This window comes from Vulpes lagopus, chromosome X (genome assembly GCF_018345385.1).
Source record: "Vulpes lagopus strain Blue_001 chromosome X, ASM1834538v1, whole genome shotgun sequence".
Lineage (NCBI taxonomy): Eukaryota > Metazoa > Chordata > Mammalia > Carnivora > Canidae > Vulpes > Vulpes lagopus.
Window position 1 is genome coordinate 112,747,935 of NC_054848.1, and position 144,179 is coordinate 112,892,113.

General features: G+C 39.5%; 1 protein-coding gene and 1 long non-coding RNA gene across 4 annotated transcripts; one reads left to right on the forward strand and one right to left on the reverse strand.

Annotated features, from left to right (window-relative positions):
* Window positions 1-16,707: 16,707 nt before the first annotated feature.
* Window positions 16,708-29,317, reverse strand: SLITRK4 (SLIT and NTRK like family member 4). Of its 3 annotated transcripts, none has more exons than XM_041742020.1 (2): window positions 28,958-29,317; window positions 16,708-24,660 (listed from the first exon to the last, which is right to left on the reverse strand). In XM_041742020.1, the coding sequence occupies exon 2, from the start codon at window positions 24,608-24,610 to the stop codon at window positions 22,094-22,096; it is 2,517 nt and encodes an 838-aa protein (XP_041597954.1). In that variant the 5' UTR covers window positions 24,611-24,660; window positions 28,958-29,317; the 3' UTR covers window positions 16,708-22,093. The 3 variants fall into 3 exon arrangements, with proteins under 3 accessions (XP_041597954.1, XP_041597953.1, XP_041597955.1); XM_041742019.1 differs by lacking the exon at window positions 28,958-29,317 and adding an exon at window positions 28,131-28,281; XM_041742021.1 differs by lacking the exon at window positions 28,958-29,317 and adding an exon at window positions 27,565-28,104.
* LOC121483459 lies at window positions 28,751-119,061 on the forward strand. The gene is made up of 3 exons (XR_005985735.1): window positions 28,751-28,890; window positions 43,879-44,039; window positions 118,981-119,061. It is a non-coding gene; the product is annotated as an uncharacterized LOC121483459 (long non-coding RNA).
* The last annotated feature ends 25,118 nt before the right edge of the window (window positions 119,062-144,179 follow it).

Consider the following 144,179-nt stretch of genomic DNA (forward strand, 5'->3'; position numbering starts at 1 on the left):
GACCAATTCAGTTATCTGGCTTATCAATCCCATCTATGATAGTTCTCCCGAGTGATTATCAAATATTTGCGTGAGTTAACTAATGAGATACTCTTTTTCATTGTTATAGAACTTATACTGGCCATCTGGGAGGCCTTGTATTACAAAAAGTAACACAGATTTTAGGAGTAGAATAGACTAGGTTGCACTCTGACTCTTCTGTTTATAGCCGCATCAGCCAGGATGAGCTATGTTACAGTAATAAAGAACTCCAAAGTCCCAGTGACGGAAAGGACTTTATACAACAGAACATCTACAGCTTAGACCCAACACATAGACTAAGGAGATAGGTAGGTAGGTAGGTAGGTAGGTAGGTAGGTAGGTAGATAGCAGCTCTCTCTTGGGCCTTCATGGCCAGTGAGAAATGTTTATTTCTTATGATATCTAGCCAATCCATATTAGCAGTCCCCCCCCCCGCAACCTTGTTCCAGTTTATCTCTGCTTCGTCTTAGAGTGATGGTCATAGATATGACCACAGTGATATGATATGACCACATAGATATGACCACATAGATATGACCACATAGATATGAGCACAGTGTCCTACCCAGTTCTCATCTCATCAACATAGCACCAAGTTGAGATTATAACAGGCCTCATCCTGGACACCATGTTTCTCTTCATGTAATTAGGGACATGTCACACTCATAAAATCAAAGGCTATCATTGGACCACTTAAACCAGTGATTCCTAAGGAACCAGAAACACTAGATTTGCTTGTAGAGTGTTTCATAAGGAGACATTCAGAAGCCCGACTCCTTTGATTTCTTGAAATTGGTGCCGGGACAAATTTGGTGACTTCTCTGTAGCATCCCCACAGCCATTTCTCACTCTGTATCTTAGGTTATTTCCAAATGTTCACCATGGACCAAATATATAATTCAGAATAATTGGAGCACTTGTTAAAAATGGTTTCTAGGGATCCCTGGGTGGCACAGCGGTTTGGCACCTGCCTTTGGCCCAGGGCGCAATCCTGGAGACCCGGGATCGAATCCCATGTCGGGCTCCTGGTGCATGGAGCCTGCTTCTCCCTCTGCCTATGTCTCTGCCTCTCTCTCTCTCTGTGTGACTATCATAAATAAATAAAAAAAATTAAAAAAAAATGGTTTCTAGAGCCTTCCCACAAAATACAGAATCAGAATTTCTGAGAATTAGGTCCAGAAATTTACATTTATAACAAATACTTTAGTTGAGTCTGATGTGCAGTTAGATTCGGGAACCTGTGGTCCAGTTAAAACTTCTAGCTAATGTTTGAACTACCCATAATCCTGCCAAAAAGTTCACCTTGGGCTCAGTGAAGAGCTTAAACAGTATAACACTTACAGATTAACTGCCAAGAACATAGGATAAAAATGCATGTACATAGCAGCCTTCGCTTTGGTCTTCATGGCCACTAACAGAATCATGAAATCATATATATATTTGGAGTTAAGAGGGGACTTGAGATTCTGATTAGTCAAGATTTCCCAAAATGTGTTCCATGGCACATAAGACCTTTAAAAAGGGAATTGCAAATGAAGTTAGACTGAGAAATACAGAACACTCCATCATGTGTCTTGGAGTGTTAAAATGCACATTAGTACAATTAAACACCCTGAGAAGTACTGCAGCAAATAAAACTGTTTGACTTTAATAAAATCAACATTTTCCAAAATTATTTAAGCATAGAATCTATTTTTAAAAAATCACCCTTAGCCTGAAGAATCAGTGTTCTATGGAATGATCTTGACAAATAGTGATCTATGGCATTGTTTATCTGATGCCTCAATGTCCTATCCAACGCTCTAGCAGGAACCCAATAAAATTGGAGACTAATAATTCCATTTCTAACATCTCTAATTGTTCACACATGGATCAGCATCTTGTCTTCTATCTCTCTCACGACCTAACTTCAGGCCATATGTTTTATATCTGGAGACAACATAAGACAGTGGAACGCATGTGAAGTTTACTGTCAGAAGTCCTGGGCTTCAATCTTGGCTCTACCAACTACTAATTATTTGACCTTGGGAACTATTTAGGCTTCCTGAACATAATTTTTTTCATAATTTTTCTCATATACAAAATAATATTCATCTCACATAGTGTTGTGAGAATTAAATCAGATAATGCCCATGGAAAGCCTAGCATGGTGCCTGGAACACAGTGAGCACTCCAATAATAGCAGTATTCATTTTATTTACAGATGAGAATGCAAAGTGTTTAGTTTCAATACTGAGGGAAGGAAATTCTGTCTTGTTCTTGCCCCTACATCCTGCCCCGTATACAAATCTCCTTTCCTCAGTGCTTTCCCTCCAAATTTTCCTGACTTGTACAGATTCATATCAGTCTGATATTAACATCCCAACAAATTTCATTTTAATAAAAACAATTCCATTGACTCGATTATTCCCTAATATGTTATTTTCAGAACACCAAGGAATGAAATACAATGTAAGCATATTAATCTTCTAAGAAGACATCACAAATGAAGAAACACTGAAGCAAACTTTTGTGCGACAAGTGGGGAGCTGCTGGAGATGCTATTATAAGAACCAGTGTGTTCTGTGAAAAGATTTTTCTTGGAATTATTTGGTGGTGACTGCAGTGGGATTAATTACTCATTGACACTACACGTTTATAGGGAAGTTAAGTCGATAGGACGTTCCACATACTGAAGCATATGGCTGCCTTACAATGAAGCAAAGAGTGTAATAGGGAGACAATTATGGCTGTACCTACGTATTAGCAAAGCAAAGATGAAAAGTGGTGTTGTTTAAAAAGCAGTGCAGCTGCTCCCATCAGGAAAAAAAAAAGAAAGAAAAACAAGGAGGTGTTAAAATTCCAGCCCTGTCATTACCTAACTCTAATATTAAATTATTTGACACTTCGTTTCCTCCTCTGTAAAATGGGTAATGCGGGAGGATTTTTTTTTTTATTTAATTTGGCATCCGAATTCTAGAAACTTCCATATAATAGGATTGATTTAAGATAACTTTTAAAATGATAATCAGCTTTAAAAACCACTCAATTGTCAAGAGCATAAACAGGCAGTTAATATAAAAGGAAGTATAAATAGCTTATAAACATAGGAAAATATGTTTAACTTTAATCATAATTAAAGATATGCAAATTAAAACAGTAATGATACTATTTTTCACATATTGGAACAGCAAGTAAATAAGACAAAATTAATAGTTCATGAAGTTTTTGTGGGTGTGTAGAAACTAACACTCTCATACGATGTTGATGGGAGAATAAATTGGTATAGCTTATTGGAAGTCAATTAGGCATTACAGATCAACATTTCAAGCACATATCCACTTCAACTTAGCAATGCCACTTCTCAAAAATTATCCTAACAACGCATTCGCATGTGTGTGCAAATGTGGTATGTGTAAGGAATCTCCCTGCAGTCATGTTTTGAACAGTAAAAACCTGGAAACTATCTCAATGTTCATCAGTAGACGACCGGTTATATGAATTTTGGTTCAAATACTATAAGGGCATTAAAAAGGATGGTGATAGATAGGGAAGCTGTTCATGGCACAAGGTGCTCTATATACACTAGATGTGAAGAGATAAAGGAGGGGTGGGCTAACTCACATCTGATAATTACTGAGTGACTGGAACTAGCCCTTTATTTATTAATTCACTTAGTCTTTTTTTATTTTTTTTTAAAGATTTTATTTATTTATTCATAGAGACGCAGAGAAAGACAGAGAGGCAGAGACAGAAGCAGGCACCATGCAGAGAGCCTGACATGGGACTCGATCCAGGGTCTCCAGGATCACGCCCTGGGCTGCAGGTGGCGCCAACCGGGGCTGCCCCTCACTTAGTTTTTTACATCCAACCCTATGAGGTAGGCTCTCTCATGATCCCAGTATTATAGATAAGGAACTGGAGATAGATACACAGAAGGTTAAGTGGCATGGCCATGTTCAAACAGCTGGATATGTGACAGACGCCTGCTGTAAACCCAGGTAGTCTGGCTTCTCAAGACTGCACTATATCAAGTGCTATGTTTTTCTGCCTCTTCTTTTTTTTTTTTTTTAAAGATTTCTTTATTTATTTATGATAGACAGAGAGAGAGAGAGAGAGAGAGAGAGGCAGAGACACAGGAGGAGGGAGAAGCAGGCTCCATTCAGGGAGCCCAATGCGGGACTCGATCCCAGGACCCCAAGATCTCACCCTGGGCCAAAGGCAGGTGCCAAACCGCTGAGCCACCCAGGGATCCCCCTTTCTGCCTCTTCCTATAGAGAAGCCTCTATATTCTTCCACTGGAGGAAAACATAAAAGAAAATATGTACTTATGCCTAGATATGACTAAAACAAGTCCGGGAAAGATATGTAAGAAACTGTTAGCAGTAGTTGACTATGTGTATGCGTGTGTGTGGGGGGGGGTGGGGGGTGGTGGTGGAAGAGTTGCTCTGGGTCACATTCATCTCTTTGGTTTTGTTTGTCTTTATCTGTTGCCTAAATTACTTTTTATTGATTGGTAACTATAAGAGCAACTAGCTTTTTAGGGTAAAAATAAAAGAAACTAATACCTTCATTCGATAGATTGGGAGGCTGAGGATGAGAAGGGGGACAGGACCCACTGAGTTCAAGGAGGTAATTTATGGATGAGTAAGAACCACAAACCTCATCTGTTTTTTTTTTCCAGCTTTCTTAGTTCTCTAATCCCTGACCCTCAGAGACTCTGGGTCAAAGACAAGACAGACTTCAGTTTCATTGTTAATCTTTTTTTTTTTTTTTTTAAGATTTATTTATTGGAGAGAGAGAACTCGTGAGCACACTTGAGTTGGAGGGAGGAGCAGATGGAGAGGTAGAGAGAATCTACAGCTGACTCCTTGCTGAATGTGGAGCCCCATACAGAGCTCCATCCCAGGACCCTGAGATCATTGCCCGAGCCAAACCAAGAGTTGGATGCTTAGCTAACGGAGCCACTCAGGCACCCTTCATTGTTAATCTGTTTAATTTTTTAAAACATTGTATATTTTTAAGCTAAATTCTTTGTTTAAAATTCCTTTGTAATGGGGATCCCTTGGTGGCTCAGTGGTTTGGCGCCTGCCTTTGGCCCAGGGCACGATCCTGGAGTCCCGGGATCCAGTCCCGCATTGGGCTCCCTGCATGGAGCCTGCTTCTCCCTCTGCCTGTCTCTCTGCCTCTCTCTCTCTCTCTCTATCTCTCATAAATAAATAAATAAATAAATAAATAAATAAATAAATAAATAAATCTTAAAAAAATTCCTTTGTAATACTAGCAAACTGAATTTAACAGCACATTAAAAGGATCATATGCACCACGACCATGTGGGATCTATTCCAGGGATGCAAAGATGGTTCAACATATGAAAATCAATTAATGTGATAAACCACATTAACAGAATAAAGGACAAAAATCACATAATCATCTCAATAGTCACATAATCATCTCAATAGATATAGAGAAAGCACTTGATTAAGTTAAATAAACTTCCATGATAAAAACTCTCAATAATGTAGGAATAGAAGGAAACTACTTCAACATAATAAAAGCATATATGACAGGTCCACAGCTAATATCATATTCAATAGTGAAAAGCTGAAAGTGTTTCTACTAAGCTCAAGAACAAGGGAAGTAAGCCCACCCATACTGTGGCCACTTCCATTCAACATAGTACTGGAAGTCCCAGCCAGAACAATTAAAAAGAAATAAAAGGCATCCGAGTAGGGAAGGAAGAAGGAAAAGTGTCTCTGTTTGCAGATGATATGATCTTACATATAGAAAACTCCAGGGCAGCCCGGGTGGCTCAGTGGTTTAGCGCCACCTTTGGCCCAGGCCCTGATCCTAGAGTCCCAGGATCGAGTCCCACATTGTGCTCCCTGTGTGGAGCCTGCTTCTCCCTCTACCTGTATTTCTGCCTCTCTCTCTTTCTCTGTGTCTCTTGTGAATAAATAGATAAAATCTTATTTTAAAAAAAGAAAACTCCACCAAAAAAAAACCTGTTAGAACTAATCAATGAATTCAGTAAAGTTGTAGGATAGGAAATCAACATACAAAAATCTGCATTTTAATATACTAACAATCTCATCTACAATACCATCAAAAAGAATAAATTACTTGGGAGTAAACTTAGTCGAGGAGATAAAAAGACTTGTACCCCGAAAATGACAAAACACTGATGAAAGAGAAATAAGGAGACACAGAGAAATGGAAAGATATCTTATGTTCGTGGATTGGAAGAATCAATATTTTTAAATTGTCCAGACTACCCAAAATAATCTATGAATTTAATGCAATCCCTATCAAAATCCCAATGGCATTTTTAACAGAAATAGAAAAAACAATTCTAAAATTCATCTATGTGTCGGCAAATTGAACTCCAATAAAAAAAAAAATTAAGAAAAAAACCTTTATTGGCCCACATGGTCTGCTCTTACGGCCTCCTCAATTTCTGCTGATAAGAAATTATATTACATATAGTAAAAGAAACTTAAAAAAAATTCATCTAGCACTACAAAGGACCCCAAATGCCCAAATAATCTTGAGAAAGGAGAACAAAGCTGGAAGCATCACACTTCCTTATTTCAAAATATATCCTAAAGCTACAGCAATTAAAACAGTATGGCATTGGCATAAAGACATAGAGTCTGACAGAGCAGTGTCCCTGAGTTTTTAGGATCCTATATAGCTATATAGGCTTTGTAGAATATCCCACTAGACTAGACTTTTCTAAAGTTGCTGATCTATTTTTTCTCACCTTGAACTACCAGTGCTGATAAAACTGTTTATTTTGCTCAGGCATGGAAACTTGCCAAGAAGTTATTAGCCTCTTTGATATGCTGGGATTCCCTAGAGGTGGAACAGTTTAGTGTACTTAATCACTCTTGTTTTTTAGCAGCACCCCTATGGAGAGACAGCGAGAATAAAGAAACAAACCAGATACATCACCAGATGGAGAGAAGCATTAGCCACACTTGACCTTTCGAATGTTCTACCCTTGTCTTCTAGGCCCACATTAGGGGAGATCTCTGGTGGGCAGCTCCAGGTGGAGACAGACATTATGTGTTCAATAGTGAAACCTAAAAGAAAACTGAAACAAGCAAGCAATGGTGTCTGAACATATTAGGTTACAAAGAAAAGCCTGAAGTGGGTTTTTTTTTTTTTAGCGTATTTATATGGAAGTTGAAGGTAGAAGCGGGGAAGGTGAGAGGAGAAAAAGATTCAGTTCTTTTTTTTTTTTTTTTAGATGAAAACATAACACACGAAAGGTCCTCTTTTAAAAATTTTTTTCAACTTTTCTAGGATGATGAGTCCTTTGACTCTGTTTAATTCAATTCATTTATAGTCAGTCTCTTTCCAAATTAATTTTGCTCCTCTTTTCTGACCTTTCCCCTGTGAGGAAAAACTAAATTCAGTGCCCTGTAAAATGTCTCAATTTTTGCTGTGTAAGTGGGTAATGATGTTTAAGGCTAGAAAATGCTATTAGGTTTCATCTTTCCACCTGCCCTGAAAAGTTTGCAGCCCTATCCTGGGCTGCTACATGGGAGATCATGAGTATAAAAATAATTTTGAGTGTTGCCACTAGGAGCAAGGAAATGTCCATCTATAAGGAAGCAAGAAGGGACGGTAGTCGTGGCTGACCATAACATGACAGATGCATTTCATATTGAAGCAACCCTTTTCAAAGTCATATGATAAAGAGTGTAGCAATGATTTCTCTAACCTCCATCCCAAAACAGAAAAAGAAAGGAAAGGAAAGGAAAGGAAAGGAAAGGAAAGGAAAGGAAAGGAAAGGAAAGGAAAGGAAAGGAAAGGAAAGGAAAGGAAAAGAAAGGAAAGGAAAGGAAAGGAGAAAGGAAAGGAAAGGAGAGAGGAAAAGAGAGAGGAAAGGAGAGAGGAAAGGAGAGAGGAGAGAGGAAAGGGGAAAGGGAAAGGAAAGGGAAAGGAAAGGAAAGGAAACCCTAGAACTTCAGAAGAGTGAAACCATGGAGCTTCAACAGATGTATCCAGGGCCTCCTCCCCCATTTGTCACTATAGTCTGAGATCCTAAACTTAGGCTACCTCCTTACCGCTTTGCATTCAAGACTGGGGTTCCTGCCTTTCTTTGCTGAATCCTCATGGAGCAAGGAATCATCTGTAGAGACTCCTCTTCCCCAAATCCACGTCCCATGGGACACAATCAACTCCACCTCCCTGAACAGAAGCACCTTGGGAAGAAGGGTGGGGAAGATAGGAGTTTTCCTTAATAAGAGTGGTTTGGGGTTTTTTGTTTGGGGGAGGGGGGGCTTGTTTTTGCCAGTTTTATGTTGGTACCCTGGAGGCCGAAATGGAAACTCGGTTTCAAGTTAGAAAGAGGGAGGCTCCTTCTCTTAACCCTGTTACTATTTCATCCAGGGGGTTCTAATTATTGAGACCCAAGTGCAACTGAGCAGACCACCCAGCCTGTTGCTTTATTTCTAAGATGAACAACGGAGTATGAGCTCTGTTCACAGAAAGGTGACAGCTCACCAAGACCCTCCTTCCTCCAACACAGAGCAGACGTACGCACAAAAGAAAATGAAAACTGACTCTTATTATAGAGAAAGAGGAAAAACAGGAAAGGGAGGCAAACAAACAAACAAACAAAAGAAATGAAACGACACCCTCCCTATCTCCTGAAAGCAGCGGCGAGGGCGCACTGGAAAACATAAAGACCTCATGTGGAAATTGCTAGGAGGGTGCAGAGACTTTGCCTGGGATGGAATAGTTGAGAGCTGTTTTTACAAATCTGTGATAGTCCATTCTTTCATCCCCGAGATGCCTGAAAAGAAGTAGAACAACACAAATCCCAGCAACAAAAGCTTCATTTGAGCTCAGCCGCGTGCACCCACCAATAGAAGTAGGAGTAATGCAACTGCCTGCCCAGCTCTCAAGGTTTCCAAAACAATAACCCCAAACTCCCTCAAGGGCTTTGCTGAGCTAGGAGGAAGCACAAACTCTTGCACTTGATTCAAAAAAACACCTTGACTTCAGTCCTTTCTCATTCAGATTGGAGATAAACAGCCAGAAATACAGGCCAGTGCAGAATGGAGTCCAAGTCGGTGGTATCCCTGCAAAGTGAGATTTTTGCCCGAACAGGGCCAAACTTCTGTGTTAAGGGAAACGTTGCTGGAGTGACCCGAGCTGTAAGCTCTTTGAAGGAAGGAAGAGGACTTGTTCTCCCTTATTTTTCCAAGCACATACCTCAGCACCTGGACTATGCTATTTGCTCCTTCTTGTGTTCATTTATTGGAGAATTTGTTGGAAATACTTATGGCATGTGGGGGGGGGGGGAGGAGGAACTGCAATAAAGACAGGGGAGCCTTTGCAAGAGAGAGAAGGCCAAAGGTAAAGGATGCTCGAAAGGATGAGGCCACGAGCAAGGGTGGCCCCTAAGCAGTTAGAGATATCCCTCAGGAGGCACTTGCTCCAGTCGCACTGACCCGTCCACGACCTGGAGAACACCAGGCTCTCCTGTCCCTTTCTGCCTTCACCCAAGCTGTGCGCTCAGCTGGGACTTCCCTCTCCACCTATCAAAATCTCATCCATCGTCCAAAGGTAAGGCCAAACGAGGCCTTCTCTTCTCCCTATGGCTGAACACCTGTTCATGCAGCGCATCATCTTTTTTTTTTTTAATTTTTATTTTATTTTATTTTATTTTATTTTTTTGCATCATCTTTATATTACAGCAGCGAGGATGGGGGTTTCTCATTGGTCACTCTCACGTCTGCCTCCTTTCCTAGGCTGTGGTCTCTATGGGGACTGGGACGTGGTCCCACTATTTTGCACGCTCCAGCCCTCAGCCCAGAGAGAGCCTCTCAGAAATGTTGGGGTTTGGTGACCTTCCATGACAGCCCAGCCCTGATGCCCTCTGGTGCCGACTCGAGGTGCGCACTCTGACCTCCTGCCCTGGATGGCATCTGGCTGCTGGCCTTGCTCTGTTTGCATACACCTTCCCCCTGGAATCCTGCTGTCTCCCCGTGCACTGGTCTTTTGTTAGCCTAGTCTTCTGATCCCGATTCTCGTCTCATTTCTCAGACCATCTCCATCTGTGGTTTCTGTGTTCTGTTAGGGCATGGAGTCCCACAGCTGTTCTGACATCTGTCTTGGATGCAATCCAAGTGGGACTGGTACCAGACAACCCTGGTGAGATAGTACTGATGTCTCTTGGCAACACTGGACACCGTCGGTCACCCCCTCTCTCGAAACGCTCTTCTTTTGCTCCCAGGCCCCCTCAAGAGCTTCCTGGATTTCCCTCTGGCTGTCTGGTCCCAATTTCTCTTTTTTTTGCAGGGGCTACCTCTTCCAAGTTACTTCAACAGCAGAGATTTCCCCAATTTAATGGAAAGAATAATAGCCTGGAAAGCTTAAAATGCACATTCTTGGGCCCTGCCCACAGATATTCTGGTTCAGAAGGGGTCTGAGAGGCTGAGGTTTAACAAGCGCCTCAGGTGCTTTTGATACCATTGATGCACGGGGGACACTGAAAACCAAAGCTTGAAACAGCTGCAACCCTTGCTGGGCCTTTGTATTTTCCTTCTGGGACCTCCTTCTGGGACCTTCAGTGTCAATTCTGTCTCTGGTCTAAGATGCTCCTCCGAGCTCCTGTTGGACAAAGACACTCACCCACCCAACAATTTGAGCCACTTCCAACTCTTCTAGAGTTCCTCATCTCAGTGAATGGTATTCTCATCAACCCAGCTGCTCCACACAGGGGACTCTGAGAATCCTCCTTGCACCCCGCCCCATCACCCTTGACTCACATATCCAGTGTATGGGCAAGGCCCACAGGGTCTTCCTTCGCAATACAGGCCACAACCATGTACTTCCTTCATCTTTAACAGCTTAGCTCACCTTTGTCTTTTTTTCAGTATTACTGAAGGATCTTCCCGACTGGGTTCCCCACATATACTCTGGTCCTCACTCGCCCTCGTTCGGCCTCAATAAAGCAGCCAGTAGTCTGTCCTAAGGAAACGTAACCATGTCACCTCAATGCTTTCTCAACCTCCATTGACTTCTCCCAAAGCATCTGGCAGTCTGAATCCTACCAGGCCTTTCACAATTTAACCTTGGCGACGGCACCCGGGGCTTGTGGGCCAACCCACCCACCACCTGTTTCATTAATGAAATTTCGTTGAAACACAGCCACACCTGTTTGTTGAACACATTGTCTACAGCTACTTCCATGCTACAGCAGCCGAGCTGACTAGTTACAGCAAAGACTGTGTGGCCCGCAAAGCTTCAAGTTATCTGCTCTCTGGCCCTGTGCAAAATAGGTGTGGCAACCCCTGGTCTAGTCTCTGCCTACCTCACCAGCACCACGTGATGAGCTAATTCCCACACTGGGGTCTTAGCCATGTTGCCCCCTCAGTTTCAGATGCCCTGGCCCAACCCCACTCTTTGACAACTAACTTGACCTCACCCTTTAGGTCTTTCATTTAAAAGTCTTTTCCACAGGACAGCCTTAATTAACCGATGCCACCCCCCCTTCTCCCCACTCCAATATGAACAAGGTCGCGTGAATGAAAGCCACTTAGAAGACATAGACATGGCCAACATGCACATGAGAAAATGCTCTGCATCACTTGCCATCAGGGAAATACAAATCAAAACCACAATGAGATACCACCTCACACCAGTGAGAATGGGGAAAATTAACAAGGCAGGAAACAACAAATGTTGGAGAGGATGCGGAGAAAAGGGAACCCTCTTACACTGTTGGTGGGAATGTGAACTGGTGCAGCCACTCTGGAAAACTGTGTGGAGGTTCCTCAAAGAGTTAAAAATAAATAATAGGGGACATACGTGGGTCTTGAGGAGAGTCGGTTAAGTCAGTCTGCCAGCTCCAATCCACCTGAGCTACACCAGCTTTACATGTGATATTCCAGAAGGGTACAAAGAGAGGCCTCGGTCCACTGTTTGTCATGGGCCCAAAATGCCAGCGTTTGTTCTAGGAACATGGTCTCCTCTTCTCCTCCTCAATAGCCTCTTAAAATACCCCTGAGAGTATTAACATACTAATGTACGTGTGAATTAGCTGCAGTGTGAATTTGGTATTTAAATGTGAATCAGGTGGAAAGAAAAACATCAAACAGAATTAGAGTTTTAATGGGAGTGGGGAGGTTACTCTTGGAGCACTCGGCCACTGTCACAGAAGAGGACGTTTGAACAAGGAGCTAGGGGGCTGCACGGGCATGGGTGGGCACGTACATTGAAGAAAGAGGGGAGGCCTGAGGGTCAGTGTGCTCTGCTCTAATAGACATCATGATGTGCCAGCAACCAATCAAACTAAATATTTTTTATTCCCTTCTATTCTTTTCTACTTAAACATTAATGAGGCAGAAGTTATTTATACATTTAACACTGTGACTATTTAGAAGTGAAGTAGGATCCGGATGTGTAAAACTGCTAATTTTGAATGAATTGCTAACTAGTACCTGAAGGAATACTCTTTGTGATTAAAGGGGTCAGCGAATGCACGGTGGCCACTTTGAAGGAGCCCCTGGTTAATAACACTTAATGAAGACAAACTCAGAATTGCATTGCAGAGTGATCTCGGATGTATTCAGAATCTTTAAAAACTAACGGCACCCAATAAACAACCAAAAACCCTTGAGGTTTCAAGGGTGTCTTTCCTTTCCATGTTTTTGTTTTTAAGAAAACTTTGTCTCTATGGACTGAAATTCAAGTAAGTATTTCTGAGAGTATTTTTTTTTTTTTTGGTAATTCGGATAATTTGTGGTTGCTATTCTTAATACAGTCTGTTGAGCTATAACCTGAGTTAAAATTATTTGGAATAATTTTCAATTCTATCTAATTGAGGGTAAATAATAAAAAAAATAGACCCAACTCTAATTAGGGAAGACGATATAACAATACACTAACCTTTGTGTCCCATTTGCCAAGCTCAAGAAATAACCTCAAAATTGAAATGTAGGACTGAAATAATAAATATAAGCACATCTTATCATTGCTAGTGTGAGGTTGTTACTAGAGTGCCATCTTCAGTGCAATGTACAAAGGAGGTTGTTTTTTCCTTTGTGAGAAAAAATTAAACATCAGAGAGTATTCTCTTTGGAATGCTGACACAAAATGAAAACACTAAAAATTAGAAGGAAACTTGTGTCTCTTCCAAAATGATGTTTCATATCTAACTGGGACTTGGGGTTATTGATTCGTTATTCTAATATCCAGTAGGTATGATCTATTAGCGATTAAGCTACTATGGATTGAGGATTTGAATGTTTGGGACAAAATACACATTTGATAGTCTTGGCTTGCTTGAAAAATGACTTTGGTGTATAAACCAGGGAATCCTAGGATCTTAGAGCTAGAAAAGTGTCCTCCAAGATCAGCTAGGCTAAGCTTGCATTCAAATACATTTTCTTGAATAACATCCATCCTCCTTGTCAAAACCATTCTCACTTTGGATACTTGTACGGATAAAGAACTCCGTATTTTGAAATCTAGCTCATTCCTCCAGTTATGGGCTGCTATAAAACCTTATGGAAAATGTCCTTATGCTACATTGGAACGTCTCCCTGAAGCCTCACCCACAGATCCTCATTCTCCTCCTTGGAACTTCCAAATAGAACAGTGTAATGGAAATAGCATTATCCTGTGAGTCAGGAGAAACAGGTTGTAGACCAGATTGGTCTTAATATGTTGCTTGGCTTTGGGCAAGTCACCTTTCCCTCTCTAGCCCTCGTTGCTCTTCCCAAAGAAAAGGAATTGGGATGAAATGATCTGATTTGCAAATTCAAGGAGCATGTATACTCCCGCCTTCCTGTGATGGTTCTTAAATGTTGGAGGTATTTACCAACAGGCTCTTGGCCTAACCCTGGTCTGATAGCCTTTAAGATGGAATAAAGACCATTTAGTTCTATCATAAGGACACTATGATAGGTCAGCAAAACTGGCCTTCTTCAATATGTTTATAGTCAAATGAGCAGCTGAAATCAGATACACATTTGAGATTAAATAACCAAGTGAGCGCTCACACATTCTACACTGCAGTCGCATCTAAGCAACCAAGATGACTATGCAGAGAATGGAAATGCTGTTCCGGAACTGAGTCCTACTTCCCTCATAACGCACACATCGAAGCCTACAAAAAGCCAACATGTTCAAAGGAAGGTGATCTCCACCTTGATGTAATTAAAAAAAAAAAAAAAGTCTGCATTTTGGTTCTCTTAAAAGCCCTCTTTTCCTAAGGACAGGCTGGTGCCCTTCTTAAGCCTGATGGTTTTATCCAGTTTCCAATGCGCATTTCTGTGCGACTGCTTAGTTACATATAGACACAAAATGCTTTGTGAATTTTCACGGTGAGAATTGATACAGCAGCATTTCAGCAGCTGTGCCAAATCTGAGCAAATGACTATTTTCTGAAATAGTGCAAGGAGAAAATAACAGCCATGTTTATGGCAACACATGGCAAACCTGCCCACATGTCAGCAATAATAAACTTCTTTAGTTATTGCAGGGACTCCAGAGGACAAGCTGATTTCTCGGAGTCCAGCTCAGGAGGTAAAGCACTGCACTCCAATTCCACTGCAAGATCTGAAACACAAGAAATATCTTCCTAAAGTTGGCTCCCTCCGCCCCCCATAACTCACTCTTATCTTCCTATAATTATTTTTGTGTCAGCAGGACTTCCTTTTAAATCAATCACTTACTGTACTAAATTTTCTATATTTCTGGAAGTTATAGAAGGAAACGAGCAGATAGAAGTGTGATGATTCTTTCTATAAATAAACTGTGAGTTTCTAGGATGGAATTACTTTCCCCTTTGAAGGAGAGCTAGGCATAAGACAACTAGAAGCTGTCGTGGCCTGCAAGTTAACCGGTAAGTAAACACAAAGACAGCAATGTGGAAAATATATTCAATTGAAACGCCCTCAGGGGACGCCTGGGTGGCTCAGTGGTTAAGCATCTGCCCTTGGCTTGGGTCATGATCCCGGGGTCCTGGGATCGAGTCCCACATCAGGCTCCCTGCAGGGAGCCTGCTTCTCCCTCTGCCTGTGTCTCTGCTTCTCTCTCTCCTCTCTGTGTATTCTCATGAATAAATAAAATCTTAAAAAAGAAAGGAAATGCCCTCTAGACGTGGTAATACTACACTGGCAAATATATGCTTGGACATAGAATCCTAGATTATTTTATGTGTATTGCCACTAATGACCAAACAGCAGTTAAAAAAATATATATATATATATTTCCCTGAGCTAGCCTGTGCCATAAATGATGTTGGCTGTTTATAGCAGCAGAAGAGAAGAATTTCCAGCAGGGAGGACTTGGCAAATGTGACACATCCTGCTATGGAACAAGGAGACCCATGGCAGAGACATGGCTTCCCGGGGGTTCTCGCAGGAAATGGCTTTTGAAATATGCACTTGGTAATTTGTATTGAAATACAATTGCTGAAAACAAACCAAAAGGCTCAGCAGCTTTTCACCATGGGATTAGGAACCCAAACGTTTGTATCGATTTCTGTTTCTCCTTATCAAAATTCATTATATGTACTACACATGTTTCACTGCCTATTCTTATGAAGCACAAATACTGCTTATTGTTTTTTACAGCAGAGCTCTACCAGGAGGCCCTGACAGTCAGTTCGAGATGTCAGTCATCCTGGGAAACAACTCCATGGAAGCTGAAAAGGTAACCAGTTGTTTTAATTGACCTGTGAGTTCCTTGAAAACATGTGCGTCAAGAGTGTTGTGTTGGTACATCCTGGATTTCATATATGTTTGCAAGAAATAAAGCAGAGAGAGAGAATAAGGAGAAAGAAGTCTGTGATTTGACATATGTTGCCATGACTCTTGTTCAGTAATCAGATTCTGAGTTCTATCTGATAAACTTTTTTTTTTTTTCTCTGAAAAACTCTTGACTTAGGTACAGAGCTCTTTGGTCAGTAATTTGCAACCTACTTGTTCTTCTTCCATTTAACCTCCATGTTCTACTACCTTCTAATTAAATCCTTACCCTGGGGTTCTTTAGTTTGGATCTAGATGTCTCTACGTGGTTCTCTGAATGATATTTGTGAAAGGCAGCAGCAGCAGCATTGATTTGTACCTTGGTTGGCTGCCTGGGAGTTCCGTACCGCACTGTATCTTAAATATGCTTACAGATGGAAGGATGATAACGATGATAAAGTTAACAAGGAAAATCAAAACCCAAAATCAAGACAGTGGACATTACTGAAATCCAAGGAAGTCCCGGGAGGAAACTTGGCCAAATTTCCAGTTTTTATGAATACAGTGGTCAGGTTTCCATTCAAAGTGAACAAAAAAGTGAACATTGATCATTTGGGCCCCAATATCCACTTTGATTTGGAAAATCTAGGTAGGTAGTCAAGGCAGAGACATTTTATGTGTCTATATCACCTAAGTAATTCCCTTTGTGAATAATTCACAATTTGTGTGTACTCCTCTGTGTATGTGTATGTGTGTGCATGTGTATGTGTGTGGCGTGGCGGGGAGAGGGGAGGCAGGTAGGTAGACCTAGCCTATTTTTTTGTTGTTGTTGTTGGGTTTGGTTTTTCTTTTAGACCTGCCCTATTGTATAAGCTAACAAAATAATCGCATTGGCCAAGAAACAAATTATTTGCATTTCTTCTTGATGTTGAGCTTTACTGATTTCACACTAAAAAACACACTAGATGGCTACAAATATGACCTATAAGAAAAGACTTTTATTAGTGAAAACAGCATTAAAATTACTGAATATCAACTCCAGAATTTTACCACAATGGTTCAGTTTACATGAAACAATAATGAAAATATACATTGTAATTCGTAGTCAGGAGAAATGAGCTCATTATGATTTTCAAAGGCTTCCATGAGCAGTATCCATTGCACAACATGGCTTCCTCAGGTTGTTTACCAGCAACACAGGACATGATCTAGTATTTGTGAGGCGTCAACTAAGACAAATGTGTTGTTCAGAAACTTTAGAAGACTATTTTCTTCCCATAGCTAATTTGAAGGTGATATTTTGTATTTTTTTCATTACATACTCATATAATTTCTCTGAAGACCTTATTCATGAGCTTTTTAAGTTACACAAGTCACTTCTCATTTCTGATGTATTAACGGCATCACTAGGATTTCTGTTTAGCCAGTGTCTACAAAAGCAAATTAAGGTGGCGGGCCGAGTGATCCTTTCCTGGTTCTGGGTACTATAGTCAATGAGCCTGGTAATTATTGGGATTTAATGAAAAATCTGAATCTTTTTCTTCTCAATAGCAATTATTTGGCTCGAAGTATTTAAGCAGTTGTCTCACAGCCCCACTTCACTTTCCCTCTGTAGACATAGGAACAACAGGCTAAACAAAACCTTTAAAAAAATGTAAGAAGTCCTAGTCTATCATATAAGATAGACAACACAGTTTGCCTTCCCGGATTTCCCCTTCTAAAGTGCAATCTTATCAACCAGTGGAAACTAAGACAAAACAACAATCAAAATTGGATTAAGGGCAATTTTGTCCAAAATAAGTTATTCAAATTCATTTAGCCTCCTGTTTGCTTTTAATTTAACAAAGGACAGATAACCAGCAAATCTGAAATTGAGGGTTAACAATTATCAGGTGAACTTAGTATCTGTTGCCAGTTATTCCCGGTGAGTGAAGCCACAAACAGGATATTTTAGTTCAGCCCATCTGACCATAGTGACTAATTGAATGAGCACTGGAAATGAAGCCAAACTTTCATTTGATACCGCTTGTCTACATAACTGAGTGGCTGGGACCCAAAGTCCTATGCTCAGGACTCACAAAGAACTAAAACAAGTCATACAATCGCGGGATGTATATCCTGTGTCACGTAAAACACTTAGCCCAAAAGCACTTGTAGGTGCGATCTATACTGGTCACTTCTTCAGCATAGCTAGCTAGGTATAGCCTGAAGACCTCAACACTCCTCATTTATCTCCTCTGTTTTCCTCTCTCTTTACATCTCTTCCCATAAGGGAATGTGCAAAAGTATTTAAATAGATAGGTAAGATTGAATATTAATATAAGCTTATATGCAGTTATGTCAGATTCCAACTGATTAGTGGGACTGGGCTGCCAGTGGAAAGGGACACAGATTGCAAAGATGTCTGAAAAAAAAAAAGCATCTCATAATATAGATTTAGCAATTAAGTTTAATACAAATAGTATTCTAAAGCTCTGAATCTTACCCTCAAATCTAGGTGAAAAGATCAATTTGGTTACTGCTTTATTTCTTCTGAAAGATAATGGAAAGATAAATATATTTAACAAACTGTGGCTTCGGAAATACCATTGTAGCAAACAATTTTATTAATACTTTCATAAAAATGGCATTTAATAAATTCTCTCTAATACCTTGATGTTATTAAAAGCAAACAAAAGTCATTAAAACAGTTTCTTTCTGTGATTTACATTAGCTTTTATAGCATTACTTGATTTTTATCTTATAAACTAACCTAAAATACTAATAATCAAATCAGGGTAAAAACAATACAATGAGTTTTCTTTACTTTATTTCAAAATAGTGATTATAAATACATTCTTAATATATTTTCTCCCCAGCTCTTTGGATGCGACAATAACAAAAAAACCCAAAAAAACAAAAAAACAAAAACAAAAAACTCACTGTGCTCATTTCATACAATGTCAATGTACAAATCATGCAAACGATATTATAGATTAATATTACTGCCATACATTTCTAGATGTGTTCTGTTATTTCTGCAATACCTGCTGACGTTACTCATGAGGCCATGCCCTGTGTATATGCATCCTTATGGCTTAAAGAAACAAAATGCTTTAAAAAAAGCAACAAAAGAAAGCTGGTCTTAAATGATTTTCTAATTAATATATTTATTCAGTTTATTTTTCAGAATGGAAAACTAAATATAGAATATAAATTGCCTTACAGACTTGAATCACTGTATTTTAATAGCTGCTTTCTCATAAAATTACACAAAGATTTACTTTTAAAGAATTGAATCATCTTTATTGATTTCATAAAAAAATAATTTAAAACTTGATTTATAGTACACGGACATAATATATTATCTCAACCCCTCTACTAATTTCATATGATCTAATCTTCTTTCCAACCCTTCTAACAGAGTCCAAGCACATGATACAATGCCAAGAAGCCCATGATGTGTCAGACCACATTAGAAGTGAGCACTTCTTGGCTTTTCTAGATTTGAATCCAATTCTACTAAAGACGCTGTACTGACCTATAGATCATCCCTCAAGGGGTTAAACTAACATCAAGGTTATAGTTGAAGCCAACAAAATGTAGATACAGTGTCTTAACTGCTCTTGTACTCAACTCAAAACTTATGCCTAACTACATTATCATAAAATGTACAAGTAGAACTAATGAGAGACAGGTGCAAAACAGTATACACTGTATAATGTAGGCACAATGACTTCGGTTAAGGAAAATAGATCAGCCTTAACCAAGGATTTGTTACTGTCATTCACTTACAATTAAAACCTCCAAATAACCACACACATTTAAATTACTTTTTTAAAAAAGTTGAACATTTTATACCTTTCGGCAGAAGAGTTATGAGATAGCCAATATGCTACAGCAAGCTTTGAGATGATGGCAGGTACTCTTGCCATTGGCAACTGCAGAAACCATGAAACATCTTCAAAGCATCACCACACTGAATAAAAGGCGTCATCCCAATGACCTATTATCCCCAGATCATGGATAGAGCTTTCCGGTTCCTCCCATAAGCTTCTACTTAAGATTCCTCAATCCATACTTTATTGACAGGATAAACTAAAACACTCTCTTTGAAGCCTTTGCGTCTTTATCCTGTCACTATGCATTAGGAGCCCTTTAATCCATGGATGCATGCAAGCATGGTAATGGCATATTAAAAGTCCTTATGAAATTGTAGATGAAAACACGCTGTTGGGCACACATCTTCATGTCTTTTCTTTCAAGATCAGAAAGCAAGTATTTGTTTGTATTTTTTTTAATATTCATATAAAGTTTTCACAGACATTGTCATGAAAATTAAAATTACACATTAAAGTTTTAAGAGCACCAGCACATACATATGGAGACAATTTTTTTTCCGCTATTTAAAAAAAAATCTCCAAATTATCTATATGTATGCATATACACTCAAATACACACACACAGGCACACACACACATACACACACACACCCTCTAAGAATGCCAAGTTGGTTTTTTTTTTTTTTTTTTTTTATCCTGGAACAAACATATAAAGCCCTGAAATTAGTACGTAATAAAGGGACTACTGTTACAACGTCAACCATAATGTCATTTTGGAAGCTGCGCCAAAACATCTGCCACTTGAAGTTCATGAAGAATGTCTATGTTTACCTTCTTGGTCATCTGATTAATACAGTAATTATAAGAGATGGAGCACAAAGAAATACACATATGCAGGCAGGCCAAGAAGGTAATGTGTTTCAGGATGTCACTTTGCTAATTGGGAGCTCCTACAAATCTTCGAATGTCTCCCATTATCAAGTCCTTCCTCTGACCAATTTTGACTTAGAAGTTAACAGCACAAGCAAACACAGTGGCATATCGTTTGTAGTTGCAGACTGTGAACTCATCTGAGACCAATGAAAGCATTTTACAGTGTGGCTTTGAGAGCCGAGAGATTACCATGATGTTCACTGCTCTACTGGATTATCTGATAGTAGCTGGAATGACGACAGAACAGGATACTGATGCGTACGAGATATAACTATTAACCTTACTCATTAATTTCTTTTTTAAATATTTGTAGTGAAAACTATTGGAATTAAGCTCATAGAATCCTGAAAAGCAAGACAACTGATGGCAAATAACAACTGCCCCAGACACGATACTGTAAAACTAAGGAACCTATTTTAAAATGCACAGTTGGTAACAAATCTGAAGATAATATGCTAACTTCTCAAGAATAGCACAGAACTGTTGTTGTTGTTGGTTTTTTTTTTTGTATTTTTGTGTTTTTGTGGTTTTTTTGTTTTGTTTTGTTTTTGAATCATACCTGATCACAATGTCCAGAATATTTCTGTACACAGAAGCTTCAGTTTCGGTTTGGTATATTTTTTTTCTGCCTAGATTTATACTCATTGATAAATTCCCTGTGATCAGGAAAACAAGTCAGGCATATTAAATACATCTTAAGGAGTACATATTTTCCTATTTAGTATACAAAGTACTTCATAAATATGAATTATGTTACAAAAATAGCTTTGGGTGCGCTCACACGGTAAGCACTTTGCTAATTTTGGACAACCTTTAAGGATTGTGGGTATTTCACGTAACTGAGAACAAACTCTAATGTTTAGTTTGAGCCTTGTTTAATTCTGATAAACATCATGTATTTCTTCAGATCACCACAAACGCTATGTAACTCACGTTGACTTTTTTCTTTTAGGTTTTATGTATAGACAGGTAATGCTTAAAGTGTTCAAATTTATTTTATAGTTATGTAATGCATGGTATATTTTAAACAAATATTTGCACAATTTAACATTATAAATCCAGCGGTTTCAAGATGCAGGCCATAAAGTTTACCGATTTACAAATACTATCGAATGTTCTCTCTTTGCATGCTTTTTTTTTTTTTTAGACTTTTCAGATAATCTTTACACAGAGTTGTTACAATGCCACAAATCAAAAGGATTTATTCCAGTTCCACCAGCTTAATCTACGTGCAAGATGAAGGACCCAGCTGAGGTACAAACATCGGTACCAGTTTTCTTGAGTTTGCTTTACAAAGCACAAAGAGACGAAGGTTTTGCATTGGGGTACAAAACAGATTTGCCTCTTGAGGTTAAATTCAGTGTATTCTGTATATAAAGCATCCCTTTGGCAATAGAGTTTGCAGTATCCCCACAGGACTCCACAGTATAGGTTTCATGTAGTAAAATCTATTAAGGAAATTCTCTTCTACTGGACACATCTCTGCAGCTACAGTTAATGAGACAGCCTCGGAAACACCTGCCTCTATGCCTATTGATAATATAGTATTTGGAAGTTAGAAGTCAACAAAAGGCACTTTCATCATTAAATAAATGTCCTCTGTATGAAGCGAGATTGCATGACCTAGATCTTGTTCAAAGCTGTCTGCTCCTCAAGGACCTGTAGGTAGTCAGGGGAACTCTGGAGTTTCGCCTTCAGTTCAAAATACTCGCTGCTCTTCCTCTGCTCCACGACGATTTTACTGTGGTTGCCGCCTATCAGGGACTTCTTGGTTTTTTTGTCTTGTTGTTTCTCTGGGTAGCGGATCTCAAAGCCACTGACGCCGATGCTGTTGTACTCCTTTTTGTTTTCCAGAAAATTCTGAATGAACACATTGGAATCCCTGCTCGGGAATAACTCATCCAGCTCATCAATTGTGCTCAGTCTCTTCCTACTATCCACGTGCAATAAATCTTTCTCCTTGTCGGCAACGTTTCTCATAATGACTTTCTGTCCCGGAGGATCTGAAAACATGAACCCGGTCTCTGACTCTTTGAGGCCACAGGTGTGGCTCTTGCTCATCTGTTCTATGGTTTGGGGGATGAAGGCTTCCGTGCTCAGTCCGTCTTTTTTATTGGTCTTGTGGTCATGCTTCCTCAGCTGCAGCTGCATGGAGCCACACTCAGGATTCCCCAGGCCCTCGTGCTTCACCGTGGGCTTCTTGTTCCGCCGCAGCACAAAAACAAGAAGACAAAAAGCAACGAACACAGTCAAAATGAGGACCACTAGGATACTTAGGATTAGAATAGACAGAGGCACCGGGCCACCGGGAGGACTTCGAATGGGACCCAGCGGGGTGGTGAATGTGATGGCAGGTGCAGGGCTCGTGAATGGCGCAGATGGCTTGTTCAAGAGTTTGGGACATAAGATCTCATTTTTGAGGGACTTCAGTTCGATGTTGGCAAACTGAACAGGTGTCTCGCATCTCAGTTCTTTCACGACAATCCCGTCATTCAACTTCTCCAGCCACAGCTTTAATGCCACCAAGTCACAGGTGCAGTCCCACGGGTTGCCCTCCAAGTCAATCTGTGTAAGCGACTGCAGCTGATCAAGGACCCCGCTGACGGGTAAGTACATGAACTTGTTGTTTCTCAGGTTCAGCCTAGCAAGGGGTGCTCCCGCAAAAATGTACACGGGCAGGCTTTTTAGGAGATTGTTGTTTAAATACAGTAACTGCAAATTCGGCATCGAGTCGAAGGTGCCGGCTAAGATCTCCTTAATCAAATTGTATTCCAAATACAGATACTGCAGGTTATGAAGGCCCGAGAATATTTCAGGATAGAGTCTTTCGATCTGATTGCCATTGAGATACAGCCTGCGTAAATTAGTGAGATTGTGGAATACATCTCCCTTGATCGCTGTAATCTGATTGCTGCCTAAATGGAGCAAATCCAGTCCCTCAAACTCAGCGAAGTCTGAGACGTCCACGTCTTTGATGCTATTGCCGTTGACGTGCAACTTCTTGGCATTTAAAGGCTTCGGGACCAGTTCAGACATGGACTGTATGTTTTTCTCTTGGCAGTTGACGCTCAGTCCCAAATCCGAAGGATGTGTTTTGCAGAAGCAAGGTGCCGGGCAAGGTGTCAGAGGCGGCACCCTTGTCTGGTAAGAGACAATCTGACTGAGGTTGCGGTTGGAAAGGGACTTGCCTGCCACGATTCCAGAGATCTTGGAAGGATTGGTTGTTTTCGGTGGTTTGGTCACCAATCTGTGTAAGGATGTTTGGGTGGTGTGACCATTGGGAGTGGTGTAGCCATTCTCCAGCTGAGACGGAGGCAGGACTCGAACATCGAAATCACTGCCCGTGCCCATGGGGCATAATTCTTGCTTGTTGGTTTCTTTCAGAAGCCTCCCGTATAAGTCGCTGGGAGTTTCACAGATCGCCTCCCCTATGTAAATGTTATATGGCATGTTCTCCAGCCAAGCTTTTAAAGGCAACAAATCACAGCTACAGTTCCAAGGGTTATCTTCCAGTTGCAATTCAACTACACGGCCTATGTGTTCCAGAACTCCGATATAGGGGAGCTTCTGGATTCTGTTCCCTCGTATGTCCAGATGGGTCAAAGATGCGAATCGGAAAATATTATCAGGAAGGAATGAAATCAGATTGTCGTTAAGAATGAGAACTTTCAGTTTGTGGAGCTTATTGAAGGCTCCTCGTTCAATATACTTGATTAAATTGTAGTCAGCCTGGAGATACTCCAAGTTCTCTATGCCAAGGAAAGTGTCAGCTCGGAGAATCTTTAATTCATTGTTGTTCAAGTGCAACTGCTTTAATGCACTGAGCCCAAGAAAGGCTCCTCCCTCAATGTTCTGCAGTTTATTATTTCCCAGCTGCAGGGATACTGCGTGTGAAAAATTCAAGAATGTATTCGGATAGAGGATATTTAAAAAATTGTTTTGGAAATTGAGGTGATAAAAATTAGACCAGGGTGGTTTCAGCTGATTTGGTCTGTAGACTGACACCTTCTCACAGTTGACATAGAGCACATTCTCGACTGACACGCAGGAGCACACATTGCAAATCTCCACCGATACGTCAGAATCTGCGTTTGTCGAAGAAATCAGGGCTGACAAAATCAGAAAGAGCCAAAGAAACATCTTCTTGCAATCAGCAAACAACTTTATGCTTCTGAATAAAGAGAAATAATCTACAAAATAAAAAGAAAACATTTTTTCAATGGTCATTACTTGAAAGATGATGTGCGTTTACATCCTACCACAGTGAACACGTGGCTGTAATGATTAGCTTTGTATTATGCTGCAAGTATTCTCACTCAGTTGAAAAGCAATCACCAGATATGCCATAAGTTTTATTTCCGTACCTGGAGTCTATGCACATTTTACCTGGGCAAGAACACACAACAAATGACCGGAGAAAAAGCCTTGACTGTGCTTAAACCTCAACAATCTGAAAATACCTTCTCTACACGGACCATCAGACTCCACCCTTGCACACAGACCTCCTGCGACTCTAACGACTGACCCAGGCCATCACCTCTGCCTCTGTAGTTTGCACCACCAAAGGCACTTCAGTCTGTAGAAGTCTACTCTCTGGGCCTCAGCTTGACAAGAGGCCGAACCAAGGAGATATTAGAGCCCTGGGTTCGACGGAGGATGGCGATGGGAGGATTTGGTTGCTCTAGAAGGGACAGTCCAAAGATCAAGGCGGAGGGAGCCCTGGGAAGAGATGTGCCCCAGCTTCAGCCTGTAGGTAAGCACGCTGCCGTGACTCAGTTCACTCCTGTACGTGGCTGCCTTGCAGAAACACAGATGACCCAGTGAGGTTCTAGAAAAACGACTGAATAGGAAATGGCCAAATTTTAATTTCAAGTAAATAAACGGTATCTAGTTGCCTGACAGTCATCTCCCAAATGGGGGTGGGGGAGCCTTTTGTCTCTGGGTCCCTGAAAGCAGGAGAGAAACCTGCTTGCTCCTGCATTGCCTAGCTGACGTCCAGACAGCTTTCCTGACACCCCCGCCCCCCCAAAAACTGGCTCCTCTGCCTTCCTGGCCCATTTGTATTCCTTTCCATGTCATTTTGAACCCAGGTCCGACAGACCCTTGGCTCGGATGCGCCTCTCCTTCACTTGGACCACAGACTAGCACTGCTGAGGAACAGGAGTTCACACGCTACAGTCCTGGAGGGGCTTTAGCTGCAGCACCAGATGCATTTAGTGCAGCAAACGTCTGTCCTAAAATCATCACTTCCCCAACGTCCCCTCCCAATATCACCACCCCAAGTCTCGGTCTCTAAACAAATCACGAATCACTTAGTGGAGTTTAATGCTTTGCAAATTAACCCGTTGTAGCCACTTCCTTAAATACCGCATGCATATACCAACATATGCAGTGCTTCACGGAAAAGCCTAAAAGGAAACACAAGCACTGTGCGTTTTACTGATGCAATTTTAGGCATGTGAGCCTTTTTCCATCTTGAATGGGAAGCTGGCTGCAATTTCAATATGGTTACCACCAAATATTAATTAAATAAATAAATTACCCAGGAACACACGATGAGGGAATGATACAAAGAAGTGTCGCACAGAAACTCCTTTGTTTATTTTGCCCACGAGGAATCAGCTAGTGGTAAAAACCAAACATGCCTCAAGGTAGACAATCCATTTGCCACGACCCAGAAAGATTTGCATTTTAAGTAGTTTGGTTCAGAATACAGCCTGGCACTGCCGAGATGCTCCTTGCCTGCCATGCAGACACGCATTTCCCCTATTCACCGTGATAGTTTGATTGGCAGTGCAAAAAAGAAGTCATAAATTCTCAAGTATGACATCATCCAAGCCAACTTTCATTGTAAAATCAAGATTTCACATGATCGTCTTGCCTTCCTATAGATGTGGTTTTCTGCAGCTATTCTGGTTCAGTTGAGTCATTTCGTGTTACGACCCCCCAACCAAAAATCAACCGAACTAGAAACCAAACAAGCCAAAAAAAAAAAAAAAAAACCCAAAGAACCTGAATTCCGTACAAAAACAAGAACGAGGAGCATCAGCAGATCTGAAATTGCATAAGGAGCTGCCCTCCTCCTCGGAATTTCTACTTTAAATAGCACGGGGGGAAAAAAGCCACAAGGACGAGCTAGGAAGTTCCCAAATGCATCTCCCGTGCAACAGAGAAAGCCGCAGGCAGCCGGAGTGTGGGGCAGGGGACAGGGCGGGCGGATCGCCGAGGACGGGGGACCGAAAGGGCAGGCGACCGCGGAGGGTGCCGAGCCCAGGGAAGGGAGCGAGGAGGGAGCTCGGAAGAGGGGAAGGGGGCGCGGAATGGAAGCGAAAGAAACCTCCCATTCACAGGCTGCCACTAAAGCAGGCACATTTTCAAATGGGGGGGGGGGGATTGGAAAAAGGTCAATAAGCAAAAAAAAAAAAAAAAAAAAAACCGACAAAGTAGGAGTTGGGAACCCCGCGGCGAGAGCGGCCCGTCTCCGCGTCTCGGTGCCTGCGCCCTGCAGGGGCCCGGTCCCCCGGCCGCCCCGAACGCCCGCGCCCGTGCGGAAGGAGCGGGCCTGCGGGGACCGACGCCGCCGGGCGGGGGCGGGGGCTCGGCCGGGAGCCGCGGGCCTCGCCGCCCCCGGTGCGCTCCCTCGGGCCGGCGGCGCCGCGGCTGGAGGGGCTGCCGGCGGTGGCGCGTACCGCAACGTTTTGCCGCATCCCGGCGCCCGGGGCCGGCGCGCGGCCCCCTCCCGGGTCCCGGGCCCCAGCGGCGGCCTCGTGGGGCGCGCAGCGGAGGCGGGGACCGCTCGGGAGGTCGCGGGGGCCTTCAGCCGCGCTGCGCACGCATTTCTCCGCGCGCTCCCGTCCCAGCCGGGGCAGCTACTGGAGTTCCCAGCGGCCTCCCCAGACCCGGGCGTGCGGTGCTGGAGGGTGAGGGACGGCCGGCTCGGGCCACGCGGCCGGGGACCCCGGGGCGTCACTGGCCCGCCTGTCACCGGCGGAGTGAGCCGGGGGCTCCGTGGCCGAGAGCGGCGGTCCCGGCGCCCCCTGCCCCCCACCCTGCCGATCCCCCCCCGCCGCCAGCCACAGGAGGGCTGCTCTCACCAAGCCCGGAATCGGCTCAGCATTGGGGCATCTTGCAAAGTCGCGCGGCCAGCACTTGCCCGGCTTCGCAGGGCTTTTGGAGTTGGCCACCGGCTTCTCCCGATTCCGTGTCGCCGGCTGCCTGGGATCTCCGAGCAGCTCGGGGGCCACTGCCCTGAGCCACGGATCCACGTCCGCCCGGGGTGCTTGCGAGGGGGGCGCAGAAGACAAAGCCAGCGCAGCGGCCCCGACAGCCCGAGCCGCCCTAGACCCGGACACTTGCCCCGGCGTCCCGGCCGCCGCCGGGGGAGGCACGGGATTAAGGACACCGGATCTTTGGGTCCTCGGGGACTTGCGAGCGCGCCGCGGGTCGGCAAGCGGCTGCTGGTGGGGTAGCCACTATGGTCGCTCTGGCCACTCCGCCGGCCCCAAACCAACACGACCCAAACTAAAAATAATAAGCTACCTGCCCCCCTCCGCGCGCACGCGCGCGCGCGCACACACACACGCTCGCGCTGCCGAGCCGATCGGGGAAGAGGCAGCGAGTGTCAGCGCGGCTCGCGCGGCCCCGCTGGAAATTCACCCACCTCCGGAGCCCAGCAGCTGTCGCAGGGCCCGCCGCGCCGCGATCCGCTCTGCGGTTTCCGCGCTGGTGTCCCCGCGATCCGCGACCGCGCTGCTCCGCGCCGGCTCGCCCGTCAAACCCGCCGAGCAGCCCTCGCAGGCGAGCGGCGGGCAGCGGCGCGCGCGCACCCGGCCAGACACCGCGCGCGCACCCAGCCCCTCGCACACGGGCTGCACCTTTACATACACGCGCCGAATCCCCGCCCCCGCCCCCCGCCCCGCACACACGCAGCCTCCCTCCCGAAACTCAGAACCCCCGACCCCCGCACATGCCGGGGGGCCCCCGTCCCCCATCCACACGCCTCCACTGGATCCCTCCTCTACCCACGCGCCGAGAAAGCGCACTTTCCTCCCGGCATCCGCCCCCTCTTTATGCCTCAAAGCCCCCCCCCCGGGGAGGAGCGACCCCTTTCCTCCAGCGCAGAGACCCCCGTCCCCACGCGCGAGCGCGCCAACCTCCATCCTCCCACCGCATACACGCACACTCGAGTCCTTTCTCCTCCCTCAGTCCCCAGGAACGGAGGCGCACACACACACACACACGCGCGCACACACACAGACACACACACACACACGCACACACACGCCCGGGGCGTTCCTTTGAGGAGCAACCAAGAACCCCGGCAAAGCCAAAGGAACGTCGGAGGCGGGGGTGGGGGGCCGAGGGAGGTAGATGGGGTCGTCGAGTCTACGCGGGATTGAATAATTCCAGGATCGAGGGGGGTGAGTCAACAACAATGACATCCAAAGGCTACACTCGCACTTGGGCTTCGTAGCTCGGGCACGGTACCTTGGGCTAGTTGTCACCCCGCAGATCAGAGGGCTCCGGGGATACTTCTTCGGCAGGCGGCGGGCGATCCTGGATGGAGGCTTCTTGGGACCGGTTTCCCGGGATCCGGCAGCGTCCTCGCTCCCCCTACCTGTCTGCGCGCCAGGGGCCGGGGGCTTTAAGGCAAAAGTGTGGAGCTTTAGCCCAGAGTGAGACTTACTGAGTGGGCTTAGGGGGAGACGGGTTAATTCTCCGCGCCTCGGAACTCCGCGTGCCTCCGGTGTAGAACGGGTTAAGCGGGAGCAGGACGCTTAGGGAGCTGGGGGTGGGGAGAGGGGATAGGGATAGAGGAAAGAGAGGTGTGGGACCCGGAGGGATGCCGCACTTGCGACCGAAAGAAGAAAAAAAAAAAAAAAAACCAGCTTTGGCTACTGAGCATGCCCAGTTCCCAGCTCGAGCCCTATAAGGGAGGCATTGTGTGCGTTCCACTTCTCCGGGCTTTGGTGGTGACCGGGAGGGGACTTTGGTTGGGGAGGGTGGTGGTGAATGAGAGGCTTTAGGGAAGGGGGACGAGGTCTGGAGCTCTGGGGTTGTGCGGGAAGAGACCCCTGGGATCCCTCGGGGACGCAGGGAAGGAGGCAACCGAGGGGACTACGAAAAGTCACTTCAGCAGCCCCCCCGCCCTGTCGTGTCTATACCGAAGAGGCTTTAGCAATTGAATCCCAAATATCCAGAGGCTGCAAATCCAGCGTGTGGATTGTCTAGGCCCCTTTCTTCTACCCATTCGCTAGGGCTTCCACGAGCGACTAGGAATATCCCGGGGGAGAGGCTAATGTTCCAACCAGTCTCCTGCAGACTGGGAATTTAGTTAACAAGCTTGGCACGAAAGCAGATGTACCTGTGGGGTTGGGGGACTTGGGCTATCCTGTACGTGTTGCAAATAGCTGGCTTTCCTAAGGAGGAAAGGGCTAAAACGGTCGTTTACTCCCTGCCCCCCCCCACCCCACCTTACTGTTTTTGTAGGTGCTTGGCTAAGAAAAACAACTCTCTCTCTTTACTTTGTGTCCGTGGGGATAAACTGGCTTTAGGTAAATAGAGCTAAGTTATAAATGGCAAGTCTTTTCCGAGCCCATTCTTTGCCACATTTCAGGTAATACTGCAGGGCCCGTTTCTTCAGGACCTATGTTCTCGCCTAATCCACTTACTCAAATTCCAGTCGCTCTAGCCACACTGGGGTATAGCCAGTACCCAGAAATGCTTTTACTTAAAAATGAAAAACTCTTTAAACTAAAACTAGCGATAGCTTTGAAACCAGAATTTGGCTGGCTGCCTGAACTCCTACAGTTAAACATTTACCATAATTGGTTGATGTTTAAAGGCCTCAAATCTAGGCAAAAAAAAAAAAAATCTGATGAGCAAAGGATTTATCACATTATTTGTGGGTACTGTCCTGTCCTCTCTGTTATCTGTGATATCTGTTCATATATAAGTTCGAATTTTTTCATTTTTGTCATTGCATGGGGCTGCCTTCAGGTTATATTCATGCAAATGTTTGCTGGGCACAGCATGTATATAGAGATGCATGTACAATATGTAAATGAATATTTAAATAGACATGTGTGTAGAGGCATATTTTCTTATGACCTTGGTAAATATTGCATCTTTCATATAAAGAATCCTTTCTCTACCCCCACTCCCCACTGCCCTTAGAAATTACGTCCTCCTCTTTTTTAAAAACCTAGAGGAAGAAATTGAGTGGGCAGCAATGGTAAATTTTGCTCTATTCCATGTGAAATCCGTTACGAAATAGCGTCACTTAAGGAAACACTAAAGGATCCGTCCATAACAACATAGGCAACTTGTGCAGCTCCTCTTAGTAAGGTGAAATTTGTTTCCTCCATAGGTAACAGCTGCAGTATGTTGAAAAATCCCTCTACTGTTGTACATTTGAACAAAACAGATCCTGCTAATTAAGAACTCACATTTGCATTATATTGTATAATGCAATTTGAAAGTGGTAATGGATACCAAAACAAGTTGGCATTTATTCTAAATGCAAAGGATTCAGGAAGCTACACTATATTTTATCAGGATAGAGGAATTGTTTGTCCTTTACTATAAATGTTAACAAGATTCAATAGAATGAACAAAAAATTTTTTTACCTGAAAATATAATGCACATTCCAAGCACTGTGATAGCTGAAAAGGCCAGATTTGGACAGTAAATATCAGGTGATTTAAATGCCTGCCTTTATTCAACTCTAGAAACTGTTCTGAGAGTTGACTATATTTGACTGTAATAACTGTGAAATGTTCCTTTTCATATGGGTATAGACACAGAAGTCTGAAAACAAGTACAGCGAGGACACCAATAAACTACAATTAATAATAGTGCCGAAAACGTTTCGGTGATTAATATCCAAGTCATTAAAATTAATGCTTTCAAATAAAATATTTTGCTGCTTAAAAATGATAAAGTGGCAACTCCTGAAAATAGCATAAAGTAACAGCTTCCGTGCCTTCTGCTTCTTTTGCTTTCAAATTTAAAAACCCAATCCTTTAGTCCTGCAGTGTCTTTTCTAGCTCCTAGAATGACACGTGATATCCATACAGAACAATAGTAAACTAAATTGCTAGCTTAAAAAAAGGGAAGTAAATATATAAATTAATAAAAGTGTTAAGGAAACGCCAGCACTATTTATGGCAATGGGGGAAACACAAAGTTGGTGTTCTTCCTAAAATATATGGATGCAAATATTGTGAGACAGATTTGCAACAGCCTCATTGTCTTTCTACAAATGTTCCATCATACTTAATCGTGCCTTTGCCAGGAGTACAACTGGGACTACAATGGGACTATATATGCCGATTTGCTGTGTCTCCCTCTTTCAGGGCAAATAAACAGTAAACTTGTCCCTTGTCAATGGTCTCGCACCCATATTCCCCACTTACCCTACCTTGTCTTGCTGCTGGTTTTTATATTTTATTATTTCCTTAAGTAATCTCCACGCCTCACGTGGGGCTCAAACTCAGGAACCTGAGACCCAGATCAGGAGTCACATGCTCTGTCAACCGAGCGAGCCAGGCACACCCTGTTTTGTTGCTGTTTTAAATCAAATTGGCCTTAATTCTGGTACCCAGGTATCACATCCAGATCTTTCAGTGGATCCTAATTTCGAAACTGTATTTATACCCTGGCATTTCAAGAAGTTACAAATTTGGCATCTCTCGAAGTGGAATACAAGAAAGTTCGGAGGATGTTAACGTATCTTCTGGGAAGACACATTTTTAAGATCAAGGAAGTTTAGAAGACCCTTGCGTCCATAAAGCTAAGCGGTTTCGTAAACTTTGGGATTTCTCAGCAAATTCAATTCTATTAAAAATGAATTCTGACTTACAAGGGTAAAGTGGCACAGCATGTAACATCTCCCAAACTTATTTGACTGTGGAAGCCCTTTTTGTTTGTTTTCATCACATACACTTAGAGAAACCATGTAGTACTTGCTCAGTTTTGCCCATTTGGTGGAAACCGTAGAAGCTACCATCTACTGAGTGCCATATTGCCTCCAAACAGTATTTCCTTTAGTTCTCTGAGCAGTACTGCAAGGGAGAGATTCTTCTTCTTTAAAAACCAGGGTTCAGGGAAGTTAAGTGTTTTTGCTCAAGGTCACATGGCAGTAAGGGCCGGTCAAGATTGGACCCCATTAATCTGAGGCCTTCTCGACACTCCACACTTCCTTGTCCACAGAGGAACCAAGGCACTTTTAATTTGGAAAGCATCATAGATTTTCCCCTCAGAGATAGACATTAGGGACACAGATGTTGGTTTGCAAGTAATAAAGTATTAAGACTCAACACTAGATTCAACCAATAGAGGACATGGAAATAGGGTTCGATCGATTAGGTGTGACTGGGTTTCTTAAATCAGCTGATTTCCCCTCTGCCAATAGTGGACTTGTTCCACTCATCTTGCTCTTTCAACTTTCTTTTTTTTTATTTTATTTATTTATTTATTTATTTATTTATTTTTTATTTTATTTTTTTTTTCTTTCAACTTTCATACCTGAGTTGATTCTGAACCTGTGATGTCTCAACTGTCTCTTATTAGAGACAGTTGCCTTTGCTACTGGCTAAATGGAGCCATGTAAAGCAGTAGTGTTCATCTCTAAACTTACTCTGCTATCCAGTAGAGCACTGAGTAAATGGGAAAGGTGAGATTAGTCTATTAATTGATTAGATTATACCAACCAATGTGACCTTCCATTTTCCCGGGGTACTTCTTCATATTATAGCTGGTAACCTGTTCCCCACCCCACCCCACCCCCAGAATCTAAGGTGTGAGCTATTAATGTATTGAAATCTGAGTACTCCAGGCATTGACTGATTTTTCACTAATTACTTCTGAAGGATTAATAAAGAGTATCTTGTTTCAAAGGATCTTTGTGATTTTGGCTCCTAATGAGTACTCGTTCGTATAGCTCACTCATATCGCCTATATTCTCTAGAATAACATTTTTGTTTCCTAAGCCGCAGATGCTGATATAATAGCGTGTGTTCTGTTTACCCATTTTCTTACTGAGTTTTCTTTAACTTGAAAAAATATCATCTTTCTCACTCACTGTCAAAGATTAGAGTCCGGAAACAAGCTCCACTGCTCTCAGACAACTCAAAGATAATAAAGATCGTGAAATAAAAAAATAAGAAGTTAATAGCCAAACAATCTACTGTGAGAATTACTCCCATGGGCTGTACAAGTTCCAAAACACCAACCAAAGCTTTGTCAGAAAGACAGAAAGTTGATGAGAATCCTTCCTTTTTTTACCATGCCCAATTCTATCTAGGGAACCAGAGTACTATCCCCAGCCAGCAAAACATTTTTTTTTATTTTGCAAAAATATTGAGGGTCTCTTTGTCCAGTGCTTTTATAAGAATACTATTTTGCCTTAGAAATTTAAACTGGAAACTTTCCTTCAAAATTGATCTTGTTTCCAGCCCCTTCTCTTTTGCTTTAGAGATTCTCTTTGGACAGTTCAAAACGTAGGTCAAAATCAGGGGCATAAAACAAGGCAGAAAAGGCATAATATGAAGATAGGAGCTATGGTGTGACTGTATCCCAATTACTATATCAAAAATAAAATTTATCTCTTTCTGAAGCTCAAAGGGTGAGTCAGAGGAAAGCAGAACATCTGTGTAAGCCAGTGTCATGTATCTGTGATTGACTACCTTCTTTTTCAGCTCAAAATCGGAGCTTCTATTTCTCTGATCTGACTCAAATTGAGTAATGTGTACCCACATAAGGTCTTCATGAGAAAACTCTCCCCAGTCTCGTGTCCAGGGATCACAGCATAGGAAAAAGGGTCATCACAGAGAATTCCCGCTGTATCGGTTGTATGCGCATAGCATTGTTGTTAATCATAGAATTTCAGGGTTGAAAAGGACCTTAAAATTCTTATGGCCTGGTTAACCATTCCCAAAGCTGAAATCTTCATCAGATGAACACTCAGTGTTTGAATACACTCAGTGATGGGGAGCCTACTGGTAGAAGTTCCAGTGAGTCACCTAGAAAATTAATTATGGAGTTTTTGCAATCTACTGATTTGTAAATGTGAAACAAACATAAAATTAGTTGTATGAGGATTTTAAAGAATACCCTACATTTGGAACCAGATGGATTTGGGGTTAGTAGTTCTATGATATAGGGCAGTTAACTGTTCTCAGCATTCATTGCCTCCTCTGTAAAATGGGTGTGACAAACTCAATCTCCCTGAGTTTTATGAGGATTAGCTAAGATAATGTTTAGAAAATTCCTAGAATGGTGCCTTTCTGGCACAGAGAATTATTATTTCCTTGTATTCATAAGTAGAAGAAACTCCTAGATACACACACAAAAACAAAGAACGGTAATTGTATCACTTGTTAAGACTAGTGCATTTTCTGCTTGAGTCTCTATAAGGATGATGAGTAGAAGAGGATGATGGGATTATTTGCTTGTTTTGATTATTTTTAATTATTTCAAAAGATAGAAACCATTATGTCAAAATAAATACGTGGGTGTTTACGCTTCCTCGTATCTTTTAGTTACTTTTCTATTTTCATCAATTAGTTTTTTTAACCATTAATTCCATCAACAACCTCTGTAGAGCCGAGCATTACCAACACCATCATTATTTTTTTTAAGAGTCTTGTTCCAGTCTAGCTTACAGTCCAGAATCTCATCTACTGTGCTCCAGAGCCACAAGAAATGGGAAATACCATTATTTCAGTGAAGTTCCTCACAATGGCCCTGGAGAGAATATTAAAAATATGTTTTCCGGAAGCCTGTTACTGAATATGTTTTGGGGAAAACGGAGAGGGAGACAGAAAAGAAGGGGAAAGGAACCACAGTATATATAGCTGTTATTTGTAGCATTGTTTGTACCATAAGTGCAAAAAAAAAAGTTCAAGTGACTTAGGGGCACTGATTTTATCATTTTCTCTATAGAAAACATGTATTTTTAGAAACGTAATGACCTAAAGAACTAGCATTCTTCTGTCCATAAGATTACTTTGTCATGAGAGTGGCATGTGTTGTTTTTAGAGAAAAGAAAGTCAGATTTGACAAGATGTGATACAATTAATCTAAGATCACCACTGAAGGATAAATTATGTATGAATTAATTCAATCTCAATCATCTGATAACTATTCAGACAGATATGATGACTACAGGCATGAGTCTGAGCTACTGTTTTTTTTTTTTTTAATTTGCTAAATGGTTTCATTTTTTTTTTAATTTTTATTTATTTATGATAGTCACAGAGAGAGAGAGAGAGAGAGGCAGAGACACAGGCAGAGGGAGAAGCACGCTCCATGCACCGGGAGCCTGATGTGGGATTCGATCCCGGGTCTCCAGGATCGCGCCCTGGGCCAAAGGCAGGCGCCAAACCGCTGCGCCACCCAGGGATCCCTGAGTCTGAGCTACTGTTAATTGACTCTTAGGATACTCATTGTTGGAAATGTTGGACTCTAACTTATATTATCTGGATTCTGTTGGTCTTTTCCCATAGCAAAAATATTCTTTTTTTTATTTTTTATTTTTTAGCAAAAATATTCTAAGGTAAAAAAAAATTGTTCAAGGTATGACCTCTAACCAAAGTATTTTTCACAGAGTAAAAGTTGTTGGGCATTTTACTTCTTATAGCTGAAGCTATTCAATAAAATTTCATTTTTTATTATCTTTATGGATGAAAGAATATCCAGAAAACCAAAACTATAGGATCCAAGTACTCAGGGCAATGAGAAAAAAAATTACAAATGGACCATATAATGATGACTCCTCTCATTTCTCTGCCTGTGTTTCAAGAGATATGAGTTTCCTGAACCTTGAAGGGAGAAGAATCTCATTGATAGCTACTCTTACTTCTCCTTGAGAATCTGTCCTACGTGACAAGTGGCAGGGAATGCCTGTGTTGGGGCCGTGGTCTTGGGAGCCTGATCTTCCATTTTACCCCTCCATGTACACTTAAAGAGAGTTTCTGGTCAAAAGTGTAGGAAATGCCATTCTCCAGTTTAAAATTTGGTGAATGGTCAGTCTTGTGCTGGTCAGTTGATCAGTTATGTTGTGCAAAACCAAAGACCTGTGACATAGGTTGAATGTCTCTAAGCACTAACACTTCAACTTGAAATTAAATATATTGACAAAAGAAGCTTCTATTTTGTCAATAAGTGTTTGTAAAAAGTTGTAAGATGTTATAGAAGAGAAATTTCTAAAGGGGGGGTATGTCTTGCAATAAAAGAAGTTGAATTTGGTAAACATACTGGGAACTATAAGGAAATAATTTCATATATTAATTCCATAGTAAGGAAGGACTAGTAAGAACTGGTGATTAAGTGGACTTTAGCCCAAAAGGTAAATATTTTTGGCTCTCTTTTCTGGCTCATTATTAAATATTATTATGTAAGATATCACCAATTCATTAGAAATTCTGCTTTTATCGTTTATTAAGACTAGTGGCAAGAACACATTGGCCTAGAGGGGAAGAATGGATGAAGGAGAAACTAGCATAGCCATGCATATGATCTATAAATTACACATAATTCAAATCATTACCCGCTTCAAGTAATTATTTTCTTTTTAACCACGCATTTTCCCTTCTTTCCCACTGATTGTAAAACAATTGCACTCAGAGCTTTTCTGGAAAAAGGCAAGCTTAATCCTCAGAGTTCCTAGAGAGCCACATTGCATCTTATGTCTCATAGACATAAATTCTCCAAAATTAAAAGAAACCAATACCACTCCCTCTTCCCATCCCCACCCCCAGTTGTTGATTTGGTAGCTGCACATCGAAAGAGTCAAAATGTATACGGAAAATAAATTAGCATATTTCACTCTATCTGTTCTGGGAATAGAAAACTGCCTTTCCTTTCAGATTCTAAGAACTCTATGAATTCAAGAACATATGAAGTTGAGTTAAGATAGCCTGACTGCAAATAATCTGCTCAACCATAACATTCAGCTCATTTTAAATCTTTATTGAATACCTATTACACATCAAGGCCCTGAATCCCAAGGTGAAAGGCACTGCCTCTGTCCTCCAAGATCTCTTAGTTTAGTGATAAAGCAGATGAGACCATGTTGTAATAAATAATATTCTATAACGTATTGGATGGAGATGCCCTTAACCACCAAATGCTCGTTTTTAAACTTTACCAAATTTCTCACTTTCATTAACACTGTAAAGTCCTAGAGTTGAATGCAGTAGCGATAGGCTTCCATGGCACATATTCAAGGAAATTAAGAAAATCAGAACATTGCCTTCCATCAAATGGCAAGGTCAACAACTTGTATGTCCTTCTGGAGATGACATAGTCCAAAACTTTGATATTCCTCCAGAATACAGACTCAGAATTTACGGTGTGCCAGACATATTTGGAGAGGACATTAACAGGAAATGTTCTATAAAGTAAGAAATTAAATCATTTAGGAGGGCCAGGAATTGAAACGACCAAGATAACCAAGGGAAACAAAATGAAAGGAGGCACCAAAACAGTTAAAAATCTTTTCATATTTGATGTCCAAACCGTGAAAGCTGCAAGAAGGGTGACATACAAAGGAAGAGAAGCTCATGTTGTTTGACTTCTCAAGTGGAACTGAGAGCAAAATATAATAACTATCTCCTCTACTTAGTGTGTGTGTGTGTGTGTGGTGTATATATATATATATATATATATATACACATAAAATTTATACATTTAATTTTTTCTTTATATACATTATATATACTATATATAATATAACATAATAATATAATATAATATATATAATGAAACAACAGTAAACCCCAACCTCTTCTCAGGAAATAATGGCTTCTGGCACTAATATCCTAAATATAAGCATGTCTGGTTTTACATTATTACTTTTCTTTTTACTGATATATACAAATTGCCACTATATTTAAATGGATCATTTGAAAAATATTTCAAGAAAGAGAAGAATCTTACTGAAACTGTTTTCCCAAGACTGAAAAGTGGGTTCCTTTGTTTTTTTTTTTTTTTTTTACTGTTTTAGTAGGTCAAGACAGACTGTAAATTTACTTCTTAGAGCCAGTTAGCCTTGGGACTCCTACTGCAGTCTGACAGTGATGCCTTCTAATTGTTGTTTGTGGATATCAAGAGATTTTACACCTTTTTTTTTTTTGTCTTTGGTTTTCTCTGATTCTCTTTTTCAATGTGGTATTTAATTTGTGTTTTTTTCTCAGTCCACCACCAATAAACAATTCTTGAGGGAATGTTGCATTTGAATTCGAGGAGATTCCATCAGAACTTTCTTAGTCAGGAGTTGCCACTATTCTTATATCTGATGCTTTACTGCATAAATAACCCCTCGCCCCACCTCTACTTTCTCCCTCTTCCAAAAAGGAAGAAAGGTAGAAGGAATGCCAGAAAAGCAGCCATTGGCATCTTACACTGAAATCCTGTTTTGCTATTCAATCTACTTGAGGTTTAATTTATTTCTTTACGAAATTATTTGAGGAGAAAAAAAAATTTCCCTGCTGTTGCCCTGCTATATTATTATTTGACTGATTTTCAGTTTATTAGTCATTCATCTGGATTGGTGCCTGTATATTTTCCCAAAGGTTTAATATGGAAAATTATTTCTTTGGCCATATTGAATCTTAGCTCAAAATTGTATCTTTTTCATATCTAAGAAGCCTCACAGATATTTTTTCTTTTTTTTAAAAAGGTTTTATTTATTTATTTGACAGAGAGAGAGAGAGCGCGCACAAGCAGGGGGAGTGGCAGGCAGAGGGAGAGGGAGAAGCAGGCTCCCCACTGAGCAGGGAGCCTTGATGCAGGGCTCCATCCCAGGACCCCGGGATCATGACCTGAGTCCAAGGCAAATGCTTAACCGACTGAGCCACCCGGGTGCCCCACAGATATTTTCTTATTAATGCTCACAATATTCTTATATAACAAAAGACACTACAATAACATGATTTATAATATAAGAAACAGAATAAAGCAAATCTGATTAAGGCGGCATTAGTTGATAAGAGCTAGGAAAGAACAAAAATTAAAAAAAAAATCCTGGGTCTGCTGGTTCTCAGACATGCTATGATGTTCTTCTGTGACTTTATAAGACAGATAGCTGTAATATTGTCATCATGGGTGATCAGAAGAAGGTTCTTGGGATGCTGATAGAAACTGGGACTGGAACCAGCTGCTGCTGCCTGGGGAAAGAGCAGTTGGGCGCTGCTGACAGGAGCGGCAAGCCATCAGGACCTACATCCCTTGTCGCTCCTCCGGACTTGCAGTCTCTCTCTAACAGAATTTACCCCAGTGGCAAAACTGAAGAGTGCACCAGCTAGCAAAGGAACAAGGGAATGTGTGGAGTCTCAGGGCCAGGATCACAGAGCAGTGTATAGAAGTGTGTATTTGAACCCCCCCACCCCACTCGTTGGTACTCAGTATTCCATATCCACCCTTGTACACATATTTACCTTCCATACAACACTCTGTGCTTTTTGTCCTTCCTCCAATGAAGATCCTTCGTCCTTTGCTCCAGTGTGAAGTTCCAAAAGTCATGTTGTCCATCTCTAGCTGCTATTAAATACTCTTCTAATTCCGCCTAAACATGATGCAATCTAAAGACTAACCTGTAGTTAACTGCCGACAACCATCCTTATATAAAATCAGAAGGGGGAAAAGAGGATGGAGGAAAAACAAATTGTGTGTGCGAATATATATATAATTATTACTATGCAATATATGTGTGTGTTGTTCTGCAAAGCTGCTACAGTACTTTTTTTTACAGTACTTTTTTTCTTTCATTACAGTACTTTTTTTTCATTTCTTTCTTTCACTTTTTCTTTCATTACAGTACTCTTTTTTTGCAGTACTTTTTTTCTTTCATTATTTACCTACGTAAATAACGTAGGTACTTTTTTCTTTTTTTTTAATAATAAATTTATTTTTTATTGGTGTTCAACTTGCCAACATACAGAACAACACCCAGTGCTCATCCCGTCAAGTGCCCCCCTCAGTGCCCGTCACCCAGTCACCCCCACTCCCCGTCCCCCTCCCCTTCCACCACCCCTAGTTCATTTCCCAGAGTTAGGAGTCTTCATGTTCTGTCTCCCTCTCTGATATTTCCCACTCGTTTTTTTCTCCTTTCCCCTTTATTCCCTTTCACTATTTTTTATATTCCCCAAATGAATGAGACCATATAATGTTTGTCCTTCTCCGATTGACTTACTTCACTCAGCATAATACCCTCCAGTTCCATCACGTAGGTACTTTCTATACCATCCCTTCCAGGGTTCCTTTGCCCTAAGTCAGGACTCGACTAGTTATTGTCCTTTCCCTGATGTGGTGTCCCAAACCTTCACTCTTGAAAGCTCTGAATTCTTAGTCTTGTCCTTCAACTCTTATTTAAAGCTTCTGCTTTCCATTAACCTCTTCTATTGGTCATAAAAATCTCAAGAGGCAGCATGGGCGTACAAAGAAGGCGGTTCCAAACACAAAGCCTTCTACTTCTGTTGTATAGCAGCAATCAAACTTATCCTTGGTAATCAGGTTTTATTCTCTGCAAGGGAAAAGGTACGGGTGTCAGGTGACTTTCACTGGCATATTGTTCAATAATATCAGTTAATTAAACTACAACTGTTTCTGATGTCAATCTTCCAGATCTCTTGGCCCATTATGGCCACAGGAGGCAACAACATGGCCTGTGTCCTGCAGAATGGCGCACTGGAAGGATCAGTAGCACACACTGTCAGGGCACCCTAGTGAAAAATGGGGATAATTCAGCAGATTGATTTTGGTTAGACTTTTTTGATAAAGATGTGATGTGACTGTACTGATTTCCAAGACTGCATTCACCTTTCATTTGTGACAGTCAGAAACTAAGACTAGTTGATTACAGGACAGCAGGGAGATTTGACAGTTAAATAATGGATCAGTTTAGGGAAACCACACAGGCTTTCCACAAGTCAAATATCTTTGGCCCAGGCGGGCTCTCCGAATGTTCCTCTTCTTTCCTTTATGGAGGCTTCACACCTTACTTTGTGTTTCTCTCATCCTTTTCATTTCTGCCATACACTGTAGTCCATGAGCGTCCTCTTCACTGTAAGACTAGCTGCAGAATAGGATTTAGCAGTTCCTCTATTTTCTGTCTCCTTGAATATTCTTCTTAATTAAAATGTTCTTCTGTTAATTACTATGAGAAAAAAGACTGAGGCAAACAGAAGTACCATTGTAGGGGGGCGCATGGGTGGCTCAGTCGGTTGTGCATCTGACTCTTGATTTCAGCTCAGGTCAGGATCTCAGGGTCATGAAAGGGAGTCCCCCCCCCCACCCCCGCCAACCCTGTTGGGCTTCCTGCTCAGCGAGGAGTCTGCTGGAGATTCTCTCTTTAGCTCCCCCATCACCACCCCATCCCTCCCCATTCAAATAAATATTTAAAACAAACAAACAGGCACTGAGGGGGGCACTTGATGGGATGAGCACTGGGTGTTATTCTGTATGTTGGTAAATTGAACACCAATAAAAAATAAATTTATTTTAAAAAAATAAAATAAAACAAACAAACAAACAAAATGAGAAGCATCACTGCTTCAATTCATTTAGCAAATCATTTTTGAACACTTACTTTGTGCCAGGGTTTTAGCAGTGGAACTGGACGGGCCCTCATGGAGATTACAGCTTTAGGAAATCATATGATGATGGTTATATAGATCTCAGATTTCTTTAAGTTATTAGAGTGATTGTCCCTGCTCTATAATTTCTTACTGTTCTGCTAGATTAGGATACTATCTGTGTTTTCTAAAAAAAAAAAAGAAAAAAAAAAGAAAAAAAAGAAAGAAAGAAAGAAAAGAAAAATCACTGCCACCTAGTTTGAAATGAAAAGATCATTTGAAATAAGAGTGGTTTCAGAAAACTCGCAACCTGTGGTCATTGGAAGTTAGGCTTAACTGCTTAGGCTCCCCCCAAAGCAGTGGTTTCAGGCTTTCACCATCGTTCTACTTGGGGAATTTGGTTATGATTTGAGTCTGTGGAAATTTCTCTCGCTTCCAGGATCATTTTCATAATCTCTGAGTATGTCCCTCTCTGCCACCTGAAGTTTACTTTTATGATCTCCTTGCCTAAGGCAAGTGGCTTCCTGCCTGACTTCATTTCTTTCATCTCTCTGGGAAGTCTCCAAATCCAAGAAGTCTTACTCTCTTCCCTGTTTCTGACCTCTACACTGAATGAATAATTTTCCTAAAAAACATTAAGTAACCATATTTCAAGACTAGTTCTGTATTCAAGCAAACTGTGATCCCCCCCCTTATTGTCTAGGTTAATGGACCTTCTTCCACAAGCCTGATTTCTCTCTCTGCCTCTCATTCATTTTCATGGAACTTACTTTGTGTTAGGCTCTGCTTCAGGTGTTTTTGTTTTTTTTTTTTTCAGGTGGGTTTTATGTGTAATTTGACCCTATCCTTCTAACAGCCCTATGAAGGTGATTTTATTATCTCTCTTTTATAGAAGAAGGAACTGAGGTCCAGAGAGAGTAAAATCAGTTGCTCCAGGCCAGATGGAGGCGAGCCTGTGTGATTCTAGTGGCTGGTGTATTTTTTTTTTTCAAGATCTTTCTCCTACCATCTTTTTTTTTTTCCCAAGAGAGGGAGGGAAGGAGGAATATATATCCAATATATCAGTTCTTTGCAAGATTTAACTGGGTTCAAGAGCAATGTGAGTCAATAGTATATGTGGTTACCGGAAATGCAAATAGGCTTCATTTATTAAAATGCAGTGCTTGTAATAAAGAAGGTGATCATTTTGTCCTGTTCTCTGTTGGACTTGCCATATGTGGAGCCATGTATTCCATTCTGAATTCCATCTTTCATGAGGAATATTCAAACTAGAAAGTATCCAGGAGGAAACCTTTAGGTTTGGCTGAGAAGCCACTGAAAGGACTGAGGGATGGTGTCCTACCTGTAAAACTGGAAGCTTAGGTGTTTTGAGTCATTTGGAGAGCATTCTTATAGAAAAGGGATTAACATTTCTGTACATTTCCAGAGGGGAGAACTATGCACAGTAAAGGCACGTGAGAAGAATGTATTTGAACTCACAGTCAGGTAGAGTCAGAATTGTCCACAAGTGGAATGAATGGGCTACTGCAGAAGATTGTTAGCTGCCTGTTTCTTGCAGGATTCAATCAGCTGGGAAATCGCTTTTGGGGAATGTTGGAGAAGAGAGCCCGTATTGAATTAGTCACATCCAGTGAAATGCATTGATACATGATAAATACCTAGCATATAGGCAGGCAACAAACGTCCCTGTTTATGCCCACTCTTTCCAAAAGGCAGATTCCATCCCTTCCCAGTTCTCATCTTTAATCACTCACTGCCTGAACCTTTCTTTACTCTTTCGCTAAACCTGACCACTTCCTATTATCTCTTTTTTTTTCCTGCATCTTTAGGTATTTGCCTCTGTTGCTCCCTTTGCCTAAGAAGCTTTACCTAGTCCCATTCATGCCTTTGGAAGTCCTGAGAAAATACTTCAAGCTGGATCCCAAATGTCATCCTCTCAACAAAGCCTTTAATTGAGCTTTCCAACCCATCATGCTTCCTCAAAAACAGTGTAAGTACTTCACTACCTTTTAGTACCTTCACTACCTTTTACCTCGTACCTAAATCCTTCTCCATCAAATTGTAGGCTTCTCATGGGACTGTTGTCTTAATCCATTTTGGTATTTGCCTCCTCTTATCCCCATTCAGCAGCATGTAGGTTATATATCCCAGTACCGGGCACAATCTGCTTCCTGAATATATGTCGGTTGAATGGAATGGAATAGAATTATAGGTCGTTGGGTTAAAATGTTGACTAAGACAATACGTGGACTTGACTCAGTGGTAACTGGTCAGAAGTCCTAAGACTGTAAGCGTCAGTTGGGGTGAGTAGCTAATAGATATGTGGGTACTTTTCTCTAGAAAACCTGTCTCTAGATACATCCAAAAAGGTCCAGTAAAAGAACCGGAAAGTAAAGAAAAACAAATCGGAGCCAGTTTAGGTTTCCACACCTGAACTGTTCACACATATAAGCAAGGGCTTATTTCTCTTCACTTGGATTTTTTCTTGCCAGTGGCCAATGACCTGCAGGGAGTATTTTTCTCTTATTCCCTTTGCCACTTGGTGAATAATTACAGGTTCAAATTAAGGTATCTCACAAAGCAAGCTAAACCACTGTTTCCTAGATAACTTCTAATACTTAACAGCGGATTATGGTGATGACAGCATCAGAATTTTATTTATTTATTTATTTATTTATTTATTCACTTATTTATTTATTTAAGATTTTATTTATTTATTCATGAGAGACACACAGAGAGAAAGACAGGCAGAGACAGAGGCAGAGGGAGAAGCAGGCTCCATGCAGGGAGCCCTATGTGGGACTGGATTCCGGGTCTCCAAGATCACACCCTGGCCGGAAGGTGGCGCTAAACCGCTGAGCCACCTGGGCTGCCCAGCATCAGAATTTTAAATGATTTATGTTGCCCCTCAAAATAAATCCCATTGTAATTCCATGCAAATTATTGTAGAAGGTTTCTGGTGGTAAATTCAAAGTACTTGAATCATCTTTTCTTTAAATAATTTTTAATCAGCCAACATTATACAATCTTGCATGCAATTAAAAATGTCATAGATAGTGGTTGAGGAATCTTTATGTTTCAGCATTTTAAAAATCTATTTTTGGCTTAGAGTTTTCTGTTAAATCCCAGTGCTTTTGTTGCTTCATGTATTTCAAGCTTATGATAGGAATCAGGCAAGATCAGTTGGGAAGATTAGCAAGTGTTATAGGTAGTAGAGTTAAGGCCATGACTTATTACTGTATATTCATTTGTATTTACTTTCATTTAGGCATATAAAATTACAACCTAATTTAGCAAAGGTCCTTTTTTTTTGCAATAATCAATTCTATCACGAAGCACAAAATATTATTTTTTCATCTTTGCAACAGATCTTATTTCATTCTTTACTCTCTGTTTCTATTTTCCCTTATCTAAGCTTTTTTTAAAGATTTTATTTATTTATTTATTTATTTATTTATTTATTTATTTATTTATTCATGAGAGAGAGAGAGAGAGAGAGAGAGAGAGTCAGAGACACAAGCAGAGGGAGAAGCAGGCTCCATGCAGGGAGACTGATGTGGGACTCGATCCCAGGTCTCCAGGATCAGGCTCTGGGCTGAAGGCCGTGCTAAACCGCTAAGCCACCCCAGCTGCCCTATCTACGCTTTTTTAACGTTAAATGGTTTTGGCTACCCTAGCCCATTAAATAACCCTAAATGTCCACAATTTCTGCAGAGTTTACCAAGATAGCTTAAAGAGGGCTAACCTTTTTTAAAATATATTTTGTATTGGAGTTCGATTTGCCTACATATAGTATAACACCTAGTGCTCATCCCATCAAGTGCCCCCCCTCAGTGCCCGTCACCCAATCACCCCATCCCCTTGCCCACCTCCCCTTCCACTATCCCTTGTTTGTTTCCCAGAATTAGGAGTCAAGAGAGCTAACCTTTACTCTTCCAGCCCCATTGCAGTTTCCTAAAATGCTATTGGATGATGTTTTGTGATGATTTCACTCTGTACATCTTGGTTTGGTGGTTTGATTCCATTTTTCTGATTTTAGTTCTTTTTTTTTTATTGTCTGATGAAAGTTGCTAAGTTCCAAGAAACCATCCACGTCATTCACTTTGTACAAGACCATACAAAATTAGACTCCCAATAATTTTTTAAAAAGATTTCATTTATTTATTCGAGGCGGGGAGGAGCAGAGGGAGAGGGACAAGCAGACTCCACATTGAGTGCAGAGCTCAACGATGGGCTAAAACTCACAACCCTGAAATCATGACCTGAGCTGAAACCAAGAGTTGGACACTTAAGCAACTGAGCCACCCAGGTGCCCTGGCTCCCAATAATTTTTAATGATGAATATTACTTTAAAAAGGCAAACAAGAACAATGCTTCTTTCAATTTAATATCTATTGGTGGATAGAAGAGGTTTGCTTCCTTGTGCTATAAGGGATTTGACTGAATTAGTATTTGTCCTTTTATGACTTGTTACTGTGTGTTTTCAGAAAAGAAAAGAGAAGAAAAATGTCTTCATAGATTTCTTGCTTTGTTTGTTCTATGGCTGACTTAACATTAGGAAGCTTGCCCTTTAGTCATATAACCAGATTCTGGACCAAAGACAGGCGGGTTGAAAAGCATGTTATCTTTGAGTAACTATGCTCAGATGTTAGCTAAAGCTATGCTCAAGGTGTATTCCACTATGTACACTAATGTCATGACCACTCATGCTCGTAGTGTCTGGTACAGGTGCACAGGTACATTCAGTGAATGCTACCAGACAGTTGTGCACTTCGAGAAGAGTGCACACCACGTAACTCTTAGACATAGTTAGATGGTTAAAATCAGCCCAGCGCCTCAATTTTGGTGTGTTGTCATAATCCACGCCAAGAAGGTAAACAAAGTTTATAAAAAGTTCCTTTTCACGTGTTCTGTTTGAAATCTGCTGGCACCTTCAATTTTGACTAACTATTTAAATACAGCTTCCTCTATCACAGCTGGTTGCCTGTGAATGAGAAATATTTAAATACACTGCTAAATTTTCTAAATGGAATTTTTAGAAATTCCACATTATGCATCTGCATATGCAATTTCAGCTAAATCATAATACAGCATGGTAGTAATATATTTCTTACTTTGGTAATTACTTTATTAGCTAATTAGTATTAAAACAGATTGCCAGAGCACCTAATATGATTTCCTAACTGCTGCTTAGTGTTAAAGAGTAGAACTGCTACCACTGGTAATTCACTGGGAGAGTTTTAAATGTTCTTGTCATCGTAATAATAATTATAAATGAGATGAAGTTAGATTTCTATACTATTACAGTATGGTGGCAGTGGTATGGCCCTCACAACCTTCTTCTTCTTTTTATTCTTTTTTTTGTATATTTTTTTATTGGAGTTCGATTTGCCAACATATAGCATAACACCCAGTGCTCATCCCGCCAAGTGCCCCCCTCAGTGCCCGTCACCCAGGCACCCCAACCCCCTGCCCACCTCTCTTTCTACCACCCCTTGTTCGTTTCCCAGAGTTAGGAGTCTCTCATGTTCTGCCTCCCTCTGTGATATTTCCCACACATTTTCTCTCCTTTCCCCTTTATTCCCTTTCACTAATTTTTATATTCCCCAAATGAATGAGACCATATAATGTTTGTCCTTCCCCAATTGACTTACTTCACTCAGCTTCATACCCTCCAGTTCCATCCACGTTGAAGCAAATGGTGGGTATTTGTCGTTTCTGATGGCTGAGAAATATTCCATTGTATACATAGACCACAGCTTCTTTATCCATTCATCTTTCGATGGACACCGAGGCTCCTTCCACAGTTTGGCTATTGTGGCCATTGCTGCTAGAAACATCGGGGTGCAGGTGTCCCGGCGTTTCACTGCATCTGTATCTTTGGGGTAAATCCCCAGCAGTGCAATTGCTGGGTCATAGGGCAGGTCTATTTTTAACTCTTTGAGGAACCTCCACACAGTTTTCCAGAGTGGCTGCACCAGGTCACATTCCCACCAACAGTGCAAGAGGGTTCCCCTTTCTCCACATCCTCTCCAACGTTTGTTGTTTCCTGCTTTGTTAATCTGCACCATCCTCACTGGTGTGAGGTGGTATCTCATTGCCCTCACAACCTTCTTGAGAAAAATGAATGACTGCAATATTTAAGCACCTTTACAAATTACCTGGGATGAATTTGATGAGCCTAAGACAGCTAGGAAATTCTCAAGTGAGATCAGTATGTCATATAGCATAAATTAAAAAGGCCATGTGTTTTATTTTACTTTTATTTCATTTTATTTAATTTTTTTTATCTTTGTATACCTCTTATTGCACCTACTACCAAGTAGTCAAATAAGGTTTGCTGAATGAGTGAATGGGTCTCTAGGAGTCCAAGATCTGTCCAGAGCAGGGTTAGGGTACATAGATGCTAAGTGTTTACTCACCTTTTTCTGTATCCCCCTGGGGAACATGAACTTTTGCATACATTTCTACATAAGCCAGAGATCAAGTCAGCTGTATATCAAGCATGGACTGCGCCCTTAAAAAGGTGTATTTCTCAAGAGTGACAAAAAATATAACACGTGTTTAAAAAATGTAGAGTCCCTTGAATGACAGACTCATACATGTATATTCATGCTCTAAATTATATGTATGCATATACTTATAATAAAAATATTCATGTTGGAAATCTTCAGCATATAGCTTCAAGAAACAAATTCTGATAACATTCGCCATCAGCTATATACTGAATTTCTCCATCATCTTGCAGCTACGTGGATATCACAGTGTCCTTTTCCCTGAGAGCTATAATGTAACTCTTGGTATAGTGCATACAGATCTGGGTTTTAATTTTGGCCCTTCCTTTTATTTGCTGTGTGGCCTTGGACACATAACTACACACAGCCTCTTTGGGGTTCAATAGCTTTACATATGACATAGGACAATAACACCATCCATACCACAGGCTTATGGTGATGGTTAAGTGAAGTCATATATGTAAATCACCTACCATATTATCGTTTTCCAGGGCATGCTTGTCTCCTTGTATCTGCTCACCACAAAATGTTTACACATGCAGCTGTGAGAGTCTCTTTTTCAAGCCCATAAATCTTGATCTCAGGAGCATTTTTTTTTTAATTTTCCAAAATCATCTTAAAATCTATTTATATGCTTAAAAACCTGATGCAATTCTGTTGTTTGGAATCTCTACTGTTTTTTAAAAATTAAATTAAAAATTTGTTAAAAAGTAAAAATTGTGTATATTTAAAGTATACAACGTCATGAATTGATATCCATGTACTCAGTGAAACGATTACTACAGCTAAGCTAATTAACATATCATCTCCTCACACCATTATTTTTTTGTGTGATGAGAGCATCTGAAATCTATTTTCTTTGTAAATTTCCAGTATCCAACACAGGGTTGCTCCTATAGTCACCATGGTGCACATAAGATCTCCAGACTTATTCATCCCACATAACTGCAACTTTGTACCCTTTGGTCAGCATCTCCCTATTTTCCCCACCTCTCCACCCTTGGTAACCACCATACTACTCTCTGCTTCTATGTATTTGACTTTTTAAAAATAGAGAATATCTTTATTGTTGATCAGTATGCTATTTGCCAGCTCGTGATCTTATCACCTGACAGTAAGCATTACCTGACAATTTATTTACTTTTGTAAACACATCATCACAGTTACTTTGGGATGTGTATTTTACTATGCTGCTCAAACTTAACAGAAGAGCCAAGGGACACTCAACTAAGGTAAGTTATCAGATAATAGGGATAAGATGTCATTTCCACTATTCATGGGTTGGTCTCATGAGCCACAACAAATGGAACTTCCAAACTCTCTTGATTACATTTGGAAGTCATTACATTGCTGCATTGGGTAGATGCATCCTCTCAGGTAACCTCGGGTCATTCATCAATGAACACAATAGAAGAATAAGACTTAGTCAGCCTTTGGATCCTGCTGTAGGCAGATGTAAGCAGATTTGACACAGTCTGAGAAAGGGTCCAAGGGTTACTCAGGAAGACCATACATTTAAAGATTGCATTGTATGGTACAGTGATTCTCTCAGATACTATATTTGGTAGAGGCCTATTCTGTGAAACTTTCAGGGAGGGAGAGTGTCCAGTGCCTTAGGGCCAAAGCAGGGTGATGAAGCATAATCCTCATGAAGGAAGCTTCAGCAGATCAGTTATTGGTTAGTTAGTGAAAGATTACGGATTGCCCAGGGACATAGAGGATAACACACAAGGCCAGCCCAAGGAGAAAGAAATGGCTAGCTAACCAGAATAAAAGGCACAGATAGAAAGTAAAATGAGACAGTGCTTCTAGGGTGTAAGCCATGATAGGGAAATCCCATGGCTACAAATGGGATGATTAAGTTGCCGGTATGGATGATCAGTGCTGGAGATCTTTTCAAAATGAGAGGTGAATCTGCTTTGATCAGATAGGAGTGGAAGTGAGAAATGTGAGTAAAGAAGTTTAATCATGGCATAACCCGCATCCTTTGACAAGATGAACCAGGAGGTTAAGAAAACACTGCTACACATCACAGCCTAAATTTTTATGTCATATTTGTTCTGGGTCCTTTGCATGAATAGAAAAAAACAAATCCAAACATTCATATGTAATCTCAAGGGACCTTGAATTGTCAAACAATCTTGAAAGGGAAGAGCAAAGTTGGAGGTCTCACACTTCTTGATTTTAAAACGTATTACAAAGCTACAATAAGTGAAGTGGAGTGGTACTAACGTAAACACACACAAGCAGATCAATGGAACAGAATAAAAAACCTAAAAATAAACTAATGTGTATAAAGAAATTATCTTCAACAAGGGTACTAAGGCCACACAAATGGGAAAAGAACAGCCTCTTCAACAAACGGTGTAGGGAACACTGGATATCCACATACCAAAGATTGAAGTTGGATCCTTACCTTATACCATATACAAAAATTAACTTAAAATGAATTAAAGAGCTAAACGTAAGACCTAAAACAGTAGCATTCCTAGAAGACACCAGAGGGGGAAATCTTCATGACATTGGTGTTGGTAATAGTTTCTTGGATATGATACCAAGAGCATAAGCAACAAAAGCAAAAATAGATAGATGGGGGTGGGGACCCCTGGGTGGCTCAGTCAGTTAAGTGGCCAACCCTTGACTTTGGCTCAGGTCATGATCTCAGGGTCCTGGGATCAAGCTCCACATTGGGCTCTGTGCTCAGCAGGGAGTCTGCTTGAGATTCTCTCTCACCCTCTTCCTCTGACCCTCCTCTCCCTCTTAAACAAATGAATCTTTTTAAAAAAAGATAAATAGGACTTCATCAGGCTTAAAAACCTCTGCACATTAAAGGAAATAACAGAGTGAAAAGGTAATGTATGGAATGAGAGAAAATAATGTTTCTGATAAGTGGTTAATATCCAGAATATATCAAGAACTGCCACAATTCAACAACAAAAACCAAGTAACTTGGTTTTAAAAATGGGCAAAGGACCCAAATAGACATTTCTCTAAAGAAAACATACAAATATGAAAATGTGGCCAACATCATAATCACTAGAAAAATGCAAATCAAAACTACAGTGCGATATTACCTCACACCCATTAGGATGGCCACCATGGAAGAAACAGAGACTAATAAGTGTTGGCAAGGATGTGGAGAAAGTGGAAACTTGTGCATTGCTGGTGGGAATGGGAAATGGTGCAGCCACAATGGGAAATATTATGAGGGTTCCTTAAAAAATTGAAAATAGAATTACCATGTGGTTCAGCAATACAATCCCACATCTGGATACATATATACACAGAGTTGAAATCAAGATCTCAAATACAACCATATCACTGCAGCATTATTCACAATATCCAAGAGGTAGAAGCCCTCTAAATGTCCATTTTCTGGTGAATGGATCAAGAAAATGGGATATAAACAAACAATGGAATATTATTCATCCTTTAAAAAGGAAGAAGATCCTGTCATATGCTACAACATGGATGAACCTCGAGGACATTTTGATGAGCGAAATAAACCAGTTGCCAAAACTCACATACTGTATAATTCCATTTATATGAGGTATCCAGAGAATTCAAAGCCATGGAAACAAAGTAGAATGGTTGGTTGTTAGGGGTTGGGGAAAGAAAAAATGAGGGATTGTCATTTGTCAGGTTCATTTTTTCCAAGCAATAACGACCATAGCCAACAAAATCGATCCTAAAACCTTAAAAAGAAGGGCTTGCATATGTGACTTATGTGAACCAGGTGGCTTAACACTTAAACGGTCACACAATCTTTGGCTGTGAGCTGGAGGTCAGACCTGATCGTCAATCCAAAGGGTTCTCCTCCAGAGTTTCCTCTCCTTCAACTCACCCTCTGCTTGCATGGCACCTGGCCACACAGAGACTACTCTAGTAAAAATTCTGGAATAAATGAATGCCTCCTCCATTACCTAATCACTTCCCTCCTTTGTTAGTTGCAAGAAAAGTAAACATTTTCCTCAGGCTTCTAGATATGTACCAGACCAAGCAATTCTGCATGTAAATAATGTGACCACTGCCTAATAAAATGCACATGACAAAATGGCACTAAAATATTTCAAAATACAAGACAATTCTGGAAAGAGGTAAAAAAAAATATCTAAAACGGAGCGTCATCATTAAATGTCTCTTGATATAGCCTCCACTGAATGTGTAGTTTTGAACCCGTAGGATTTCCTACTGTGGTGTGCCTTGCCCCAAAATACATATTTGCTACTGATTTAGAAACACATTCAAAGTGATAATTTTGGAACCTTTAGCTTTCCACAAAGTGTTTTCAAAATCTATTATGTTATATATTTCTTTCAGCCACCAGGTGGCATGTGCTTTGCTGCTGAAATACACAATAAAAATGTATAATAAAAATGTGTCCTGAAGAGAGAAATTATATCAAGTCTTACATATCTAACAAAAAAAATAATGACAGTGGATTTTATCATGAATTCAATCAACAGTAACCTAAGTGCTAATAGATTTGACAGTTATGTGTACCTCACATAAAGACCTTAGGAGCTTTAGGGTCGACATTTATCCTAGCAAAGAGCTCACAAATAAAATTTATAGCTGGTTTAAAATAGTTGAGCATAATTGTTTAAAATTGTCCTTTCTTAAGGAATTAATTTCATTAGTGACCTGGTCTTGTAAGATGGAGGTAAAACAAATCTTTTTTCTCAATTCTATTATAATTTGCAACCCTGCTTATCTGTGGTGAAACCACACACTAGTATCTAAGTATCAGACCCAATAAAAGTAAAGATATGCTTCACATTAAGAAAACCGCCAAACATTAAGAAAAAAACAGGAGGCAATTCGTTTTATTTTAAAAAGTCACTCTACAAAAGCATTCACAGCAACATTGCTTTACAGAGCGAATTTTTTATTTTAACTTTTCATCTGACATCCTGAAAAAGGGAAAAAGGCCAACCAGGTGCTTATGAAGTTGTACCAGCCCTTTGGGGCTGGAGGAGTCTTTGGGAATGTGGCAAGATAAAAATCAACCATTTTTTCCCCTCTCACTAGTTTACTTTTCTTTCCACCTCCGATCCCAAAGTAGCTAACCCTTTCTGTATTCACCATTCAGGAGAGCCGTCTGACAAGGCACAAAGCAGAGGAAATGGTTTTCTTAGTTTTGCTTTCCAAAAACTTATACTCCTAGGGAATGCATATGACTACTGACATAGGGGGAAAAAAAAGATACATGAGGGAAAAATAGCATTGTAGGAGCAAGGGAGCTGAGGAAACAGGTTTTTCTAAGAGGCTAAAATAGATCTTCATGGGTAGAGAGGACTGAGGCATTTGCAGCTCCCGGCAAAGAGTGTCAATGCTCCACTTCCCAGGTAGAGCCCTGGGGAGGTTCCAAACTCAAGAGGATGAATGGTTGTGTGGTGTGTGTAGACACACGGTGCCTTAGAGACAGCCTCACAGAGATTTGTCGGCCTCAGAGTAGCAGGGAGACAGCAGAAAGGGTCCTCGGTGCTGAGGTCAAATAGTCCTTTTCCATGGCCTGAACTATTTTCTACAAGGGGAGGCAGTTGTGCCAATCAACATGCGGAACTTATTATAATTGAGTCTGAGAAATGCCCAGGTAGAGATCAGCAACAAGATATTGCCAAAGCTTGGGAAGAAATAAGGAGAGCGACGTAACACCCCCAGAGAGAAGTGAGTCTCACCCAGATATGCTTCGACTGTCTGTAGCTGTCAGTACTTGGGAGTGCGTGTGTTCGGGTGTATGTGGGGTAATTTATGTAGTTTTGTGCTCCTGGACGTAACCAGTAGGGTCCCTTCAATCTAGATGTATAACTGTAACAATATTCAAGGGGTCATCGAACTTGAGGCTTCATGAAAATGACAAGAACGCTTGTAGAGACGTACCCACACTCTGGAATTAGAAATCTCATGTCTACCTAATTATTTATAATAAACTCTGCAGGGACTGGAGAGGGCTCTGATCTTGGTTTCCAATATGGTGAAGAGAAGAATTCTTGTCCTTTCTCAATCGATTCTTCTGTCCCATGAATCCTGGTTTGTGTTGGAATACCCAGATCTTATTTGGGCTACCTAGTTACTAGTCTTGGAAGGTTCTTAATCTTTGCTTACCGGGATCCCTGGGTGGCGCAGCGGTTTAGCGCCTGCCTTTGGCCCAGGGCGTGATCGTGGAGTCCCGGGATCGAATCCCACGTCGGGCTCCCGGCATGGAGCCTGCTTCTCCCTCCTCCTGTGTCTCTGCACCTCTCTCTCTCTCTCTCTATGTCTATCATAAATAAATAAATAAATCTTTTAAAAAATTAACATTTGTCAAGTATGAACTACGTGTAAGAATGTCTTCTAGGCATTATACATGTGTAAATTATTTTAATACTCATCCCACACTATGTGTGGGTCTCTTACATGAAGGGCCTCCTTTAATTTCAACTGAAACTGAAAATAGATCCCTGCTTTTGCTGTCATGACATTTCATAGTCAACACCAGTAAAATCTCCCCAAGCAAGCATTAGTTGAGGACTTGACTGTGTACTCACTTCACACTCAATATCATAGGGATAATACTAGGATTAGCCATTCCTGGAGATGTCAGAGAAGGCCTCATAAATAAAGTCATACTTGATCTTTGACTTAAAAAGGTGAGTTGCAATTTGATGTAACGGGTAGAGATGAGAATAGCTCACCAGAGCGAGTGGCATATATAAAGGAATGTTCCTAGAACAAGAGCGTGTGGCTTATTTTAGGAATGGCAAATATCGGGTTCATCACGTATAGCAAAGCGGATGTTTTTGAAGAGGGATGCACTTGACATATGTCCACCCTGAGACTGATGAACCAAAGCAAATCATTTAGCCAGTGAGTGAGCCTAGCTGGCTGCCCAGCCTCTCCACCCCAACCCCCGTGGTTCCCTACTCATCCTAACTTATATAGTAGCTCTCAAAGAGTGGTAAAAATAAGGTTTCTCTATGGAAGAAAAAGGCTATAAAAGAGCCAAATGCTAGAGCTGGTGACGGAACTGTAGAATCTAGTAAAGTCATGTTCCTTAGTCCAAAAATAGAAATTGTGAGCAAAATAGTTAATGGTATGTGGATTTAATAGCGATTTGAACTTGTGACATAAATAGGTCCACTATATGCTCAATATGGGAACAAAAAAAAAGTGATTCAAAGAACCACTCATCATGCACTCCAGTAACAATTCAGTGAAATTTGAAGAAATGGTATTTAACTTACAGTTAGATGTTTTAGTTACTCTTTACTGCATGTTAAGAGGGAAATTATTTACAATAATAGATTGCAAAGTTGGAATACTGTAAGTCTCAGGCTTGATTTCTCAAAAATGTAAAGGGTCTGTTATAATCCAATTTTGTGTCCCACTGTGTCTCACAAAATATTAACTTCAAGTTGTTTTCCAAGGGTTTACATCATCCTCAGATGTATCCTTTATGGTAACTGCTTAATATTATGTTATATTAATTTAATTCTTTTTTTAATTATTAATTTAATTCTTACACCTAAATTCTTAATACTAAAATCTTTGGCTGAGCATTTAAGTTGTTTAGTTTTTTTTTTCCAGGAATAAATAAGGTGACCATAGACATTTTAATAAACTTACATAAGTTTGTTTGTTTTTTTTTTTTGATTAGTCACTTAGAATAAATTTCCAGGTGTGGAATTGGTGGGCAAAAGTGTATATAAGTATTTTATGTCTCTTGATAGGTGTCACACATTCTCCACTGAAAGGGCTGCATTCACATGGTGCTAGCCATAAAAGAGCAGACTTCTCACAGCCTGGCCAGCACTGGGATTTATTGTTACAATTATTTTCATTTCTTTATTATATAAAAATTGGGGTCTCATTTTGTTAGATTTTGCATTTCTTTAACTCCTTAACCAAGGTGGACTTATATTTCATGTATATTTACTATTTGTATTTCTTGCGAGAACGCTTCAGGTCAGTTGATAATTTATTGCCTGGGATTTTGGTGTCATTGCCTACCTTTCTTCATTCATATGGCTCTCATCTGGGTAGCTACCACAATTATCCATTACACTTTGCATTCACAGATGCAGTTTTAATGCATATCTATTCTCCACTGGCTACTTTTCCCATTAAGGAAGTCATTCTTGAAATTGAAAAGTATGTAGAAGGGTGGGGACAGGCAGCATGTAGACTTTTTAGAAATGCCATCATTAAGGAAGTTAATAAGTGATGAACAAGAATTGTCGACCTTTTATGATTCAAGAAAACAAAAGAATATTATGACAACAGTGTAAATAATTATGACATTACTATGCAACTGTGATGGGCTACTGTAGAGTTGAATATTCAGATTCCATTTCCATAAATATTCAAATATTCAATCACCTATTTGAAGCTTAGCTCAAATGAAGATTTCTTTGGACAATTTCAAAGCATGTTCTCTGGAAGTGGTTTTAGAGTCATGTAGGTTCAATTGAAAGCATGGATTTTGGCTGTAAATATTTCATGAATGGACTTTTCTAGGCTATTTTGGCAATTGTGGTTGGATGGGATCAGTTAAGATTTCAAAAGATGTTAATATTCCTAGGTTTTGTAGACTGACTTCAGGTTATTTTACAAAATGTGCAAGAATTGGGTTTCTTTTACACAGCATATAGTATACTGCTACTACTAATAGTAATAATATGTTGGAGGCCTTGGGTCATGATCATGTTAGCTAAAAAAAGCAGAATTACATAGAAAATGTGTGTTTTAATAATAAACAAGGTGCTTCAATATAATATTCAGTGTGATGAGCCATATTTGTGCTCTTCTAGACATTGCTCATGTATTAATTCTTTTAATGCTCATCATGACTCTACAAAGTAGTATAAGGGAGGGCAAATAATTTTCCTCTACCCTTCTGACTTATTGGCTGAGATTCCCTATAATAAAAGATAGATCAACAGGGAAGAACAAACAGAAGTTTATTAGCATGTACACCTCAGGTATACAGAGCAGGTGCCCAGGACAACTAAGTAGCTCAGAGAGATGGCTTAATTAATTAATTAATATCATCTTAATAGGGAAGAGGGAATATAGGCCTCTCGGGGGGGGGGGGGTAAATAATTTTTAGGAACATTGACTAGGCCCTGAGAAGAACAGATGGAAGGTATGATGGTTGGTGACAAAGTTTAACTGGGTATAGTGTTGACTTCTAGTCTCCTCTCCCATAATAACAGCCAATCCTCCCTGGTGGATGAAACTCCCAGGGAGAGGTTCTAGGACAGTTGAGTTCCTTCTGGAGGATCCTGTCCTCAGGCATGTAAGGGAAGGTCAGAGAAAGCATCTCCCTGCATTTGCTGTCCTCAAGTGCCTATAGCCCAAAATAATCAGTATGTCAAAATGGCATATTTGGGGGTGGCGTATTCTGCTACCCTTCAGTAGGTACTCTTATAACTCTATTTTATAGGTGAAGAAACAGAGGCATAAAAGGTTATAAGAGATGTATTTGGATAGCGGAGACTCCTATTTTCCATTTTTTTCTATATTTTCAAATTTTCTCTTATAAACATGCATTCCTTTTATACTGGTAAAAATAGAGTATGCTTTTAAAAGCTTTTGCATCTTTCGTGCTGACTGGGACACACGTTTAGCTTCACACCTGCTCGTATAGAAGACAAGTGACAGCTTCAGCCATCCAGATGGACATTTGAGTAGTCACTATCTGTGTATGCAGTTTTACCCACAGGGCACAAAGACAGAACAGCCAACACCAGAAAAAGCTGTCCTTTTTCTTTATGAAATAATAAAGAATAAAAAAAAGATGTAAGACATGATTGATCTCACAAGAGGGGTGTGCAAACAAACAGCCTCCTGGTGAAACCAACAAGAAAATTGTGGTTAAATAGAGTATTCCTTGGAGAAGAAGAATACAATAGTTTGCCGCAAACTCCAGCTGAAAATATAGGATGTCACAAGGATTTTTTTAGACCTTATGATGATGTCAACTGCAGTGAAAATACACCCCCTTCCATTCTCAAACATGAAGGCTTTGAATTCAAAGCCTTTCTTACAACACAGTTAAATGTAGCAAAGGAAGGATGGTCACCTAAAAAGGCACCCAAATAACTTGATAAAAAGCAGCTAAATTCCATTCATCCTGACAAGAATTTATTGAGTGCATGACGCGTACTAGGGGCAGGGAGGGCTAGGTGCTAAGAATATAAAGATGAACAGGTACGCCTGGGTGGCTCAGTCAGGCAAGTGACTGATTCTTGGTTTAAGTTCAGGTGATAATCTCAGGGTTGTGGGGTCAAGCTCCCTGTCGGGCTCTGCACTCAGCGCAGAGTCTGCTTGAGATTCTCTCTCTCCCTCTCCTTCTGCCCCTCCCCCTGCTCATGTTCTCTCCCTTTTTCTCGCTCTCCCTCTATGAAATCATTAAACAAAAGTTAAGCAAAGCATGCTTCTTGGCTCATCACAGGTTTTCCCCTATTGGGTATGCAGGCATGAAAACGGTTCATTTTAGTATAATGGGTTAGTATAAGAGATGCTTTTCAAGAGCTGCTGTATTTGTGACATGGAGGGAAGGTGGGATAAACATATACCCTCAATGTCCTGGAGTTGCTACAAGGTACAAGGATCTCCTTTATGTCCAGGCTTGTGGCCCGTCTGCAAACTCTGTAAAGGCAAGGGCCATGACTCTTTTGCCCTCCACTGTATAACCAGAACTTGAGTCAACTCCCTGGCTTTAAGTGAGAGCAAGGGCAACTTTGTTGTCCCCCTTCCCCATCCTGCTGCTTCTTCTAGAACAGGGGTCGTAAAATGATGGACCCAATCCTGCCATGTTTTTGTATGGCTCACAAGCTCAGAATGGTTTTGCCATTTTATTTTACTTATTTATTTTTTTAAAAGATTTTATATATTTGAGAGAGGAAGAGAGAGTGTGAGCAAGAGAGAGAGAGAGAGAGCACACGAGCAGGGGCAGAGAGAGAGGGAGAAGCTGACTCCCCTCTGAGCTGGGAACGTGATGTGGGGCTCAATCCCAGGACCCTGAGATCATGACCTGAGCTGAAGGCAGACACCTGACCGACTGAGCAACCCAGGTGCCCCTGGTTTTGACATTTTAAATGGTTCTATCACACCCTTGTTTTACTTCTTAGCTTGGAAAACCTAATATACCTCGTACCTGGCCCTTTACAGAAAAAGTTTGCTCCCTGTCCTGGGACTTAGAGAGCTGAGCCAGTAGACAGTGAGTGAACAGCTTCATTCCACATTGCCTGTCTTTGCTACATAAAAGGAGTTGAATCTGTGGTATATTTAGGGGGATCTCTGCCAATTCTTTGAGGAATTAACAAGACCAAGGTTGCCCCAGATAGCCACAAGTCCCTTAGAGGTCACTGGCTCAACGTAAGTCCATGGCTAGGCCCTGAACTTTGTAACTGCAAGAAAGAGCACGAGCCACTTTTCCCCTGTCATCCTCCATACTGAGTACAGGGCCTGGCATATCAGAGACATTCAGTAAATTTTTGATGAATGGATAAATAAATGGATTAATGAATCACACAGGAGAAAATCACTTTATATCTCCATTTAGACTGAAGTTAACCATACAACCTTATTAATTTTCAAAGATAAAAAATATGATAGTTCTGCAGATTCGATCTAACTTGGTATCTCTAGTGGTGGCAAATCATAACCCACCCACCCCCTCTTTTTGGCCACATGTTCATCTCTATTGTTTCCACGGACCCTTGACCTTTATTTCCTGCCTTTCTCATGCAACTTTCATAGAGAGTGCTTTAGTCTGCCCAGTTTAATTCTGATTTTCCCAACTTGTCTTTGAGACCCAGACTTCCCAATTCAGCATCTATGATTTTCTTTCATTACATATATATATTCCAAGAAAGATACCTTTTAAGGTATTTCTTAGAATATATCACCTGTATTTCTTTTTTTTTAAAAAAAGATTTTATTTATTTAGTCATGAGACACACACACACACACACACACACACACAGAGACAGTGAGACAGAAAGAGGCAGAGACACAGGCAGAGGGAGAAGCAGGCTCCATGCAGGGAGCCCGACGTGGGACTCGATCCCGGGTCTCCAGGATCAAGCCCTGGACTGAAGGCGGCGCTAAACCGCTGAGCCACCCGGGATGCCCCTCACCTGTATTTCTAGGCCCTATTGAGATGTAATATATTGCAGGATCTGGATGTGATTTGAATGGATATTCTATTAGTTTTAATTTAAATTGACAAAAGGAAAAATATGCGCTCATTAAAAAAATCAAGCAATTCAAGTAGAGTAGCAGTTAAAGTGCCCTTTGACTGTCCTGGATTCCTAGCACCCCGAACATCCTCCCCATTCCCCTCCCTTCCTCATAGAAGAAACTTTTAAACTAACCAGGCATACCCTGTACATTTTTAAAGACATTTGCAGGTACAAATACACACACAGAGGGTCTGTTGTCTTTTATTATGAGTAAATGACACAAAAAGTCATAGGGTATATTGATTTTCAGCATATTTTCCACCATGAACCTTTCTCCATATTAATATCTCATTTAATTATCCACGGAATTCAATAGTATTCATGTACTGTAATCTGTTTAATTAATTGGTCTTTAAGAGTGAATGATCATGTCATTTAGAGCACTGTAGTCATTCATGTGGATTTTTTCATTTCCCTCCCATTCCCTGGCCACTTGTTTTATCTTTGTCCATTTCCCCTTTTATCCCTTAAATCATATAGGAACTCCAGGTAAGAGACTTCCTAAAATAGCATCAATTTTCTTGGAGTCGAGTGCCTCATATATCTATAAAATGAAGGCTCATTTTCTCCCAAGAATATCTTTAAGATGTCTTAGGACTGCGTGTAATGTTTCGATGATTCCTCAAATCATTTTCTGGACCTGGACTATATTCTTGACAGTGTTTCTATTGGGGGACTATTGGTCTACCCTTTCTGTTTTCCTGAATTAAGTAAACAGTAAACAGGAGCAGAAGTAAATTCAAACACAGGACTGTTTTTAGGCTGTCCACATGATATAAACAGCCAGAAGGAAATGAAAAACATGTCAGTGCCCAGCTGAGAGTGGTGGCTCAGACAGCAGTATATTAAGTGCAGTAGTAGAGAGCGTAACTGAGTGCTGGCGGGTGTACAGAAGAGGAGGATGCCTTAAATTCTGCTCTGGGGAGGCAGGGAAAGCTTCAGGGAGAAGGTGATAACTTAGCTGAACCTTCATGAAGAGTTTTCTATGTGGGCAAGGGGCACCTGGGTGGCTCAGTCAGTTAAACATCTGCCTTCAGCTCAGGTCATGGTCCTGAGGTCCTGGGATCAAGCCCCATATTGGGCTCCCTGCTCAGTGGGGAGCCTGCTTCTCCCTCTGCCCCTCCCCCACACGCTGGCCCTCTGTCTCTCTCAAAAAATAAAATCTTAAAAAAAAAAGATTTAGAGGACAGTGGTTTGAAAGTGTGAAGTCATCGCAGACGCTGTCCAGTTTTTGTCTCCTTAGAGTGTTGGGGGTGGGAGTGGCGAGGTGGAGGCCCGTGAGGCCTTGGTTCTGACTGGCAGGGTTGTGGGTTAGGGCACTGGAGCCTTGTTTGGAGGCATGGGCTGCTGAGAGGACATCTAGAGCAGAGGCAGCATGCTTGGGGTTTGGGGGCCAGCTCCACCATCAAGGATGTAGACAGGCTGAGGTGGCACGGGAGTGGTTCCACGAGTGCAGCTGGCCAGATGAGGCTGAGGGGCTCGCAGGACTTCCACGAGGTGTTCAGCAAGCTTTTTATATGAAACCCATGGCCTCAGTGTGGGTGAGCTGGAAGCAGTTACAAGGACAGATGCAGGGCAGACAGTTGGAGAAGCAGACCATTTCAGGCCCCATTCTCTAGAAACACATATGAAACCATGCTTGAAACCATAAAACAGGTTTGTTTGTTTTTTTTTAAAAGAACTCTATCTCCTTATGAATTAAAACTTTTTTCATTCTATATGCCATGAGAGCTATTGGAACACCAATGATAACTTCGATCGGGTGAATGTCTACAATGTGCTGGGCACCATTTGAAGGGCACGACATGTTTTCCCGAAACCTCCTCATGGCCCTCGGAAGCAGACATTCTTACTTACTTACTTTCTTTTTTTAAATTATTTTTTATTTTTATTTTATTTTCTTTTTTAAGGTTTCATTTCTTCATTCATGAGACACACACACACACACACACACACACATACACACACACACACAGAGGCAGAGAGAAAAGCAGGCTCCATGGAGGGAGTCCGATGTGGGACTGGATCCTGGGCCTCCAGGATCACGCCCCGGGGTTAAGGCAGGCACCAAACCACTGAGCCATCCAGGGATCCCCATTTCTTTTTTCTTTTTTTTTTTTAAGATTTTATTTATTTATTCACTAGAGACACACACAGAGAGAGGTAGAGACACAGGCAGAGGAAGAAGCAGGCCCCATGCAGGAGCTCAGAGTGGGACTCGATCCCAGGACCCCAGGATCAGGCCCTGGGCCAAAGGCAGGCGCTCAACCGCTGAGCCACCTGGGGATCCCAACATTCTTACTTTCATCCCCATTTTCCAGATGAAGACACTGAAGCAGAAAGGCATGGACTAATTTGTTCTAGGTGCTGCCCCTGGGATTTTGAATCCAGACACTTCTGCACCGTTTTTCCTCGTAAGCACCACGCAGACTGCTCACAGAGGGAAGGAACAGAAGATGTGATATCACAGTGGCCCTAAATCGCCTTCTACAGACAAGCTCACCACTTGTGAGCTTCCATATCTTTCCTCGGCAAGATGTCTTGAGATACCATTTTCATATCCACAGTAATTTGCAAGTCGACTTAAAGCTAAGATGAGCTGAGAAAGTTTGTCCACTGCCTTTACCCTCGGGAAACAAATATCTTTTAAAGTTCAATTGCCACATTAAACATTTACCATTTACCTTTCATACTTCCTCCTCTGAACAGAGATTTCCTTACCAGTCTTCTGCTCTGAATTCTGAGTTTATATGTGCGATTCATTGCATTCACAATCTCTGAGATATTCAAGAGCTCAGAAACCATGGCAAATTCTCGGAGGGGGAAAAAACATTCAAGTTTATAAATTTGGGTATTAAGCAAATTAGACCCTATTATGACAAAGAGACCTTTGGTTTTCATGCATGATGTGATAGAAAAAAGATAACAGAAGAATGTCATTCAATGTTAATCTGCACATTTCATTTTTATCCTAATTGTGTGCAAATGAAAAGGGTCTCTGAACATTCAAAAGGGCTTTTCACTACTCATTAACCACATATAAATGCATGGGCAGTAGTTTGCCCCAGAAAATTGCCTTGAAGGTGACTTGAATGTATAGCTTCTGGTTAAAGGGCAGACCTTTCCTCCTGGCCTCATCAATTCTTTGGCTCTCAGTAGTTAGAATTGCTAATAATTGTGGAATTTATTACCAGCTCTGTTGGGGTTTGGGTCATAGTCTGTGCACCAGGGTCAAAGTAAAAAGAATACTGTCATGTGATACGATGCGTGACGTCACACCACATTTAAATGGTTACAGCCCTAGCTAGCTCTTCAGAGATCAGATTCTAGAGCTCAGATTCGTTCCCACACATGTACCTGTTGCCCTTGCTACACCAACTACCTGAAGGCCCTCCAATCTCTCAACTCTTTGGCCTCCATCCATTGTATAGCTTCTCTCATTCAGAAACCCTCCCTTCCGCTGAAAATCTACGTAATTTTTGAGATTTTTGGAGGTTTTAAAAATCTGTATTGATATTTAAAAATAAATTACAGGAGAATAAATTTAAAAATAAAAATAAATTACATGTATGACACATGAGAAGTGTATTCTCTTTGTAATAGATTTAAACAACATAGAGCCAAATGCGAAAAGAGCCTCTTTATCATTGCCACCCCTGTCTCATGCATAAATTGTTTTGAGACATTTTGTTCTTTTATTGTAATATATAGTGCACTTAGACAAATGCATAAATATTATATAGATGTGATCTTTTGCTTTTCTTTATGGTCTAATTTCCTATGTTTGCACTCTTAAATATATAATTTAGTTTTGCTGGGTTTTGCACTTTATTTAAATGGAGTAGTGTATAACGTGACTTACTTTTTTCACCCTCCATTTGGTTTGTGAGATGATTCATTAACTTTGATGTGTGGTAACAGTTTGTGTAGCGTTCTGTGCACATAGGGACAAGGAGGGGGGCGGGGAAGAGAGGGGAAAGGCAGCGGGAAGGGGCAGGGATACAATTAATTTTTGAATATTTATTTTCTCCCAACAATCTTGCAACACTCACATTAGTTCTGATAATTTATCTGTAGATTCATTAGGATTCTCTAAACACAAAAATGTAACAAGCTTGTTCCTTTTCCTACACTCCTCATCAAATCCTTCTTTTTGATCGCTTTCTCCACTGGCTAGAACACCCAATACGGTGTTGACTATAGGTGATAATACTGTGCATACATCCTTGTCTTAATCCTCGTCTCAGAGAGGAAACAGTTCAACTTTTCTAACAAGTATATGTTTACTTTGGTTGTTTGAAATCTCTTTGTCAAACTAAGGGAGATTTTCTTATATTTGTAATTTGCTGAGAAGTTTATTATTCTTTCTGAAATCATGAATGGCTTCTAAATTTTATCAAATGTTATTTCTTCATCTATTGAGAGGATTATAAATTCATTTTTCATCTGCTCATGTGTTGCTCTACTTATGTGAATTTCTAATGATAGAATAACCATGCATTTCTGCAATAAATGCAACTTAGATGTGATGTATTATCCTTTGGAGATATTGCTTTATTCACTTTGTTAATGTTTTGCTTATGATTTTTGACATTATGTTAATGAGGGAAATGGACAAGATTTTTTTCTTTCTGTTCTCCTTATTAGGATTTGGTATCTATTATATGCTAGTCACATAAAAAAAAATAGTTGGGATGAGCTCCTCTTACTATGTTTCTATTTTCTAGAAGAGTTTGTGGAAGATTGGAATTCTTTCTTCCTTTACTATTTGGTAGATGGCAAATTCAGTATTTTTAATTATTTAAGAAATATTCTTTTCTGAGCCCATATTATATTTATACCTTTTGAGTTTTTTTTCCTTTTATTTACTTTTCAAAAAGACATTGGCATAAAATTAATCAAAATATTCCTTTATCTATAGAATTTGTCCCCTTCTCATTCCTAACATTATTACGGGCTTTTTTTTTTTTTTTTTTGATGAATCTCACCAAAGATTTGTCAATTTTATTGTTCGTTTTCTAAAAACAAACTTTATTGTGTTGATCCTCTCCATAATAATTTTTTAATTTCACTTATTTTGGCTCTTAATTTTCTTCTTCTTCTTCTTCTTCTTCTTCTTCTTCTTCTTCTTCTTCTTCTTCTTCTTCTTCTTTTTTCTTTTACTTTGAGCTTGGTTTACTGTTCTTTTTCTTACAAACTGGTTTCCAAAGTAGCTGTCCCAATGTTCCATTCCCACCAGCAATGCACAAGGGTTCCAATTTCTCCACATTCTCACCAATTCTTATTCTTATCTGTATTTTTTAAAAGACTTATTTATTTTAGAGAGAGAGCATGTGTGAGAGAGGGCAGGAGCAGAGTGAGAGAAGTAGATTCCCTGCTGAACATGGAGCCCAACTTGGGGCTCAGTCCCACAACTCTGAGATCATGACCTGAGCCAAAATCAAGAGTTAGACGCTTAATTGACTGAGCCACCCAGACACCCCTGTATTTTTTCCCACAGCTATGCTAGTGGGTATGAAGTAGTATGATACTGTGGTTTTGGTTTGCACAAAATTTTATTCTTAAAATTTTATTTAAATTCAACTTGCCAACATATAGTATAACACCCAGTGCTCATTTCATCATGTGTGATTTACATTTTCCTGATGACAATTTACATTGAACATTTTTTTTTTCATTGAAAATTTTTCATGTTCTTATTGGTCATTTATATATCATCTTTGGAGAAATATCTATTCAAATACTTTGGCCAGTTTTTAAAATTGGGCTATTTGGCTTTTTATTATTGCGTTATAAGAATTTTCTAATTATTTTAGATACTAGTCCCTAAGAAGACATGTGATTTGCCAAATTTCTCTCTCATTCTTTGGGTTGTCTTTTCGCTTTCTTATGGTGTCCTTTAAAGCACAAAATCTTATAATTTTGATGAAGTCCCATTTAAGTATTTGTTCTAGTTTACTTGTGTTTTAGTTGTCAAGAAACTCCTACCTAACTCAAGGTCACATATATTTACAACTACATTTTCTTCTAACAGTTTTATAGCTTTGGCTATTATTTTTAGATTTTTGATTCATTTTATGTTAACTTTGTATGGAGAGAGGTAGGGGTCCAAATTCACCTTTTGTTCCATTAAAGCCATTATGAAGGTCTGCCCATATTTAAAGGGAGGGAACACAGCCCCAGTCTCTCAATGGCAGTGCATCAACTTCACATTGGAAGAAGAGTATGCAGGAAGTGATAAATATTCAACGCTGCCATCTTTGTGGAATACAACATGTCCTAATTGGGGTCACTGAACAATCTGCGAGCTGATTCATGAATTGCAATTGTAATCAAAATTGAACATATGTTCATTTTTTTGAGGAGAGGGTCTATAGTTTTAATCAGATAACATAATGGTGTTTATTTGGTGAAAAGTCAAAAAACGTAAAATTTAAAAGCTTTAAAATTTAAGTGACTGATAATTCTATGTCATCTCTTGGAAGGGTGGGAATTCTATAATAAGGGATTTCAAATATTAATTTATAATAAAGGCCTTCAGGTGGATTTTTAGGACTCAACTAATGTGCAAATATAGCTGATAAAGCAAAACAGGTGGGGCCCTTATTCTCTCCACTCATAGCACCAAATAGGTGCATTAATAACCATATATGGCATTCATACTTCATGGCTCGACTTTTATCTAATTCACACTTTAGCACATTCTACTCTTACTTCCCTAAACTGTCTATCATATATCAAATTCTGAGTTGTTATAAAACAGCCAAGAGAAGAGTACTGTACCATATATTTTGAGCTATCATATAGCAGCACTTCCAGCCAGACGTCAGTTCAATTTGAGCAGTTCTTAGTGAACATCAGGGCTTATTGTACCATTATTTGAATGTTTTGCATTTATTTTATTTTGTCCTTATTAGCTAATACAATGAGAGGAAAAGAGAAAGTAAAATATGCTGATGCATAGCTCTCATAAACTTAATGTAAGTGAGAGAAAAGAAATCATGGTAGCCTCTCAAAGCTATAAATCTTTAACCTCAATCAAACTTCAACCCAATAACTGTGTATCCAAATATGAAGAAAAAGAACCAAATTAGAATACATGAAATGATAAAGATGCATCGCAATCATGTTTTTTTGTGGAGTCTGGACTTAGTGGGATATAAACATGAAATGGATTTATTTTTTTCTCTAGTCACTGCCTTCAATCACACTCTATTGAATCTCTCCTTCCTGTCCTTTAATAAAGTCTTGGACAGATTCCATAAGTATCTGGTCACTTTTGGTTATTAAAACTCAGCACGGTTTACAGTTTCAATCTCAATCTCTAACTTGCAGTTCTCTTCCCTTCCCTTTTGAATAGATTTAAACTGGGACCCTGATAATTTAGGGGTGGCAAGACAGAGTCTGAAGAAGATACTTCTCTCCTCCTTCTTCAAAGTCTAACAGTATGTTTAAGTGAACAGGAATTGGGGGGAAATGGACACATGAACAAATCTCTCCTTACTTTCTGGCTGTGATTATATTCCTTTTTTTTTTTTTTGTTATTGTTGCTTCTCTGTAATCTCCTGGCCATCAAGGTTCTCTGCAAGAAAGGCATTGAATTGCTGGCTCCCTTGTGGGCCTGTTTAAGTTTTGCAAGAGCTCAGTGGATTTGTGATTGATTGATTGATTGATTGATTTTTAGTAATCTTTACACCTAACATGGGACTCCAACTCATGACCCCAAGATCAAAAGTTGCATGCTCTTCCAGCTGAGTCAGCCAGGTGTCCCTGAATTTGTTTATTTACATAGTTCCCTAGTGTGGAAGATGAGGAAGTGGTTCTCAACTTGTGTGGTACAGTGCTTTCCTACCACCCAAGAAATCCTTAAAAATGTGTGAAGGCATTATTGGTTGTCAGGGTAACTGAGATAACATTTAGTGTCCAGGGACCAGTGATATTAAATGTAATACTCAAGGAGATTGGAGTCAAGAACAATGCATGCAATGAACAAACAGTCCTTGGAGAATAGTGGTACCTCAATGCCAATATCCTTCCCTCTTTAAGAAACACTGTTGAAATACTAAAATACTTTTTTATTCACTAGCAAGTAACCACTAACCTGACATCTCCCTTGCCTCACCCCCTGCCCCACCAGTGGTCCTCTGCAGTAGCCAACTCAGCCCCTAGCCCCATATCCTCCATGATCTAGTGAATATAGAGTTCATGTTTGGCACAACAGGGTCCCCCTGGGACCCTTATTCCCCACCAAGGCCAGAGTCCATTCTGGTTGAATGATGCCTGCACATGAGCCCAATCATCCTTGCAACAAGTATTCTTGACTCTGATTCCTTTGTTCTCTCTCCCTTTACCAGCCTTTGTAAACATTTTGGGAAGCTATGGAAAGGAAGCATTTTGAGATGATGGTTGGAGGTACCAGGACAAGACACACTACCACTTGACAAATTTAGTGAGCCCTTGCAGAGGTGTCTGGCCATGACTGTTGGCATGTATCTTAAAAAGACAGGGTAGTTAATGCCTCTCTGTTCTCAGCTCTAAGTTCCAGGTTGTCTTTCTGGGGTAATAAGAAAAGTCTCATTCAGCATCCTATAACATCATACTGAAAAATCTAGTTTCAATGTGAGAGGTAATTAGGAACTTTTAACATTTTTTAATTAGCTCCCTGGGAATAGTGCCCAGTTTTCACAATTCTACTTTAGTCTGTATTTCCTTCCCTCCCCCTCCCCCTGGGAATGCATTATGAACAAATACTGGTGACTAAATATAGAGAAAATAGGTCTGATAAGTTCAAAATCATGAAATGTTTGCTTATTAGACTCTGGGGGTCTTTGTTACTCTGTGGAATAGTGAGGTGGTACCAGACTTGAAGTCAATATATCAGTTTAAATTGTGCTTCTGCCACTAAAAGCCTGAATGAGATGGAAGTATCAAGGATGAACCTTAAGTTTTTGACTCTACAAATGTATGGGTGTGGTGTCATTTACTGAGATGGGGATGCCAGAGGGGCGGGTTAGAGGAAGAAGATCATGAGTTTAGTTTGGGGCATGCCGAATTGAGTGGGAAATATCAGAAAAGGTGACAGAACATGAAAGACTCCTAACTCTGGGAAACGAACTAGGGGTGGTGGAAGGGGAGGTGGGCGGGGGGTGGGGATGACTGGATGACGGGCACTGAGGTGGGTACTTGATGGGATGAGCACTGGGTGTTATTCGATATGTTGGCAAATTGAACACCAATAAAAAATAATTTATAAAAAAATAGCGTTGAGAATCCCGTGTAGAGATATTCAGGAAACAGATGGAGACTTCCTGGAGTTCAGAAGAAATATCTGAACCAGAGTTACACCCGTGGACATTAGCTGTGTATGGATCATAATTGAAGCCATAGGAGTGGAATGAATGATCTAAGAAGAATGTAGAGTCAAAGATGGGAGGATTTGGGACTGGGAATGAGGAATTGCAGCATTTAGTGTTTAGGTAGAAGAAAATGAATCAGTGGAGAAGCAGCAAGGGATATCAGGAAGCTCCAGGAGATGACAAAGGTTAGTTCGCTTCTTATTTTTACATCTTTTTCTTTTACCACGTGTGTTGACGCATTACCTGACATCCTTATCTTTCTTATTGCCTAGACTTAATACCAATCAGCAAGCTGGGCCTCTGTTTCAGATGGATATCGGTGCACTCATTGCTGTCCTTTTCATCTGCATTTTTCTTACTTGAAAACTCTGTATTCATTCCTCTGGAATGTCAGAAAGACACTTTCTGAAGCATGTGGTACAACTGGCTTGGTGAGAGGCAAAAAAGGATCCCAGCAAATGGTCGAAACTGCACCTTCTACCCTATACAACAGAAGGCATTGTTACTGTTATTTTCTTATTACTTAAATTCGTCAGTTGTTGGATACTTTCTCAGGAAGATGGTCTAACCTTTTTTTTTTAATTGAAAAAATTTATTGGAGTTCAATTTGCTAACATATAGCATAACACCCAGCGCTCATCCCGCCAAGCGCCCCCCTCAGTTCCCATCACCCAGTCACCCCAACCCCCCGCCCACTTCCCCTTCCATTACCCTTATTCATTTCCCAGAGTTAGGTGTCTCATGTTTTGTCTCCCTCACTGATATTTTCACTCATTTTCTCTCTTTTCCCTTTATTCCCGTTCACTAATTTTTATATTCAAGATGGTCTAACCTTGAGCACACTCTTGCATTCACTTTATAGGGATGGCAATTTGCATTTTCTTTAATTTAATGAACTGTGGCAGTGTGTAAAGTAAAAGAATGTTAGCATTTATGATTAAAGGGGGAAAGTAGCAAGCACTATCATCATGTGTCCAGTTTGTTGTAGATCTGTGTGGCTGTGTGTGTGTGTGTATTCTCCCTTGATCCTCTTGAAGTAAAAATGTCATATTATTGCTGCAAATAACAGATTTCTTCCTCCAAGCCTTCCTCCTCCCCACACCACGCAGATATATGTTCACATGTGTGCACGCACATGCGCACACACACACACACACACACACACACACGGTTTTACTTTTTGGAAAAAAAAAAGTGTTTCCATATACTTATTTGGTTTGTTTGGAAAATTAAAATTCACAGAAAGGTAAAACTAGAATGCCTAATGATAATAGATTATCACTAAATTGCAAGTCACTAGTATTGTTTGTGATGAATTCTTTTAATTCTATTCTTTAGTAATATTCTATAATTCATAGCAGCCTTGTCTGGTTCCATACATGGAGTTTGATGGCCATAGAGCCAATTGAACAACTCGTTAACTTTTATTTCTTTTTTATTTTAAGTTCACCGTAACTTAATTTAGCCCTACAAAAACACATGCTGAAACACTCCCAGAGATTGGCTAGCTAAGTACCATGGAGGTTAGCATTGTAGAAGCAGTCAAACCCAGAGCAAAGAGCAAAATTGTCCTTCAGTTTAAGCCTAAATTTAGCATGTCAATAAGGGTGATAACCTAAAGCCAACAACTCTGAAAGATTGATCTGCTTCCCCAGAGGGCAAAAAATGTTCCCGTTCAGAGTATTAGGCAAGAGAATGACAGTCAAATTGTAAAATAAAAATAAAAACTTTGATGAATATTCTTGGCAATATGGTCTTTTACACAAGAACCTAGTCAGGGGGCAGCCTGGGTGGCTCAGCGGTTTAGCGCCGCCTTCAGCCCAGGGCGTGATCCTGGAGACCTGGAATCCAGTCCCATGTCAGGCTCCCTGCATGGAACCTGCTTCTCCTGCCTGTGTCTCTGCCTCTCTGTGTGTCTGTCTCTCATGAATAAATAAATCAAATCTTAAAAAAGAGAACCTAGTCAGTTACCACTTAGGTGAAGATACCAATAATGGCCTTCTCAAATCTGATCAACTGCATTCTAGAACACATTCTAATTAATGCACGCCATTAATTCTTGTTTATGGGAGTGGGAGTGTGGGAGTGTGGAGGAAGGCACTAAGGAAGAAAACAATCCATTACTTTTATCAGGAATATTATATTCTAACTGCAAGAGGGTCGGGGAAGAAGAGTAGAGTTCTGTGTTTGCAAGCAAGCAAACCAACGACACAACAAAACAAAACTTCAGACAAATCTAAGCTCCATAAGGAAATTGTTGATGGTAGGTGACTCTAAATATCAAAGGAAAACAATTTACGCCTATACTTTCTTCTAAGAGTTTTTTTAGTTTTACTTCCTTTACTTAGGTCTTTGATCCATTTTGAATTAATTTTTGTATAGGGTGTGAGGTAGGGGTCCAGCTTCATTCTTCTGCATATGGACATACAGTGGTCTCACCACCATATGTTGAAAAGATTACTCTTTCCCCAATGAATTATCTTGGCACCCTTGTCAAAAATCTTTAGAGACAGGAGGTAGATTAGTGGTTGTCAGATGCTGGGGAGAGGGAGTTTGGAGGAATGGGGAGTGACTGCAAAAGGGTAGGGTGTCTCTGGGGGAATAGCAAAAGTGTTCTAAAATTAGTGGTGATGGTTTCACAGTTCTGTGAATATCTTAAAAAGCATTGAATAGTATGTCTTTAGTAGGTGAATTGTACAGTATAACAATAATCTCAATAAAGCTGTTAAGGATTTTACAAAATAGCAATCTGATAAAAAAATCAAAAGAAGGAGGGGAGGTTGGTGGGGGAATGAGCTAAGTGGGTGATGGACATTAGGGAGGGCATTTGTTGGGATGAGCACTGGGTATTATATGTAAGTGATGAATCACTAAATTCTATTCCTGAAACGAATACTATGCTATATGTTAACTAACTTGAATTTAAATTTAAAAAAATCAAAGGACCCAGCAATTGCACTGCTGGGGATTTACCCCAAAGATACAGATGCAATGAAACACACCTGCACCCGATGTTTCTAGCAGCAATGTCCACAATAGTCAAACTGTGGAAGGAGCCTCGATGTCCATCGAAAGATGAATGGATAAAGAAGATGTGGTCTATGTATACAATGGAATATTCCTCAGCCATTAGAAACGACAAATACCCACCATTTGCTTCGACGTGGATGGAACTGGAGGGTATTATGCTGAGTGAAATAAGTCAATCGGAGAAGGACAAACATTATATGGTCTCATTCATTTGGGGAATATAAAAACAGTGAAAGGGAATAAAGGGGAAAGGAGAAAAAATGAGTGGGAAATATCAGAGAGGGAGACAGAACATGGAAGACTCCTAGCTCTGGGAAACGAACTAGGGGTGGTGGAAGGGGAGGTGGGCAGGGGGTGAGGGTGACTGGGTGACGGGCACTGAGGTGGGCACTTGACGGGATGAGCACTGGGTGTTATTCTGTATGTTGGCAAATTGAACACCAATAAAAAATAAATTTATAAAAAAAATCCAAGGAAGACTTAATCAATCTGGAAGTATAGAATCAAGGCAGATCCAGGGATGAGGTAGCAAGAAGTAATGGGGAAATTTCTTAAGGATCTGGCTTTCAGAGTCAACAGTTTTATAGCATTAACAGTTTTTTTTTTTTGTATCATTCAATACAGAATTCAACTTTTTAGGAGAAAAAGTCAGATTGGTCTAGCATGAACTGCCATGCCCATCCAGTGGGAGTGGATTCAGTGGGTGAGTGAGTGCCCTGGTTGTCAGTACTAACCAGCCTGCCTGTAATAATAATAATAGTGAGGCCTAGCACACAGGCTCATTTAGTCTGTACCAGTCACTATGCTAAGTGCTTTACATTTACTGAGTTATTTAATCTTTAAAATCACCCTATTACATGACTATTAGCATTATACATCCATTATATAGAAATGGGAACAGAGGATCATCGAGGTTAAGGAAATTGCCCAAGGTCACAGCTAGTAAATGGAAGAACTGTGATTCCGACTCTGGCAATCTTGTTCTAAAGTCCATACTTTTAATCACTATGCTACAGAATCTCTCTCTAAAAATGGATTTTTCAGACATTCGTATATTTTCACATTCTATCTCTTATTCTGGGGTTAGTGTGTTTACCAAAGGAAGAATGTTAACAGAAGAGAGAAGCAACACTGAGCTGGCAAAAACAACCTAAGACCACCAGAGGAAAAAAAATAAATTAGCAATTATTAAGCCCATGCTACATGCCAGGCATTTTCACACATATCATCCATCCTATTATGTTATCAGTGTGCCCTACAAATCCATTCTTCACTCTTATCTACCTGGTACTCTAGGCATCCGCCCTGTATGGGCTACAACAACTTGAGTCCCTGGGCCTCTGTCTTCTGTTAGGTTCAGTGAATAAAAGAATAGAACAAGGGAGGAGTGAAAGGGCAGGTGATTTATTCCCTGGCTTTCCCCCATATGGTCATCAAGAACTGGTGGTGTCCACCAACTAAAGCTTCCAGCTCCTCTCAGGGAGCCTTATCTTACCTGCAGTGACAGATATTTCCTTTGGTTCCTATAACTCCTCCTTCCCTTTGATCCTTCAGGCCCCAGAGTGATAATGGCTACCCACTATTGCTAGAAACCCCTGCTGGTTCCCCTTAACTCTGCCCACAGCTTGTAAATAGTCTGTTTATTGAATCTCTCCAATCACTCTTTTTGAGGGTGAATCATAGCAGGACTCTGAATGATACACAGCAATTCTGTAAGGTCAACAAAATTATGTTGGTTTTGTTGTTGAAGAACTGAATCTTGACCAGGATTCCAATCAGAAAGTGACAGAGGCAGAAATCGAACTACATTATTTTCTTAAAAACTTTCAAGTGCTGGCTCTTGCTTTTACTCGGAGCTGGTTACATAAGCTACAGCCTGTTAGCTATATCCACAGGAAAACTAGAAATCTGACTGAAGAGGGGATGTATTTCAGAATGGATTTAAACGAGCATGACTCATTTTGAAATTCAATCAAATCTCCCTTCAAATGTTCTATAGCTACAGTAAAGGGTTTCAGGTGGGGTGTGATGGTGAAGAATGTGAAATCTGAAGTCGCTGCCTGACTCTCCATCTGTTATCACTGTGTGACTTTGGGTAAGTTACTTGGATTCTTTTTGCCTCAATTTCCTCAATAATAAAATTAGATTAGTAATGGTGCCAACTTCATAGAATCATGGAAAGGATGAAATGAGCTAATATATGTAAAGTTCTTAGAACAGTGTATGACCCATGGTAAGAGGTCAATAAATGTACTTATTGTTATTGTTGACTTGAATGTAGCCACTTCTGTTGCTTCAAAACTTATAGAGCTGATTCTCACAAAGAGAATCCTTCTACTTTCTAGAGATCAGAAACAAAATGAGCAGCTTCTCCTGTGTATTTCTTTTTTTTTTTGAACTTTACAAATTAATTAATTAATTTATTTTTTAGTATATAAACTTATTTTTTATTGGTGTTCAATTTGCCAACATATAGCATAACACCCAGTGCTCATCCCATCAAGTGCCCCCCTCAGTACCCGTCACCCAGTCACCCTCACCCCCTGGCCACCTCCCCTTCCACCACCCTTAGTTCTTTTCCCAGAGTTAGGAGTGTCTCATGTTCTGTCTCCCTCTCTGATATTTCCCACTCATTTTTTCTCCTTTCCCCTTTATTCCCTTTCACTATTTTTTATATTCCCAAAATGAATGAGACCATATAATGTTTGTCCTTCTCCAATTGACTTATTTCACTCAGCATAATACCCTCCAGTTCCATCCACATTGAAGCAAATGGTGGGCATTTGTCGTTTCTAATGGCTGAGGAATATTCCGTTGTAGACATAGACCACAGCTTCTGTATCCATTCATCTTTCGATGGACACCGAGGCTCCTTCCACAGTTTGGCTATTGTGGACATTGCTGCTAGAAACATCGGGGTGCAGGTGTCCTGGCGTTTCACTGCATCTGTATCTTTGGGGTAAATCCCCAGCAGTGCAATTGCTGGGTCGTAGGGCAGGTCTATTTTTAACTCTTTGAGGAACCTCCACACAGTTTTCCAGAGTGGCTGCCCCAGTTCACATTCCCACCAACAGGGCAAGAGGGTTCCCTTTTCTCCGCATCCTCTCCAACATTTGTGGTTTCCTTCCTTGTTAATTTTCCCCATTCTCACTGGTGTGAGGTGGTATCTCATTGTGGTTTTGATTTGTATTTCCCTGATGGCAAGTGATGCGGAACATTTTCTCATGTGCATGTTGGCCATGTCCATGTCTTCCTCTGTGAGATTTCTCTTCATGTCTTTGGCCCATTTCATGATTGGATTGTTTGTTTCTTTGGTGTTGAGTTTAATAAGTTCTTTATAGATCTTGGAAACTAGCCCTTTATCTGATACGTCATTTGCAAATATCTTCTCCCCTTCTGTAGGTTGTCTTTTAGTTTTGTTGGCTGTATCCTTTGCTGTGCAAAAGCTTCTTATCTTGATGAAGTCCCAATAGTTCATTTTTGCTTTTGTTTCTTTTGCCTTCGTGGATGTATCTTGCAAGAAGTTACTGTGGCAAGTTCAAAAAGGGTGTGGCCTGTGTTCTCCTCTAGGATTTTGATGGACTCTTGTCTCACATTTAGATCTTTCATCCATTTTGAGTTTATCTTTGTGTATGGTGAAAGAGAGTGGTCCAGTTTCATTCTTCTGCATGTGGCTGTCCAGTTTTCCCAGAACCATTTATTTTTTTTTAATTTTTTTTCCTCAGCACCATTTATTGAAGAGACTGTCTTTTTTCCAGTGGATAGTCTTTCCTGCTTTGTCGAATATTAGTTGACCATAAAGTGGAGGGTCCACTTCTGGGTTCTCTATTCTGTTCCATTGATCTATGTGTCTGTTTTTGTGCCAGTACCACACTGTCTTGATGACCACAGCTTTGTAGTACAACCTGAAATCTGGCATTGTGATGCCCCCAGCAATGGTTTTCTTTTTTAAAATTCCCCTGGCTATTCGGGGTCTTTTCTGATTCCACACAAATCTTAAAATAATTTGTTCTAACTCTCTGAAGAAAGTCCATGGTATTTTGATAGGGATTGCATTAAACGTGTAAATTGCCCTGGGTAGCATTGACATTTTCACAATATTAATTCTTCCGATCCATGAGTATGGGATATTTTTCCATCTCTTTGTGTCTTCCTCAATTTCTTTTTATTTAACATGCTAGAAGGAAGGGTAACCCTTATGAGCATCTACTTATATCCCTTCTTTGACCTTTTAGGTTTCTTATTGCTAAATGGTCTCTTTTACTGTAATTGTTAGGTAGGTTGATATGGTTTCATGGTGAGGATAGCTTCACGTAACCTATACTTATTTGTATGATACAGAGCTTCTTTTTATTTTTAATTTTTTAAGTAGGCTCCATGCTAGGCATGAAGTCCAACATGGGGCCTGAACTCATGGTCCTGAGATCAAAACCTGAGCTGAAATCAAGAGCCAAAAGCTTAACTGACTGAGCCACCCAGGTTCCTGACAGAGCTTCTTTTTACACCATGTATTTGTCTTATTCTATTTTCTTACCTAGTCCCCCTCATGACCAGAAGCACTTTTTTTTTTTTTTTTTTTTTTTTTTTGCCAGGGGAACTGCTCAATGGCTACACTGGAATCAAGCTTTTCCTCTTGTTCCAATCAGCACCTTATTAAGCTGTCATTGGTTTCTGATGACAGAAATTGGAAAGAGTAATAGATTGGGAGTTATAAAATCTGGGTTCTAATTGAACTGTTTCAATATGTGACCCATGACTTTGGTCAAGTTGCCGACCCCCACTTAAGTATCTCATCTGTCAAAAAAAGATGTTGAGTCAGTTGATGGAAAAAGTCTTTTTCTCTCCTGAAATATCATGACATTACTGAGGGAATCACAGCAATTTTTTCAAGTGGCTGGCCCTGTCCTTGCCTCATGGGAGAGCTCAATGGCAAAGCAGAGCACAGGCTGAGGCAACAAATAAAAATGGAAGCCTAGCGTGACTTTACCACTTACTCCTTATATAAAAATTGAAAAGTCATTTAAGATCGAAAAACCTCAATTTCCTCATTTTAAAGGTAAGATATACTTCAAAGCATTATTATAAGATGATTCATGTCAATTTCCTACTAGATCATATGACAGTTCTACTGAAATTCAAGTAACTTACCATTTCATTTGAGGAGATTAAGAAAGATCTCATCAGGGAATTACTAGAGCATGGAACTTGTGATTATCCTTTTTTCAAACCACAAATCAGGAGATAGTATATGAGAAAAGACGTTTCTTCAGATTTGTGAGTTTATTTATGGGAAAATTCATTTGACTGCATTAAAATTAAATTCTATTGTGCATTTAAGGAATTCTCTTAATTAAAATAATTAGAAGTCAAATGACATGACATTGAGAGAGTCCTGGGAAATTTCTGGTGGTCATCCATGTAAACTCAATGCCATGCATGACATATACAAGTGTATGTACACAACAGGGATTCAGGGATGAATGAGATCAGAAACATTTGTCCTGTACTTCACTGTTACTGTGGCTCTAACTGACCATTCTGTCTTCTCTGCTAAAGGCTTCTAGAATGGTTCTATAGGAGTCAATGGCACTACTTGCAAAGCTGCTGTGAATCTTTGAACCACAGTACAGGATAGTCTTTCAGACTCCTTTCTGTCTGCTCTAAATCACATAAAACTTTATACCTTTACAACTCTTTAATTTCCCATTCTGACTCCCTTCTTATTTCCTTTAAAAAAAAATCCTTCGGTTTATTGAGGTATAGTTAACCTACAGTAAAATTCAGCTCATGTTAGTGTTTATAGTTAGATGGATCTTGACAAATGTCATGTAATCACCACAACTATGACAGAAATTCTATCTACCACTAGCCTCCCCAAATTCCCTCATGTCTCTTTGAAGTCAATTTCCATCCTTTGGCCTGCTGGGCCCAGGCAAGCACCGATCTACTTTCTATCAACCATTGTTTTGTCTTTCCTAGATTTTCATATACATGCAATAGTACATGATATAGTCTTTTGTGTTTGGCTTCTCTCACCTAGCATAATGCTTTCGAGATGCCTTCATGTTCTTATCTATAGTGTATTTTTTTATTTTTTTTAAAATTATTTTCTATAGTGTATTATTGTAAAGTTGAGCATTTTCTCATTGTTTGAATATGCCGTATTTTGTTAAGCTTTTCCCCAGTTGATGGACATCTTGATTGCTTCCAGTTTTTTGTGATTATGAGTAAAGCTTCCATAAACAGTCATACAGAAGTTTTCCTGTCAATGTTGTTCACTTCCTTTATCTGGGAGTGGGATTGCTGGGTCATATGATAATAATATATGTCACTTTATCCGAAAAATGCCTAGCTGTTCTCCAAAGTAGCTGTATGATTTTGCGTTCCCACCAGCAATCTATGAGAGATCTGTTCACTTTGCATCTACAGCTGCATTTGGCATGTCAGGCCTTTTATTTATAGCCCTTCTGGTAGGTATGTAGTGATACCTAATTGTGGTTTGAACTTGCATTTCCTTAATGAGACAATAGTATTTATGCCCAGAAATGTGCACGCTGCTTCTGTCGGGCTGTTAGCGTGCGGGTGAGCCAATCTAGGCAGGAGGTGAGCTCACTTTAGGTTTTGCTGTTGCAATACATCTGCCCAGAGGAACTGACACATTTCTTCAGTGATGGGTTGCTTCCTTGTGAGGACAGAGGACTGGAAGTCTTTTCTCAGTGTTCCTGCCCCACCTTCAGCTGTTGGCAGGACTGATGTACCTATATAACAGAGGAGTCTCCTTGTTAGTCAGTGAGAGCCAGTGCTGGGGACTGGGGGCTCTCAATTCTCCAATTCCAGCCTCAGTCTTGGGCAGACACTGTGCACCTGAGCCTCAGAGGTAGGGATTTCACCACGTTCCTCCTCCTGTTGACAGTCGAGGTCTGTCATGTATCTGCTTGGTGGATTGAATGGAAGAGAGCTTTTGGCCACTCCTCTAGTGGTAGCTGGTCTTCTGGGTCCAAGAGTTTCCTAGTTTTCCTCCAAAGGCAGATGGGATTTGAGTCTCCCATTCCTCCAGAGGCAGTGTGACTTCGCTTGGGCCCTGAGAACAGGAGGGTTTCCTTTCCTTCCCCGGAGCAGATGGCTTGCATTTGGAATGAGAGAAGAGTCTAGGGAAGTAGGCAGAGTTTCTTGCCTGTCCCACAGTAGCCTACCTGCCTGCAGTCCAACAGAGGGAGCTCTCTCTAGTGCACAGCCTGGGGTGGGGGGAGCCCTGGGAAAAGAGCTTGCAAGTAAGTGCACGCAGCCTCCTCGTTTGTCTGGGTCTTTCAAGCATTATAAATTAATCACTAGCCCAAATTAGACCTTTAAGAATTCATTAAAATTTCAGTTATTGTCTTCTTACCTGCTTTTTATTGGCTACTTCTTCCTGTCATGCTCTCCTAAAGATAAAAACGTTTCCAAGTCATCTCTCTTTTCAAAGGGGCTTGTCACTCTGAAATTTGGTTCAGCACGTTGCTTTGTGACCTCAGCAATCCGAGTGATTCAGGAATAGCTACAGGTTTGTAGATTATCTGCCTTTTTCTTATTTCTTGGATGGAAGCAACATTCCCATATAGCTTTCTGTGTCCTAAGTAGAAGCAGAATTTTTTCAACTCATACTTTTTTTTTTTTTTTTTTGATTTGGTCACTCAGTCTACACTATTTACCTTGGAACAGACCACACCACCTTGTAAGTCACTGCTATGGCAACTGTAATGCTGGGCAGGAGGCACTTTACACCAAGGTTAAGCCCTTGAAATACTTCTAGCTCCCTCCCGTAACCCAACAAGCCAACTCTGGGAAGGAGGTGAGAAACCTGGAAGAGGTAGGGCTTAATCTGTACCTTGAGAAAAGGAGAGGCCTACCTGGAGGAGATGCGGTCCAAAGAGTGCTATGTGAGGGAAAATATGTGCTTTCTTTTTAGCTTCCGTTCCTCTTTATGTCTGAGGTGAGTCAGTTAACATTGATCCAACCATATGACAGCTTCTTTAGGGCACTTCTTTCTGATTGAGCTACTTTTCTCTCCAAAAGATCATGATCCTTCCTCATTCCATGGCTTGGCCTTCATCCAGGAGAATTGGCTGTGCAACAATTCCCATGAGGTAACGTGCGTGTGTCCAAAAGTAAATGTTGCCAGAGAACTGCCCTTTGGCAAAGCCTCAGCTTATATAAATCATAGATTTGTAACCTGCCAAATGTTAGCCTGCTTTAGCAATGAGCTTGAGAAGATGGTGTTTCCCTACAATTTCCAGTCTGTGATTTCTACTTGTATAAGACCCTTTTCCACTTTAAATAATTCCTTCTCCTCCCAATTGACCTAATTGATGACTGATGATTCTGTACTTATAAAGTCCATTCCATTGTCTTCTCTTAATACATAGACATGCCCATAAGAACTGACTCTGAAGCCTTATCATCAAGTGATAATCTCTCAGGGCACCTGTGTGGTTCAGTCAGTTAAGTGTCTGCTTTCAGGTCAGGTCATGATCCCAGAGTCCTGGGATGGAGCCCCGCATCGGGCTCCCTGCTTAGCAGGGAGTGTGCTTCTCCCTCTGCTCATGATCTCTCTCTCTCTCAAATAAATAAAAATCTTCAAATGATAATATCTCACTGTGGATGAGTATATTTTGACCCTTCCTGAAATTCAGATGAGAGAAGAGGGGTACAGAAGAGAACGTGTGCTTATTGGTATTCTAGTGACCTGGGGAATGGGCAGGTATTATGGGCCCAGAATAAGGAAAGGAGAACAGAAAGTAGAAGATAAGGTCATTGAAGATGGACTTCTTGAGGTTGATCATATGCCCAACCTAGCTGGCAGCGAGTTACTCTGAGGAAGAAATGTCCTAAGTAGAAAAATATCTTGTTCACAAGGGAAATAATGATCCAGTATATTACCTTTTTAAGGGTCAGAAAGTTCTTATTTACCCCACAACTCTAAAAATAACTTAAGGAAAGAAATGGATGTGGGACACGGATCATATAGATCCCATCTGCTTGCCGCTTCACAATTTCTCCATCTAAGAAGTGATAGCAATGGATTTGAGCATCTCTAAGGACCCTTCCATATGTATTTTCATGTTTTTAACCTGTGGCGATAATATTTCCTTTCGGTGATGTAAAAGTTGTTATTCTGAATAAATAAGATGAAACATATTTTAGGCTGTTTTCTGGGCTTTGTGTTAGTTAGAAAACCATGTATCAGAGGCATTGATGTGGCGTTTCGGTGCCTTTCCTTCATTGATTGTTGATCATATTCCAAGCAAAATTTATTTTAAAAACTTGAAGCAGTAGTCTTGGAAATGAAATGACAGTGATTTGTAATCCTTTATGAAAAAGATGGAGTTGATTTTCAGACCTGGTGTCTCGTGCCTGTTTTGGCACAGGCTGCAAGGCACTGTGAGGAAAACCTCATAGCCTGGGTAAGGAAACACCTCCTATCTTTGCATCCGACCACCTTGCCAACAGTAAGAAATACACCGATGTGATACAGATGCAGTCCTGCACTTTTTTAAAATTTCTTTTTAAAAAGATTTTATTTATTTATTCATGAGAGACACAGCTAGAAAGAGAGGCAGAAACACAGGCAGAGGGAGAAGCAGGCTCCATGCAGGGAGCACGATGTGGGACTCGATCCTGGGACTCCGGGACCACACTCCGAGCCAAAGGAAGACGCTCAACCACTGAGCCACCCAGGCGTCCTTGGACTTTTTATAATAATTTAAAATTGTGAAGTCTTGGCAAACAGGTGACAATCTGGATACCAAAAACATGCAAAGTATGTGGGGGGTAGGGTGGGCGGGGAGAGGGCTGGAGAGAGGAAGGAAGGGAGCGTGAAGGAGGAGAAGAAGAGAGAGACATAGCCTATTGGCTTTCTTTACTCACATGATCGATATCAGGACTTTATCTGATGCAAAATTTACTATAAAATCAATATAAAATCTTCCAATTCTGGAGAGCCATATATCAGAAGCTTTGCTAAGGGCATTACAGTCTTTACCCCATCTTAAGTCTTCAAAACCACCAAATGAGTTAGTGACTATTCTACTCACATGTTAAGTTATTCAAAGTACACATAGGTAAGTGAATGAACCATGACTTGAAAATGGCTTGATCTGATTTCAAGGCACTAATCTAGATACCGCTGTGAAAGGATTTTGCACATCTAATGAAAGTCCTAAAGAAAATGACCTTAAAGAATATAAAGATTATCTGGGTGAGCCTGGCCCAATCAGGTGAGCCCCTTAAAAGCAGCGAGTTTCTCTGGCTGGTAGCAGAAGTGCAGAGAGATTTGAAGCCTGAAGGAGATTCAACGCGAGGAATCCTACTGCTCACAGTGGTGCTGTAAGAGGGCCTGTGGGAAGGCCTGAAGACAGGAACTGCAAGAAGCCTCTAGGAGATTAGAACGACCCCCCAGCAAACAACCAGCAAATGGGGCTTTGGGTCCAACAACTGTTAACAAACTGATGTAATCTAAACCACATCTGAGCAGAAGCTTTCAATGCAATTGTATGGTTCAGATACAGCTCAAGGTTCATGCTCTTTATCTTTGGCACAAAAATGGGAATGCCTGACATAGGGGCTGCTCATTTAGTCAGGATCCCAGAATCAGTACATGGAACTGAGTCAAGCAGGAGTAAGGAAAATGAAGCAGAGTCACAGCAGCCATAGCTGCCCTACAACCACCAACACGTAGCACAACTTAAAAATAGTGCTTTTCTTCGTAAGCTACTGAGGTTCGGGGGCTGTTATGCAGCAAAGCTGAGTGACATGCACAATATAGAGAGTTTTTTGTCTTGCTTTTTTTAATTTAGTATTTTGATAGTGTATTAGTTATCTACTGCCAAATGATGGCATCACCACAACCTTCATGGTTAACTTAAAACAGCACATAGTTAGCACACACTTCCTGTGGATCAGGAATTTGGTCATAGCTTAACTGGAGCCTCTGTTTCACAGTCTCAGAAAGTTGCAGTCAAGATGTTGGCCGGTGTGTGGGTTCATCTGGGGCTCAACTGGGGAAGAATGTGTCTTCCAGCTCAAGTAGCTGTTGGTAGCATTTGCTTTCTTGCAGGCTGCTAGACTGAGGGTCAAGATTTCTCACTGGCTATTTGCTGGAAACAAATAGCCTTTCATTTCCTTGCCATGTGGCTCTCTCCATAGGAAATTTCAAAACATGCCAGCTTTCTTCTTCAAAACCAGAAAGGAGAAGGTGTCTCCAAGCAAGACTGGTGCCACAAACTAACATTATCAAAGAAGTGATATCCCATCACCTACACTGTTTTATTAGAGAGGTGAAAGTCATAGGTTCTCCCCATACTCAAGGGGAGGGGATTATACAAAGGTGTTGAAACCAGAGGAAAGGAGTCAAGGGGGGGCTACCTTAGAGCTTGTCCATCACAGACAGAACTTCTTATGTTACTAAATGTCCTTCAAAAACAGAATTTTAAATATTTGAACAATACTTTATAGAAATAGACAATAATTTAATTCATCATGGTGTAATAAATGTCCTTTCATGTCCAAATTGGCTTCTTTCGTTAAATGCTAAATTCTTATATATACACTGACTTATTCCAAGAATGCTTATTTTTCTATTATTCCATTGTTGATTCTCACGCCAATGCCACTGTTTTTAATTACTCTACTTTTAGAATATGCTTTAAAATATATTAAAATTAGCCTCTAAGACATAGACATGGCCAACAAGCACATGAGAAAATGCTCCGCATCACTTGCCATCAGGGAAATACAAATCAAAACCACAATGAGATACCACCTCACACCAGTGAGAATGGGGAAAATTAACAAGGCAGGAAACCACAAATGTTGGTGAGGATGTGGAGAAAGGGGAACCCTCCTGCACTGTTGGTGGGAATGTGAACTGGTGCAGCCACTCTGGAAAACTGTGTGGAGGTTCCTCAAAGAGTTACAAATAGACCTGCCCTACCACCCAGCAATTGCACTGTTGGGGATTTACCCCAAAGACACAGATGCAGTGAAACGCCGGGACACCTGCACCCCGATGTTTCTAGCAGCAATGTCCACAATAGCCACACTGGAAGGAGCCTCGGTGTCCATCAAAAGATGAATGGATACAGAAGATGTGGTTTGTGTATACAATGGAATATTCCTCAGCCATTAGAAACGACAGATCCCCACCATTTGCTTTGACGTGGATGGAACTGGAGGGGATTATGCTGAGTGAAGTAAGTCAATCGGAGAAGGACAAACATTGTATGTTCTCATTCATTTGGGGAATATAAATAATAGTTAAAGGGAATAGAGGGGAAGGGAAAAGAAATGGGTAGGAAATATCAGAAAGGAAGACAGAACATGAGAGACTCCTAACTCCGGGGAATGAACTAGGGGTGGTGGAAGGGGAGGTGGGTGGAGGGTGGGGGTGACTGGGTGACGGGTACTGAGGGGGGCACTTGATAGGATGAGCATTGGCTGTTATTCTATATGTTGGCAAATTGAGCACCAATAAAATTTTTTTTAAAAATAAAGCTAAAAAAACCCAGAATTTTTAATATTTGAACAATACTTTATAGAAATAGACAATAATTTAATTCATCGTGGTGTGATAAATGTCCTTTCATGTCCAAATTGGCTTCTTTCGTTAAATGCTAAATTCTTATATATACACTGACTTATTTTATTTTTCTATTATTCCATTGTTGATTCTCACACCAATGCCACTGTTTTTTCATTACTCTACTTTTAGAATATGCTTTAAAATATATTAAAGTTAGCCTCTAACTTAAGGGATGGGTGATATAGTTATATATTTTGCTTTCCACAATCAATATATCCATGGAATATCTTATCATATTGATCTTAATACATAGCTCTATCTGAAATAATTCAAGAAGACCCACTAAAATCGTTCTATGTAGGTTCTTTTTAGTTATCATCTCAAAGCATATTTAGAACAATTTAATTTTTAGGAACCATACTGGCATTTTATTAAATGGAATCACACATGAGCTCTCTGGAGACAGTCTACATAATTGAGGAAGAAGAGATAGTGGCGAGCAAAAGTTCTTTCAATATTTTGTCCACTGGTAAGCATCTTAACTCTATTTGAGTATTCATGAAATAAGTGAAGCAGAGATAAACATATGCAGAAGTGGTAAGTATGAGCAAGCCAGGAAGCAGTTATGTAGTATGCACTAGTATGCAAATTGTTTATGTTCATTTTCATTACATATGCATAAGTATATACACCTACATTTAGTTTTAATGATATTATTTGGGTATCTTTAAAGTACATTAGAGTATATACATTTTGAAAATCTAGAAGCAAGAAAGGACAGAGATGTCTTTTGTCTATTTCTAGATTTGTCCATCCGGTTTTCTTTATATCTACTAGCTAATGAGCAATATTCCACCCAGAGGCAAATGTACCATATAACTCAATCCTTCCCTTATGCTAACATATTCAAAAGGATATGCAAATTATGTAACAATAGTAGAGTCATCACAGTTCTCAAGAAAATAATTTCCATTTCCACCAGGAGGTTTACATAGATAAATGAGCATAATAAATAGAAGTAAGGTCCTTGATGCTTGACCAACTCCTGCCACTTCTAATGCCTTCTCAGTCCCATATTCACAAATTGGAGTGATAAATAGTTTCAAATAGTTTCTTATTATTTGGATGACTTACATTTCACTGTTTATCTAGGGAAAGGTAAATGTCCATACATTTCTACTTCATGCCCTCATTGAACTTTCCTGAACTCTTCTTGTGTACTCAGATTTTGAAACTGAAATCTATTTTTCACTTATGTACAAAAGCAGAATTTGCATAATCCATGTTCTCTCTACCCTGTGGAAATGTATATAAACAGCCCAGGATGGTAATTAGAGAGGATTTCTGTTCCTTCCTTCTGCATAGGTACTGCAGCTGGCCTGGTCCTAGGAACCTGAATCAGCCCGAGAGGTAGGGCTCAGAGCACACCATTATGGGGACTTTCCAAACTGACAAGAGTTATGATTTTCTACTGCTTGGCAGCCAGACTGAAGAGTGCTCCTCCTCAAGGGATATGGTACATTTATTTTCAAATAGAGAGTCTGAATGGAGAAAGCATCCTGATAAAATAGAAAAACTAACACTTATTGAATAAGTGATGTGCCAGGCGCTATGTTAATCACTAAATGGTGTTTCATTTAATTATCACAGCACCACTATGAGGTAGGCACCATGATAATTAGAATGCCCATTCGATTTATTTTCCGTATTAGAACACTTTGGAGAATAAAATGACAGATATTAATAATTAAGCTCAGACAACAGGCATAACATGAAGCCTTTCTAGGAAAACTGTAAATATGGTCACTCTTTTATAACCCCTATGTTAAAATAAGGAAACTGAGGTTCAGAGGGATTAAGTAACATTCCCAATCTCCATGGCTAGGAGATGGCAGATCTAGGAGTCCAACATTCTTGAACTTACCATTTCATGGAGTAAGCAGTTAATTAAGAAGCAGTAATTCAGGAGACTTTTGCTACAAGATGACAGATTAATAACATTTCCACTCTATTTCCTTCAATAAAATCCTCCACAAAATAGTAAAAAGATTAAGAGAAGAGACCCTCCATCTTTAATAAAACCAAGAAGTGATCCTCAAACATATGTAGAATATCTGCCAGAACAGTAGTCCTCATAAATCCCTTTTGCAAAAATGTACTGAAGGCAAAAATCCAGTCAACCCAGACAGCAAAGCAAAATTAAGGACCGAAAGAAAAAAAAAAAGAAGCCATGGTATGAGACATCATCAAGTATTGATTCCATTAATATTTGGAATTTAAAATGAAAAATGGTAGGAATTATAGAACAGAAGGCAAATGTTATGAACACTGACAATGTAAAAATTATAATAGAGCTGACAAAAATGTGGAGGTGTAAGGTAGGAGGAGAATGGGAAGAAGTTTAAGAATATCTTCCTTATCCTTGGAGAGAAACCAAGAGATATCATTTAACTTGATAAGTCAATGAGTAGGTGTTTAATCATATTATTTAAATTTAGAAAGTTAAAGAGAAGTATGAAAACAAAGACTATAAACCTTCAATATTACCAAAAGGAGAAAAAACACAAACTGAATTAAATCTAGAATTTTATAACCTTATAAATGGTATAAGCAATCCCTCCAGCATACCAAAACAGTAATAAAGTAAATAAAATGTAAAGAAAAATAGCCTGATGATGAACAAGGCAAAGCTAAGACTATCATGGTAACATACATTTCTAGATGTACTAGCCAACACAACTCCTCAAATGAAAGAAATGAAAAGCAGTGACAAAATTACCCACATTTGCTAATAATATGGTTATTCATCTGGGAAATCCAAGAAGATAAACTGAAACCCTATTAAGAACAATAAGAGAGGGATCCCTGGGTGGCGCAGCGGTTTAGCGCCTGCCTTTGGCCCAGGGCGCGATCCTGGAGACCCGGGATCGAATCCCATGTCGGGCTCCCGGTGCATGGAGCCTGCTTCTCCCTCTGTTTATGTCTCTGCCTCTCTCTTTCTCTCTGTGTGTGACTATCATAAATAAATAAAAATTAAAAAAAAAGAAACAATAAGAGAATTTAGTGAGGTTCTGAATACAAAATCAATAAAATTAATCAATGGCTTTTCTGTATATAAAAGCTAATCAGGTACAAAATAAAATGGAGGAAAAGTCCCAATCATCTGTAGCTATATGATCTAAAACATCTAGGCATATTATTCAGCCTTAAGAAAGAAAGATCCTGGGACACCTGCATGGCTTAGTGATTGAGCGTGTATGCCTTTGGCTCAGGTCGTGATCCCAGAGTCCCGGGATCGAGTCTCATATCTGGCTTCCAGCATGGAGCCTGTTTCTCCCTCTGCCTATGTCTCTGCCTCTCTCTCTCTCTCTCTGTGTCTCTCATGAATAAATAAATAAAATCTTTTTTTTTTTTTTTTTAAAGAAAGTGATCCTAACATTTGCAGCAGCATAGATGAACCTGCAGGATATCGTGCTAAGTGAAATAAGCTACACAGAAAAAGGAAAAAACTGTATGATCTCACTTATACATGGAATCTCAAAAAGTCAGGTGCACAGAGGCAGAGAGTAGAATAGTGGTTACCAGGGATGGAGACGTGGGGGAAATTGGGGAGCTATTGATTAAAGGGTACAAAGTTGCAGTTGTGTAGGATGAATCAGTCTAGACATCTGATGTGCAGTATGGTGACTATAGTTAATAATACTGTATTAAATACTGGAAATTTGCTCAAAGAGTAGATTTCAGGTGCTCTCATACACAAAACATGGTAACTACATGTGGAGAGGATGCGTTAATTAGCTTGGCTGGAGTAATCATTTCACTGTGTATGTGTATATATATATATATATATATATATGTATGTATGTATCAAGTCATCAGTGTTGTACAACTTAAATATATACATTTTTATTGAAAATAAAATTTAGGGGAGCCTGGATAGCTCAGTTGGTTAACCGTGGTCTACCTTTGGCTCAGGTCATGACCCCATGCTCAGTGGAAAGCCTGCTTCTTCTCCCTCTCCCTCTGCTTGCTGCTCCCCCTGCTTGTGCTCTCTCTCTTTTAAATAAATAAATAAATAAATAAATAAATAAATAAATAAATAAGTAAGTAAAATCTTTTTTTAAAAAAAGAAAATTTTAAAAAATCTAGCATAAATATAAGAAATGCACAGCATTCATATCAACTTGAAGCTATAAAAATTTACCGAGGCTCTGGGCACTTGACGGGATGAGCACTGGGTGTTATTCTGTATGTTGGCAAATTGAACACCAATAAAAAATAAATTTATTATTTAAAAAAATTAGCTTTAAACAAGTGGAAACATACATCAAATTGTTGGGCAGTGAGCTTCAATATTCAAAATTATTGATTCTGTTTAAATCAATCAATGTTATAGGTAAGTCTAATCAAAACTAGTATTATTTTAAATACAACTTAACAAAACTATTCTAAAGTTCATCTGGATAAGAAAATATGAGAACAGCAAGGAATCCTCTGAAAAAGAAGTGCAAAGAAAGGGAACTAGGATTACTATATATACGACAACATTGTATAAAGCAACAATAATCATAACTGATTATGGGGATGAAGTGACTGATAGGTCCAAACACTTCTGGAATTTAGTATGTGGTAAAGTAATATCTTTAATAATGGGGAAAATAGATTACTCAATGTGTATACAATGAAATATTATTTCACCAGAAAAAAAAGAAAGAAACCTTGCCATCGGTGACAATGTGAATGAACCTAGAGGACATTATGCTAAAGTGAAATAAGCTAGACAGAGAGAGACAAATATTGTATGATTTCACTTATATGTGGAATCTAAAAAGAAAAAAGAAGCTGAATTCATAGAAACAGAGAGGAGATTGGTAGTCATCGGGTGCTAGGCAGTGAGGGAATTGGGATGTTGGTCAAAGGGTACAAACTTTCAGTTATAAGAGGATGTAATGTACAGCATGGTGACGATAGTTAACAATACTATATTGTATACTTAAAAGTGGTTAAGAGTAAATCTTAAATATTCTCACCACCGCCACAACAAAATGTTATACCAGATGTAATTATATGAGTATATATGAGATGAAGGATGTGTTAGCTAACCGTATTGTGGCGATCATATCACAATATATATGTGCGTCGAATCATCACATTGTGCACCTTACACTCACGTAGTGTTAAATGTCAATTATATTTCAGTATCTGGAAAAAATAAATGATATTGGGGCAACCGGCTAGCTGTGTTTGTACATAGTTGTAAATCTTATTTCCTACTTTCCTCTTTACTCTGAGGTGTATAGCAGATAGATCAAATATTTAAATGGAAAAAAGCAGAAATAGACCAGATGGAAACATGTGAAAATCTATGTGTACACTTGGAGAGAAGACCTTTCCAATATGAAAAAAAATCCGTTAAGTGACAAAAGAAAAGGATGGTAATTTGATTACATAAATCTTAAAAATTTCTGCATAACAAAGATATTACAAGAGTCTAAAGAAAGATGACATATTCGAAAAGAGATTTCTTTTTATTTTATTTATTTATTTGAGAGAGATATTTATCTATCTATCTATCTATCTATTTATTTATTTATTTAAAAGAGAGAGAAAGAGAGAGAGAGAGAGAGAGAGAGAGAGAGCTGGACACAATGAGGGGAGGGGCAGAGGGAGAGGGACAAGTGGACTCACTTCTAAACACAGAGTTCGATCCCAGGACCCAGAGATCCCACCTGCGCCAAACACTTAACTGACTGAGCCACCCAGGCAGCCTGGAAAGAAAGACTTCGAACATCCAGACCAGACAAGACACCTATTTTTTTTTTTAATAATTGAAATAGCTCATATACATGGGTAAGTAAGAAAGAGAAAATCAACCTGATAATAATAGCCAAAAGGAGGGAGTGAACCAGTCATATAAAATGACTTTGACAAATGTTAAAAAAATGCATGTGGTCACTGATAATTTAAGCAATACAAGATAAAGTGACAAAATATTATTTTTAAACTATCAGATTGGATAAGATAAAAAGTAGTTTTGAGAGAATACAATCGGAAAGGGTGCGGGGAAGCAAGCACTCACACACTGCTAACAGAATTGCAAACTGGGGAAAACTATTTTGAAGACAAATTGGCATTATTAGAATTTTAAGTATATATAACTTTTGAATTAGTTATTTGTTTTATTTATTTATTTATTTATTTATTTATTTATTTATTTATTTATTATTGGTGTTCAATTTGCCAACATATAGCATAACACCCAGTGCTCATCACGCCAAGTGCCCCCCTCAGTACCCATCACCCAGTCACCCCAATCCCCCACCCACTTCTCTTTCCACTACCCCTTGTTCATTTCCCAGAGTTAGGTGTCTCTCATGTTTTGTTACCCTCACTGATATTTTCACCCATTTTCTCTCCTTTCCCTTTATTACCTTTCATTAATTTTTATATTCCCCAACTGAATGAGACCATGTAATGTTTGTCCTTCTCCAATTGACTTACTTCACTTCACTCAGCATAATCCCCTCCAGTTCCATCTACGTCGAAGCAAATGGTGGGTATTCATCGTTTCTAATGGCTGAGGAATATTCCATTGTATACATAGACCACCTCTTCTTTATCCATTCATCTTTCGATGGACACCGAGGCTCCTTCCACAGTTTGGCTATTGTGGACATTGCTGATAGAAACATCGGGGTGCAGGTGTCCCGACGTTTCACTGCATCTGTATCTTTGGGGTAAATCCCCAGCAGTGCAATTGCTGGGTCGTAGGGCAGGTCTATTTGTAACTCTTTGAGGAACCTCCACACAGTTTTCCAGAGTGGCTCTTCCAGTTCACATTCCACCAACAGGGCAAGAGGGTTCCCCTTTCTCCACATCCTCTCCAACATTTGTGGTTTCCTGCCTTGTTAATTTTCCCCATTCTCACTGGTGTGAGGTGGTATCTCCTTGTGGTTTTGATTTGTATTTCCCTGATGGCCAGTGATGCGGAGCATTTTCTCATGTGCATGTTGGCCATGTCTATGTCTTCCTCTGTGAGATTTCTCTTCATGTCTTTTGCCCATTTCATGATTGGATTGTTTGTTTCTTTGGTGTTGAGTTTAATAAGTTCTTTATAGATTTTGGAAACTAGCCCTTTATCTGATACGTCATTTGCAAATATCTTCTCCCATTCTGTAGGTTGTCTTTGAGTTTTGTTGACTGTATCCTTTGGTGTGCAAAAGCTTCTTATCTTGATGAAGTCCTAATAGTTCATTTTTGCTTTTGTTTCTCTTGCCTTCATGGATGTATCTTGCCAGAAGTTGCTGTGGCCAAGTTCAAAAAGGGTGTTGCCTGTGTTCTCCTTTAGGACTTTAATGGAATCTTGTCTCACATTTTGATTTGTTCTTTAAGCATTTACTATACAGATAAATTTGCACCTGTGATCAACTACATGTATAGAAATGTGTCTGTTGCAACATCCATGTTAGAGGGGAAAACGACAGAATGTACATCATGGCACATCTGCAAGATAATACTATTTATAATATTCAGGGAAATGTATAAGAAAGATGCCTAACATACACTGTGAAGTGCAAAAGAAAAGTTGCAGAAGAGCATTGTGGTATGATACCATTTTATATATAAGTTCAGCTTTCTATCTGTATACATTATTTCTGGGCAAATTACACTAAATATTTAGCCATTTTTTCTGACACTAGGATTAGCATTTCTGGTGAGGGGAAGGAAGTGACTACTTATTTTATTTTATACATCATAAGGCAATTTGATTATTTTTCCATGACCATTTCTTTCTTTTTAAACAAAAGTAGCTTGTATTTTATTGAGTAGCTATTGAAGGTACATTAGTTACAAGTCTTATTTGTAGACATTGACTGTTCTAGCCAGAGCTTTCGTGAAGTAGAAATTCCAGCCATTCAAAGAATAGTTAGTGAGAACCTACTCTAGGCTACTGGCATATACTGAGGAAATATAAAATTTCTCATGGGAAAAAAGAAAACTAGAATTAGGTTTTTTCCTGAACATGTAGCTCTATGTCGATCATTTGGGTTACCCTTTGGCAATCCCATTGTTAAAATAAACACAAAAACAGAGTCTAACCTTGAAAATTCCCTGAGCAGAGAAAACCAGTTTGCTCATACACACAAAACTTAATTTAGCTTATTTTTGTACGACTGAGTTGACCCGGGTCATTTCTTGCTTATGCCTCTGGAAGTCATAAGCAAAACTTAAAATGTTTCTCAAGGTTGATTGTGAGATAACCACTGACTAATTCCCTATCATTTAAGAAAATTCAAATATTATGACCAATCACTGTGAAGAAGAAACAGCCACTGCCTTCTTACTATATAAGCTGCTTTATAACAACACACACTTCAGCCTTTTTCCATGTTCTGGTTTGAGGGTTCTTGGTTGGCAAACTGTCTTTTTGGTGTGTGCACAATAAATTTTTACTAAGTCCTACTTCAGCGATTCATTCATTTTACTTCTGTTATTTATAAACTTTTGACAACACTTTATCTGAGCGTGCTAGGCATTCCTAACAAGAACATAATTCATGGCTACTTACAAAAGAGATACCTTAAGTACAAATAACCATGATTGAATCTGTAAAAAAATTAACTGTAAGATCCAGGTGAGGACATTAAGTATTTCAATTCTAGGACCTCACATGCAATGCGTATCCTTAATAAAATAATCATGCCCCTTGATCTATATTAGAACCTATAAAATATACTTCCATCACATCAGTGTATTGTAATGTGGAGTCACATAACACTGACTGGAGTGCCAACTGGGAGCAGATTATCCGAAATTCCTGGCTTTCTAGAATCTTCTGAATCACTCTCCCTTTTCTTTCTTGATCTTCTTCTGATTTCATTCCATTGCTCCGTTAAAGTCAAAAGTCTCCAAGCCTTTCGTGGACTACTGACTGCTCCTACTATGCTTGATTCCTTTGCACCCCAGCTCACCCCAACGCACACCTTATACAAACATAGCCAGAGGGAGAAACCGCATAGCACACTGCAGTTAAGAGCACAAACTATGGAACCACGTTCTAGTTTCCTGACTTTGGGCAAGTTACTTAACCCATGTGTGGTTCATTTTCCCCACTGCATGGAGTTATTAGAAGAAGTAAATGAATTAAATTAAATTAAAAGAGTAATAGCTCATTTGTAAAGTGCTTAAAACCATTCCCCTGGCACATAGCAGGCATTATGTAAAAACTTGTTAAATCAGTAAATGAGTGCTACAAGGCTCTGCATAGACATTACTACCACCAGGATACTTTCCTCAGTTTTCCTCCCACAAAACTGGGTTAAGTGCCCCTTCTCTTTGTTTACCTCCTCCCTGGGCCTTGACTTGTCATTGCACTTTATTATTTATTTATTTATTTATTTATTTATTTATTTTTGAGAATCTGCATTTTTTTTTATTGGAGTCCAATTTGCCAACATATAGCATAACACCCAGTGCTCATCCCATCAAGTGCAAGGCACTTTAAATGTAAATTGTTTTTAGGGGTCCCCTACTGAAGTGATGCACCATGAAGATATTCCTCAATTGGCCAATACACGTTTTTTAAGGTAGGAATTTTGTCTTTTTTGCTTTCCGCCAAATCCCCTGTGCCTACGACAGTACCCAGTACAGAAGTACTTGACCAGAAACAAAAACAAAAACAAAAACAAAACAAAACAAACCCCCAAACCAAAAAAACATTGAAAGAAATTTCTAAGTGCTTCGACTGCTAGGGCTCTCACTCCTTTTATTTACCCACCTATTACAGTACTGCAAATAATAAATACCCAGTAATAATAAAACTCATGATAATAGTAATCACAACATGCCTGCCATGGACTGAGGGCTAACCATGTGGCAGGAAGTGGTAAGTGCTTTATATAACTACAGAACTGAAGTTAATCCTCATGAGAATTCAGTGATGGAGGGGCCAGTGTCATCCCTCATTACAAATGAAGATACCGAGGCTAAGCAAGACCGACCACCTTATATAAGCCACACAGCTAGTAAGTCACAGCTTGAAACCCCAGCATCCTGACTCCAGGGTCTGCACTTTAAATAAAATTGGCAAACTGTTGTTGAAGGCACTTGCTGTCCGAATGAAACGTGCAGTTATGTAGATGGAGATACATGGAAGCAGAGACTTCGTTCCTCTCAGGGACATCTATTAAAATTAAATGGTATAAAAAACAAGGTGGAGGGGCACCTGGGTGGCTCAGTGGGTTGAGCATCTGCCTTGGGCTCTGGTCATGATCCCAGGATCCTGGGAATAAGCCCTGAGTTGGGCTCCCTGCTCAATGGGGAGCCTGCTTCTCCCTCTCTCTCTCTCTGTCCCTCCCCCTTGCTTGTGGTCTCCCTCTCTCTCTCTCTCTCTCAGTTAAATAAATAAAATCTTTTTTTTAAGAAAAACAACAAACAAGATGGAGAGTGCCAGAAACAGCTTCACCCTTTGTGTGGATCATCTCACATAATTCTCATACTAACCCATTGATGTAGGTGTTATCACCACCAAGCTATTGATGAACAAACCACTTGCGGGAAGGTTAAGTAACTTGGCCCATGTCAAATGTGAAGACTCAAATACACCCCGGTATGACTTCATACTAGTTTCTTGTGACTTGTAACACAGACATTTTTAAGGAGGTTAATTAAAAATGATAGTGTTGGTGATGGCAACTATATCATCATAGACATTATGATATTTGAGTACGAGAACTACAGCAACAGGATCCTCCAATTGTGTAACATATCAGTTTTTCAGCAAACAGAGATGAACCCTGGAGAACAGGAGAAGGCAAGTGAAGTCCAATGTTGTACCACTTCCTTTCCTTCTTATCATTTCAGAATGGTCCTGTTGAATGCATTATTATTCTTGCATTTTTGAGGTTTGGGGTTTTAAGAGATACAGATTCCTGAATGACTTGATGTTCTAGAATCTGTCCACAAATGCACATTCATTACTGGATTTCACTCTATAACGTTGTCCTTCTTAAAGCAGCAAGAATTTTTGCTAACTTCTTAAAGCATCTCTCGCAAAACTGTATTTTAAACTACAGTTACATTGATAGATTTTAGCTGATTATTTTGTAGAGCACTTTCTGGACCAAAATTATGACAATTGAGACCACATGGTACACGGTCTATGACTTCATAACTGCATATGGTAGCTGAAAATTCTGCAGCACATTATTCATGTGCAATCAAATTTCATTATGTAATCCATCCCCTTCCTAATCTTCACAGTCTTGCTGTCCCTGAGAAGATTTTATTATAGCTTCCTCATTGCCTTGCAGGTGTATCACCTTCTAATTTACATGACTTACTGTAAATTTATATGCCCTAGTGTGTAATTTGCTTTACTTGTGGCTTGTTTTTGCCAGAGTCCACACAAGATTGCTTTTCTTTGTAGAGTAAGCCCTTCCTAGATATGCTTACCTGAGCAAAATGCCTAACAACGAAGAAGCTAAGCCAGGCGGTAACAAAACACAGAGATCTAGCCTTTTAATGTTTATCTTTTGTTAAGTTGTATTACATTGATTAATTTGTGAAGCTGAACTCTTTTAAAATCCTTAGACTTTTCAGTGGTGGCACCCTTAGCCACACAGTCAGGAATTCCAATTTGATAGCTTCGTGGAACGTGTCATCATACTTATACTGAGACCAGATGTCTAGGGTCAAATCATGCCACTGTACTTGGTTCTTTGAGCTTTTGGTCAGAAAAGAATAATAGAAGTCTAACACTTAAATAAATGTCACGTTCAATGTGCCAGAAAACCTCCAAGATCAAATTGGATGGCAGATGTTGGCAGCAAGTCTTCCATCCACACTGTGGATGATCCACATCCACATTATATTGATGTGACTTGCAGGCAATGTTCAAAACAAGTCCATGTTGTTGGTCTCCGATAATGCTTTTCATGTGAATCCCTGTGCAAATACGGCCAGGATGGAACCTACTAGAACGGAAGGCCAACGATAGAGAAGGAGTCCTCTAAAGTGCAACAGCACAGCATCTGCCTTACTTTGGGGTAACCAAATACTCTAACTCTCCAGGACACTTTCCTTCTCTCTTGTGTCTAACTATGAGAGAGAGAGAGAGGGGGAGAGAGAGAGAGAGAGAGAGAGAGAGAGAGACTGATTTGCAAGTGATCTAAAGAAAATGGAAACTTTCATTCAAATCAATCACTACTTACTAATAAAAATGGTCCAATGGACAAAAGGACAAATAGTCAAAGATTTGTCCTTTTGGTAAAGACATGTAGACTACATTGGAAATTCGTTAAGTAGAAATTTCTGAGTATTTCAATAAAAGTAAATGTATGCACATATCTATAGAGATAAGGCCTAAGTATTCTGAAGATAAAAACTTGCAGTAACAAAATCAATAAAGAACACATTATTTCCTCAAAATTACCTTTCTTCAGACATTGTAAAGCACTGTTAAGTAGACTCATTAGAGAGAGGGCCAGTCTGAACTGGCGAAATGCCTTCAGTATTTAGAATTCACTTTAATCTATATAAATTTTATTGCTCTAAACCAATTTCAATAATATCAGTAAAGCATAATCTAATAGAACGTTTAATGAGCTTTATTTTAATTAATAGATAAGGATAATTTGTAACCGACTCCTTGTTTGTATTCAGGTAGATTTTGCTCATGTCCTTGGAAGCATCTGTTTCTCTAAGCAGTTTACTATCCTTCAACACTTTATTAACATTTTGAATAGGTGTGTCAAACCTTTTCTGCATAGATAGCACAGAATAGGAGTGTCCATAATTCTTTAAGTCATCTTAAGATTCGATAATTAAAATTTGAGTGACTTTTTGAAAAATTCTTCAGGGGCTCCTGGGTGGCTGAGTTGCTTAAGTGTCTGACTCTTGGTTTCAGCTCAGGTCGTGATCTCGAGGTCGTGATATTGAGCCCTGTGTGGGCTCCCTGCTCAGCAAGAAGTCTGCTTCCCCTTTCTCCCTCCTTCTGCCCCTGCCCCTGCTCATGCTGTCATTCACTCTCTCTCAAATAAATAAGTCAATCTTAAAAAAGAGAAAAATTCTTCGTAGTGAATTGATTGTATGCGAGACAAAATTTCAGAAGTATTGGAAAAAAATTAAAAAGAACTAGAAATCTAGCAAAATTCTATTTTACTCTCTCCAGACAGTACCAAAATAACGGGTTGATTAGATCAAACTAAGATATTTTGTTAAAACAAAATAAAACAAACAGAAACTGCTCAGTTTGTTTAATAGAACTGACTAGTCTTTTATATTTTTTCAAACCAGCTGATCCCATACCCTCAAAATGCCCCAAATTCATTTGGTTTTTTAAAATATATATTTATTTGAACCAACAGTTTTTTTTTTTTAAAGGAATAATGTGGTTCTCTTTAGAGAGGTGTTTTGGGTGCTGAGATTATTCATCAGTCCTCAAGAAACTATTGAGATCATTCCATGTTAAGGATAAAATTTTTGAGACTTTACCTCTGCTTGCAGGTTGCTAGCAACAAAACGATAATATTATATATACATATATATACACACATAATGTAATACTATATGTATACTTACATAGATAATATATAAAAATACATATGTACTATAATATATATAAATTAATATAAATATATGTATATAAAATGAAACTGTGTCTATATAGGTATTCAGATAGATAGATACAGGGTAGGGTTCATTCATTCCTCTATTCATACTTTCAACTAAACAAACATGATTTGAATACTTGCTGTGCCCGGTTCTAAAGTTTAAATATGCAGATCATTTTTTGCCATCTAGGATATGGTATAGGATATGCTACAATTAACCAAGTATGTTAGGATAGGAAATACTATATTGAGTAACAAACATGGAATATCAGCAATTTATGATATTAAAAATTTCTCATTCAAGCAAAGACCTATACAAGTCAGATGGCTGTCTTCCATCTTATGACTATGCCATTTGGAACATGTAATCCCCAAGGTTTCCAAGACAGAGGAAAAGTGGGTTGAAATACTGTGCAGGAAGTTTTTAACAGGTTCAGTCACTTCTGTTGACATTGCACAGTTCAGAATTGTGTCATAAGCACCCTAGCGTTACTTCAAGGAAGCTAGCGAATGCTGTTTTCATTTGCACTCAGGAAGGGTTAACTATGATGAACACAGAACAATTTCTCTATCACACGATCTTATTTTAGGTTCTCCTGAATGTAGAGCTGAAGACGGAGATCCAAGTACAGGTAGTTTATTTGGGAGTTAATTCCAGGAGCAGGAATAAGGGACCAGAGAGAGGAAGTCACGGTAGGAGGGAAAAACCAATATATCAATTGGGGCCACCACTGTGGGCAATAGGGGTTCAATTGTGTTGGGATCTCCTGAAAAGTGTACAGAATTCCTGTCAGAACTGTCTACATGACAGAGGCAGGATAACATATCCATTGGTTTTTGTGTTCCGTTGGTTAAGAATTATTCTTGGAGATAATAATCTCATATTTCTCTATGTGGAAAGAACATTCTCATCCTCTTACCACTGGGGAAGGCCCTTGAAAGAAAGCAGAAAGACAACATGGCAAGCTCTTGAGGTAGGATGCTGCCCCCATGAGATGACTCTGAGTTCACACGAGAGTGTCCACTGCTCCTTTGGGTGAAATCAGATGTGTTCTGAACATGTGACATGAAGAATCAGAGGCATCTGCAGCACACAAAAACTACTTTAGCAAAAATAAAGGAAATGAGCACCTTTTCTTCAAAGATGTCCTAGTTAGGAGCTACGGTCTGGAATCACCTGGATAATTGTTTTAATGCTGCATATGACTTTCCTATGAGAAGCAAATAGGGGTTGTATTTTTGGACTACAGAATCAACTGGAAAGTAAAAGGGGGGAGGTGAACATTTGCTCAAGCAATGTAATCACTGTAGACCACGTATCCAGATGACCCAGCCCAAGTTCCTTCTGCTTTTCTAGAAGTCTTCATCCCCAGATCCTATTAGATCATGATCTCAGTGCTCTACTTCTGTAGACATTATTGAAGTGTTCGGTTCTCATTCCTTTCTTTCTTTAGCTGACAGACTTAACAGAGAAATGTGTTTATTAGTTATTAGTTTATTAGTTATTAAAAATGATCTGTAGGAATTCTCCATAGTCCTTCTCTTGAGGCACCCTATATTTTCCTTCCACATTTTCAGATTTGAAGTTGACAGGAATAATTAATCACACAAAGAGGCAAGGTACTCAAATCCAGCAAACATAATGTTTGGTTCTCTTTGTGGCCTCAATAAATGCATCCTTAGTGTACCTTTCAAAGTGCATATTCAGTGTGGTTCTGTGATAGTGCAGCCATATCCTCTTTTCTGTCTTCTTGTCATAGCTCCTGGTTAGTCCGTTCTAGTTTGTTTATGGTTGATACTTTCAAAGAAACATGATTTATTGACTCCAGTGAGCCTGCTGAATATTCACATTAGCCTTACTTTATATGTATTTCCATTTAAATGTCTATAAAATAAAAGCCATCTCTTCACCATTTTGCCTATAAATTTTCGAAACAAATTTATAAGCTAGTGGTATATTTCAAAAAACTCTCCTGAATTTTATGTAATCAGAAAACCTTCAACTTTTGCTCCTTTTCTGTTCTTTAGGCCCTGTGTCCTGATCACAGCACTTGTCATACTATAATTTTATGTTTTCTTGTCTGTTCCTTCATTGTACTTGGAGCTCTCTATCCTAACGGCCCTTAGTAGAATCTTTGTTCTCCTAAGTAATATTTGTTCAATGAGCAAATGGTTAAATAATGTGTGATTTAAATACCTGGATTGTGCTAATTTTTCTTATTTGGAATATTATGCTTCTCTTGGGGTGTTACCCATGAATAAATGCATACTGAATCCCAAAAAGGACTGCAGAAGTATAAAGACGGTGAGCAAAGCATGCAAGTGATATCCACATGAGAAGACATGAATATAATCCAGCAAATTGTGGACCGAAATGGGACCTTATGGATGTTCATTTTATAGATGAGGGAATTGAGGAACGTATGAAAATGATTTCCCAGGGTCATCAAACTATTTAGTGCCAGAGCTAGGTTTTCAATCCAATCTACTATACAGTATGAAAGAGAGAAGCTAAGAAGGGTTATGAAAATAATTTAAAGGTTTAAGGATGTGGTTCAAAGATAAATGTTATTTTGACTAAGATTGATTGGGGATTGATCATACTCAAGGGTCCAATGGTGACCCCTATCTCACCAAAAACAATTACAGAAGGATGAAGGTATAGAATAGAATAAGTGAGCTGGGGAAGAGGGAGAGAGGAAAGGTGGACCAATCACTGTATTTCTGAGATTCACAATTTAACATTTCCTAAAATAAGAGTATATTTTGTAATTGAAAGGATCTATGTAGGTCTTAAATGTGGCCAGTTACCTTTCGACTGAATTATGTTACTCCCTCCTTGGCCCCTCCCACCCAACAAAAAGGTGATCCATCTAGGAAGAGAAGCAAAATTAAGAAATTTACATGTGTTTGTGCTGAGCTGAAGTCATTCTGTAGCATTGCTTAAGTACTTTTTTTTTTTTCCAAAAGAGCTCTTTTTATTAAATACTTCTCCATCCTATTATTTCCAGCTAGTGGAAATCCATCACAAGTATTTAAATCTCAAAGATGAGCTAGATTCTAAATCTGCACCTCATGTTTCTCAGCTGAGTCTCTTCTTCAAATTATATATGCATTTTCTGTATCTGTATTCCGATTCATTTTTCACACTTTCACAGTCTGGGATGGGAACCATACATTTGGTAGTTCTTGACCTATTTTTAAATTTTGTCAATTTTTTTCAACTTTTGCCTTTGCCCGGGAGGAACAACCACTTTAGATTGAACCGCATTACAATTATTTTTGTAAACTGAATCCAAATTGGGTCGCAGTGCTATTTTTGTCTCTAATCAACTTAAAAGTATTTTTTCCCCACTATTTCTGCTTTATGGGTTTCTTTCTAGATATGTTTGCTCTTATTCTGAGGACCTTGCTAGCTGTAATTCTGGGATATAGATAACTGTACGGTGTCATGATCAACAACTATTTCCAGCTTGTTCTTGAATAAAATCTTTGAAAACACTTGCTCTCATGTTTCCAGCCCTCTGTGGCCTCAAACTATCATGCTGAAATGACTCCCAACCATTAGAGTTTACCAATTTTAAGTGATTTTACTTTCCACCATCCAAGTCACTAGTGTTTCATAAGATTGAAAGGATCATCCAATTCAATGTCCTTATATCATGACCAACAAAACTGATGCCCCCCCAAAATTAAAATTTTTTTCCAAAGCCATATAGCTTGATAGTAGCCTAGCCTAAATTGGAACTCAAGGCTCTTTACTTTTGCCACAAGGCTTTTTCCACTCTATCATAGTATACTTATTTTTATGACTAGTGTCTAATTCATGTCTTATTGTAAGTTCCAAAATATTTGTAATATTCTGGTAATTTTAACCTTTGACTTAAGTTTTTGTGAAAATAAAGATAACAGTATCCATTCTTATCCTGATCATCCCAAATTATCTCTATTGTCAATAAAAGATGTCTTCATTTCCTTGTATGGTAGGAAGCACATTGACATAGCATTTTAATTTGAATTAATGGTAGCATTTAGAAAGGAAGGCCAGATCAAATACTATAATTGATCTTCATTATAATTCCAGTAAAGGCCAGCAGCTACATAGTTATAGCCATGTTGTGTTATGAATGTTTTGAAAAAGTAATTAAGTGAGTGGCTCTGGACAAGACATTAGAACCATAGAACCAAGGTGATAAAGTCAATGATGCAGATCCGAAAAAACAAAACACAACACAACAAACCCACTAAAACAAAAAACAAAGCGTGAAAAACACAACCCACAGTCAAAATACTTCCTATATTTAAATATTGTTGCCCATGATTTTAAGTCTTAATATCATTATTTTTAGAAATAGGGTACTCCTAGGGACTCCAAATGTTGGCATGAATTTTTTTAAATGTTTTATGAATTAGGACAAAGATTACACGTTGTTATAATGACATTTGGAGGCATTCAACAACACAATAGCATAAGAAATCTATGGCTATAGACCAGAGAAACCTCATTGTCAAAGAAAATGTGTAACCAAATACAAAAGTGAGAATGGTTATGTACTTGAGGGGTGTTAAAGAAAACACCCTCTGTTTCTGTTACAAGTGTTTATGTTCTAAGAGAATGATACAGTCTAAAGTAAAGCAAAGTATTAACTCATAGCTCCTGTGTAGTTAATTCTTTTAATTTTTTTAATAATAAATTTATTTTTTATTGGTGTTCAATTTGCCAACATACAGAATAACACCCAGTGCTCACCCCGTCAAGTGCCCCCCTCAATGCCCGTCACCCATTCACCCCCCTCCTCCTCCCCTTCCACCACCCCTAGGTCGTTTCCCAGAGTTAGGAGTCTTCATGTATCTAATTCTTTTTAAATCTACATGTAATACTTGAGAGGTGGATGCAAAGGCAAAGTCAACTGAGATAAGTAAAAATTCTGTTCAGAAAAGCAATGGTAGGGGCACCTGAGTGGCCCAGTCAGGTATGTGTCTGACTCTTGATTTTGGTCATGTTCTCAGGGTTGTGAGATGGAGCCCTATGTTGGGCTCTGTGCTGGATGTGAAGCGTGCTTAAGATACTCTCTCTCTCTCCCTTTGCTCCTCCATCCTTCTGCCCACATCCATCTCCCTACATCTCTTAGAAAAAAGAAAAAAGAAAAAAATCAATAATATATTTTGTGACACACTAAGTTGTGATTCTGCCAATAATTCCAAATTTGCAACTGGCTTTAAAATCATTAAGGAGTGGTTCTATCATGTGGCAATAAGCAAAGATTTTCCCAGAAGAAGAGTCACAGGAAGCCCATACCTCTGATTTTTGTTATTTCAATTTAAGAACAGTTGTACACATTCAAAAAGAAGAATTGGAAAAATTATCAGAAAAATCAATGATTAGAGCACCTGTCCTTCAATTATGTGGGTGGGTCATCACAGAAAATACTCCAAGGGGAAGGGAAGCTAAATTACTGAGATAATTTCTTCCATTTCCCTACTCATTTTTCATGTGTAAGCTTAATACCTTGCGTTCTATATTAAAAACCTTTTTTGGCCATTTGTTGATGTTACTGATGAATTCTGACTTCTCTTCATGGTCATTACTCAAATCTGAGAGCATATATTTTAAAGTCAAAGGAAGACAAACTTGTAAACTAAAACAAAATGTTTCCAAGAGGGGACTGAGGGTTAAAAACTACAATCAATAGACTGGAATTATCTGGTGATCTTGTAAAAAAAAAATAGATTCCCTGGGCTCACCATAGACCCTCCTGTTATGGAGTACAGGGATATGTATTTGTAACTGGCTTCCCAAGTGATTCTGATGCATCTAGGCTGGCCAGTACCAGTGATTTTGGGGAACCACTAAACTGTACAATAGCAAACATTTAGCTGCTAAGGTTCTCTAGGACTTCTCTAATATTTTTCATAGTCTGAAATCATGCTTTTTAAAATCCGAATTCTTTTCTGAGTCTATTTATAAGCCATGGAAAGTAGTAGGGAGAGAACCATTCCCATTAAAATTCCTGATTAGAGCAGTCCCCATCTGGTATTTTCATAGCAGCACAACAAGAGAAGTGGGTACTTTAAGATCTGTGCAAACTTTTACCTGGTTCTATACCTGAAACTAATATTGCACTACATGTTAACTAGCTGGAATTTAAATAAAAAACTTGGGAGGAAAAAAACCCTTCTATCTGGTAGAAGGCCTATTGACCTGAAACTTTTATTTGGAGGATGTTTCAGAAATAGCTGATTGGGTACAGACTCACTGCTTTTTGTTGCAACTAAATAAATGTATTGTCCCATTTGTCATAAACACTACCACTCACCAAAAAACACGCTAATATTTATGGAATTTATGCACAACTAATCTGATGCAGTTCTTAAGACGACAAAGTTAACAAAATCAACATAGCTACTACACAGAGAATCATCAGTTACCCAGATTTTTAGGCAATTATTACTGAAGAAAACTACAGATCTTCAAGCCAGTCATGAAGATGTGATGGGGGGAAAGTATTATCAAGTAATCAGGTGGTATATTTGCACCATTTGCCACTTTACCAAAGTAGACATAAACTGTTTGCAGCACTGTGATGGTACCACATCTCTAGGGGAAAAGAAGTATGATTTGTATCATTTAGCCATGTTTTGTGGCATTTTCAACTACCATAGCTAATTTCAAACCACCAAACTGATGTCACTATCTGAAGAGTTGAGAAGCGTTGTACATAGTTGCCTCTCACAAGCTGGCATGATCTGGTTCCAGCACACCACTGGCTGTGTGTTTTATGGTTATAGCTACCAACTGGTAAGCAAGGCACAGTTCCATCTTACCTCCTCATTCTATCACAGCCAGGATCACTGCTAGGAAGTGGGGGAAAAACAGAGAAGAGGAAAAGATTCCTTCTCTCAAAGAGCTCTCAGCCTTTAAGGAGAAAATGGATAAGGAGAAAGACAGTTGTTCTGTCCTAAGTACTTTAAAGGAAATGAGCACCAAAGAGGGTCATGCAATATGGGGATTCGGAGAAGGCTTCCCCGAGGTGGTGGTATCTAAGCCGAATCTCCTAGGGTAAATCTATGGGTCACACTTTGATAAACCTCACATGGGGTATTTTGCTGGGGGCAGAAGAATGGCTGAGTTTAGAGAGGTAATCAGGGACCACGTTCTAGAGGAACTTGAATAGCATGGTTAGGAGCTTATACATTTCACCTGTTGTTAATGGAGGACCATCAGAGCATTGGAAATTACTGGATCCAGGGCAAAGAATGCTTTAGATGAGACGGGGTTGGGCTGGGGGTAGAGACAGATATTGGGCAAAACTCAAGGAGCTTATACATTCCTCATGTAGAGAGGCCTGTAAGCATAGGATTTACTTTGATACAGGCAATAAGGCTTTAATAAAGTTTTGAGCTTGTTTGTGGATTGGTTTCTAGTTTCCTGTCAGGTATATACAACTAGTTTGTAAGTTTCATGAGTAGAATATGGAGGTTTAGAATGTTACCAATTACACAGCTGTCTCTGTATTTTATTGAATGATTCCATTTCCACCTGGAGTTTGATTTTATGTAGCTATACCCCCATATGATACTTAAAACAAATAATAATAAAAGGAAAAGCACTTCCTTTGTTTAGTCATTTTTCAATTATAAATACATGCAAAGTCAACATGAACATGTAAATGTATTATCAAACTTATTACATCGCTTATTAGTATACAGAAATGTTGGATATCTCGAATTTCATCTAACATTTACCAGTTATTTATACATTAATGTCTCTTTGCAAAAGAGCAAAGATTTTGAATACAGATCTCTCTCGACTTACAATGTCTCAATAAATCGATTGTAAGTCAAAAATATTAAGTCAATAATGGATTTAATGCACCTAACCTACTGAACATCATAGCTTATTTTTATTTATTTATTTATTTATGATAGTCACAGAGAGAGAGAGAGAGGCAGAGACACAGGCAGAGGGAGAAGCAGGCTCCATGCACCGGGAGCCCGATGTGGGATTCGATCCCGGGTCTCCAGGATCGCGCCCCGGGCCAAAGGCAGGCGCCAAACCCTTGCGCCACCCAGGGATCCCCTGAACATCATAGCTTAGACTCGCCTACCTTAAATGTGCGCAGAACACTTACATGATCCTATCTATGGTTGGGCAAAATTATCTAACACAAAGCCTATTCGGTAACAAAGTGTTGACTGTCTCATGTAATTGATTGAATACTGTGCTGAAAATGAAAAACAGAAGGATTGTGTGGGTTCCGAGGGTTTTGAGTGTCTCTGTTGTTGACCCTTGTGATGGCGTGGCTGATTGAAAGTTGCAGCTTGCTGCCACTGCTCAGCTTCACAAGACAGGATCAGACTGCATGTTGCTAGTCAAAGTTGAACCATTGTGAGTTGGGCACCATCTGCACTCAGAAAATTTCTAATTATGAAAGAGTAGTTGTGTTGTTTTAATAATACTGGGAAATCAATTGCAGTGGTTTATAATAACACGTGTATACTACAGAGAAAATGACCTTTGATTTGACTGTGCTCTAGGATTTGTGACATTGTGTCCTATTCTCAAATCAGCTTCCGATAACGAAGCCCTATATTATCAACACAGGTTATTTCTCAACTCTAAAATTCAGTAAAACAGCGTTTTCTTTAGAAAGGATGTGAAGTATTGGATTTATTTATCACAGCATAGTATGTGCCCACTTCAGTATTAAATATACTAAAAATAATTCACCCAATTTACTAGCATTAACAAATAAGCTAAGCAAGTATATAAAAGCACTGCTGCGTGAAAAACAGAGAATGGAGACATATTTGTTTAACTGTTTCTTAAGTAGGGAGACATGCCTAGTTCTATGTGATAGGACTGAAATTTTCTTGATGTTTTAGCCTGTGCCCCATATTGCACAAGCAATGTTTTAAATATTCTTCAACCTCAAACATTTGGTTAAAAGAAGATAAGGTAGTTAATATGCATGGGTGAATGTATGCTCTGTCTGTGGTTGGAAGCCTTTTTTTAAAATAAAAAAGTGAGGCACTTTGCTGACTCAATCGGTACAGCATGCGACTCTTGACTTCAGGGTTGTGAGTTCGAGCTGATGTTGGGTGTAGAAGTTCCTTAAAAAATAAACTCTTTAAAAAAAGTGTAATCTGCATTATGCTATAGTAAGAATGTTAAAAATCTCAGTGATTTAACACAAGAAGGCCTCATATTTGCTCATTCTACATATCCCATACAAACAGGCAGTGAGATGGGGTATGGTAGGTTCACAGATCAATGGATGGTCTACCTTGTGATGCGGCTATTTCAACTGGGGACTTCTGGAGCACCAACGTCAAGGAAAGAGAAAGCATGAAGACTTTCTCCTAATCTTTTTTATTTTTTTTATTTTTTAAAATTTTTTATTGGTGTTCAACTTGCCAACATATAGAATAACACCCAGTGCTCATCCCATCAAGTGCCCCCCTCAGTGCCCGTCACCCAGTCACCCCCACCCCCCGCCCACCTCCCCTTCCACCACCCCTTGTTCGTTTCCCAGAGTTAGGAGTCTCTCATGTTCTGTTTTGGAAGGAAGTGATACAATCATTTCCACTCATATTTCATTGGTTAGCCTTAAGCACATGCTCCCACGTAGCGAGGGAGAGTGGGAATGCAGTTGTCTGCGTTCAGAAAGGAGAGGGGAACTGGATGTTTGTGAATGCTGGAATACTGACCATAAAGAATAAAGCTAATTGTTAAATATATAGAATCAGAGCAGGACAAATCCAGGCATGCCATTAGAATTTGTTTTTTAGATTCTATGTGCTTTAGCTCCAAGAGCCATGGCTTATATGATTTTGTATCTTTAGTGGATATGACAATGCCTGACACATAGGCATTCAAAAAATTTTTGTTTGAATGACGATTTTCCCGGAATCCATAGAAGAGTGAGAGTTTGAGTTGTTGGAATTGGAAGTGATATCTGCACCCAAACTGCAAAATTACTAGATTTATTAGATAAAAAGATATAACCAGTTGATAATAAGTCAACTGATATACATCAGTTTGGTGTAAAGTTAATCCACAAGTTCAACATGATCACCTGTTTTTTTTTTTTTTTTACCTCCTTGTTTAACTGTTTCTTAAGTAGGGAGACATGCCTAGTTAAAATAATTCTAAAAGCTGGCTGAACTGAAGTAGCCAATCAAGGAAAGCTGTCAACATCCCACATATGCCTACTATAAATTCCACTGCACATGCCGCTAAGGTGGTTAACCTCAATCTGTGCTGTTCTGGTATCCACAGAAACATAACCTGAAAGCTAGAAAACATCTTAGAACGTATTTGGTCTTGGGATGTTAACTAATAGAGCACTACTCCTCAGTCCTCTGCCTGTGGCAGATATTTTGCTATATATTTATTTGGGCTTGTGAGTTGAGGGCCATGCAGATAGTTTTCTATACAGACCATGGGCTCACACAATAAGGTATTGTGCTATCAACTTTATATGATTTGTCTAATGCATTTCTTACGATATTAAGGCATGTACTATTATTCTCATTTTACATGTGAGGGAACACAACCTTAGAGAAGTTAAGTATCATGTTAATGGCTACACAGCTAGTAAGGGGGTCCAGGAAATTTTGATTCCAAATCCAGTACTCTTAACTACTGCTCTTAGCCATTATGAAATAATGCAGTCAAAAAAAAAAAAAAAAAAAAGGGCAGCCCCAGTGGCTCAGTGGTTTAGCACTACCTTCAGCCGGGGATAGGATCCTAGAGACCCGGGATCAAGTCCCATGTCGGGCTCCCTGCGTGGAGCCTGCTTCTCCCTCTGCCTGTGTCTCTGCCTCTCTCTCTCTCTCTCTCTCTCTCTCTATGTCTCTCATGCATAAATAAATAAAATCTTAAAAAAAAGAAATAATGCAGTGACAACAGAGTGCAGTGACAATATTGAACCTGGACACTTAGAATCTTTCTGAACACCATGACCCAAGCAAACACTTCCAATCAGTGCTGATTGGAAGGTATTGACAGTGACTGAAACTTATTTTCAACTGTCTTAAATCACACGAGAAAACTGAGGTCCAGAGGGAAGAGGCTGTCCAAGGCTACCCTTGGGGAGATAGGGTCAGAACTAGGAGTAGGAAAACTCTGCAATCCAGACTTGGAATCCCAGGCTCGTACATGGGGATGTCTACTGATATCTCTGCTCCAGCAAGGGTGGCAGCTCAGAAATCCGGGACACTCCATTCTCTTTTATTTTTATTTTAATTAATTAATCAATTTATTTATTTATTTACTGGAGTTCAATATAGCATAATACCCAGTGCTCATCCCATCAAGTGCCCCCCTCAGTGTCTGTCACCCAGTCACCCCCACCCCCTGCCCACCTCCCTTTCTACCACCCCTTGTTCGTTTCCCAGAGTTAGGAGTCTCTCATGTTCTGTCTCCCTTGGACACTCCATTCTCATTTGACAATGGACCCACAAGAGGGCCCAGTTTCAGGGTGCGTAGTACTTGAGTACTTCTAGAAGGCCCAGTGAGTGAACACTTCTTCAATGTTTTCTCATAAAGCATTTAGTCAGACAAATTAGGTGTGCCAAGGGTAATGCAGAGTTTTAAGGAAGACAAGAATTTCAGTGACAGCTTTAGTTTGATTACTCCCAAGTAGGCTAAATCATGTCTGGTGCCTCTGGTCACCCGTGAGGCCAACTCACAAACCAGGAAATCCAGAAAGTCACAGAAAGGAAAATGCTACAGAAGAGGAAGAGAGGATAAGAAATAGGACATGGAAAAGAGATAAAATGATAAAATATTTGTTACACTGATTAATAGAGAGGGGCTTAGCAAAAATTCTCATGGCTATTCCTGTGAAGTTCAAGTTCAGTCATTTGGGTCCTCAAATTTAACACACAGACAAAATATCTCACTTCAGCACGAAGGCTGTAGCTTCTTCAGTGCTTGTTGGTTTAAGATCTTTTTCCTCCCTTAATTCCTCATTTTGTATGGTCTGGATTTCACCCTTTCCCACTGAGCCAGTTGCCTAGGTCACTGTTTTGGGGGCCTTGAAGCATACCAAGGACCCTCAAAGGCAGGCTGCGTGCCTGCTGTTTATCTCAGTCCAAAGCTGTAGTGAATCTCCTCGTCTGATGAGTTTAGGGGCTAACTCAGAGATGAGAGCTAGCTTTGGATGAGAGGTTTCGGGTTTGTAGAAGCACTTGAACCTTTTCAAGAAAACTCTTTCAATTTCTAAAACATGAAGGGTTACAACAAATGAGGGCTCTGGATGTCTTCACAGCAACTTTTCTTACAATTCATTTTCTGTGCATGCATTGCATGCACTGTGCTCTTCACATTGCTAAGAAAGCAACAAGAAAGGAACCTCATTTTACTGCATCTCATTGTGTTAGCAGAACAGAAATGTTGAATGAAAGACGGAAATTAGTGAGGGAAATTCTACATTAACCTTAAGAGCATCTGACAGTACATCATATTCAGTGTAATTTAAACACCCGAATAGAGCAGGCAGTTTAATTAAAGGAAAACTATGAGCTACAAACTTCAGACAATGATTCTAAAGGGTGCTTAACAATATCTGCACTTAACTCATTTCGATTATTTCCAAGGCCCCGGTACCATTATTCTGAGTATCTAACATCACTAAGTTAAGAGAGTTGTAAATGTCAGCCTTGGAAAATGACAATCCAATGTGCTAGTCTAGAAACTAATATTCATGATCATTGTTGATAAAGTGTACTGCTCTTATGTCAGGGGTGTCAGGCAGGGGTGTGTGTGTGTGTGTGTGTGTGTGTGTGTGTTAATGGAAGCACAACCTGATACTTTGGTGTTGCCAAGAGAAATCTTGCTGGAGAAGCATAACTTCAGTGAATTCACTACCAGTCCCATGTCTGACCTTCAGCCTTAGTGTCAGAGATTCTTCTTTACATTGGCATGGGGCTGGGGGGGGGGGGGCGACGATTGCCTTTGTATATGCGTTACTGTTGCTTCTCATAGGAGCAACTGCATTCCCGCTTTCCCTTGAAGCTAGGTGGGATCATGTGAGTAAGTCTAGCTAATGAAATATAAGTGGAAGTGATTATGTCACTTCCCCTCCAAGGCAGTGAAGATATCCAATCTGCAGCCTAAGGGCCCGGGAGGTAGAGCCACTTGAAGATGACTTCGTTTAACTCTATGGACCAATTTTATTGTCTCATAGATGCACACTCTGAGAACAGTCCTATTTTGTTCACTCACACTGTGAGTGAGTTTATCACACTCCCTGATAAGTTGTGTGAAAATCACTTTTTCAGAGACACCTGGGTGGCTCAGCCGTTGAGCATCTGCCTTCAGCTCAGGGCATGATCTCAGGGTCCTGGGATCGAGTCCCACAACAGGCTCCCCTCAGGGAGCCTGCTTCTCCCTCTGGCTACATCTCTGCCTCTCTCTCTCTCTCTGTGTCTCTCATGAATAGATAAGTTAAAAAAAAGAAAATTACTTTTTCAGCTACTATTAATGGAGAGATGAGGAGGCTTAGACTGAGGTATGTGTGGAGAGCTTAACATGAATTGTAGTCACATATATTCTGGAGAAAGGAAGAAAAACATAGAAAATACCTTCTAAATTAAACCTAGTAATTAGGTCTGAACTTCAAGAATAGCAGGAATGGAATCCTATTACCCTGATTTCTGAGGCTGATCCTTCAAGATTAATGTCTGTTGATGACTGGACCCTTTTGGTACACCTACATTCTTGAAAGGGCACTTTTTCTTGTTTTCTAATGCTGAAACTCTGTGACAGTGCCTACTCACCCTGGTCACACTGTTATTTTATACACCAGTTTCAGTGACTGGATCCATTATTTATGTCCCTGCTTAAGTATTTCCAATTTGTTTCCTTTCCCACTAGTCTCAGAGGGCTTAGGGTTAGGAATTAGGGTTCTGCTTTGTCCCCACTCAATCCCTCCAGGAATTCAGTTGCTGCAACTTAGGCCCATGGTTCAGACTGGTTGCCTAGTGCTAGACCTCCCTAATGCTGATGATTTGTCTTCACTAGACCCCTGCTTATAGTTGATGGCTAGACCATCTTGGTGCACCTGCATTCCTTAGAAGGAAGGGCATGCATTTGACCTCTAGACAGAATTAACAACAGTAACTCTGGGGGCTCCTGGTGACACTTATAAATTTCATGGATAAAAACAAAATCTTATAAGCTTCTACAGAAAAATAATAGGTAACTTAAAGAAGGAAGTGACTCAGATCATTATAAGATAATCCAATCTGCAACAGTGAAGGCTATGTGAGTAGAATTTTATTTACATATTCATAAGAATAAAGGACTTTGATTTTACAATTTGATCCTCACATATATTTTTCGTATGTGAGAAAGGAAAAAGGGCATTTTTGATATGTGAGAGCTTGGAAAACAAAACACAACTTTAAGGAACCACTCCAGCTTACTGAAAGATGAATCAGAAAAAAACTAAAGTTCGGAGAAGATTAAATATACAAGGAGCAATAGTGACAATAAAACATAGATAAAATTGAGTAATTGTTGCTAATGTACATGTGAATTATCATGAAAATGTTAAGAGCAGTTTCTGGACAGAGAAAATAAATTAGCTCTGTAAAATAGAGTAACTTAGAACCCACATTTCAAATAAATGACACCAAAGATAAGAAGTGGGGAAAGAATAAAAATATTCAAAGGTTCTCAACTCAGTGCATTGTGGATATGTAGTCATCTTCAGTTTTTGTACATTAATACATCAATATTCTCTTCAAGTAGGTGTTTTACAACATTTAGGGTGTAGAGGAATTATGCAGTGCCTCTTTGAAATTAGTAGCAGAGGGAAAAGAATGCAAAAGGAAAAAATGAAGCACTTAGAAAAAGATAAAAAAGTATACTAATTAAATAGAAAATTAAACAATAAGGTTTTAGAAATAAGACCAGACATATTGGTAATTATAATAAATGTGAATGAGTGGAATTTACCTGCTTAAAATAAAAGTTGTGATTAAATGTACTGCTCACAAAGAAAATACTGAAATTAAATTATATAGAAAGATTAAAAATAAAGACATAATTAAACACATATTAGGAAAATACAAATCAGAAAGTAGGACAAGCAATATTAATATCAGAAGCAATAAAATTTTAAGCCAATAGTATTGTGCTCAGAACAATATATCAGCAAAATCCATAAGGTAAATGCTTTAAGAATCAAGAATTTGATGAAAAACACAATCGCATTGAAAGACATTAACACAGGATAAGTAGGACAAAATCAATAATGATATAAATGAATCAGATAGGTGTAAATGAGGTTGATTTAATAAGAAGAGAGCAGTTTTTCTAACAACAAAGAATGTATATTTTCCCCACATGCCTAGGGGACTTCTATTTTTTAAATTAAAACTTTTTAAAGAATTGAAGTATGTAGTTAACACACTTAAAGGATTTTTTAAAAGATAAATCATGTTGTTGAACTAAGAGAACATTTTAATAGATTCCAAAAAGTCTAAATTTTATAGGCCTTGTTTTCAGACCATAATGCAATTATGACTGTTAAATCAAGAGCAAACAAGAAAAACCTGTGTGTGCATGAGTATACGCACACACGTGCGTGTGTGTATCTGTGTGCGCATGTGCAGATGGGTCATTGTGTGTAATAGTAGTAGTGATAGAAGCAGTAGTAGGGTTAAAGAAAAATTGGTCCAGTTTGAAGCAAAAGGAGACTGCAGAGGGCTTTAAAGGAGATGTCTCCAAACAAATCAGTCAGACAAAGGACAAATACCATATGATTTCACTCATTTGTGGAATTTAAGAAACAAAACAGAGGAACATAGGGGAAGGGGATAAAAAGAGAGGGAAACAAACCATAAGAGACTCTTAATGATAGAGAACAAACTGAGGGTTGATAGAGGGAGGTGGGTGGGGGGTGTGCTAGATGGGTGATGGGTATAAAGGAGGGCACATGTTGGAATGAGCACGGGGTGTTATATGTGAATGATGAATCACTAAATTCCATACCTGAGACCAATATTATACTATATGTTAACCAAATGGAGTTTTTAAAAATTTTTAATTTTTATTTTTCCAAATAGAGTTTACATAAAAACTTGAAACAACAAACAAAAGAGATATTTTCAAGGAAAAAAAAAAAGACAACTATGTGAAACAAACTGTAAGAATGAAAAAACAGAAAGTATTATAGAATAATGGAAGAACTTTATTCTTTTGGCAACAAAAACAAAAGGATAGTTAAAGGCCCTGGGAAACAACAGAAACAAAATCCTGTACAAGAAAGTCATACTCACAAATGTAAAGCAAATGAAAATGGAGAAATGTTTTCAGTACAGTGTAAAAAAGGAGAATCCATTTGACTTACATGGGAAAACCTTGTCTTTATATTTTATTTGTTTATTTATTTATTTATTTGGATTTATTTATTTATTTATAAAGATTTTATCAATTTCTTTAGAGGGAGAGAGAGTGTGTGTGTGTATGAGTGTGAGTGTGAGTAGGGACGGGGCAGAGGGAGAAAGAGAGAGGATCTCAAGTAGACTCCCTGCTGAGCATGGAGCCTGATACAGGGCTCAATCTCACAACCCTGAGATCATGACTTGAGCAGAAACCAAGAGTTGGAGGCTTAACTGACTGAGCCACCCAGATGCCCCATTTTTAAAAATTTTTATGTATTTTCAAACTTACAGAAAAAGTGGCATAAATACTGAAATTTTATATACTATCTTCAGACTGACCAACTGTTTCTCTTATATTTCCTCTGTTCTTCTGCTTATTTTGGGCTTATTTTGATCTTCCTTAACATGACAGTTGATATCATTGAATTGAAACCTTTCCTAATATAGACGTTTAGAGTTCTAAATTTCACGGTATGTGATGCTTAGCAGCATCCCACATATATTGTGTTTTCATTCAATTTAAAATGTTTTCTGATTTTTTTGATCTCTTCTTTGACCCATGGCTTATTTAGAAGTATGTTATTTTTCAAATATCGTGGATTTTCCAGATATTTTTCTGTTATGTATTCAGAATTAAATTATAGCCAGAATACATACTTTTCATGGTTTGAATGCTCTTAAATGTATTGGTATTTGTTTTATAGCCCCAAGCATGGTCTGCCTTGATAAATGTTTCATTATTTTTTAAAAGAATGTATATTTTTCTATTGTTGAATAGATATTCTAAATTGTTAATTAGGTCAGGTCAATTGAGAATTGTTCAAGTATTCTGTTTCTTTCATAATTTTCTGTTTACTCATTGTATCAATTGAAAGAGGGTTCTTAAAATCTCCAATTCTAATTGTGGATTTGTTTGTTATTCCTTTCAGTTCTATCAAGTTTTGCTCCATGCATTTGGAAACTCTGTACTCTTGATGAATTAATTGACCATTTTACTTCTCCTTCAATTATGAAGGATAATTTTGCTTGAGTACAGATTTCTAGGTTGTGTTTCCCCCCCAACACTTTATTTTTCATTTTATTATTTTTTAAAGATTTCATTTATTTATTTGACAGAGAGAGCATGAGCACAAACAGGGGAGTGGCAGGCAGAGGCAGAGGGAGAGGGAACAGCAGGCTTCCTGCTGAGCAAGGGTGGCTGTGCAGATCTTGATATGGGACTTGATGTGGGGCTTGATCCCAGGACCCTGAGATCATGACCTGAGCTAAAGGCAAAGGCTTAACCCACTGAGCCACCCAAGCGGTGGGGCACCTCCAACTTCACTCTCTTGTTGCTTGCATAGTCTATGAAGAGAAGTTGGATATAATTCTTATCTTTGTTTTGCTCTAGGTAAATTGTTTTTGCTCCCCTTCCATGGCTTCTTTAAAGATTTTGTCTTTGGTTTTCTATAATTTGAATATGAATACCTAGGTGAGATTCTTAACAAATTTATTCTGCTTATTGTTCTCTAAGGGTCCTGGATCTGTGGTTTGGTGTCTTTAATTAACTTTGGACAATTCTCAGTCCTCTTCATCTTTGTGTATCTACTACTTTTTTCCCCCGATAGTTATGTGGTGGTGAGGTGTAGGGGAGGGGAAGGGTTCTATGTTTCTATGATTAATTCTCAATCTTTTAGTGAGCCAATGCTCTGGATTATGAACTTCCCACGAATTTCTTGAATTTCCGCCCCCCTTAGGTGGGGCAGGTTGACGAGAATGAATTGGAGTTTGTTATTTCCCTTCCCCTAGGTGATACAGTTCTGATAATACCCCAGAAGGTCAGGCTCTGGTTAACTAATTTTCTCTGAGGGCAAAACTTTACACAAATAACATAATGCTCTAGTGTACTTCAAAATGATTTTTTTCCCTTCCCCCTGCCAGAAGCACAAGGGGTTTTTTTTCTGATATTTATTGTGGGGACCTGGTCTAGCTCCTAGAGGTAAATCTCAGTATCATGGTGGTCCCCACACAGGTGGTGCTGGTGGCAGGACCAAAACCAAAAGGGGTCGTAGCTGAATTCACAAGGGGATGAATGGAGCTGTGTCTGAGTCTTTTAGCTGGACCACAGTTGGTATGCCACCAGAGCATGGACAAGCCTTGTCAAAATGGCCTTGCTTTAGGGGCTCCTGGGTGGCTCAGTCAGTTAGGCATCTGCCTTGGGCTCAGTTCATGATCCCTGGGTCCTGGGACCCAGCCCCAGGTTGGGCTCCCTACTCAGAGAGGAGCCTGCTTCTCCCTCTGCCCCTCCCCCTGCTTGTGCTCTCTCTCTCTCTCTCTCTCTAAAATAAATAAAATCTTAAAAAAAATGGCCTTGCTTTGGTTTTTGCTCCACCAGGGTTTCACAAGCTCCTACTTGAATCCCAACAGTCTTACAAAGGTAAATGTTTTTGTCTGTGGATGGCTGTCAAACTATTGTTGTTGTGGGAGGATTTAGATGGGGGACCTCCTATTTTGCCATCCTGCTTTCAAATATGTTTTAAAGAGATTTAAAAAAGGGGGAAAAGAGTTGTTTACCCACAAAGTTAGTGTTTTCAGTGCTTTGAATTAGGTTGTTTGGATCCATATTTTCATCTGGTAGGATTTTCCTCCTCTTTACAGAATACCTTCCATATTTTTTGGTAGTGACAGTCAGATGGTGATGAATTGTTTCAGTGTTTTTGTCCCCCTGAAATAGTCTTTATTTTGTTTTGAGTTTTGAAAAAAATATTTTGTACTGGGTATAGAATTCTAGGTTGAGAGGATTTTGTGCTTTTAATACTCTAAAGATCTCACTCCAATGTTTCTGTTTTGGACTGATTCCAAGAGATCTGCTACCATTTCTGACTTTTATTTTGTTATACCTAATACATTTTTTTCTTATTTATTTTAAAAGATTTTACCTTGATCTCTGATTCTCAGCGTTTGATTTTGATGTCTGTCTGTTTTCTTCATGATCTTGCTTGGGCTTTGAGCTTCTTGGATCTCAGGGATTATAATTTTCATCAAATCTGGGAATATTTTGGGCTTAGTTTTTCAAACCCTGTTATTATTTTATTCTAGAACTTTAAATTCATATATGCTAGGTTACTTTTTGTTGTCATAGATCTCTTACAATGTGGAGTTTTTTTTTCCATTTCCTTTTCCCTATGTATTTTGTTTTGAAAATTTTCTATGCCACTTATCTAGTTCATTAATTTTTTATTTTTCAGTGTTTTCACTGAAGTCCCTGTCAGCATTGTGCAAACTCCAAATTCTCCTTCGACTCTGAAACTCCCAGAAGCTCTTTTCATGAAGCCAGGGTAGGGTAAGTGAGCTCTATCATTATTTTTTTTTCAATCTCTGGCTGTCAATAGATAATACTAAAGATGATAAATCATGAAATAATGATACAATATATCTGCTTCTCCTGCTCCTAGAAAAGTATCTGACACATATTAGGTGGTTAATACATTTAATACATTAATAGATGAAAATAGGATTGGAGGTGATTGGAGTGGATGCTTTTCTTCACAAGGTCTTCTTTATTATTTGCCTTTTAAAATGTGACCATATTCATATATTTATTTTAAACATTATATAGAAAAAGTTAAATTGTTTAACTCTCAGTTTAACTATAAACAAACTATATCCGCATAACTCATATCTGCCAGAAAATTTAATTTGAATATAATACTTTGCTCTTCAGAATTTGCTCTTCAGAAATAAGCATTCTTTCTATTCATTAAACAACATGGTAGATTATTTTAGATTATCCACATTCTATTGATGCATTAGGCAAAATTAGCAGAAAGCAAAGTACCTGAAACCCATTCTCTAAATCAGAATTCTTCAATGTACGGTCCATGGAACATTGGTTGCCTTGTATGTATTAAATATTCCATAAGTGGTTTAGTGGTTTTTTAAAAAAGATTTTATTTATTTGAGAGAGAGAGAAAGAGAGAGAGACAGAGCAGGGTGAGAGACAGAGAGAGCACAAGCAGGGGAAGGAGAAAAGGGAGGAGGAGAAGCAGACTCTCCACTGAGCAGGGAGCCTGACATGGGGCTTTATCCCAGGACCCTTGGATCATCACATGAGCTAAAGGCAGATGCTTAACCAGCTGAGCCACTCAGGCACCCCTGGTTTAGCAGTTTTAAAAGAATAATAAATGAAGTAAAAATTTTAAAGTAAGATGAATTTCACAGAAATTCTCTTTCAAATTTCATTATTATATTTTTAAAGATTTCACATGTATAAGACTGCATTGATCATTTAATATTAACGGCCCTTCCTTTAATAGTCACAGTTCATCTCAGTTAACATACTTGAATGTCATTAAGAAAACATTTTTGCAATCTGTAACATGCACACAATAAAAAGAACAAACATTAAACATACTTGAACAATTCAGTGAAATTTTACTAAGTAAACACACCCACATAACTAGCACCCATATATAGATATACATTACCACCAGCATCCCTTAAACCTCATGGGTGCCCCTTCCAACTCATCATCCCTAAAAAGGTAATTGTTTTCTCATATGTGTCGGCATAGATTTTTTTTTTTAGCCTTTATGAAGTAGAAATACACTGCCACGTCACTTTAATACTATTTTTAATGTCTGCAGTATATGCCTTTTTCATTGTAATTAATCCATTAAGATATATCCCCAATTCACAAAAAAATGGATCAGTGGCTGCAAACAGTGTACTAAAGTGTAAATGTAGCAATGAAAGAAATGGTAATATAAATAGTACGATCCAGAATAGCATCATAAACATACCTAGAAAATAGGACTCCAGTGAGAACAGGGAACATGTATCTGTGAGTTTAAGTAGGAAAAAAAGAAATCTGTGAAAGTGCTGGTTTCACTAAAGCATGCAGAAAGGAAAACTGGAATTAAGAATAATGAAAAGGAATATTTGAAAATTTAGATTTTATTGAACCAGTGGTAAAATTTCCCCTAGTTATATTCAGTGTTACAAATTTTGCTAAGTGACAGCCTAAAGCCATCAACAATTTTATATTGTTTTCCAACAAGACATAATGATGTCACTGGTAAACCAATCTTTTCCCAACCAAATCTGACATATATGTATCCAGAAGGGTATGGATAAATATGCTACTTAAACCAGAGGAAACACAAAGAATACATGGGTATCTTTCAATATCATACTCATTATGGCAAAAGAGGTGCAATGAGATGTAAGTAACACTCTGCAGAAAGTTTTTAAAATCAGTTACAGGTATCTCTCATGAAAGCATAACTGGTATGGGAATTGTGTTCCTGCTATAACTTACTAGAGAAGTAGGAATAAATAGTATATGTGAAATCACTGTTTGCAAACAGTAGGTAAGAGCCAGCACAGGAGTTTGAGCCCAGAGAGAAAGGAAACAGACAAATTGAATCCTACTTTTTCCATGAGTTTCTATCTGGATGCAATTTCTAGTCTACTACACAGGAATGGGAAACCCAGGAAATACTTAGAAGCCTTGCTCAGTTGAGGAGACAGATATAATTGCTCAAGGAAACTGAGGGGGCTAGAACCATGGGAGATACCAGAGAACAAAGAGCTATGCAAGAAAGATGGCTAGAAAGGTATTTGAATGAATATTAATCTTAGCATGTTTAGAGTGAAACTCTTTGAGGAGCCAAGCAAAAACCAATTTTCAGGGAGATGACAAACTGAACAAATTTCAGAGCTTACAAAGCTCCCCAAGACATTTTAGTTCCTACCACCTATAGTGAAGAGACTTCCTTGCAAAACTAGACTATGTAGTAGAGAACCAAGAATGGTCAACCTTAGTAGCAGGGATAATCTAGGCCTAGGAAAAAAGTCCCTTCTAGAGCTATTCCAGCAATTCTTAAGTATAAGACTCAAAGGGATCATGCTTATCTACAAGCAGGTTAACTGCTTTCCAAAACAGAATTCAACACTGCTTAAAAGAAGAAAGAAAACCCCTAAATAACTAAAAATGAAATATTACAATGGCTAGCAATCAATGACAAATTATTAGATATGGGACAAAACAAAAAAATGTGAATCATAACTTAGAGAAAAAATAGAGGCAATAGTATCTGGCCCAAAATTGGCAAAGAAGACAAAATTAACTGACAAGAAGTATAAGATAGCTTATTTAAATTTGCTCAAAGACTTAAAGGAAAGCATGAACAAAACTAAGAAAGGATTAATAAGCTATTTTTAAAACTCCGAGTAGTACTTCTGTAGCTGGAAACCATAATATCTGAAAATGTTTAATATCTGAAATGCAGATTGGGTACTTCAGAAGAAAATTTTAGTGAAATAGAAGTTACAGTAATAAATACAGCCAAAATAAAGTACAGATAAATAAAAACACTGAACACAAAAAATGAACACTGCCCTCACTGACTTGTAGAAAAGTGTCCAACAATCAAACATGTGTAACTGCAGTTTCCCAAAGGGAAAAAATGTTTGAATATATGTTGGCTAATATTTTCAAGATTTAATGATAATCTAAAGATGCAAGAAATGCAACAAAAGCCAAACGAGATAAAGAAAACCATACCAATGTACATCCTAATTAAAGGAGGGATCGCATGAAAAAATATTAAAAGAACTCAGAGGGAAGAAAGATATCAATTAAAAAGCATGAGAATGGGTATAGTGGACTCATCAGAATCTATGCAAGCCACAGACATCGGAGTGGCATTTTTAAAGTACTAAAAGAAAAAAAAAATATCTAGCAACCAATACTTATATCCAGCAAAAATGTCTTCCAAATGAATGCAGAATATAGATTTTTCAGACAACCAGTAGGTGAGAGAACTTATCTCCAGCAGACTTGCAGTACAGGGATTGATAAAAAAAACTTTCTTCAGACAGGAGGAAAACAACACCGGATGGAAAATTCGATCTCTTTCTAAAGAGCCGAATAGTACTAGTAATGGTAAATATGTGGGTAAAATAAAATGTTTTCCTATTTTTATTTATTTTTATTTTATTTCATTTCATTTCATTTCATTTTATTTTTTTGTTTTCCTACTTTTAAATGTTTATTTTATAGCTGACTTTAAAACAAAAAATGCTATTGTATTCTTGGATTTTTAACATGCATAAGTAGAAGGTATGAGAGCAACAGCACAAAGAATGAAGTGGGGAAATAGAAAAATATTACTTTAAGTTCTTACATTCTATGGGAAACTGTGTAAGGTTATTTGAAGGGAGAACGTGATAATTTACAGAAAAACAAACCTTGGGGCGCCTGTGTGGCTCAGTGGGCTAAGCATCTGCCTTTGGCTCAAGTCAGGATCCCGGGGTCCTGGGATCGAGCCCCACATTAGGCTCCCTGCTCCGCGAGGAGTCTGCTTCTCCCTCTCCCTCTGTCCCTTACCACCTTCGACTCCACTCGTGCTCTCTCATGCCCTCTGTCTCAAGTAAATAAATAAAATCATCTTTAAAAATCAAATCTTTAGGAACCAACTTTAAAAAGTAAATCAAGAAGGTACAGCTTATAAGCTAATAAACCCTGCAAAGTTAATAATAAGAGTTATATCTAGTGAAAAAGCAGAAGGCTGGTTGGGCAAAATATGACAGAGAACATAGGAGATCACATGATATCAGTGACACCCAAAGTAGAAGAGTAAATATCTATCAAACATGAAGATATTTTTCTTTAAAATTTGCTTTACTGATGTGTAAGGTATGAACCAGTCCCCTGTATATGTGTCACGTGTACATCTGAAAGAAATGCTAGATCACATTTTGTTTTGTTTATTGCTCAAAGCCCATACAATGGAAGAAGGAAAATTTTTGTAACTCGTGGTTATTTTGTAACTCGTGATTAAGACTAGAGAAGCTGCATTAGGAGCCCACCTGAAGGAGGACCAGCTCTGTGTGCAGAAAGTCGCAGTTTATTTCGAAAATAAAGAACTGGCACCTGAATGTCATTCTACAAATTGCTGTAATCACAGAAAAAAATAGTTATACCTCCTGAAGTGAAGTTAGTGAAAGTTGTGAAAGTGATGAAACTATGGATATTGAAAGCATGTTTTCTGCATGCTGTGTATAGAAATGGCAAAAGAAAAAGAACATACAGTTAAGAATGATTAGCCTTGAGGAAAAATAAGCACATATGAATTTTTTAAGGGAAAGATGAAATAAAATCTTGTCTTCACAGCAGACACAGTATTTTGAACAGCCTAAGCCTATGATTTCACGGACAAAGCATCATTATGTATAATACCGTGGAGAACCTATGAAAATATCTTAAGTGCAAACGGTTTCCAAAAGGATTGGCGAGAATTTGACTGTTCCCTCAAATCTAAAGATTTTCCTAAACGCATTGGAGAAAGAAACTAATGACATATCATTAGGCATAGTTAAAACTCATACTTAAATGCTTTACTAGAACATGTAGAATATTTTTGAGAGCCAAATGAAACTGGAGACTAGAATTGGAACCTATTCTCTGACAAGTTGAAATATCCAATGTTCCAGCTGTTGAGTGCAATGTGCTTGTCAACTTTGAATCTGATGGCGCACTGATAATAGTTTTTATTGAGACATGTCTCCCTAATTTCGGGGTCCTCATTTTGTCTTAATATCCCAATTAATCTGAAAGGGCCATGAAATACTTGCTGCTGTCACCAATATCCTAAAACTGTGAGTTAAGATTTTATAATTTTTTTTTAAATTTTTTTTAAATTTTTATTTATTTATGATAGGCACACAGTGTGAGAGAGAGAGAGAGGCAGAGACACAGGCAGAGGGAGAAGCAGGCTCCATGCACCGGGAGCCCGACGTGGGATTCGATCCCGGGTCTCCAGGATCGCGCCCTGGGCCAAAGGCAGGCGCCAAACCGCTGAGCCACCCAGGGATCCCAAGATTTTATAATTTTATTTTATTTTATTTTATTTTATTTTTTAAATTTTTTATTTATTTATGATAGTCACAGAGAGAGAGAGAGAGGCAGAGACACAGGCGGAGGGAGAAGCAGGTTCCATGCACCAGGAGCCTGATGTGGGATTCGATCCCGGGTCTCCAGGATCACGCCCTGGGCCAAAGGCAGGCGCCAAACCTCTGCGCCACCCAGGGATCCCGATTTTATAATTTTAAATAAATAAAGAGTAAGAAAAGAAACTGACCATCTAGCTCAGTCAATGTATAAGTCAGATAGATGTAGATTTCTGGTGAAAAAGTCACATTTGTAGACTATAGACTAAAATAGTGTCATTTTATAAAATAGGAATATATATGGTCAGAATTAATTTAAATGTCATTATGCATGGCGTGCATAAAAGGGACACAAGGGAGGCAAGAATGCTTGAATAGAGACAAGGTTGGAGATTTTTCAGTAGTTCACGAGAAATATGACAATTGTGTGGGTAAGAAAGTTGCAGTGGAGATTTAGTTTAATGCATGGATACAAGGGTTGGTGCTAAATCTATGGGACATGATAAAGTGAGGAGAGGAATCAAAAAAAGGCCCATGTTTTTGGCTTCTGTAGAACATTTTATCTTTTATTGTGAGTAAGAGCACAGGAAAAAAGAACAAGTTTTAGGTGACAGAAAGAACATTCTCTTTTATCATGTTGAGTCTAAGGACTGTGAGAACTCAATAGGAAGATGTCAAATAGGAAGTCATTTATATGAATCTGGTATACAGAAGAGAGATTTTGATTGGACATTAACATTTTGAAGTCATCAGACTACCTATGGTAATTAAAGCCATAAATTTGATGACATCATCCAGGAAGCATGTGAGTGAAGAATGTATAGGGCAGATCTATGAGGAACTATACATTCCGGGGGAAGACAGAGGAAGGATATCAGGAGAGTATGTCAGAGAAGTCGAAGGAAGAGAATCTTTCAAGATGGAAGGGTGGGGAATCAAATCATAAAAGTGTGACTGAGAAATGCAGTGGCATGAGGACTAAAAGTATCTGTTGCATTTCTTGAAATAGAGTTCATTTAGCAACCTCATTTTGAGCAGAATCATTGTAGTGATCGGAGTGGAATTCAGACTGGATTTTGGTTGAAGAGTGAATGAAACACTCTTTAAAGGTGTATTGAAACAGTGAGTACAGACGACTCTTTAGAGAAGTTTGTACATAAGGATGACTCGGGCAGTGAAGTCAAGGGGATAAATTTTAAAAAATAAAGACAGGTGAAAAATAAAAAATAAGAGTATGTAATTGTTGGGGCACCTGGTGGCTCAGTAGGTTAAGCGTCCAACTCCTGGCTCAGGTCATGATCTCGGGGGCCTGGTTTTGAGCCCCACGTTGGGCTCTGCACTTAGCAGGGAGTCTGCTTGAGGAATCTTTCTCTCCTCTCCCTCTTCTCTCTCTTTCTTTCTCTCTCTCTCAAACAAGTAAATAAATCTCTAAAAAAATATGTAATTGTTGATGGGAACAGTTCAGTAGAGAAGGAAAGGTTGAAATACATGAACAATGAAAAGGTGGGAGAGTGTGAATCCCAAGCGCAGTGTGAGTGATATAGTTTAGATGAGGTGAAGCACACCTCAATTCCAGCTGGAAGGAATGAAGAAAAAAGTGGGCAGGTTTGTAGAAGGTGAATCCAACCACTAGGAAGTATATGGGATAGGTTTGTGGTATTGAAAGTTTCAGGAATCACAGAAGAATACTTCCATGTTAATAAGGCAAGTCAATGAAAAATGAACAGACCACCTGAATAGGAACTTCACAAAAAAGAATATCCAGGTGGTAAGTATATGAAAATATGTTCAACATATTCATCAAGCTATGCATTAAGATTTACGCACTTTACTGTTTGTATTTTATGTTTCTATAAAAATGTTAAGAGAACTCTCAAGACCTTGTCCCTATGTGTCCCTGGAATTCCACTAGAAGGTAAGATCCACGAACCTAGGGACCTTGCCAGTCTTATCAACAAAATGAATGAATGAATGTAAAGAGAACTTGAAGGCTGGATCAAGGGAGAGGAAGCCCAGGATGTGATGCTGAGAGGGTTTGTTAGGATACGTAGTCTCGAAACATGTAAACTACAGAGTATAGCAGAATTCTTGGAGGTGACTGGATATCCCAAGAACTTTTGATGAATTCTTCGGGGAGTGGGGCCTAAGAATCTGAGGTTTTAACAAGGGTCCCAAATAACTCTAATGTAGATATTCCCAGGTTCACACATTGAGAATTATTTTTTTTCCAAGTGTTTATATTGTGGAAAGAATCAAAAGGAATCATAGAGGAATCCTTGCATCCCAAAAAGGAAAGCCAAACTTTGTAATAGGGTTGGCCGCTCCTTTCTCTACAGACCTCCAGTAGCGACCTACAGCATGAACCTTGAGATCAACACTGGTAGTGGAGAGATAGAGAGGCTGTAGTGAACATCGGCAGAAGGGCAAGCGTGAGCGTCTGGGGCCACCACACAAAAGTATGGGCTATAGGAGGTGATGAGTTAGAAAAGACGAGTCGACTAGATTGGAACAGGTGTGACAGGGGAAGGTCTGGCTGATGCCACTGAATCGCTGAGTTCTCGAAGCATGCTTTAATACTACTTCAATTCTGTTTAAACCTTTTTTTTTTTTTTTACATTTTTTGCACTTCTCATTTTTAACTTTGTGTTACTCTTGTTTGTTTACATGGCCAACGTGGCCTCTGAACCGCGAAATTCTTCATGGCAGAGGCTATGTCATGTTTTTCTCAGTAGTCTACGTACCTGGTATGGTTTTTCTTTAATGAACAGATGTCTGAATTTCACTGAGGCCAGAATTCAAGGGGAAGTGGAATACTGAACATTAAGTTTCAGGGAACAGTGTATACACACCAGCGCACATGTGAACATAGGAATGATGAAACAAGAGGACGTTGGTGAAGCTGGGTAACCGAAGATTTCATGACCAAGCATGCTGACACATGTCACGTCAACGAAAGTCATCTTTGCGTATGTCGAGAAGATCCTTTACAAAGACGTGGAAGTATGATAGAGGCCACATTTTGGTTTGTTATACTTTGGCATTGAGCATAATAACCATCTCAGGGCAAAATGCTTATTTCCTATGAGTGATTAATTAGGCATTACACAACTGTGTGTTGTCAGCATCAAGTGTTTTCTGTCATCAGATTTCAAAAGAACTTTTTATCTTGTTTCTGCATGGGAATAAGGAAATTCAATAACCATGAATATTTCAAAGTGCTTATAATTAAAACTTCATGTGCTTGGCACAAAAACATGTTTCAAAGATTGAGCCAATTGTTTGCTGATTCTGCTGTCAGTCTGCACCCGTGCATGCTAACAGCTGGCTAGTAAACACTGCATGGCATTGCTTCTCAGCCACTGTGGAAGGAATGGAATCTCTCTCTCTCTCTCTCTTTTTTCGGATAGCACCATTAATATTCAAAACAGAGTCAAATGCTCATGTGGTGTTTTCTGTTAAGCTTTCCATCTGAGGCAAAATAAGCTCGCCCAAAGGTGAAGATAGACCAACTTTTACCACGTTGAGCCCCTGAAATAGAATATAGCCTGCTAGTGCTGAAGAGGAATATGGTGGTCTTATTCCTTTCCAGCTGAACCTAAGGGAAGGCCAACCTGAGCAGAGTCCTTAGAGATGGGCTCGGTATCCTTGTGCAAGTTTGAGTCTTATGGTGGTGGGCAATTAGTGGTATGTGCACCCAAAGTAATAAGTGCCAGGGGTTGTGTACTCAACAGTGTCAAAGTCAAGGTAAACAGGCCCGAACTGTCTCCAATATGAGGGTCCTGCATTGACAGCAAATTGAAGCCTAGATCCTAAACAGGGCAGAGAGAAGAATAAGAAAAGCCCTGAGAAAGTGGTACAGATGCAGATAGATCTGGGATGTGACCCAGGTGGAACACAGGCATCCATGATGGCTCTTTGTGCCATTGTGAAAGTCATGTTTGAATCGTTTAAAGGAGACAACTGGGACAGACCAGGATCACCCACCTTTTCCATGCAATGCAAAGAAAGACTAGATTCAGAGGCAATTACCAAAGTGCCTTGTTAGAAGCTTGCATCCCTACTTACAGAACCCCGCTCGATTGCTCAAAATGTTGACCACAGAGAGTAGGAAAGCTACTGAGCTTCATTTATTTTATAATCAAAATGTTCAAGAAACACAGACCTGAGCTATTACCATTGTCATTAAGCAGATGGGAAAACTGATGCTTGGGAGGAAGTGGGAGCAATGGGACCCTTTCCATGTCTCCCCGTTCCTTGTAAGTCGGAGACTTTGGCTCAGTTTACTGTTTTCTCTGAGTCGGCCCCTGTGATCTCATTCATTAGCTCCTTACTGTCAAGTGACCGATTTAAAAGTATTTCTTTTCTATCTCTGCTCTCGGTTGATTACAAAGCTCCATTTCTGGAGAGCAGCTTTCATTAAATCATTCCTAATAACAGTGAGCCAAGGTTCATTCAATTTACAGTGTGATACGCAGTTCCTTTATTGTTTCTTCTACAATTTATGATTATTTTCTTTGGGGAGCACAGGTTAAGAGTAAAGTGCAATAGTCTATGCCATCGTCTCTAATTCTCAATATAGTAAGATCTAGGTATATGCTGATTTGGTAGCAGATCAATTTTCATAATTATGCTAAATATTCTTTTGCTTTTGCAAAACCAGTGTCAAGCCTTGACTTTCCAGGCCCTACCCAGCTAGAGGTACCATTTCATCAAGCTACAGGCTTTGTGCCACTAGGTCATGGGCCAATATTGCAATATGAGGCCAGACTGGCACACCTAGTCACATCAGTGAGTGGAGTCTGGTACTGGTCTTGCTATTCTGGGCACCTAAATATCTACCTCACCATAAACACTGGGCATCTAGCTCCATTCCTTTATAGCTAGTTTAGTCCCTCTTTGGAGCCATGCCCCCAGCCCCTTCTCCACTTGGATGCAGCCCTAGTTCTCTACTTAGTCCTTGCCAACCCCTCATCCAGTAATCGGGCCCTGTCTTCTCTTCCCAGGTTCTAGTTTGGATCCTATGGCAAACAAGACACACTACTCAGCCCTAAGAATTCCCTTCTATTTGAATGCAGACTATCTACTGGGGGATCATGTTCTTGTGCTCCACCCACTATGTCATAAGCACTGTCAATATCATAATTGGCTCACACTACTCCTGAGTTTACCATATTCACTGAATACTGCATTCCTCAGAGCCCAGCGTTAAAGTTGGATGAACCCCCTTAACCCTAGCACAGATCATCTGTAACAGCTTCTTCTCCTTTCAAGCTAGCATGTCAGCAGTTGGAAGATGTATTGGGGATTGTATCAGACTTTCATAGGAAAAGCTCAAGGATTTCAGAGAAGAAAATTGAATTATAGAATCCTGTGGGCACCAACAGGACAAAGATAGAGTTTTTATCTAGGTAACCAGCAAGGACAAATTCAAAGTCATCCTCTAACTTTCCCAGCTTCAGCCCCAGCCCCATTTAGTTGCTTCCCTAATACTTCTGACCCATAAGTTTAGCCCCACCTACTATATGAGTCTGTAGTAGAACTAGCCTGGTGTCAAGCTTTACAAATTGGTAGACTGAGTGTTGTCATCTTGTACCTCACATGCCTGGATGTGTCTTGGGTACGTAAGTACTCACTTCTTCACAGCCATTCCCCCATTCTTCCTTTATGCTCAGCCCATATCACAGTGTTCCTTATTTTTTTTATTAATTTGTACACTGAATCCACAGAAACCTGTGCAGAACCCTAATATACTCCCTTAAAAGCCTGATGTTCTACTAATTTCATGTAAGCCAACTTCCCTGAAGAGTTGGATCTAGTTTCCTTTATGCCTAAATTCTCAACCAGATGGGCCCTCCCACCCCCAGAATGCATGCTGGTGTGATTCAGCATCATTACACCTCAGAATGCCTACTGCCATGTCCTACCCATCGTATTAGGCTCTATTGACTATCAACACTGATCACTCCCAACTGAGTTAATCATGTCCCCCTGAATATTGTGGTTTGGATGCTATAACCATATACATAGCCAGTTCTGGAGCCAGATGCATGCTGTTAGCTCTGTTCTGGCCCTATGTTTCATACCCATGATTTTTTATACTTAATCTTCTTGTCAAGATAGAATAGTCTCTGGTTGTAGCGGAGACACTATCCATGCTATGGAAATCTCTATTCCATATAATCATTAAAGCATTGTGAAAAATTAGGAATTTGCCAGCAAATATATTTTGATTCTGCTTGAACAGGGTTTTAATTTTCTTGTTTTCTCTTCCTTTTTTGAATGTCATTCAATAAGGCTTATCGCTCCTTTCACTCTAGGCGTCACCTCTCTATATTGTCTTATAACTGGCCTGCTTCGCTCATTTAGCATACTTGTTTAGACCCTGAATGCATTTAGGCTTGTGACAAAACATAGCTAAAGTAAATTTGAGGAAGAGTAAAAGCCTAAAATAAGCATTTGAAAAACAAGCAATTGCAAAGGAAAGAGAATCAAACTTTAGCATTCATAAATTTTTCAAGTATCCATGATTGCAAATTGGCTTCATGTAATGAAACATGCTGGCAAGAACATGTTCAACATTACATGAATTAGCAAACCATGCACATGAATTGTAAGAATCTGTAATAGAAGAAAAGCCTCCCTGATAAAATGCAAGAAAATAATAAGAGACCTTTTTTGAGAGAGTAAAATGATCTATTCAGAATGTGGCAGATAATTCTGTTCAGGAAATTGAATTTAAAATATTATCTCAACCTGAAGAATTTCACTTCTGTTAAGAGGAACTGATAGTAAAAAGAGGGGTTTGAAGAACTTGGTGGTCATATGTCATATTGCTTTTATTCTATAGAAAATTTAAGCTACATGTCTCAACTGTGGTAAAAAAAAAAAGTGGGTGCAATCTATTATATATATATATATATAGTATTGTTAAAGTAAAAATATATATATAAAGTATATATATATATTTATTATTTGTTTATTTAAACTGTAGGTTTCTTTAGATTGTTCTCCATGTCACACAGCATCCTCTTCCATGCACCTTGTGCTCCATCCCTCAGAGTTTTCAACATTTTCTTTGGGTGTTAGAAAGAGTCTATTCCCTTTGCCTGTAATGTGTTTTCTGCTCTTATATACTCAGGGCATTCCTAACCAGAATGCCACCTCATCTGCAAATCTTTCCATGACATCTCTAGTAAGAGTCAGTAGCTCCCCTCTTTTTGCCCTTATGCTATTTCTTCATTTCTATAGTTCCTCCTATGGAACAGGCATCATGCTAAGAGCTGTTGATCCCAAGATGAACTGAGTAGACATTTAGGAAAGAATTCATCATGTAGTGAGGAAAATAGATGGTATTAACTATGACTGAATATAATGGAATAAATCGTCACTAAAGGAATGTGTAGACTCTGGTAGTATCGAGGACAAACAAAGAAGTCAACCTGGCAAGACTATGAAAACTTCTCTGAGGTGGGCGTCTCTGTGATTGCATGCATTACATTGCAGTATAGATGTTTACGTGTGTGTATATGTGAATATGTGCAAGAATACAGAACACTACAATCTCTCAACATTGTACTGAAACTGGCACACAGCGTAGTCATTGGGTCCCCTATGATGTTGCTGAGGGAAACTTGGAAGATTCTAGAAAAGGTGCTTCTACTGATTGACTACAAGGGGTTAACATCTTGGTTTTATCTCTTAATAGATGTATGATATTCAGCAAAAAACCATAACTTCACCAAGCTTCATTGTCAACATTTGTGAATAACAGGAAAATGACAGTTCCTGTCTCATTGAGGTGCTGTGAAAGTTAAGTGGTTTAATATACGAAGACCTCATAGCACATTGCCAGGTTTATGGTGGTACTCAAAAACCTTAGCTATTATTATTGTTGTTTTTGTTGATAATGTTGCTATAGCTATTATGAATATAACAGCTACTTAGATTTTTATATGATACTCTTCAAAATTTGGACTATGTTTTACCTAGACTCCTTTCTGAGCTCAACCAGGATATGGGAAGTGTTCTAGGCTTGATGGGTTTTAGCCCATTGGACAGGAATCTGGCCAAAGTATCATAGTACCAGAATTAAACAGTACTGTGTAGATTAATTGATCAAGGCTTTTAGATTCAATAAAGCAGGATTACCTGAAACCAGTGTTTGAAGGATTTAGCATAATTCCAAGTTTGAATATTAATCAAGATGCAAAATGTGAGCCCTGCATCAGCATGACTAAACTGTCTGCTTCAAACTTAACCTAAAAGAGTCATAAAGATGTGTAGATGGAGAGCAAAAAATAAAAGGCAGGTGGCAAATAAAGATAGAAAGGAAGGCCAGAGGTGAGGAGATGGAGGAATGAGGTGAGACAGAAGGAGGGGTAGAAGAAATGCAAAAGAAGAAAGAGAAAAAAACTCTAAAAGGAAGAAAATGAAAAGTAATTGGTATGACAAAATGTGATCTAACCCAGTTGCCCTAAAAGCCACATATTTTAGGTGGGGATGATATTCAAAATACTTAATAAGGGATCCCTGGGTGGCGCAGCGGTTTGGCGCCTGCCTTTGGCCCAGGGCGCGATCCTGGAGACCCGGAATCGAATCCCACGTCAGGCTCCCGGTGCATGGAGCCTGCTTCTCCCTCTGCCTGTTTCTCTGCCTCTCTCTCTCTCTCTGTGACTATCATAAATAAATAAAAAATTTAAAAAAATACTTAATAAGCAGGAAGGTGTAGAAACTGACTAGTCAGAATGAGTATGCTGTATTTCCCAGTATATCTCTACCAGTTGACCAGGAATTTTGATCACAGGCCACATTTTAACTCAAGATACATTCTTGCTTGAAAAGCCACGGGGGGAATAATGCACCTTCCTGGAGAGGTAATTTTACCCATTTAAGAAAGTTGGTGGGGACATTACTTTTAAAGAAAAACATGGCATATTATTGATCTGAATGCCAAATTCACAAATATCTCTAGGAATAAAACTTGAGACTTCAAAAGGATAGTGAGGTTCCTGGCCACTGAAGGCGGTATCTTTAGTTCTCCTGGAGAATGTGTTCACTCTTCCTAACTTAAAGGGAGTTTGAAAAATATTTCTTAGGTGTCTGGAGAAGGAATTTATTAACCCCACAGTGCTTGGATCTAACAAGAAAGAGTAGAAGCTTCCTCTTCCCATTTGTGCCTGTATAATTAGCTGTATCCCACACTTGATTAGAACATTTACATAAATCCTGGGAAAGGGAGGACTTGGAATGCCAGGGAGAAGTACCTGCCTGGAAAGTATGTAATGAAAAAGGAGAATATGGTGGGATCTGTTGTAGGTTGGATTCTCCAGTTGGCTGGCACATAGAGAGATGCACATGTAGAATGTTTATTAAGAAGTGTCTCTGGGATCAACACTGGTGGAAGGGAAGGTAGAGCAAGAAGCAGGATTGGATAGAGGAAGAAGTTGGTCGGTGATAGAGTTTTAAAGGCCTCAAGCAATACTATAAGGTGCTTTTTTCTTGCAATAAATTTCAATTAATGGATAATAACCTAGGCCAGTACACTTCAAAATTTTCTGACTGTGCTCCACACTAAGAAATAAATTTTACATTGTACTTGGTAAACATACATAGGTGCACATACACACATATATATTTACATAGAAATAAGGTTTCATGTTACCTTCTTACCCTCATAAGAGGTGATGCACTCTGATATTTTCCATTCCATTTTATTCTATTTCATTCTGTTTTCATTTTTACCCTTTTCATTAAAAAATGCTGGTTTCGATCAACTACAATATTTTTATCACTCCCTGTGGATTGCAGTCTATGGTCTGAAAACCACTGTTCTAGACTTTGATATACTGATCTCCTCTTGCTGGGCATTTGGATTATTTCCAGAATGTGTTTTCTCTTTCTTTTTCTTTTTGTTATCACAGATCATTCTGTACCACGTGGCTCAAGTATTTAGTATTTTGCTTCAGTTGAATCATTCTCAAGAATTGAATTACTGGGTCAAGGATTTGAAAAAAAAAAGTATAGTTGTCTATATTTGCACTTTAATAGAGAATAATTTCTTCTAACAGAAGGCTGAAGACCTAATCGTAGAAGGTAAGGCATTTCAGACATGTTTAGGAGACAGATGGTATAAACAACATAGGGAGGTCTTTATTGACATATAGCCGTTAGACACTAAGAACTAGGTAGGACAGTATTGTAGGGAAAAGATCAGAATCAAGACTTGCCTATCCATCCCAGCATTGTCATTTGCTTGTTTTATGCCAATTCTGGTATCCTCAGTGATCACTACCTCTCTGGGCTATTGTGAGGAGTAAATGAAATATAAGGTGTTTTGAAGCTAGGAAGGCCCTTTAGAGTTTTTTTTTTTAATTAATTTTTATTGGTGTTCAATTTACCAACATACAGAAAAACACCCAGTGCTCATCCCATCAAGTGTCCACCTCAGTGCCCGTCACCCCTTCCCCTCCAACACCCGCCCTCCTCCCCTTCCACCACCCCTAGTTCGTTTCCCCGAGTTAGGAGTCTTTATGTTCTGTCTCCCTTCCTGATATTTCCCAACATTTCTTCTCCCTTCCTTTATATTCCCTTTCACCATTATTCATATTCCCCAAATGAATGAGAACATACACTGTTTGTCCTTCTCCGATTGACTTACTTCACTCAGCATAATACCCTCCAGTTCCATCCACGTTGAAGCAAATGGTGGGTATTTGTCGTTTCTAATTGCTGAGGAATATTCCATTGTATACATAAACCACATCTTCTTTATCCATTCATCTTTCGATGGACACCAAGTTGTCTGAGCTTGGTCAAGGGGACTAGGTTTTTATAGGACTTCAGTGAGTATTCACTGGGTATTGGCTACTTCAGGGAGAGGGTGTGACTTTGGCCAAGGTGGATCTCTTCAGCGGAGGCAATTTCCGTTGAGAGCTAACAATTGAGGGTGACGCTACAGCCAGTACTCCCAGCAGCTGGAGGAATAGGTCTTTCAGTTCTGAAAGAGGGAGATCTGAGTGGAGCATTTGTGAACCATGGGTTCACTGAGTGAACCATTCGTTGTAGGACAATTCTCCCTATGCTGGAGCATTCCTCAGCTGGGATTTGCAGCAATCTACTCCCTAAAGGTTAAGTGAGGTGGGCCTTGAATTGCTTTCAGAGCTCTCAGGTATCTGATGCTTCATTGTGAAGGAGTCAAGGTCAGAAGTTTAAATCTCATGTTCCTTTTTCTAGGATTTCGAATTTGCATTCATCTAAGAAATACATATTAAATATCTAAAATGTTCCAAGCATTTCTCTAGACACTGGGGATTATAGAAGTAAACAAGGCAGACATGGTTCTCACCTTCTAGGAACCTACAGAGCATAGAGGGATCAAATTTTCTTATTAAATAGCTAATCCCAGTAATTTGGTAAATATTAGTTATTCTTATCCTTGAGGGCTAAACAGGCTGAAACAAGAGAGTTATAAATGGGACACTGCTTAAGTATTTTGGGAGGATTTGAGAGACTACAGTTTAATATGTCATTGATTCAGCACAAAAACTGAATGGATAATTGGTAGGGAGGGCCAGCTGACTTGTTCCTCGATACATTATTAGTTATATGAGGTTGGATAAGTTACTTGGCCTCTACATGATTCAGCTCCCTCAATTGTGTGCGGCACAAGTAGGTAGTTTTGCAATGTTAGTCCATATTACGTTAAAAGTCAAATTTGATACTTGAAGGAAATTCAGAACTATACATTTCTACTTTCAATTTCTTTGTAAACAGCATCCCTCTGCTACCTTGCCCCCCGTGTCTTCAATATATATATGATACCCACATTATGGTGTGACTTTTTAAAAAAGATTTTATTTATTTATTCATAAGAGACCCAGAGAGAGAGGCAGAGACATAGGCAGAGGGAGAAGCAGGCTCCTTGCGGGGAGCCCGATGTGGGACTCGATCCCAGGACTCTGGGGTCACGCCCTGAGCTTTGGCAGAGGCTCAACTGCTGAGCCACCCAGGCGTCCCTATGGTGGGACTTCTTGTCCCAGATTTGGATGGCTTTTGTCAGGAGCTCTAAGACTTACCTAAATTAGTATCTGTATTAGCAGGCATGTAAGACGAGCAGGTGAAATCGAGTATTAGCCTAGTTGGGGTGGGAATGCCCAATCAACTCAGTTCAAAGTTAAACTGAAGCTTAGTAGCCTCTGGGCATAAAGTTTAAAATGGAATAATTAAAATTCAATCATTTTCCTGTCAGTTATATTAAGAAAGGCAGAACATAACTGAAAGAAATCATAATCAAGCTGTGTATATACACAGGCTATTGGATCATCATTTAAGGCTTAATTAACCAGTCAGTTCTTGTTTTTCTACATACAGTGGTTGTTCTCAGTTACTGGATTGGCTATGGCAGTCAAAACCAATAGTCAAATCACAATCCAGAAATTGCTATTTTCCACTGTGCAGTGGACTGGCTATTTTGAAGACAAAGCCTCAGAGGCATTTAATATAAATGAAAAGAGTGGAAAATGATAGTTACTGCCATTTTCTGAGCGCTTGCCATGTGCCAGGTTCTTGATGTGCATCCTATTTAGTGCTCAGATCAATCCCGAGGCAGGCCTTATTTGTATCTAATTTTGATAGATGAGGAACGTGAGGTACAGAGAGGGGCAATCATTTCCCCGAGGTCGCCACAACTGCAAAGAAGTAGACTCGGAATTGAAACCCAGGTCTGCCTGACGCATACGTGTGCCAAGCTCCCTCTCCCTGGAAGCCAGTTCTGTGTCACTTGTTACATACCTTAACTCCACAGAGTCTGTTACTAGCTTATCATGTAGTCACTTGTAGTTGTTGGTGTGCTTTACCTCTGAATATGTTTGTCGGTTGATGAGCACACATGGTGCATTAAAACCACGAGGACCACCGTCACCCCCATCACTAATATTTATTGGGTGCCATCTGTCAGTCCTGGTTCTAACTTGTATACATAAATTATTTAATCCTCACCACCACACAACCCTCCAAAGGAAGCACTACAAGTAAGCCCATGGTACAGATGGAATAACTGGGGCACAGAGAAGCTAAAGAATAGTTGCTTTATTTTTTTTTTAAAGATTTATTTATTTGAGAGAGAGAGTTCACCCATGAGCTTGCAGACGCACAAGTAGGGGAAGGGATGGAGGGGAGAGTGATAGAGAGAACCCTCAAGCAGACTCCCCGATGGGCAGGGAGCCCGATGTGGGGCTCGATCCCAGGACCCTGAGATCAAGACCTGAGCTGAAATCAGCTCAACTGACCAAGCCATTCAGGTGCCCCAAGAGTAGCTGCTCTAAGTTAGGGGTTGGAAAACCCACTACTGGTCTTTTCTTTTTTTCTTTTTTCTTTTTGTACCATGTGAGAGCAAAGAATGGTTTTGACATGTTTAAAGGGTTGGATAAAGTAAAGCAAAGTATGTGACAAAAACCAAAAAACCAAAAAACCAAAAAACAAAAACTATGTTTCCCACATAGTTTTTAATTAATATTAATATCCCCACATAGCCTAAAATATTTGCTTTTCTTTGGAGAAAAAGTCTTCCAATCCTTCGTATAGAGTCCAAGTCATGGAGATAGTAAGCAATGAAGTTATGAATTCCAGCCATCCAAGCATGGTTCCTATTAGATTGTTTCACCTAGAGCTTAATAATAATAGCAACAACAACAACAACAACAAAAGCAACAACAGTGATATCAGTAGCTTTCAGTGTTTCCTTTGTGTCAGACACATAAGGATAGTCTTCCCATAATACAAGGTTTCATTTACTCCTCAGAGCACCCTATGAAGGTGCTTCCCAGTCATTGTCCCACTCAGTTTCCATTTCCTTCCTTCCTTCCTTCTTTTCTTTCTTTCTTTCTTTCTTTCTTCTTCTTCTTCTTCTTCTTCTTCTTCTTCTTCTTCTTCTTCTTCTTCTTCTTTCTTCTTCTTCTTCTTCTTCTTCTTCTTCTTCTTCTTCTTCTTCTTCTTCTTCCTTTCTTTCCTTCTTTCTTTCCAAAAAGTACTCATAGTTTGTTCCGACACCTAGCCCCCAACCCCCCATGTAACATGGTAGGAGACAACCAACCCCAGTCTGCTCAACTCCCAGGGAAGTCCCGGTTCCCATGTCAATAGGCATCAGAAGTGGACATATGATCTAATTCTGGCCAATGAAACCTGAGAGACTTCTTCTTTTGTGAGAGTTTCTCTCGTGAAAAGGGGATACTAGGAGAAATGGTCTCTCTTCTTCTTTTTTTTAATAATTAATTTATTTTTTATTGGTGTTCAATTTGCCAACATACAGAATAACACCCAGTGCTCATCCCATCAAGTGCCCCCTTCAGTGCCCGTCACCCAGTCACCCCACCCCCCACCCCTAGTTCGTTTCCCAGAGTTAGGAGTCTTTATGTTCTGTCTCCCTTCCTGATATTTCCCACACATTTCTTCATCTGATACTGACTTGTCTGCATGTGATGCCTCGATATGCTGCAGACACACTGCTCTGACCCTGAGGGAAGTAAAGGCAATAGAGGAAAGAGGATGGAGAGGATGCAAAGAAGTCGAGCCAAACCCTGACTGACACACCTTGCCTGGAGGCTGCCCTACTCCACGACTTCTTGTGATGAGAAGTAATGCATTTCCTTATGATTAAGCGAGTTTCAGAGTCACGGTTTTCTGACACAAGTGTTGTCTGCTGTTAATATTGTCCCTATTTCAGAGTTGGTGAAATTGAGCCCAGCTGGTCCTGGCAAAGCAGCGACTGGAATGCAGGCCTTTTCTATTATAAAAGCCTGTGACTTTTTCCCCATCACAATAGTATTCTGACTTGATAAGAGGAAGAGTAAGTTTGACATACAAAATGACACATTTTATACCACCAAGTAACAGGAAAATTTATGAGATAGGCAACGGCACCTGCCCAGTTGTCTTTGAGACATTATGATACTTTTCCTCTGCCAAGCACGTATAATACAAAACACTTAAGGCATATCATGTACACACACATCGGTGAAGAAGCTGCCAGACTGCATGTATGCCACGGATACATATAAATAATTTGAAAAGATATAAAGGGCAATCTGTCCTCATTCTGTAACAGAACTGCCGTTAATGTGCAGTGGCTTACGTGGCTGGGTTGGCTCAATACAGTTAGGCCTGTCCTTGCAACTTGGCGCTACCTGCCTCACGTTCTGAAGTTGAATGTCATTTTATTCAATTACACCATTAAAATGATGCTATCCTATATAGGAGGATGCCGGCATCCCTAAGAGTCTCAGATTTTGTGTCTTTGGCAGGATTACCTGACACAATGCTGAAATGGTAATTGGGAGCTCCTGCCCTATAAAGACTCAGAGCATCTGCAATGCTTACGATTTATGATTGCAACCAATGAAATGCAAAATCACATGCAGAAATCTATCCTTAAGGATATATAACTGGCGTTAAGTATATCCTATCCAATCGTAACTAAATTCTCACTGCAATTACAATTTACAAGTTCTTTTCATATACACATATGTGCACACATGTACTTTGTGGTTTGTGTACGTATACATACATATGTACATATATATTTATATGTATGGATAAATATATGCATATACTTTCCTCTGTCTTCATAAACAGTTTATGTTTGAAAACCTGAAGATCAAGTATATGACATTCAAAGATGGAATTCCAATATTTATTCATTATTTCAGTCGAGATATTTAGAAAGTACAGATTTGCTGGATGTTAAGAAATATTTTTGACATTGAGTTGAGTTTTCTATACCGTTCCAGTTTGTGAATTTCCATTTGTAGGAGTTTTTAATGTCTTTAAAATTTAATTTGTTCCAAATTACAGTTTTTAAAATTTTAACATTGGAAAAAATTACCCTGCAATTTCTTTCAAGACTATAAATTTATATGAATGATTTTCCACCCCAAATCAGTCCTAGATTTTTCTTGATTTCCGTTGCATCATTTAAAATTTTCTTTGATTTGAAAAGTTTCATTCCTGGGTTGTGATGACACGAACTATTAACCAAAGACATGATGCTTGCTTCCCAGAAGCATGAAAAACAGCTTTCGGCACACCATGATGCAGATGAATGGAGAGGAGTGGGAGAAATCTGTGAATGTTTACCACGATTTAATGATCTCTTGAAAACTATCCCTTCTTCCTGCCTCAACCAGCAGCCAGTATGTTCAGAAAGCGAGAAAGTGTGGAAGCACACACAGTGCTCTATAAAAGACAATATTTAAAATGAGCCCAGGCTCTTCCATGGCTGTTACCCCCCACCCCCCACCCCCCAGCCAGTTTAATACTAAGCCAATGCTGTTTGCCATGATTCCTGAAATAGACACAGATTGCTTATTGGAAAGATATCTATTGAAAGAACATTAAAAAAATTTGAAAGGCGAGACTTTGGTTTTAGATACTATTCTTCTCATATTATCCTGAAAGTATCAAGACACAAGAGCACTAAACTACCTCTAGGAATAGAATCAAAGGCACAGATGCGTGGATTATTTTTTAGTTCTAAAAATTTGCCAGGAGAATTTTCTATTAATTCATAGGACCTTCTGAGGGCTAGCAAGGCAAGATGAGAAATTTGTTAACTAGTAAGCATGCTAGGCTAATGATTTTAATTTCTGGCTTCCTATTATTGCCCACAGGTATATGTAAGCATAATGAACTACCTCCAGTTAGTTGAGCACACATTAGAGTCTCACTTGGGTGCCCCTGCTATGAGCCCCCACGGCACCTTGTATTTCCCTCTTAGAAAGCTTGCCCAGCTACATAGTACATACTACTCCATGATCTTGCTCAGTGCTGTGCTCCCGGCATGGCTGGCACAAGGGGGACATCCAATGAATTGACATCAAAGCAAACAGGTCTCCACTCATCCCACAGTGTGTCATGAAGTTTTTCAAAAACAAATTCCCAAGTAGGATGGAGGCTTTTGAAATTGAATAAATAAAGAGGTGTCATTACAACAATGGGGAGCTTTTTTAAAGATTATATTGATTTATTTGAGAGAGAGAGAGCATGAGCAAAGGGAGGGAGAGTGACAAGCAGACTTCCTGCTGAGCAGGGATTTCGATGTGGGGCTCGATCCCAGGACCCTGAGATCATGACCTGAGCCAAAGGCAGATGCTTCACTGACTGAGCCGCTCAGGTGCCCTCCAAGGAGGAGATCTTATAAACCACTTCAAGAAGCCAAGCCCCTCAGAATTAGGGTTTCAGTTTTTAAATTTTCTTAGCACTTATTCATTCATTACTTCAGGTAACTCACACCCTGGCAGGAAAGACAGACGTTGAAGAAGTAATTGCAATATAGCCCGATGAATGTAATGACAGGAGAATTTGGAGTCACTGACCACTGTAAAAGTACAGAGCAGGGGGATTTTATCCAGACCTAAGAGGTCAGGAGGGTTCCTCTGAAAAAGTTAAGCAAATCACAAGTATAACGCGTTTCTTAACCATGTTCAGCAACATGTTTTTTTTTTTAAATTTTTTTATTATTTTTTTTTTTTAGCAACATGTTTTACACACATGAGGCCCTTGAAGCTATTTATCAAGGAAAGTATATAATCATGGCAGTATAATTGTTGGCCTAAGCATTGGATACTATTTAAGAAGTTATAAATCTAAACAAATATCCCCACCCATGCACACATAGACACATAGAGAATTCACTAATTATATACAACTATTTATCTCTGGCATCTCTAGCTACCTGAAACTGCTTCTGCAAACAGCTTTGTTGTTGGTCCTCAACTTTTGATTTTAAGTTAGCTGTTCCACTTCCCAGAAAGGGATTTTTTGCATGTCTGGGTACATGTGTGCAGGTATATACACAAGTGTGCGTGTCTGTCATTTGTGCCCATTTTCACTAAGTGCGCGAATGCATGTTTTTCACACCCATCCTTCTGGGAATAGGTTTCAAGTGGCGTATGCTTGCAGCATCACATTTCAGTTCATTTCGATGCAAAACTGACATCCTGGGGTATAGAAAAGAAAACGGATACTTCTGAATTGCTTAGGAAATTCACTGAAGATGATTTTTGAAATTGTTCTTGAGGCAGGAAAAAACCCAGAATTTCATTTAAATCTATCACCACACCTTATGCAGGACTTCAGGAGGGGTCGCTCTTTTGGAGCGCTGTTCTTTTGGAGCTAAAAGAGGCTTACAAATATTGTCCAAAGGCACCTTATCTGATAGAGAACTGAAGCCAGTGAACTAGAACACGTTATCTAAGTGGATGAACAAGCACAGAAGCTCTCGTTAAGGAATAGGAATAAATAAATTGAGCCATGTGGCACATTTAAGAACCAGATAAATTTGGGGCCCCTGGGTGGCTCAGTCGGTTAAGCATCTGACTAGTGATTTTGGCTCCTATCATGATCTCAGGATCGTGAGATCGAGCTCTGAGTCAGGCTCTACACTGAGTGCGGAGTCTGCTTGAGGTTCTCTCTCTCTGTCTTCCTCTGCCCTCCACCATGCTCTCTCTCTAAAATAAATACAATCTTTAAAAAAGAACTAGATAAGTGCCTAATACTCTAAAAAAAGCCTTAACCTCAAATACATGGGGGTTAAAAAACCCCATATCTTAAAAATATTTCTTTTTTAAAAAGATTTAATTTATTTATTCATGAGAGATACACACACACATATACAGAGAGAGAGAGAGAGAGAGAGAGGAGGCAGAGACACAGGCAGAGGGAGAAGCAGGCTCCATCCAGGCAGCCTGACGTGGGACTCGATCCTGGGTCTCCAGGACCACACCCTGGGTTGAAGGCAGCGCTAAACCACTAAGCCACCTGGGCTGCCCAAATTATTTCTAAAAAACATGGATATTTTTTAAAAAACTTCACCTGACTCCCAGCTCTAAACTCCCTGATGCTTGCTATGCATTTCCTTTTCCTAAAGGAAAGACATTTTAATTCTATTCTTTACTAGTAGAGTTAATGTCTTTTTCTTTCACGAGATTGTAAGGTCCAGTAGTGTAGAAATTATGGCTGTCTGGTTTACTGTTATATTCTCAACACCTAGCACAGTGCCTGGTAAATAGTAGGCACTCAATAAATTTTCCATGAATGAATAGATTCATGAGCCTATTACTGGAACCACTGATTTCATGAACAAATAAGACAGTGATTTGTGGCAAATTTCTGGGACTTCAAGTCCTCACTACCTAAGAGAACCTGTTGTATTTAACAACCATTCGTGGAGGAATGGGATTTCTTTTTGGGGTATCCAGACTTAAGAGGTCAGGAGGGTTTCTCTGAAAAAGTTAAGCAAATCGCAAGTATAACACATTTCTTAACCATGTTCAGCAACATGTTTTACACACATGAGACCCTTGAAGCTATTTATCAAGGAAATATATAATCATGTCCTAAAGATGTCCTAAATGAGAAGATGTCCTAAAATGAGATAGTATTAAGCTATACTTTCGTGGTCATGTACAACTTTGTGAATATACTTAAAACCACTAGGGCG

What these genes read in the sequence shown, in the direction of transcription:
- SLITRK4 (XM_041742020.1), bottom strand. Translation starts at nt 24,610, where the DNA reads ATGTTTCTTTGGCTCTTTCTGATTTTGTCAGCCCTGATTTCTTCGACA.